The 144,179-nt window shown below is 34.3% G+C and overlaps 6 protein-coding genes across 6 annotated transcripts; 2 read left to right on the top strand and 4 right to left on the bottom strand.

The window, feature by feature from the left end:
- Positions 1-1,833: 1,833 nt before the first annotated feature.
- LOC132559620 (uncharacterized) lies at positions 1,834-9,184 on the bottom strand. The gene is made up of 11 exons (XM_060224252.1): positions 8,233-9,184; positions 7,440-7,792; positions 6,991-7,104; positions 6,311-6,466; positions 5,947-6,063; positions 5,578-5,745; positions 4,677-4,901; positions 3,741-3,896; positions 3,293-3,436; positions 2,794-2,882; positions 1,834-1,978 (listed from the first exon to the last, which is right to left on the bottom strand). Exons 1-11 carry the CDS (start codon positions 9,182-9,184, stop codon positions 1,834-1,836), a joined length of 2,619 nt encoding a protein of 872 aa, XP_060080235.1.
- Positions 9,185-13,783: 4,599 nt separating this feature from the next.
- On the bottom strand, positions 13,784-17,746 carry LOC132559619 (uncharacterized). The gene is made up of 8 exons (XM_060224251.1): positions 16,798-17,746; positions 16,268-16,464; positions 16,025-16,135; positions 15,562-15,630; positions 15,183-15,443; positions 14,830-15,069; positions 14,187-14,351; positions 13,784-13,960 (listed from the first exon to the last, which is right to left on the bottom strand). Exons 1-8 carry the CDS (start codon positions 17,744-17,746, stop codon positions 13,784-13,786), a joined length of 2,169 nt encoding a protein of 722 aa, XP_060080234.1.
- Positions 17,747-22,739: 4,993 nt separating this feature from the next.
- LOC132559605 (uncharacterized) lies at positions 22,740-30,485 on the bottom strand. Its single transcript, XM_060224239.1, has 14 exons — positions 30,363-30,485; positions 30,141-30,176; positions 29,617-29,661; positions 29,120-29,167; positions 27,143-27,199; positions 26,469-26,641; positions 26,022-26,118; positions 25,870-25,891; positions 25,461-25,549; positions 24,830-24,880; positions 24,007-24,313; positions 23,635-23,717; positions 23,411-23,497; positions 22,740-23,182 (listed from the first exon to the last, which is right to left on the bottom strand). Exons 1-14 carry the CDS (start codon positions 30,483-30,485, stop codon positions 22,748-22,750), a joined length of 1,653 nt encoding a protein of 550 aa, XP_060080222.1. The 3' UTR covers positions 22,740-22,747.
- A 37,302-nt stretch (positions 30,486-67,787) lies between these two features.
- On the top strand, positions 67,788-97,669 carry LOC132559617 (protocadherin Fat 3-like). Its single transcript, XM_060224250.1, is given in 29 exon segments — positions 67,788-68,130; positions 70,362-70,615; positions 71,376-71,592; positions 74,294-74,415; positions 75,500-75,698; positions 76,567-76,704; positions 77,169-77,440; positions 77,623-77,833; positions 78,997-79,085; positions 79,538-79,760; positions 80,846-80,986; positions 81,521-81,768; positions 82,376-82,583; positions 82,783-82,889; positions 83,773-83,989; positions 84,481-84,642; positions 85,429-85,679; positions 86,226-86,436; positions 87,783-87,898; positions 88,004-88,208; positions 90,656-90,802; positions 90,979-91,205; positions 91,746-91,947; positions 92,766-92,881; positions 93,392-93,620; positions 95,765-95,926; positions 96,588-96,788; positions 96,791-96,869; positions 97,597-97,669. Coding segments are annotated over 29 exon segments (5,370 nt in total).
- A 9,591-nt stretch (positions 97,670-107,260) lies between these two features.
- On the bottom strand, positions 107,261-109,381 carry LOC132559616 (uncharacterized). Its single transcript, XM_060224249.1, has one exon. It carries the CDS (start codon positions 109,379-109,381, stop codon positions 107,297-107,299), a length of 2,085 nt encoding a protein of 694 aa, XP_060080232.1. The 3' UTR covers positions 107,261-107,296.
- Positions 109,382-113,599: 4,218 nt separating this feature from the next.
- LOC132559615 (adhesion G-protein coupled receptor D1-like) lies at positions 113,600-118,980 on the top strand. Its single transcript, XM_060224248.1, has 9 exons — positions 113,600-113,605; positions 113,950-114,053; positions 114,661-114,763; positions 116,138-116,288; positions 116,689-116,758; positions 117,159-117,231; positions 117,560-117,645; positions 118,073-118,199; positions 118,828-118,980. Exons 1-9 carry the CDS (start codon positions 113,600-113,602, stop codon positions 118,978-118,980), a joined length of 873 nt encoding a protein of 290 aa, XP_060080231.1.
- The last annotated feature ends 25,199 nt before the right edge of the window (positions 118,981-144,179 follow it).

Here is a 144,179-nt window from a genome sequence, read left to right as displayed (position 1 = left end):
CAGCATATGAACATATAAGTATTACCCATTCCCGACTTGTTGTAGAGATGTTATGACTTACCTTATTACACCATTTACTGAAGTGTTGCAGAATGAGTATCAGGAATTGATAGTCAATTCTGTTTGTTATTATTCCTTATTTACACGAATCAAAAGTTTGTTAAAGTTAATTTTGGAGATCTGTCTATAGTCTCCGCCATTAACAATAAACACTCCCTGGACCGAGACTGCAAATAGGGGATTTCCAATCACGTGTCTCTAAAACCAGACATATCTATGTCTAAAAATATGCCATCGAACAAAACAAATGTATAGTATCCGTGAAGTCGTGATGTACTTAGAACATTCCTAAGCCCTATTCAATATATTCACTTCATGACGTAATGACCTATATACACCAGCTATGGTAAGGATGTTTGCGGGTAGTACATGATAGTGCATGATAATGTCGAGATATTGACATGCCCTCTTCATTCAAAATATTCATAAAACATATATATTACAAACAAATGATAAATATGTTACAGTTTACTTGACTTATTCAAATATTTCACTGTGCATTTTTTTAAAAAAAACTTTTCTTTAAGCTTTTGATGACAGTAGGAATTTGTGACCCAATGAAATCTATCTATAGTCCCCAGTCGTAACAAAAAAAAAAAAAAAGAAAGAAAAACGTGACTTGGAACAGGAATGCAAATAGTGATTTCCAACTACGTGTCTGTATATCCAGTCAGAATACATTATACGTTTAAACTTAAGACTTAAAAGCAAAACAAAACATATGATGTCACACTACTTTCTCCGGTACAAGCGTCAGAATATGTGTAGAATTGTCACATTCATTTTCCTAAATAGCAGACATTCTCCGTTATTTTCGAGACAACTCTTTCTCAAATAAGTTTTCTGATTTCATTACATGGAAAGAGTACGATAATCTGATATGAAGAAAAAATGCTAAGTTTTATTTGATTTAACGAGCTTTATTTGATCATATTGTAGCAGAAAACTTGTTTAAGACTTATGTTTGGATGGGAAAATTTTCGAGAATACCTTCATAATTTAAAAAGAGGTCGCCGTGTTTTATTTTGTTTACAATTTTCATCCAATGAGCTAGTTTTTTCAAAGATCTAGAAGATGAAATATTTCTTTTTGAGTCCAAAAATGCAGGAAATTGGTCCACCAAGTCTGAATTCACGAATTGGAAATCTGTGGTTTGTGGCGATAATTCATGCAAAATGTAGTTTAAATATACCCAGGATTTCCAAATGTTGTGTTGGAATTTATTTTATATTGAATTATATCTTGCATCCGATCAACCGTCAGAGAAGTACTTCCTTTACTTAGTTTAATTTATTCATTTTTTCAGTATTCGCATTTAAAAGATAACATTTTGCAATAGTAACAATCTATTTTTTACGCGATAGGAATTTAAGTAGGTTCGACGATCCATAGCATACATTGTGATTTCCTTTATTTTGTCTACTTTGGTATCATTTGAGAATGTGACTTTTACATGGGTTGACCTACGTTGAAAGGCTAAATTCCGCGATGAAGCAATAACCGGTTACATTTCTAGAAAACGTGGTCTTACGCTACCTTTGATTTTAATGTTTCGTTCGTTTCATCGTTTTTAAAATTTAAGTATGATTTAGTCTTTTAGATGTTGTTGTTGATTTTATCAAAATATTTACGCTGATTTAGCGTGAAAGAAGAAAAACAACCACATATCAATGATACATGGACAGACCATTTATTGTATCCAATAATAAATACTGCATACATTTAAAATTGCACTAGGATATCAGGGTTTCCTGAACCTTAGTATATCTATTGTCATACAAATATTTCCTCCAGTTCATCTTCTATAGAAGAATCACTTAGGTTGATTCTTAAACCTCTGTCCGAAATCTGCACTTCCGATAATTGAACCGAATTGATCCGTCTTGATGTCGCAGTAAAGTCGTTTGAATCACGGGAACTGACAAGAAAAAAATTGTAATCATACACGGTTGTTTTTAAAATAGTAATATAAGCACGAAGTCGTTACAATCAGTTGTTACTTTTTATTCTATATTATTTAATATATCCACTTCATGAAGTAATGACCTATTTATACCAGCTGTGATAAGCCGGTTTGGGTATACGTAGACAATGTGGAGATATTGATAATAGTTATCATAAGTGTTTCCCAAATTTTGGTCGAAGAGATAATTCACATTTGCAACTTCTTTCTTCCGTGACCAAGTGTCCTGTTTGTTCGTATACATGTATATAATAAACAAATAATATATGTATAAAGATTACCAATCATATTGAAGTTCTAATGAAAGTGTTTAAAAGGCATGAATATACAACCTAAACTGACTTACTTGTATGACTACAATCTTTTTAACCTACTTGTAGCCAGGAAAATCTTAAGGTGATAAGATAAAGTTTTTTAAAGATACTAAAATGTTGATTTTGTTTTGTTCCCGGTTTTTCATAATTATGTATTTCCTTTATCATTTAAGAATTGCAGTTTGAAGTTGCAGTTTCCAAATGTATAATTATGTGTAGAAATATGAAATATTTGCGTTTGACAGAAATGCATAACGTGCGATGAAATTTACCGAGAAATGTTTCACTATTATTATCAACATGTTCTAACAGCATTAACATAAGAGAAAGTAGCAGTAGAGATCCTCTGGTTCGCCTAGTACGTAGGAGAACGAAAACATTCACATCATATATGGTTTCTTCAAGATACCGCTGTCAATAGATAATTTTAATGATATTAGCACATTATTTCATTACCTCAAAAGACAACGTTCAGACTCTCTTCTCTTTCGGTAATGATCTTTCTTTACAACTTGACTTTCCTGGTCCCCTTCAGGTCCTTTGCCCTAGGATTTCATAGTAATTAAGAAACTTTTTAAGTATAAGCCGACCACAATTAACATTTAGGTAAAACTTGTGTGTATTATTTGATGAGGATTTATATCGATTTTCTCCCCTTTCTAATAAGTTACGCCATTATGACCAAAAGTGTTTAACTAAAGAATATCTGTTTAGATTTATGAAATGAAGTTACAAAATGGATATATTTTAAATTAATATCTTAATATTGAATTTCGTCATAAATATTGATTTCACGAAAACACTGTTCTTATGATAAAACATTATATGAAACAAAGTGGTTGATTAGATACATTTTTCCGGTTGGCATGGTTACGATGGTACAAAATTGTTATTTTCATTGATATAACAAAAGTCAAGTTAGCGTTATAAAACATTCCTCTGCAATCATACTCACCCCACATAATATACAACGCTTGAAGCAATTTCGGATAGAAAAACCTTTTCGTGTCTTTCTGCTTGGCAACTTCAGCAATGTTTCAGCTTCAGGGGCTTGTGAGCTCGTGACTGACCCCATGCCATGACTGTTTGTATCATCTTTCTGTTTCAGAAAGTGGTATGATTTTTTTTATATAACTCGTCATTCTTTAACAACTTTCGCATTATTTAGTTACATACTAGAAGCATTATAAATCACTATTTTATTAAGAACTGGATATGACAGTGTTGTTTAACGAATTAATTACATTCACAGAATAAATGTATTTTCGCGTATTTGAAATCCCGTTGCATTTCATTCCATAACAACTCGAATCGTTGTGATTCAACATCCTGTATTTATGTTCTTTCTACCAAAATTATCTTCCCTAGGTACATATATTTGATATTAGACTTAATCAACTTACCTCTCTTTCTTTGAAGGACATTTCTGCATTATCATTGACATTTTCCTGAAAACCAGTTCCGTATTGATCTTGCGTTGCCATTAAGTTCCTGTCCAAAGAACTTAAGTAACTATTGGAGGCGTATCCGTCGTCTGTGGTATTCGGAATGGATCGGGGCTTTAACAAATATAGAGACGAAAATAAACGACATTGTGTAACCTGATATTTATAAGAAAAATGAAAACGAATAACCCAGGATGTATTTCTATTGTGGTCTTAATCATTGCATGTATGCCCTTCTAAATGAACCAGTTATCTCGATCTTTTCCTTAAGCGCAACCATCAAGGACATCTTTCCGAGAAGCGGTATGATAAGCATGATGATTTCAGTTTCCCTGCTATGCCTGTTACCATATTCACGATTCAATGGTCCACTGACGGACAAACTCGTAATGCATTTTTTCAAAAGATGCAGATTGATGGACATGTTGGGGTAGTTACATGATCGCCATATTGATTTCATCGATAAATATGTTATTCCTTTGAGCGATATGTTTGGCGCTCCTTAATCTGTCTGATGGTTCCATTGTCATATAGCTTGTTCTCGCTTGAGAACTTGACATTATCTACCTGGATATATATTGGCAGGTGTCGTCGATGAACCAGAAGACCTGAACACCTTGTCTTATTATACATATATATTTTTTGCTCACGAGTCTTCGTGTAAACATTTTATTTGTTCTTATTTTACCCTAGTTTTCTTGAATTTGAGTTTGAATCATGATTATGTTGACGTGTTGATATTTTCTTATTTTATGTGTCCATGTCAAATAAGTTTGCAATATAACTTAAATGTTTTTAGATTAATTATATTATTAGAAAAACATAACGCAAAGGTGTCTTTTCGTTTGTTTGCCCATTCCTGATGAATTATCTGTCAAAGAGTGGTATACGTACTGTAACTGAGCTGCGATATATTTGCTCTCCATTTTCTGCCATCCATGGTGTCCATCCCTCGTTTAGACCAGGTGACCTGTGAGCTTTGGGTAGTCTAACCGGATGGAAGAGTAATGTGTCCGATGACGTATTACCGTCTACTGAGCTATTAAGTGTTAATAGGTCGGTGTTGTAACCAGTAGAATCCTCGCTATACATGCCACTTTTGATAGACGACAACCTTGACTATTAAATTAGAATCAGATCAATTGAAATCTTACAATAAAAGTATTAAAGAAAAGATATTTAGAAAACATACACTTAAAGGAATTAAGAGGTATCATCAACATATCCGAATCTATACTATATTATACTTGTAAATTGCCATATTATTTTGTTACTGTTAAGAAATATGGAAAGCTATTCCAAGTACATCCTTTCTTGTTTTAACATCTTTTACGTGTGAATTGTCAGTAGGAATGATAAGATTTAGTCAGCTACAGGACTTAAAATTTAAATTTTGAAAGATTGATTGTTTTCGTGAACTATATTCATATTGTTTAAGATATAGAAATAAGTATTATCAAAAAGATAACGATTGTAATGCCAAGGCAAACACAAACCGAAAAAGTTATTTACTGTAATAATTGTCTGACAATATATATAGAAATGTGTCCCGATATGACGGATGGTTTTATCAAGAACGCACAGAAAGGCTTAATCAATCATGCAAAAATCTATCTTAACGAATTAATATAACGGAGAATGTAATGGAAAATACTAAACAAGTCCATCAAAAACAAAACCTTTTACTTTATTGTCATTGTATAAATAACGATAACCTAGTGAAGACAAATTTATCGATTGTCTCCCTTGCATCATTCATGATTAAAAATAAAACATGAAATCGACATTCATAGACCTTATCTTTGGTCACTGAAACATGATTAGTCAGCTCCTCATTTTCTTCTCCCAAAACGTATTCCCCAGACGTCGCGCTGAGCGATGTGCTATCACCGTCATTCTCCAGATTTGACATAGATATGTTTGTTGGCGAGCATTTTGTACGTGTTTGAACAACATGGACCACCTGTTTAGAATCAGAATGTAGAAATAGTTTATTTGGTGTTCGAGATTATTCCAGATAATCACTGAAATATGTTACTGCAATAACACGTATGGTGCAGTTCGAACAAACCATTGCAAAAGTGTTAAAGAGCGAAACATATTAATTTACACTCGCAGGTAATTTTCTGTTAAAGATATGTGGACCAAAATAAAGATAACCTACGTTCCCCAGAACCTTTTGTGCTGGATTGTGTGTATCTGTGTTGGAGTGTATATACTCATCTCGTCTCTGTAGAGACAAGAAATATCCAGTAGGATCACCGATATCTTCAGCACCTTCCTATAAACGTAAAGTAAAACGAAGAAAGTAATAATGAATCATCAATATAACGTCGTGGTAGTAAACAATGCATTTGTAACAGGTCCATTATGATAAACAAACAAACGAAAACTAAGAGAAGTTCTGTAAAATATGCATGGAATTTCAATTACAATTTTTGGAATATGAATTGTGAAAATGTGTCAGACATATATTTATTCATACAAATGCTCAGATATGATATCGTAAACAAGGAGCAAACATTTACCCTGCATTGGTCAGATTGTCTTGGAATAAGTCCGTGCGCACCAGTGGTTGGATAGAGTCCTATAGCCGAATCTTCACCAGCACTGTCATGTTCAACATCTGCATCTTCTACACTAAATGTCGGATTACATACAGTCAACTTTCTCTCCTTGAAAGACTACAATCAAAAGCGGTTATCATACAATCACCCCTGTGGTAGATAGACATTGTTCCATTTAAAAGTATAGCTTGGATGATATGACTAGAATACATGTTGATAAGATTACAGTACAAACAATACAATGCAGCAATTTGCTCATTGAAATTTACCTTGTTTTAATGTTCGTTTCAGGTCAAGCAATTTGATCACATTTGATCAAAACAAACAACACAGATAAGACGACAATCTATGTTTTTTCTCAGAATAGAACTAACAAAACCATTGTTCGTGTCAGGTTATGCAATTTTATCACTTTTGATATTGCTAGCCAGAACAATTTAACAATTAAGTGACATCACTGATTATCAACACATACAACACAGAAAAGACAATAATTAATATTTTTCCCAGAATAGAACAAACAAAATCATTATGTATCTATGACGCATTCGTTTCTATGAAGGCATGGTGCATTTGAACAGTAAATTTAATTGGAAAATCGTCATTGTTATTATTATTATCTGTATTTAGATAATTATTACCCTCACACCCATGCGTATGGAGTTTCCTGGCCTGGGCGATCTGTTTTCCTGAGAACTCCTAGCATGCTCACTCGAACGTCGTTTACACTGCCTAGCTTGTCTGTTGCTTGATTCCTGGGTTACAAGACAATTAATAGATATGAAAATATACATCTGGAATGGAAAAATGTGTCTGACTATTCTTAAAATTTGTTTTACGATCTCGCCGAATACAAAACGTTAACACATGACGGTGTCACTCAATATGGTTTTATAGTATACTGTTCACAAACTTATTAAAGATTCACGATCTGCGATGCTCAATAGTATTTAGGATATCTTTCTAAATTTGGTGTTGGCCATTTGTTTGACAAAGATATCAAGTTATATAACATAGTATATACAGTATTCATATTCAAATAGCCACACAAAAACGAAATATGGAGTTATGGGTTGTTTTTGATATTTACCTTGTCGACATTTGTTACACTATCTAGAGAGCTATTTAGATTGTTGTGTGTTGTATCAGTGACTATCCAAACATTATCATTAGGCTTTTTCGGTCTATATCGCGGTAAACTCCTAGACCGACGAAAGTTATGAGAGAGGTTGTCAACGGCATCTTCACTGTCTACTTCGAACTGAAGAACTCCACGATCCTTGAGACTAGATGAGCTGTCACTGGTTAGTGCTGTGTCAGTACTGGAGGCCGTAGGAACAGTGTACTTTATACCAGCTTCTTGCATTATATGACACAACTGTTTGAATTTGTCATAACCATGAACCCGTAAGGGAAACGACTTCTTAAGGTCTTTGTTTTGAACTGCAAAATTGATAAGTAATAGCACTTTTCAAAAAAAAACATTAATTAAAAATGGACCATAATAAAGTTAGTATTGTCAACGATGGGGTGCCAATTCGGGCCATTTTACGACCATTTCATGAGAAATTGTATTTTACAGGATACACAATGTATCAGTTGTATTCTTTATAAATATACAAACAATTTAATCCGGCCAAACAGTCCTAACAAAGGGTAGGCAATAAAATTCTCACGTCGACCCCAAAATGTTCTATGAGCTCGTCCTTTTTATGTTAAAAATAATAACCTACATTTGTATATGCAGCTGACCTTCAAGTGTCTTCAGCATTACGTGGCAGAAGAGCATCCCAGATTGTCCTCGTTACATGTTTTTATCATGTCTGTTGTAGCTATAGAACATATGATATTAGATGCATACAACCATTAGGATTATTTCCTACCTTTGCGTCGTTTTGAACTGCTTTTCTTGAATAATTTCACCAATTCCTCGTGCTGTTTGATCTGATTGTCTACAATTTGCATTCCTGTGGCTTTGATGACACTGTTGGTATGTACACTTGTGCGTGTCATGATGTCTTTCATTAGTTCTAGATTTTCTTTCCTCTCGTCCTGTTCATCCCTTCGCCATTCTTCTATCATGGTTCTAAACTGTTCTATTTTTTCATCTGGAAGGCGCAACGACTTAAGTCTTTCGCTTTCTCGTCGAACGAACGTGTTATTAAGTAATCGCTCGAACGCGCCAGTTAAACATTCCCAATATTTATCAAAATCTTCATCATTCATTTCAGCATTTGCCTGATGAACAAGAACATTTCTGCATATTTTAATCCGTAACATGTCATCAGCTTCAGTTACGACAGTTAGGGATGGGAGCTTGTCAAAGTCTGATATGGGTCTAAACCCCATTCCCTCGAACAAAACGAAGCACAGCAGACTGATATCCAGCTCATGTATGTTTGATTCACCATTTGTTGGATATAGTTTAGCAAATTGTATTCTGCTTAGCAATTTCATTTTGTTATTCTTCCTACGAAATTGTTGTTCTCTAGATTGCAGATATTTGCGAAAGATTGAACCCTCCAATATCTCTTGAATTAGATTCCGTAATTTTGAAATATCCTGCTCGCTTTTAGGCAAAGAAAATGCTAACGAACTTATATCTGGAACTATGAGATCATCGAGTTCATCCAACGAAGGGACGGGTTTACTTTCCGGAAAGACCAGGAGAACCATTTCAGGATCCAAATTTTCACGTATGGTTTCCTCATTTTTCCACATTTGATATGTAAACAATTTATCTGTAATACATTTTCGTAGAGTCTTTGGACCCCGGGTTCCAACGTACATTCCAAGCAATGCATTGTTCATCTCCCCTTTCGAAAACGTATCCATATTTCTTGCTGTCTGTTAGGGTTCATGTAAATCTCGCTGATGGGTCCCGTTGTATCTGAAAGACATCAAATTTCTTTTGAAATACCATGATATTCAAAGCTTTGTTTGAATGTCGTCTTGTTACCTCCTGTTAACATGGTATATTTATTTTGCAACGAAATGTTGACGAAAGTTTTTGATTGCCTTTGATTTACAGGATAAACAGGACTCGTTGTTTACTTTAGATAATTTCTTTTAGAGGTGCGTTGTAAAAGTGTTGCTCTATTCAACTGCCTGTCGCGTCGTAAATAACTTTTTTTTCAAGTCCGTTTTTGCTTTTGATTTTTAAATTATGAACTTTAAATGCAATTGATATATATTATTTTTTTGATAGTTTTTGCGAACTTTTATAGCATCTCAATAATTCCGTTACTTGTTGATTTCACATAATTGGCAAGCTTACAATACTAGATAATTGGCTAAATTAGATACTAATCTATGTATAAGTAGGTGTTAATTTTGACAAAAGATCGATCGGGTGTCCTTCACTGCTGGCAGCGTACATAATATTTTTACTTACCGAAATACGAAATTAGAATTTATCTGAAAAAGTTATCAATACAGCGTGCAGAATTATTTCCCTTAAGCTTAGCGCCCACACACGGTTCAATAACATTTCGCCTCTAACATATCGCCCACACACGGTTCACTAACATTTCGCCTCTCACATATGGCCCACACGCGGTTCACTAACAAGTTACCTCTCACATATGGCCCACACGCGGTTAACTAACAATTCACTTCTCACATATGGCCCACACGCGGTTCACTAACAATTTACCTCTCACATATGGCCCACACGCGGTTCACTAACAATTAACCTCTCACATATGACCCACACGCGGTTCACTAACAATTCACCTCTCACATATAGCCAACACGCGGTTCACTAACAATTCAACTCTCACATATGGCCCACACGCGGTTCACTAACAATTCACCTCTCACATATAGCCCACATGCGGTTCACTAACAATTCACCTCTCACATATAGCCCACACGCGGTTCACTAACAATTCACCTCTCCTAAATGGTCCATACGCACTAACTAATAATTAGTTAGACAATTTCAACCTATTACCCTCTCACATATGGCCCACATACAGAGCACTAATTAATAACCAGTCAGATAAAACCAAACTATTTATCTCTCACATATCGCCCACACACCGTTTACTAATCAATAACTAATTATATGGTATCAAACCTGCTTACACACAGTTCATTTGTTAAAATCGAGTTAGATGATATAAAAATCATTTACCTTGTACATATTTCCTATCACACTAACTGATAACCGTTTAGACAGTATCCAACCGTTTCCCTCGCAAATCTACTTCTTTCAATGATGCTAAACGCTTTCATTATATATATATATATATGTATGTATGTATTTCAGTGCGCAATAGCAGCAACAATAAGATAATTTATGTGCACTTAATATTTGTCATTTTTACAGGTTGCATATTGCTTTGATCATCAGGTGAAATTGCAGGTGTGATAGAACAGCGTTTCATTCAATATATTTTAAGCCTTTGTGGTGTAAAATACACGGGAACATTTTAATAAATGTTAGTCTGTGACGCTTTTCTTTTTCTACAAAAACAGCATTATCAAATGTCTGCCAACTTTTGATTTCTAAATAATCACATATTAAATAGCTTTTCAGAGTAGCAGTTTCATTATGAATCGTAAACTCTGAAAACCAGTTCAAAGGTCTTTATTATTTACTTTGACTTATAGTGACCTCGTCATTTTACCTACTAGTCTGCATATATTTACAAAACTCTTGTCAAAGGTATTACTGAATGATGTCTAATCATAATCATACGAAAGGTAGAACGAAATCGGTTGTTGTCAAATAATTAATTTCGTATGGATTTAGGTTTGTTTAAATCACGGGTACTCTAAATCAATGAATTTATATGTCCATAAAATGATAAACGGAAAACAAATTAACATAGATTATGGATTTTGTGAGCAAAATTTATCCAGGAAATTTTTGAAAATCCATCCTATGTTATCCCCTGAAAGTATATTGTTTTACAGTGATTTTTGTTCGACCTTCAAACCTGACGTCTGTCTTTAGGTGTGAAGTCATTTACCGACTGATGGAGATATCAGAGCCCACTGTTATAGGTAACACAGGTATATTAAGCTACTTTGGGATGTACCCTATCTACGTTTAAGTATATGACTCTATTAGTTACAGTAGCAGGTGTGGTGGAGACACATACATCAATCACGTCCTGTTTACAGAAATGATCCAGTGTTCATCAGACCGCTTCTGATACTATATAAACGACACTTACGTAAAAAGTAAAATGTAAAACGAAATCCGAACTATTCTGACATTACAACCTGGCATAACACAATTTCTCAAAACAGTATTTCGCTTAAGATTTCCAGCACCTATACTATCACTGTATTACAGGTTATTCTATACTAAGTATAAAGTTTCATTCCGTTGATGTATTTTTTTTCGTAATTTTTTATTTTAGCGTCCTGTCTTACATCGAAATTAAAACATATCTGTGATGCCATCAATTGTTAGAGTTTCTACCTCAACATATCGGACGTGTATATATTTATATATATATATATAACCTACATGTACACAGAAACTGAGACTCGATCGTTATTTCTAATGTTGTTATATATCTAAGAAACGATTATTCAGAACTGTAAACTTACCTGTCCATGAGTTCCTCCTTACACCATGATGTACACTTTAATTCACATGGGACTTATTATGCCTATAACGCGTGCATTATGTAGCAGAGAAACGTCATCTCTTCTCTCACACAGTTGTCAGAATTTCATTAAATCCTGTCAGACGAGGTGTTCACCCTGTACTGTGTCGCTTCAGTGTAACTATGTTTATATTTTGTACCGATGGGAATATATGGTTAGGATACAGGTTTCAGTGTTTTGTTCGTCACGCTATATGTCCTATACCTGATAACAATAGTAAAACTTAGTGAGCCACCCAGTTTATCTCGTTCTGGCTGTTTTATCAAAGATAACCTCTGATAACCTGCAGGAGCAAACTAGTGAGGGGATTTCCTAAACCTGACTCCCGCTTGACGAATGTTATTCAGAACCGGTTTTATTGGGACCTTAAAAAGACAACAGATGCAATTTTATATTCATGTATTGGTATGCAATTTTGACACTGTTTTTGCTTATCATTAACCTCGTATGAACGAATTGTAAATATATACTTAAATGGGATGAACGAAAGTTTTTTTTTTAGATTTTCCCCTCAAAAAAAGCTTTTAATTTTTTAAAAAATCATAAGTTACAACAACAATATGCAAATTTATTTAAATATGAATCGTCGGACGAGACAAGGTCACCTTCATATCCATGATGGCGAATTTCTATTTTTGCATGTGACACCATCGTAAATATGACTCAGACTACATATTATATTAACGCGAATGACAAAACCTCATAGCAGTGTTAACGTAAACAAATGCCAATTAATTGGACTACAAATATCAAAATGTCCCTGAAAGATTTATTGTAATGATTTTTTTTTAAATAATGAAAGGGAACATGTATTTATATGTACATGTAAGTGCACGACAGGTCAAGACTCTTTAGTCTGTTTTCGGAAATATCTTATTTAGATCGAATACTTCAGGAATACATAAAATGTCTTTCAAATAATAATAATTATATCGTTATCTTATACCATTATAAATTAAATTTGAGTTAGTCTTCAAATACAGGTTTTAGATACGATAAACATCGCAGCAGAAAAACTAGGATATTTTCTATAGATATGATGCACACTACGATGCAAAGATTTCCATTCTTCATTGGTATGAACAATCATTTTGTGGAGAGAATGAGAGTGAAGGAAATTGAAATTCGCTAGTATAGGCCGATTACGGTTTTCCTGGACTTAAACAAATGTGTCCACTAGTTTCGAGGGGCTAAACAGCTGTACCATGAAGACAGCATTCATACACCATATAAAGCATTTCAGTCGTATTCAGGGGTGCTATTCAATTACCTGTCTTTTGTCAATTTGTCCAATCATCCGAAACCAATGTGTATCTAATTGACCTTTTCATATCTTCCGATGATATGTAAATGTTTGTAGACTTTCTGACATATGTACAATGTGACGTGTCGTTAAAAGCAACGATCAAGATTTCTGGGTGATGATGTTTTCAACTTTCTTCTGTGACAATAGTATCGACGCATGATACTATTTATAGATATTCAGTTAAAGAAAAAATATAGATAAATACGTTATAAATAACAACAACACGGTTTTGCATATTTAAAAGTTTTACAACTCACTTTAACAAGATATTACATAACATTGCATATTAATATAACAACTGATAGCTGCCGAACGAAAAATATCGGCGACTAGTACGAGTTAGTAATTATCTGACTTTTGTATCAGCTTTAAAATCTTTAAACAATAAGCTGTAATAACTTAGTCAACACTGGCAGTAATCATTTGAAATGCTGTTTGTACATTCTGAAAAATGCTGCTTTAATGATATGCTTATACGCATTGCTGAGTTTGTATGGCCACTAAGGTCTGGTGGTCGGCTTTGAAAAACAATCTTTCAAAACTGACATGACTCCTTTTGCAGTTGTCATATCTGGTTTTATGTCTTTTTGGCTTGTCTCGGTCATTGTGAGTGACTGCTGATTTTGAACTGTTGGCTCGTTGCTTGTTTCGTCTTCTTCATCAATATGACCAATTTTCTGAAAATGAATAAATTAAACATCAAGTTATAGTTATATTATATCGAATTTTATACATATGCAGTAGCAAAATGAAGATAAGAAAAGCTAGCGACATGCCTAATAGTGCTGATGTACCAAATAATGTGTTCCTTTGTTCGTCTGTAAATCCATATATTTCAAAAATATGTTAATTTGTTTGATACGGACGTCTATTCGAAGTTAATCATTAACAATTCATGCATACCAAATATATTGACGATTTCTCTGTAAACTCTGAGAAATCTAGACCCTCTCCTCCGTATCTATCTTGAATCTGTTTCTGAATGGAGATGAATGACTTCGGTGTGACGTCACTATCGCTCTTCCGCCTGTCTCTGCTGATGTTACCTGTTTTCACGTCATGGCGTACCTAAGTGATTCAGAATGATGCTGATTAATCATAAAGCTCCTAGATCGCCACATCTAGTATCGGATAATACGTTGTCACCCTGAACCTCCAAGGAAAACAATACTTTGCTTCAGTGTTTTGTTGTCTTCGGTCACTCATTTTAGAGGGACAAGTACTTCAACTGTTTACTAGAAAGTTTGGTTATATATTGTCAAAATTTGTACAGTCATAGTTGAGTATCCATTTTATATCTATTTATAAATATCATGATACCAAGGAAGATTTAACAAAATGCGTTTCACAAATCAATTAATTTTTAACTACATTTGGTGTTTGTCCAGATAAATCTTTTACACTTAGACAATGAGGGTACAAAGAACACCTAACAATTTCCCCAACGAACTGTTAGAAATGCAGTTGTGATGAGAACTTGGAACTATCAGGTTTAATTAACAGCTTACCATCCACATTTGTTAGATTTTCAATGAATATCTCTTACCGGGTAAGTGGTCCATCGCTTATTTTCTTGTCGCAAATGAAACTCTTCGGGTTCTTGTGATTCAATGAAGTCATGTGATGTTGTGGGAGGATGCACATATTTTTTGTTTGGTTTTGTGTCGGACGTTTTAAAACGGGTACAATTGAAAGGTACAGGGGTATCTGGCCGAGTAAAGCATTTCTTGTGATCTTTTCCTCCTTGTTGATATTCTGGCTTTTCCTTAAAATCAACATTTTCCATCTGAAGAAAATAATTAAATACTAGATATCAGGCAAAAACATTGATAAAAGGAACATAGAAATGAATCAGTTTCAAGATATGAATACAATTGATATTTCATCACGTGTATTTACCTGTCGAAGCTTCCTTCTCTCCAGTTTCTGTTCCCGTCTGTACTTGTCACTTTCTGTTATGGTTTGGTTTGTACTTTTGGCAGTGGCTGCGTAACCAATGATCTGACTGTTCATTCGCTGGCAGTGACGTCTAGATGACTGGCTACCATTGGTGGTAATATCATATCGCGGCATTGGTAAGTCTACCACACCCGAGACCACAGAGCATTTATCCAGTGCGTAAAGATCAACAGCATCTAAAGATGACGTTGGTGTGTGTTGCTGAAATTGGAGAGAGAAAGTTGCGACAGTCCTTGTATCATCACAACAAAAAGTTTCCTAACAAATCTGCATCAATAGTTCCTACGTAGAATTTGTTCGTGGTGAAGGACATACCTACCATTACTTTACATATAAAGTCAGCATCGGATGATGTGCCAGTTTTCTCTGATTGTTGAAGATCAGCACGCTATAAAGAAATTTAAAAGTCATTATCACATGTATGAAGTCAATCATTTATCAGAGTGGCAAAAAGAAACTATATCCACGCAAATTATTAACTACGATTCATATTAAAAACTGGCAACAAATTGTATAACATAGACGACAGAAATTACATTGTAAAATACATTTGTTAACGAACGAGGTATTGCACTTGATAAGAAATTGTAAAGAAAATCATTATAAGGTTTGTACATAATATTCATATCTTGACAGATATGATGACAAATTCCACTTTAAATTAACCAAAATGAACATAAATCAACTCTGCACATAGCGGATATTAACGGAATTCGTGGCTCTTGCAGTGTAAGAGTATTTATGTATTATTTCCTTAATAAATAAATAGATTACTAATTTACCCTTCCAGTGTAAAGAATTGGCCCTGTCCAGCGGCGTCTCCCTTTGTCAGTCCTAGAACACTGTGCTGTGGCACTTCTTTCACATTTAGAAACACATGATTCGCCGCCTGCCTGTAACACATCCAATTGTCTTAATGATTTTATTAAGAATATATCAATTCTGCTATTCACATTTATTATAAGATTATAGCCAATTAAACATCATTAATGCACATCAATATCCTGTTTACACATATTCTTTACCTTTCCATGTGTTTTGCTAGCCCATCTCTCTGGTTTCTGTCCAGGCTCTATAGAGCTTGCACTTCGTTTCAAGGATGAACCTGAACATGTTTTGAAGTCGAGGCCATCCCTTTCCAAGACTTGACAAGCTCGTAATAAGTCCGTTCGGTTCTTGAAAAGTAAGGCGTGTTGTGCTTGTTCCTCTGTGTGTTTTTGGTCTGTAATATGATAGTAATGGCTGAATTCAATTTAAATTTCTAGATATTTTATAGGCATTAAGACAAAAGGATTCAACACCAGTCTGTATCAGCCCTTTTTCTAAAACAGAAACATGCATACTGATACAAACTTGGACTTAATATAATACATAGCATATCATAACATTAAATACGGGACAAGGAGGCAACGCTGAAATATATTCATATTGAATTTTTTGTTTGTTTGACATGAAATGTATTTTAAATAGTTAAGCTGCCAGTGTCACCTAAATAGATTAAGTAGAAATTAGTTAAGCCCATTCAATAATTAATTATATATTATTCAATTTTTACCTGACCACAGTTTAATTTTTCGGAGCAAAGGTTCCAATCGTTTCTTCATTTCCTGTTCAAAAAGGGATTTCATCCAAATGCGTTGCTGGTATTCTCGGTGGCCAACACTTTTCCCCACATCAACAACTGCTCGCCTGATTTCGTCGAGATGTTTATTGGTTTCCAAATCGTCTTGGTACCATTGACTAATCAACTGGTGATATTCGGATAGCATACGACCGTCTATACTCTTATGTTTCACCTCATCTAGGCGGGACTTACATTCAACACCAAGTAGACGAATGAGGGCTCCAGAAATGTCTTTCCAGAAGGTATCGAACCTCTCTTGGTTCAAACCAGCAGTGCTTATGTGAGACACTTTGTTCCTATACAACCGAAGCCGTAAAATATCATCACCAATATGAGTATGGTGCTCAGGTGGTAATTGTTCAAAACATGAAGATGTTGGCTTTATATCAAATAGATTGAAGAGTAAAAAACTCAGAAGTGTTATGTCTAGTTTCTGAAATAGCAAAGTTGGAAACAGGTAACCTAGCTGCTTCTTACTTAGTACTTTCTTGGACTTAATTTGGTCTGAATGACCACTGAGAAACACGACGAGACCTTCACCCTCCAAATGGGACTTGAGAAGAGCAGCATTTCCATCTGATACACGCGGAAGATTAAATACAATGGTATTGATGAGCAAGAGTGTGTCTGGATCTAACTTATTGAAATGAGGACATGCTGGACAGGAGAATAGTTTATCAAATTGTGCTTGTGGCAGTTTGTTCTGAAGGTGAGCTTTTTTGTTCTGTATATAATTATTGAACACTTCATATATCAGACGCTCTTTCAAGGCCAATGATCCCAGCTCGTTAAGAAAAATGACCAATCTTAGAATATGTGTTTGTTCCCTGGGTATCGCTAATCCTGCTTCATCCTTCTTTTGTGCTTCCATTCCTGACATCCTGAGGGGAAAAACAAGATTAAACTACCCTCTTCAATGAAAAATTCCAGGAATTAACAATTCCTGTGTGAATTAATGTTGAATGTTGCAGGACATTTTAAACGAAACATTTTATCATGTATTTAAAGATGAGAAAATTGATATAATAATCCATTTATCTTTTCTTTCGAATCATATAAATATGAATTTTAGCAATCAAGGTGACATACATTATAAAGCAACGTTTAAATTATCAATGAAAAAACTTAATTAATTCTTCGAGACTTACGTTACCACACTCGTCTATCAGGTAGGTTTTTGTATATAATGACCAATATATCTGTCTTAACACTTTTTACATCATGTCCGTGAATAAAACATGTGGTAATTTTCAAGTCTTTGTGTGTCTGTTTATCTATCCATTATAAAGGTTATTAGCAAATATTAATATCTTTGATTGTTTGCCAAAACGTAATTGATATATGTATATCGAAAACATCCCAATCACTACGCAAATAAACACTAATACTTACAAAACACTGCCCCATTGGTGCGGTCGTTGCTATTGCAATGTTTAAGTAATGTTTAGCCTGCCGTTTCCCTAATAAGTTAACATAGAGATCACTGGAGCGTTATGACAATAAATAGATATTTGTATTGCGTTAGCGCTATATTTAGATTTCCCGTACCTGTATCGAATAACATTGTTCGGGCTATAATCGTGGTGTTTTAAATGCTTATGTATGAGTGCGAGACACCAGTGTAACAGTCATGTCTTATATTTTGTACACGTGTACATACACATGATTACATCATATACACCGACGTAACCAGCAGAAACATTAGCTTAATTATTATAATAATGTGTATTAATTATTTTCAGTGTTTTAAAATGTAATTAAAAAAACAAAGGAAAGTATAGAATATGACAATGAAAATTTATTACGAAACTGTTAACATGTCTTACAAATTTGCAGTTGAAGCTGATATTTCTAACAGCGCCTTTTTCAGTATATAACAATTATCAAATGCTCAAAGTTTATATGTTTTGAAGTCAGTTATGATAATCAGTTTTAGTGTCTGTAAGGATAACACAATACCAATCACACCAATACACTTTGAATCAGCCATATTAGTTAGATTTATGAACTATCATGATTGCAAGTTTACTCAATTTATTGACGACACATTAAGGGGCACGTGTGTAAAAGATTAAGATGGCCGTCTCAATTTACTCAGTCGTGTATATTTGTCAATCACCCTTATCTATGTATCGATCTTTCTTATTACATGTTTCAATATGACTTGATCAGAATATTTATCAAGGTAATGGACCACAAAAACACTTACATCAGCTGAAGAAGATTTCCCGATGACGAAATGCTTTGCCGCCATACACCATGCATAAAAATTAAAAATAGATTACTATGGTGGAGATTTTCAGTACTCCTTATTCAGGATGAATTCTTTAAATTCCTGTCTAAGTATATAGACGCTGAAATCAATGAGATAAGCGTTATTTTTAACACTGTGTGTGTTGTGGAACTGAGACTTTAATGACTTAGTTGTGCTCACCTGTATTTGTAGACCCAAAATAACACAAATAAAACTGCGTTGTTTGCATAGTGTATCTAAAAGCAGAAGGCCTTTAAATCGTCCCGAGCAGACAGTTATACATATTTACCTGTCGTAAACAAAATTCCTTCTGAGATCTCGATAATATGAAATTCATTTTAAGTTTGTTTACAAAACAATGATGATCTGATACCTATAACATTCCCTTTATGCTTTGCATATTATAAGTATCTCAAATTATTCTACACCGATAAAGTGATAATGAACTATCCCGAGAAAAAGTTAACCTGACCCGATACAGTGAATCTACCCGATATTATTAAGCTGACCCGATACAGTGAACCTATCCCTATATTGTTAAGCTGACCCGATATATTTAACTTATCCCTATATTGTTAAGCTGACACGATATATTGAACCTATCCCTATATTGTTAAGCTGACCCGATACAACGAACCTATCCAGATGTTGATACGCTCACCCGATACAGTGAACTTTTCCCGATATTGTAAAGCTGACCCGATACATTCAACATATTTTGATATCGTTAAGCTCACCCGATACAGTGAATCTATCCCGATATTGTTAAGCTGACCCGATACAGTGAATCTATCCCGATATTGTTAAGCTGACCCGATACAGTGAACCTATCCCGATATTGTTAAGCTGACCCGATACAGTGAACTTATCCCGATATTATTAAGCTGACCCAATACAGTGAAGCTTCCCCGATATTGTTAAGCTGACCCGATAAGTCAACCTATCCCGATATTGTTAAGATGACCCAATACAGTGAACCTATCCCGATGTTGATAAGCTGACCCGATATATTGAACCTATCCCGAAATTGTTAAGCTGACCCGATACAGTGAACTTATCCCGATATTGTTAAGCTGACCCGATACAGTGAACCTATCCCGAAATTGTTAAGCTGACCCGATACAGTCAACATATTTCGATATCGTTAAGTTGACCCAATACAGTGAATCTATCCCGATGTTACTAAGCTGACCCGATATATTGAACCTATCCCTATATTGTTAAGATGACCCGATACAGTGAATCTATCCCGATATCGTTAAGCTGACCCGATACAGTGAACCTATCCCGATATTGATAAGCTGACCCGATACAGTGAACCTATCCCGATATTGTTAAGCTGACCCGATACAGTGAACCTATCCGGAAACCGATGCAGACCGGATACGATAACATATTGCATTTCGTCACAGTACTCTTTCCAAAGTCAAGTGATACAATACAATTTTCGTATCGTTTTACTTCTGTTCGGGGCGTGTGCAATAGTCGACTTCTATAAATGTAAACATTTGCTTGTAAATAAGAATGCATTATACTAATTACGTATGTTGTTTTTATATTAAAACGAATGGTATTTACATGACCTACTGAACCTTTATCAATAAAAGAAGTAAGGATTTAAAACTATATGTTATATATATTAAATCCAAGATATTTCCATCAAAAATAAACAAAACAAAAAATTAATAAATCATTTCATCACATAAACGATCATGACAAATAAACACATATAAACAAAAGCGTTGAAAATGCATATAAAATCACCACTTCTATATTCACACGAACATTTGGAGAAGGTTTATATTTGTGGTATACTTGTAGTGTACCTGTCGTTTTTACCTCTCGCCTACATGAGGTGAACTTTGATATTAAAACATAGATAAGTTATGCAGTTTGATTTCTTATTCAGTACGATGTTTTACAACTGATTTCATATCTAAGTAGTAATTTGAATAACGTCTTCGTAGCTCCATATCCTTGAACAATCTTCTTCTCAAATATGTATTTGATACGAAGTAAAAACAAATGGATTTTGATACCCAAGTATTTAATTTTTTTTTTTTTTTTTTTTTATAGTCAGTTCTAATATTTGATCAGACTCAATGATAGATTCTCCTGTGAAATCTGATGTTATATGTCCTTAATGTACAAGTCCAGTATTTATTAACTTTATCTATTTCAAAACAGTTTTGAAACAAGTTAATTTTACTTAAACTAATCACTCTTGTTGGCAAGAGAGGCGCGAGAGGTCTTAACGTGGGTAGAAACCGGAGTTCCCGTGAAAACCCCATGTGATCGGGTAGGTGACCCTTTATGTTTCATGTCCATTCCGGGAATCGAACCCTGGACGACTAGGTGAAAGGCGAGTGCGTTACCACTGCGCCATCCGACCATCCTAATAGTAGATATTGCTATATATAGAAAGTATAATAAATACTTCGAATATATATATATATATATATTGTATACCTTGTACTTGGATCAAAATAGCCAACATTATAAATAATGGAGCACGTGTGTGTAAAGGTGTGTTAAAAACACATGTGTAGCTAGCGTATATCTACTACACGGAATGCATACGTGTATGCTGTATAAGCATATGTATAACGTTTGCCAAATACAGAGAACTTAGGAATATTTGTCTTTCGTATTCAAATTGGGCAATACATTATGTGTATATGAAAAAAATCACCCAGTCATTATTACTTTCTTTGCACAAGAAGGAAATACTGTACATTTGTTTTCAGATCATTGCAGCAAAAATGATTTTATTCAGATTGGTATAAAAATAGACATGATAAACTATTTTTTTTAGATGTTTGGTTATAATTAAATGTATGACTTGCAGATGACGTGTCATACAGATAATAGTGACTACTGAGATCAGAGAATATCAATATTTTTTTCTGATGCGAGTCCGTTCAGTTGTTCAATTGTTTAGTTTCTAAGTAACTTAGAAACATGTACGTCAGATGAAATAACAAGGTATATTTACAATCTGTCAACATCGATAAAAATCTTTACAAACCAACTCATTAAACAACATTAAACAACATTAAACTAAACAACTGGTACCAATGGATATGATTTCAGTGAGTCAGATGATAAGCATTTCAGTGAGTCAGATGATAAGCATTTCAGTGAGTCAGATGATAAGCGTTTTAATTCTATACCATATTCCTAACTAAAGGAACGCCTTTCTGATCTTTTAATCTCGCGAAGATAGAGTTAATTAAGTGGGAAAACTTTAATGCATTGTTTGGGAGGGATCTTGAAACAATGACATTTTCATCAGCTTTTGAGTGCATAATACATGTAACAAGAATATATCATATTACATTCTCAAGAGAGCATTGATCTCGGAGCTCTGCTATGTCCTCTTTACTAATATTTTAAGATCCCTCTGTAAACAGTGTAACTTCAAAGTAACATATTATGATCAATGATATTAATTTCACAAGCACTCCACAGAAGGATAATTATCGGTAAAAGATCTTTAAAATGAACAGTCTTATCTCCCTACCTTTATGCCAATATACCTTGATATCCATTTCACAGAGTTCTCATACTGATATGATCCAGGTCTATATGAGTCGTTTAAATACCTTTACAAGTACCTTAAATAACTCACATTCTTTCATACATTAAGATATAAGCATTTTTACTCTGCATCACAATGTCTTCTTCAACTTTCTCTACAGATGAGTCGTTGACACGGAACCATGTGTCCGAACCTTCCTTGGTATTCTGATAAGCAGACTGCTGCTGTCGATCTCCAACCAATAATTGCTGTTGCTCAAAATATTTTTCATTGGAGTCACCTTCGAATCTGTTGATCTCGCGCCAAATTTCTTCCAAGTGCTTACGAATGCTGTCGGCCATTCTTTCAGGATCCCGCCAGGTGTAGTTTTGAAGCTGGCTCTGTATGTTCGCTACATTTCGCTGGGTCGTTTTGATGTCGGCAAAGTAATGACCTCCTTGTATCGATCCGAGGTGATTCACCACACCAAACAAGGAGTATGTCTCCCCGGGTGTCAGTTTACCACTAGCACCAGAAACCTGCTAAGAGATAGATAAAAACAATTTTTTGATATAAAATGTCATTACCTTTTTCTTCATTTCAAAGACGGGCAAAGTAACATTCCAACTTTCGAAATGAAAATACCAGCCCAAGACTACACCGGAATTGATATTTCCATACATTGTAAATATATGTTAAATTGATAATACCACTTTACCAAGTATGAATAGATAAATAAATAAATAGATAAATAGATAAATAATGATTACCTCCATTGCGATAGAACAGAACCTGGCCATATCAAGGACCTTTGGGTAAGATACAGGCTCGGTCATTTTGTACACCTCGTGACCTCTCTGTTAAGATAAACACAAGGTCATCTATGAAATCGAAAAAAAATTTGATTAAATTTCACTTAAGAATATAAATTTCATTGGTTTAATGTTGTTAGCATTGGGAATACGTCTAATATCCATCATTATGTGCATTCTACCTGCTTAAATCTGTTGATTTGCAAAACCAGGACTGGAGGAAGAGATAGTATCTGTAGTGTTTTGTACAATGCACCCTCGGTTCCTGTGAAAAAACCCACATAATCAGGCAAGTTAGAGGATCATACAAATTTATTGGGATCAGACGCCAATTACTCAAAACTGAATAAAATGAGTTTTTCTGTAATTATATGTTTCGATAGAAATTCAATAAATCTTTTTTATACATATTTAATGTAACTTGTATTACTTTTCCGAAATAAATATTGCAAATAAAATCCCTGTTTCAACTCTTTATCTCTTAATATTCTAAAACACAATTTTGAAACCGAAATCATAATCGTACGACGAATAGTGTTCTGTTTATTGCATACCACTTCTCCCTTGTTTTCTACAGCTTCGACAATAAATTTCTGATGCCATCATCTTCTCTGTTCCTGTCAACGTTTCTAGACCCAGCTCAACACAGGTTTCTTCTAAACTCTTGTCCTCGTGTTTCATAGAAAGAGATAATCTCCTCTGAAGTTTGTCTTCGAGTTGTAGTGACGGTTTTACCAATATATCTATTGTTTTAGTATGTGTATGTTTCAGTATTCCAGCATCTGGACCTGGATATAGCGGCATCCTGTCCAATTGATCCTCATTAATTATCATCACAGAGCTTTCTCCAATATCTGGTTTCTGTTTCAGAAAGGAAAATGATTTAAGGATTAAAACTATATTTGTATTCATTACTACTGTAAATCACTTAATTTTCGCGAATAATTTATTTCGCGGACTTACCTCTTTAGACATCTTTGCGAATACATGGACATGAATACGCAAACGTTAATTTAGAAATGAGTTTAAATTCGCAAATGATGAGTTATCAGAGATATGAATGCTTTGAGACTCCTATATCGGTAACCAAAGTGGATACAATCCGGAGTTATTTTAGTACACAAAATGGCGTGGGATTTGAATTCGCGATCGACTCTCCTCGCGTATTAACGCGAAAATAAATCCAACGCAAAATTTAAGTGATTTGCAGTAAATATATGTACTAGCAATGGGTTTTTCCATAGCAACAAAACAAAGAGGGTTCTATTTTAGTCTGCAACTTTTCTATTTCAACCATTTGCATTCATATGGAAAAAAAAACATTATTTTTTTTTTAGTTTGTATGGAGATAAATAATGCAATCCAATGAAGACATACCGCAGTGACTGGAATAGACAAACTGGTAAATGCTTGATAAACAGGCTCTACCTGAAACCGTAGAGAGACATAAGGTGAATGAAATTCAGATTTATGACAAAAATATTATACATTCTATTTCTCATGGTTCCTCTGTCATCAGATACAGTATTGTATCAATAGAAAGCGATAAAACTAAAAGACGCGATAAAAGGAACAGGAAGAAACCATGTACCCATGCAGGTCTGTTAGGTTGCTGTCCACACAATCACAAATGAAACAAAACTTCACGTGTAAACATTACCTCAAGTAACAACTACTTCCAGTTACTTACCTACACATGTATATTAAAATCAAATTTTGCTTCCTATTAAAAATAATGCTTTAACTTGAAGAACGGTTTAGCAAGCATCTTCTAAAGTTGACACATTTTCTAAATTTTCTTACGAATAATAAGTATTACCGTTTTGGTTGGTTTTTGAAAAAAAAATAAATATATAATACATATATAGTTTTTCCTCTATTTTAATTTGAAACCTACACTTAAATTCGATACTGAATCATCAGGTTATTATCATTATTATCGTTTCAATTACATTTACACAATAAATACGGAGGTTATGTCTTCCTGGAGATCCGAAGCTTTACTCACATGTCCACAATCTTCGTAACAGTAGGTAGTTATGAATTTTCCTCCAAACAATCTATAAGTGCCGCAATATCTCATTACGTGCTCGTCATCTACAAAAGAGATCTTAAACATTAAATCACTTGACATTAAATTTTGATGATTATTTGTAGGTAAGCAACAAAAACTAAAAAGTATATGAGATGTAGTTGACACGTGGAGAACCGCTACAAACAGTTGAGATGCCGAATGACAATGTTAGGTTAGCATTCAGTTTCTCTTTGACATTTTTCTCAGTACAATATGTCAGTAAATCTATAATTAGATGATGTTAAATCTCTAAGAATGCAGTAATGATATTTCATTAATGCTAATATTCCATTTTTTGTGTTTTCGATTGGAAAATATTTGTCGTATAGGTTAGCATACTCACAAGTTTCATCGCCAACCGTACGCTGTAAAACATAAAAAAAGTCGATTCATGGCTTATTCAAACGTGAGCCTTTCATTCATTTTTTTCAAGAGATTTGCATATTTTGTCATTAAAATTATATAAAATATTCAGAAGAATAATTATGGCCTTACCGGAATGTGTTCCAAAGCCTCGTCTTGAATTGTGCTGATGAGGGTATTGAAGAACTCATAGGTGTCTTCTTGTTCTCCAGCACTGAATCGTCCATTGCTAATAAGAAACCATTGATTTACCAATATGAATGTAACTTTTAAATTAAACTTAATACAATATTTAAAATGACAAACTAGAATTGGTGTTGCTTGTTTGACATGTATGCGGTCGGCTTGCATTTACTTAACTCCAAATATATATATATCTATATAAAGAAACTCTTTGCGTGTCACACATAAATATAAAAACAAATTATTAAAAGAAATTATAACCCTGGCAACTAACACAATTAGTTGTTATGTTCATATTTTGTTTTTATGTTTATATATATATATTTTATATATAGAAAAGAAGAATATTTCCATATACTTATCCTGTGGCTGTCAATTATTTATACTAAAACTTACGCATGATAAATGGCGCTGAGGAATTTAGATAACTCGTCACAGAGTAAATTATTCCTCCTTCGGTAACAAAAATCAAAGCTCTTTCCAACGACATCACCTTCGTCTTCATCGTGGTAGGATTCAAGGACAGTGAGCAGAGATTTTGCAACTTTGTTTCCATGCTGCGAAAAATTCTTCAGAAACAAAAGAAAACAAATCAGCTATTAAATACACAGAGAGCAAATCCAACATCAAGATGGAATTTTAGAAATGTTTTAAAATAAGAAACTTTATTTATTTTACACCAACTGCGAAGCAAGTTTTTCCAACTTATATAAATCATTCTTGTTAGCTCGGATGGAAGCGCGCGAGGGGTCTTAATGTGGGAGGAAACTGTAGTACCCGTGGAAAACCCACGTGGTCGGGCAGGTGACCCCATACCTTTTCACATCCACTCCGGGAATCGATCCCCGGACGGCTAGGTGAAAGGCGAGTGCGTTACCACTTTGCCACCCGATCACCCCAAAGGGAAATTAAACATGTTTTCCTCCCTGTGCCCTCGTCTGACAAGTACGTCTTATATTTCGAAGTACCAACTTATGAACTGATGCACACCAATGTACTTGTTTTATTTCAAGAAATTATATTCTGTCATGAATTTATTTTTCAATAAAGTTACGTTTGGAGATATGTACCTGTTTCCTGATCTGATCTTCCAATTGTAACCTGAGACATGGACTCCATGCTAAACACTATAATGTAAAAATTAATTCAATCAGTTGTAAGAAAAGTGGTTATCATATTGACATCACTGTTTCACCAAGAAAACCGAAAATCATTCTTCACTGTTTACTCATTTTGAGAAGAACTGTGATGCTTCTCACGGCGACAACTGGTAGCAATAAGAAAATTAAATGATAGGAAAACATGTCTGTTTATCTTTAAAACGTGACAAGAAAAGTAAAAACGTGTATATATGTATGTATGTATGTGTGTGTGTGTAAAAGTAAAAACGTGTGTGTGTTGTGTGTGTGTGTGTGTGTGTGTGTGTGTAATTATGTGTTTCTGTGTTTGTGTGTGTGTAACTATGTGTGTGTGTTTGTGTGTGTGTGTGTGTGTGTGTGTGTGTGTGTGTGTGTGTGTGTGTGTGTGTGTGTGTGTGTGTGTGTGTGTGTGTGTGTATGTATGTATGTATGTATGTATGTATATGAATGTATGTGTATGTATGTAGGTATGTATGTAGGTAGGTATGTGTGTGTGTGTATGTATGTATGTATGTATGTATGTATGTATGTATGTATGTATGTATGTATGTATGTATGTATGTATGTATGTGTGTGTGTGTGTGTGTGTGTGTGTGTGTATTGTATGTATGTATGTATGTATGTATGTATGTATGTATGTATGTATGTATGTATGTATGTATGTATGTATGTATGTATGTATGTATGTGTGTATGTGCGTGCGTGCGTGCGTGCGTGCGTGCGTGCGTGCGTGCGTGCGTGCGTGCATGCATGCATGTATGTATGTATGAATTTACAACCAAGAATCATCGATAAAATAATTTTAACAAAAAATATAATGTCCATCGAAAATTTTTATTCGGATAGCTAGTTTCAAACAGCGAACTTGTATTATCATAACCATTCAATGTACATACTTATCTTAAAAATGGAAGTTATAACACTAGATCTTAACAATGGAAGTTATAACACTAGATCTTAACAACGGAAGTTATAACACTAGATCTTAACAACGGAAGTTATAACACTAGATCTTAACAATGGAAGTTATAACACTAGATCTTAACAATGGAAGTTAAAACACTAGATCTTAACAATGGAGTTATAACACTAGATCTTAACAATGGAAGTTATAACATATAACACTAGATCTTAACAATGGAAGTTATAACACTAGATCTTAACAATGGAAGTTATAACACTAGATCTTAACAATGGAAGTTATAACTTAACAATGGAAGTTATAACACTAGATCACTAAGATAACAACAATGGGAAGTTATAACACTAGATCTTAACAATGGAGGTTATAACACTAGATCTTAACAATGGAAGTTATAACACTAGATCTTAACAACGGAAGTTATAACACTAGATCTTAACAATGGAGTTATAACACTAGATCTTAACAATGGAAGTTATAACACTAGATCTTAACAATGGAAGTTATAACACTAGATCTTAACAATGGAGTTATAACACTAGATCTTAACAATGGAATTTATAACACTAGATCTTAACAATGGAAGCTATAACACTAGATCTTAACAATGAAAGTTATAACACTAGATCTTAACAACGGAAGTTATAACACTAGATCTTAACAACGGAAGTGATAACAATAGATCTTAACAATGGAGTTATAACACTAGATCTTAACAGTGGCAGTTATAACACTAGATCTTAACAATGGAAGTTATAACACTAGATCTTAACCATGGAAGTTATAACACTAGATATTAACCATGGAAGTTATAACACTAGATCTTAACAATGGAAGTTATAACACTAGATCTTAACAATGGAAGTTATAACACTAGATCTTAACAATGGAAGTTATAACACTAGATCTTAACAATGGAAGTTATAACACTAGATCTTAACAATGGAAGTTATAACACTAATTTAGATTTACATCACGTGACTTACCTGAACCATGGAATTTACGTAACAAGTTTCTCCGATATTTGGTAAACCCTATCAAATAGAGAAATTCGAGTACAGCTGTAGCTATAACCTTTAACATATACTCATCGATATTATACAGGTACCACTGGTATTTTATTGATAAAAATACACAAAAAATCACGTAAAATATCATTTTTGTTTAATGACAAAATCAGACAGCAATATTGGGTACAAAGCGCACCAAAGTTACTCGTATGTTTTAGGTTGATGGTCTGTTGGCAAAAAGAGATATTAGACATCATCAAAATGTCAATATCCCATCAAAATTACTTTTTAATGTTATATGTATATAAGTATATGTTGATTGTTGTTCTACTTTTCTCATATCGAGATAATATGTATTTTCAGTTGCAAATACTTTCACAGTACAGGCAGATGCACTATTACAGCACAGTAACGCCCTTACAGAGTATTTTGTGATTGACAGGTATTGTACTAGGAATTCCCGTTTTGATTACCTTTGGCTTATCAGTGAAGTCCAATATTGTATTCCTGATGCATATCTGTTGGAGAAATAAATGTGCACTTAACTATGTTTAGATTTATTGAAATTCAAAAAAATATCTAAAAGCTATACTATTATTCAAGAATGATTAAACTGATCACGTGTCCTATGATGTCCTGTTGATACTTTTAAAAAAGTTGTGTAGCACTAGCTCAATGTAGATATTGTCTAAGATAAAATACATTCTGAAAACGAAAGTAGAATATGACGTCAGTTTTTTTGGTATTTCTATTATAACACAGTTTTCTTAGAGAACAAAATGAAATTAAAAACGAAGAACTACAATGTTTGTAATATTTCCGGAATTTAAGAAAATAATTATGAGAAAAGCGTTAATTTTCTTATACCTGCTGTCTTCACTGATCTAAACTTACTTTGAGATATAAATGTAGTGTTTACGATGTCGAGATTCTAATATATAATTCTTATATATAATATGCACATTAGTTTCCAATTCGTATTTAAAAAATGGCATACCCGTTTTCCATTTCCATTTTCAATATCGTCTGAATTCTGAAATATAAAACAAAAGTAAAACATTCCAAGCTGATTGATTTCAACAGTGTTGATTTCATTCCAACTTTTGCTGTAACAGAACAATCGATAAAATGTTGAAATAAATGATTTTGATTGATTTTATAACATATTTTACATAATTTTACAAATGACACAAAAAGCGAACATCATAACAAATCTTACATGAATACTATGTTTTCTCTTTTCCCTTGGTTTGGAGCATGTCAACAAAACAATGGCGACGATGATGATGACGATGATGATGACCCCTCCTACACATCCTACAACAAGCCAAAACGTTAACATATGCTCTTTTGGGCTGTAACGTCTCAGTCAATCGGCGCCATTTGTATACTCCAAATTCCAAGGATAGTTGCGTTTCTGTCAACTTTCGTTTCTGCCCAGTCTCGTTTTGAAACGCCTTTATGGACTGTACGAGTTATCTCCCTTAGACAGTCTTGGAGTAGTCTATTTTCTATATATATGCATATTTATATGATGTTAACTAAATATTGGTTTCTTGAACAATTAACACGTGCTTGATATTGAATATATCGTGTTTATTCCATTTATAGTCTGAAAAAAACTAGTGAACTCCATTAGTACCAAAACAACAATAAATAAGGAGAATTTTGCTTATTCTTTGACTTCTGACTTACAAATTCACAGGAAGAAACGAAAACAAAAGAGTGATACAAGTCAACATAGACAATGTAACGACTGTCACTATAGAAAATTAATATTTTCAACATTATCAAAAATGTAAATCTATGATAGCTTTTCACGAACGGTCCTAAATATCGTGAAATCTTGGTCTATTAATCGGAATACAAATTTCAATATATTCCAGAGAATGAGTGAAACAAGAACGTTTCACGCTCTCTGAGTGAATTTAATCCATTCGGTACATCATTTGAACAAATAAGCAGGTTGAAATCTAAAAACAAGACACAGGTCAGCGTCCTCGATCTTGATGTTAAATTGATCCACACTTCAAGATTGACATAACAAGTTTGTTATGGTGCCTTAAGATAAGGCGTCCAACAGCTTTATCTTCGTCTGCAGAAAATATTATATTTACTGCATGTAAATGAATATGGCTTGCTAGATAACGAAGATAACCCCACCTATAAAATCATGCATTTTTTTCTGAAGAAGACATACTGTCTAATCATGTTTCAGTATTACAATAATTTAGATTATATGTTTATGATGAGGATACGGACCTTCCCCGTTTATATTGGATACCTAAACTTCATAAGAATCGATACAACGTCTTGTTTGCTCGTCAAGCTTTCTAATCAAACGTCTTACTACCATACTTAGAGTACTATCAAATCTTATCGGAGACTGTCTATTCAGGAATTTGAATTAATGGTAGGTGGGTTTTATAGAAATACAAAAAGCTTTTGGCTAATCTTCGACACCCCTTTCTTAAAATATTTCTTCAATAGGAACATTTTATTTTTTCACTCTGTACATCAGCATACCCCATTTTAAACTTAAAGAACGACTTCGTATTTTTGTTAGGAGAGGATTCTTCCCCCCCCCCCCCCCCCCCAAAAAAAAAAAAAAAAAAAAAAAAAGGTTAACGGCGGTACAAATAAATGGTTGTGAAATATATTGAAACGTATTTCGTGAAAATTACTACAAAATTAGAAAAGAAATATACAGAGCTTATTAAAACAAGTCACAGTAACGTCAATTTACTGTGAGGTAAACTGATGATGTCTTGTCTTTAAATAACAAGCTATTTATTGCCAACATATATTTGTATACCTTCCAGCATTGGGCATCAAGTACGCAAAAAATACGAAACAAGCATGGACAGTTTTTCCACAAGCATCTTTGGTAAGTGTGATGATTTCAAGTTCCCTATTGTGAATTTTCCATTTTTGAAATAGCAACATTCCTGCATCCCCAACCTATGGTCGAATGTGATTTGACATTCAAGGGCCTGTTCCCATTATTGTTTGTTTTAAGAATTGTATATTCTATCCTTTAAATATATAAATATATAACAGCATACAAAAAGTATATTGTAAATAAAGTCATCTTTATTTCTTTTACACAATTGAAACAATATTTACATGGTTATAAATTCCAGAGACAGCTTAACTACTCGGCATTAACTGTTCACAACCTCAGAAATAGCTGCTTAATGTTGACCAGGGCTAGTCTATTAGTGTGGACATCACCTGCTACGTATTCATATAGCATACAATTAATTGTAAAAAATATCACTCATTTTCATAAATTCTGATAATTTCTATAAAACACTTTTTCTCGTGGACAATCTTTACAAACCAATAGAATCATTTACTATTTTAAATGGATATCGCGATTTTATTTTTGGATTTGAAATAAAACTTTCACAAAATAACTTATTATTCACCACTTTCAAACAGCTTTCAAGAGCGGCAATACATTAGAAAAATACATAATATTCGTAGTCCAAAAAAGGCAGCGATGCTCAAAGCAAAGAGAGAAAACACTAAACATTAAATATGATAGTCATTCCGGATCTAGTAGAGACCTCAAGTTTACCTCTTTTTATCGATAAGTATATCAAGATATTTCTAAAAAAAAATGCAATGTGAATATAATTTCTAATATCGGATATCATTTATATACATAAATGTACAAATGAAATAGAAAGTGACTGATGTATGCTATCTTTCCTACAAGGGGAGAGTTTATTGTACAGAGGTTGCCCTCATTAAGAATTGACCCATCGCCGACTCCGCCCCTTTTGAAAATATTAACCAATGAAAAAAACAATTCCATTTAGCCCGAGACTGCGGCATCACAGTCCGCCATTACGTCCGACAAGCAACCGGTAGCGAAGGAAAACCCGCTTGCGTATTTTCAGTGATTTGAAGTTATCATGGTTAAGAGATGTGCATATGGTGTATGTAATTCCGATGATAGATACCCAGAGCGAGTGAAAGATGTCATTTTCGTGCCTTTTCATACAGTTATTCTTAATACCAATGGTGATTTTATGTCTACGCACTTTCATAAATGAGTGAATAAAATGCTAAAAACCACAACTGTAAATGCTGTAGGCTTACAAACATGAAAGTTTTTATTTTGATTCAGTTCATTTTTTTAAGAGTTCCATTTAAGGAAAAGTGTCATTGATCAATGTCTAGCAAATTATAAAAAAACTTTTTGAACATTGTGATGGGAACTTGGAAGAGAGAGAGAGAGGAGGGGGGTAATAAATCATTGTTTGTTGAAATATAAAGTCAAAATATGACGTGCGACTATACTTTTGGCCAGTGACTGTAAATAACAATCCTGTGTAGACCATTCACACCTGATCGACTTTAGTCTAGTATACACTGTTATATAACTTGACTCTGACAGAAGTACGCACTTCAAAAGAAACAAATGCGCGTACCCTCGCGACTAGCCTACAGGTGGTCGACGAGGATAATTTACCTGTGTTTTAGACGCTACGAAAAGGTGGCAAATTAATACGAATACTCAGTTGTAGGTAGATATGTGGAGATCACTTACAGTACATTAGACCTACAATATATTAATATAAATGTAATCACACATCGCTGATATCGGGCCTTGGTCAACACAAATAATTGTAAAATCAATCTATTATCGTGCATAAATATTTTGAAATAAATATTAATACAATACCCTGCAACACATGTACAATCCGACAATGTTATCCTCCCAGGTATAATATCCAAATGCAGTAGGTGCGGCTGGTCATTTTTCTTCTGACTCCTGAAGCATCTCGCGGAGACTTGAAGTTCGTCAAGATTTCTGTTTTTCGCGATGCTTACTCTCTCTAAATATCCCTCCGCGAAATATTTGTATCCCTGCTGTTTGGACTTTAAGCTTATCGTTACTTCCTTTAGGTAATTTAGCGAAAAATCATGCGGTAAATCCTGCAAGGTTGCTACGTGCGTCTTCTCAGCATCCGCCATCTTGTCTCCGTGACTAGATTGCTTGACGGACGTAGCAACAGTAGTCATGGCCATAGAAAGTGGGTGGAGCTACGGAGCGATTGGCGATGGGTCAATTAAGTATGTACATATACATGAGCAACTGAAAATATTTTTATCTTGAAAAAAAGAAAGAAATATTGAAGTTCACAGGTTGGAAATAATTATTGTTCACAGTTGTTTAATGACAATAGCAGTATCTGAATAAAATGCTGAAAAAAAAAGAAATGAAAAATTGTGTTTTGAGAAAGGGAAAATACTGATTAACTTCGTTCATACAGAAGAATGTAAGCTGCAGAGCTTGAAAGTACTGTGGTTTCATTTTTTATCTGTTGTACACGGAAATCACTGATGTCAAACCACATGTCTCGTGTATCCTCTGTAGGTCTAATAAAATCCCCTACTTCTTGTTCATTACCAGTTGTCTTTCCATTGTCTTCGAGGAGAAAGATGTCATCTTGTTGCTCAGCCGATGTGGTCTCTTTTTGTGACGTTCTGTCCTTTTGTTTCTTGCCTTTATGCTTCTTTTTTCTTTTCACATTCTTCCATTCTTCTTCGTTTACAACTTCCACCTTTGCTTCCAAGGCAATATCACCGGTATCTTGATTTATATCAACACTTCCCTCTTTTGTTTCATCCGTCTCTCCCGTCCCCCGCTCAACATCAGCTTCCCCTTCTTTTTTATGAATATCCATTCTTTCTCCCTCATTGGTCGAATCATCGCCCACCCCACCATCAGTTGAGAATGCATCGTGTTTCTTCGTATGATCTGCATCATGTCCCTTCTCGTAATGTTTAGAATCCTTGTTATTTCCCGACAAATCTGAGTTGTCCATATCTCCGTCAGGGACAATATCACTGGTGTTTTCCATTCGATCATGAGCATTCCTTTTCTCTTTTCTGTATTTACCTTGAACATTATCCGCGATCTCTTTGTTTCTATCTTTACTTTGCATGTCTTCCTTGCAGTTAGAATAGTTTCCTTCCGTCAGCAGATCGTTGCTTTTTTCTTCACTGCAACCAATTATGGTCCCATAATCATGCGTCATTTTGGTATTGTGGTCAAGGCAACTGCTTTCGTTTTTGTTAATGTTAATCTTCGAAGATCTTTGAGGAACGGAATCATTTGGTTTGTTCAGCTGAGCAGGAATGTTTCTCTGATGCTCGTCATGAAGTAGTTTTCCTCTATCGCCTTTACAAGGACGAGCCACCTTCTCATTTTCAGATCCATTCTGTTCACTACAATCCTGTTGGTCATTTGATCTTATCGAATCACCAGAATTCTTTTGGTCACGTGCTTTTTTCGGAACACAGCAGTCCTGCTTGTCATGTGATGGTTGCGGGCGGCTAGAATTCTGGGGACCTTGAAGACCTTCACAATTTTCTAACTTCATCTCATCCACACCATCAGATGTTTCCATATTCTGATATTGATTATGTTTTCTTTGCAAGTGGTTTGCTTTCGCTTCTGCCGCAGTACCATATCTTTTATTTGCTTGCCAAATAGCCTCTAGTTTTGTACGAATGACGGATGCCATCATTTCGGGGTCCTTCCACGTCTTTTGAAGAGCGTTCTGTATGAGTTGTACACTCCGATGGTTTGTTTTTACATATGCGAAATAATGGCCTCCCGTTATTGTTCCTTGATGGTTCACCACACCAAACAAGGAATACTTCATTTCCTCATTGTCCGAGTCTGGTTGCTGCAAAGGTAATAGTTATATTCAGTTGCGTATAATGATGCATATATTTTCAATGACGCTGAAATGTTAGCAAAACAAAAGTAGGGAAAAAAGGAAATGTTAAATATATCCAAGCCATATACCTTTCTATTACAGAATCTGCTGTCAATGCAATGAATAATATGAAACTTATTTTCGTTTTTCATTTTTCATTTTAGAATGAGTGTACATACTCCAAAATATTAACTAAATACATGATCTATGTTAGTGTTACCTCCGAGGTCTTGTAGCAGTAACTGGTCATATCCAGGTGTTTTGGGTATGATACAAAATCTTTCACTTTAAACAGCCGACTTCCTTTCTATGGAAACAACAATTAAGACGTTTTTACAAAATATAGGTTAATATATATTTCTATTCATTTATTTTTGTATGCTCCACTGATTTGAATTTTCAGTGTATTAAAAAACAATATTAATATCCCCTTCATTCATAAGGCATTTATCACACCGAAAAATGAGTTTCAGTATCAGGTATTTGTTAACCATTTGTAAATATCGAAAGGCTCAAAACCCCTGAGCTGAAAACACTATATTTCGCATTATTGGAAAGTTGATAACGTTTCCTCATTAGAAAAAACGGGCAAAACATTCCTTTCCAAATTCAATGACATGATTTGATTAATTGCTTTTGTTTTTCTTTCTCAATTCGAAATGTGTTACCTCGTTGATTTAGTTTTAAAGAAAAAAATATACAAAATTTGTTAACCACTCATGCATGCAGTTTTCCTTCATTATGCTTTATGATATTGAAGATATTGGATAAATGGCCGTAGTCAAGTACTTATCATATGAAGCCATGTTACTTTATCTTATCATGTAACTTTGTTTTTAAAAGAAACAGTAGAATGATATTGATCTCACACTTTTAACTCACATCATTACCTGTTCAAACCTATTGATATGAAGGACCAGAACGTGCGGGAGAGACACAACATGGGTTTGTTTGTACAGCACACCTCCGTAGTTTTCTATTATCAAAATATATATAATAAGTAAGTTGATAATTAAATGAAACATACAACAGTTTTATATCAAAGAATATCATTATTTGAGGCTACCACATTTCACTACATTCTGCGATTTACATTGTTCCGCTTACAGAGTAATAAATTAGAAACTTAATGGCTTAATCAAGGTATGGTATCTGCTAATAATCTGCCCATTATAAATATCATACCATTTTTGTCACTGCATGTTCTGCATGGAAGATCGTCAGCCATCATCATTTCATGATTTGTCCAGTTGTCGAGACTGAGTTCTAATCCTGTTCTTTTATTTGCTTTTTTCTTTCTCTTTCCAAGACGCACCAAGTGAAGTCTTCTCACGTCATCTGCGCTCTCTTTGTACTGAAATTCATGGCCGTGGTCCTGAGATCGCGAAGTACGGGGGTTGGCGTCATTAGACTGCGAGGTGCTTGGATCAGTTTCGTTACCGCCATGAATCTCAGATCTTTGAGTTTTTGGTTTAGTGCCGTTACCGTCATATTCATCAGCTTGTGTAGTCCTGGACTCAGTGTTGTTGCCATCACCCGCCTCAGCCCGTATAGTTTTAGGCTCAGAGTTGTTGTCATCACCCATCTCTGAGCGTGTGGTACTTAACACAGTGCCGTTGTCGTCACATACTTCCGTGCGTGCAGTACTAGTCTCAGTGTCGTTTTCGTCACACATCATAGCTTGTGTAGTGCAATGGTCGTTGAAAGTACTATCACTCTCAATCGTTCTAATTTGATTTTTGTTTTTCGCTGACCTTTTCGGAACCTCCTGTAAGAGGTTGTTTGAGGCATGCACGTCCGTATCATTTTCAAGTCTGGTATCTGTATTTCCCATTGAGTCGGGTTCAACTGATGGTTTTGTCTTCACGTCTGGTTGGCTGTCAGTTACATTGGGCTTTCTAGGATTGGATGATATTGATCCGTACTTTTTAGTTTTATTCCTTTGAGTTTGGCTGCTGACAAGCTGAGATTTTTCATCAACAACAGGGTTAGGATTTCTGGGAGAAGTTTCTGGGGTGGATGCAACATCCATCATAGGTATGGACTCATTCTTGTCTTCAACTCGAGATTTCTGTCAACAAAATTTTTAAAAAGCATCTAAAGAAAACTATGTCTGCGTAATAACATGCCATTTCATTCATGTTTGCATGCATAAACCTTCACCATTCCAATAGAACAGTACTTATTTTTTATTGAAGTTGTAATACATAAGAACTGAAAGAGATCAAAAAAAACTACCTTTGGTTTAACTGAAATGGGAGCCGATTCATTGGGACCGCGCCGCTGCAATACACAAAATAAGACTAGTACGTTTTTTAAAATTCAAAATAGTTGACGATTTTGTGATAAATCGCGTTTATAAATCGTTTTGGCAATCACTTAATTTTTTTTGTTTCTGTGGGTATCTGTAGACCTACCTTCTTAGCAAAATGTGATTCAGCATTCTCGCCCGTTATCTACAAATAAATCATCTAATTCATTTCACTTTGTTTGATAGTGGACCAAATGAAGTTTTAATTCTTTGTCCATACTTAGTTGAAAATATTGCAAACTTATAATATTTAATATCAGCACATATCATATTCATGCATTCTATTACTGATTGTGAGGTTTATGTGTAGTGCTTCCTCATATAAGTCATGCCATTTGTTCTCCGTCATTCTTATAAATGTATTAATTAAGCATAACGTAGACCTTTAGAAACAGTGTTCGATTTATGCAATCTGTCCAATTATGTTACACAAATTTTAGATGTAAAAATTACCCTTTTCTCCTTCTTTCTGACTGGTGGAAGACTCAGACTAGTAAATCGTTGAAACACTGGCTCCACCTAATAAAATAGCATTATATAAACTAATACAAAACATAACGTGCAATGACATTCATATCATTTTTCAATGAAAACCCAGCCAAACCTTTCCCCTGTTCAATGCGTGCTTAATTGGAAAGCTATATCTTAATATCATGATAGCAATTTTACATTTTCAGTGATAGAATAATATTGCCACTTGAGTAGTATACAATACTCTTCAGCAAATATCAGCACAAAAGAATAACAATTCATTAAATGTACAGAAGTAATATTGTAGAAAGTGCTGGCTATTTATTTCATACTTAAAGATAGCGTTGTCGTAGATAAAATGCAATAACCTGCATGGAACAAATATCAAACATATTTAATTCGAACCTTACAGGTTAGAATAAAAACGTGTCAGTAGAACCATTTTAAAAGGAAAAGAGGCCATCTAAGCAGAATGAATAAAACAAGATGACAGAAAAGGAAGGCTGTATAATAGCATTGATCTGCAAAACATATTTAAAAACATGACTGATATAACACTTACATGTCCACACTCCTTGTAGCAATAGCAAGTTATGAACGTACCGCCAAACAACCTCGTTACGTTACAGTGCTGCATGATGTGTTCCATCTCTTAAGAATGAAAAACATATAAACGTTTAAAACGACTCGATATGACTGATGTGAACCATTATTTCTTACAATTACAATGCATCGACAAAACTGTATTAGTTTCTGGTATGTGGCATTGATGGTATAAAGTCAATGCAAAACATTATCATAATTTCATATTCTTGAGTGGTTGTTTAATTGGTGATACCTATCAAATGTACTCTTTCATAGATCAGGTACTCACCACTCGTGTCTTTTTTGTCTGGTGGAAACTGAAAAGACGAATAGTTTCTACTGTAAATAACTGTTAGTAGCGTGTGTTTGGATATTTCCGATTGGACATTCATTAATCATCAATAAGATATCGATTATGTCGGATAATATCGATATTTTTTATCTTATTTTTTTAAATCTATTTTTTTTTTTTTTTTTTTTTCAATTTTAAAATTTTTTACCGGGATATTCTGTAGTGTTTCCTCTTCTAACCCACTTATTATGGCATTGTAAAGTTCAAAACTGTCTTCTTGAGTGCGACCGCTTAAACGATCATTTCTACAATAGATACATTAATACACATAACAATAAAAATATACAAACTTAGAAAATGTAAATGGGACAGATACGATGAAACATTTTCTGCAGGTTTGGAAACACAAAGAGGACAATTGATAGTGTTTTCAGTAATAACAAATATGTTTCTCAAGTGCGTGTAATATTTCAGAAAAAAAAACAATATTAGACACACAGGTGAAATGCATTGTTATTATTTAAGACTCTTTTCGATATTCTATTTATTACATTTTCACAAGCACAATTGCCAAATTACTGGCATGCTTAGAACAGACATAAAACGAGGAGTTTGACTGGGCTTTTCGCGGACACTAGCAAAAAAGGGCAAAGTGACAAGTGAAAAATAATTTTATAAATGTGATTTACTTTGTATTTCACTGGCAAAAATGTAATGAAAAGATGTTCATACATCTAATCCCGTTAGAAAAATTAATCACGATTTCTTCCTCTGTGTACCGAAGAACTGGAATATCTAGACAAATACATATCATACGTTCTCATTGCTGCAGGTTACAGTGTGGTCATTAAAAATTCTAACGAGCTATGACATATGAACATATAACCAATAAGAGAAATTATTTGATTATATCGAATCTTCTAAGCATTAATGATACATGTGTTTATTCAAAAAATAATATAGAAGATATACTGGTATATGTTTCTAGGAACTCTGAATGAGTAAAAACCATCGAAAGTGATAGTACATGTCACACTTGGAGTGTAGGTTACAAGATACTAAGTCCAATTGAGGGTAAGCTTATATTCTATAGCTAAGAATGAACAAAAATAATTTCGAGACAATTTCATACTAATGTCGATTGAAACAGAACTTTTCTGGCGACACAATATTCAGAGTAGTCATTTGCTTAGCTTTAGTAATATATATATTGTCATTTAATTACAATGCAATAAATACAGAATTATGTGTTCTGGGAAAAGCCTGCATTCCCTTAGCATGCCGACGGGACATAAACCTTCTGTTTACAAACTTACTGTTTTGCTAATTCCTTACAAAACTTTTTCACGTTTTTCGTTTGCGTCTTCTGGTAGACCTTGGCGTCACCTATGCGATATGCTTTTAGTAAGTTAAAAAATGTTTTGGCGAGGTTGCCTCGATCTCGTTTCGGTTCCTGTATAAAATAATTAAACAGACGGTGTACATGTACATTATATTTTATAAACGTAAACAAACCATCAATTTTATATTATGAAATAACTCTACAAAACCTCGAGATACTGGGGATATCTTCCGAAAGTCGGATATTAAACATTATTTGTTCTGAAAATTTACAGCTATACGAGATGTTAAACACTTATTCTAACATTTGCAGAGGTTCTTGTATCATATTTGGTTCAGAAATAAATAAAAGGACAATATCGTCTGCACGACTTTTGATGTTTCACTTACCATTTTCTCAATTTGCTTTTGTAGTTGGTTTTCAATACATGGACTCCAGAATAAGCACTACAAAGTTGATAAAACATTTGACAAAAAGTATGATGTATATGTCGGTCATAAATATCATAAGTCAATATCTATATTACCATAATAATATGATATTAATATCATGATGTGTATTACAGTAAATTGTGTATAAACAGGATTATCATATCGTGATAATACAATACATTGTATCATCAACACACCAAGAAAATTAGAATCAGTGACCCTTGACAAAATACCATGACAGATGTCTATGAAATATTTTAGCTTCATCAATGATATCCGCCATGTGTTTCTTGTTCAGTCCAAGAAAGAAATGCCCCGTAGCCAGTAGACACACTAATGTTGATAGACTACTTCTTAATCCGAACTTCATATTGAAATAAGATCCTGGTAACAACCACTTCACTTTCAAATCATAATTCTTATTGCTCTACATCTTTCTGAAACGAATGTTATACAATCTCTTAACAGCTTTAGAATACATATACCTCATATTTTAAGTGCGTACAAGCCCTTAACCATCTTCTCATCTATGGCATGTCAACACCATATGTTATGAAAGCACGGATGTTATTTTCTAGAATTTAAATTCAAAAGCAATCAACAGGTGGAATACTCTCCTTATTCGCTGTACTGTAAATTAAGCTCGAGGTAAAATACTCCTAAGAGGAGTCCTAGTTTTGAAAGATATACCTGATGGACAGAGTCGATACATTTACATCATTACAAGTTAATAGATATTAAAGCTAAAGTTAAAAATTTTGGAAAAGTTTTATTACTTATTTGATACGTCTGTAAGACATTCAACCTCATATAAAAATAAAAACGAATCAGCTTAGCCAAGATATTGGCTCAGTTGGTTCTAATGAATATGCCATGTTGTCAGAAGGTTTTGTTTCCAAAGTTATCATAAGATATATAAGTGATTTATTGACATATTTACATATGATATGCAACTATTGTTTTAAATCATTATATGTCTATGTCTGATCTGTACGAAGTTCACTCCTTACCTGTAGCATTGAATTCATAAAGCATGAGGCACCAATGTTTGGTATTCCCTGGAAGAATATATAAGGAAATCATTTACATTCATTTGTATGAAATGGTGTAGACATTCTTATGCCTCGTATGCCTGTTAATTATCTTGTTTTGCCGTTGTTTCTTTCAAAGAAGACGTTTAATGTAAATTTGGATGATGCATTTATTTGTTATATCACGCTGCATATCGATAAGAATTTAAATACACATACTAAACTGCAAAGGACTATAGATGAAAGGATTTTTAATTAGGTTTCTTACATTCTGAATTTCCTATTTGTGTATAGCTTTAACAGCTTACCTTTGGCTTAAACGAATAGCCTTGACCGACCTGTCCCTTTACCTACAACAAAACGTGTTTACCTGGAATGTATAGCTGACATGATATTGAACATGACGTAGGTCTAATATTATTTTCTATACTATCTAAACTTTACAATCTGGGGGGTTTTCCCATTTAATATCTTCAACGATTTATTCACTTCAAAGTTCATAATCTACTTTCGCTTTCAATTATTTTTCTACTTTCGTTTTCCGTTCATTTCACACTCTAGTCTTCACTTCTTCAAACTTTCATATTTTACGTATGTTTAATATAATATGTTTACATATAAAAAGAAAAACATACTATATGTAAACTATCACAAAAACGATATAAATCTGAAATGTTACTGGATACTGATAAATAAAACCTAACCGACAGGAAACCATTCATATTGAAACTTAAATCTTACTCTATGCTCATCGACAGTTGATCCCTCCTCCACGTCCACGTCCTTTTTCTACAAATAGATTAGTTTGTTAAATCGTGAGTCAATTTCGTATATGGATCACTTAACAAAAGAACATTAACCATATATCCATATCGACATCCGATTAATATGCATATCTATTACAATTAACATTTTACCTTTCTCTTTCTTCTGTCCATCTTACAACAAACTATCCTACTGACTAGAAAGTATATTACGCCGAGCTCCAAAATCAACAAAAAGACCAGAACTTCCATAAACCTTCACATGCAGGCGGATATTCCAGGTCTGTTCAAAATGAAAGTTGGTTGGTATATCCTACATGGAATTGTACTTTCACTTTCATTATATATTTCAAATGTCATACATGTTTGTTTTTTTTTATTTTATTTTCGATTGAAATAACAATATTTTGATAAAGCAATTGACGTATTTAAATGAAATATATCAAAATTCTTCTCAAATTTTCTATGAATTATTGTGTAAACATTGAATAAATTGATGTAGCATGTCAAATTGATTAGTAAGAGTTGTGTCCCTTAGTATTCACTTTTAATTCATTTTCCGCTATACTGTGAAATGTATAAAAGTTATTCTACATGACAATATGAAATAAATAAAGCAATCAAGTTGAAATAAACGCTTGTTATTCCTATTTTGCGGTACATAGGATGGAGGAGTTCACCTGCCGGACAAAATTTGATTAGCGAGTGCTCAGGTTTCCTTTCATAGTAAGACTCCTGTACGCTCCATACTTAGTTGTTTCATAATTGGTGTTAAATAAATAAAGTGGATCTCTTTCTAATTGTCTTAAGAAAACACATACATTTATATAATTGAATGTTTATAATTATGAACCACTATGAAACAACTACAGTGGAACCTCGATATCCTGAATTTATAAAACTCGAAGATCACCTTTAATTCGAAATATGTCTCGACCAAACTTCACACCAAACAATGAACCCTCTTAAACCGAGTAACCGGATAACCCTTAGTTCGAGTTAACGAGGTTCGACTGTATTAAATTTTTTCAATCAATCTATGTATTTGTAAAAAATCTTTTAAAAAATACAAATATCGTTATTGCCATCGGCCAGATATGTTAACTTAACGAAGCACTACCACAACAATGGAGATATGACATGGTGATATCAACAGCAACACCTCCAGCATTAAGATCATTCACCGAAGCTGTTAAATATGTTTAGTCACTATCCTCAATGAGAACGTGTATGTTATATGGTGTTTCCTAAGGTAAATCATTCTAATTTATTATTCATGAATATATTGGATAAAATCTGTTTTTGGCTATCTCTCTTCCTGCTTTTCCAAACAAGCCAACACCTGGATTGTATCACCTGTGTTTATTTTTTGATGTGATGCCAGAAGTATTTTGGCAATGACAAAACAAATTCTCGCCCTGCTATTTTATTAGTGAAACTGCGTTTCAGATAATCAAGAAATCATCTTATTATTAACGATTAGGTACTATCGCTTCTAGAATATTTTTTTTTATTACTGATGTACTTTGGGAACTCAACTTTATTTCCGAATATGTCTGAGTAGATTTAAGCGATGATCCTCATTTCATCCACAGGAGACTCATATTTTGTCTGGTTTCACTTACAAAGGTAAGTTTACACTTGAAAGGGCTAACTATAAAGTACATTATCAAAGCAAGAAGTCTTTTAAGTCGTAGATACTGTATTCATAATGAAAAAACTATAAGTAAAATGTAAATATTTTCTTCCAGAGTTCTACCATACAAATGCTACGTTTCATCGACTATTGCCCCCAGCTGTGACTAAATAAAAGATATCACTGGACCCACCCTGTGTCATCGAACTTTATAAAAGTCATTCCGAATCAGCAGAGAGAACACATAATAAAGTTTACCATAATTATAAATATACATATATGTATGTTTTATGTCACCAGTTATTTCATTTTTCTGATCTTCAATTCAATTAAAACGAGTACGTGGTATTTGGTTGGTAATAAAAACTGATGAAATGCTAGGCTGTACAATTGAAGTGGTTGATAAAGTTCAGTGACGGAGACGACGGGTTATTCAGACCGTTTTATCACAGGTACTTTACGTATTTGAATTGCAATATATATGTATCGTGTTGTTAACTCCGTTTTGACTTCTTTTTCTATTATCAATAGTAGCCACCTGTCATACAAGAAAACAATCATTGCATTCTGAATCAGATATCTCAGGAAGTATCAATAGTGAACTAAGGTGCATATAGCCATTTTTCTCAATAATATTGCAAGACATTTTATATGAAAAATATACAAATGTCGCTATGTTTTAAATCAGGTAATACTAAAATTATTTCATAGGTTGAAGGTGATTATTCTTCAAGATACTATGACGTCAATCTCGTTTAATTTCCGTTTATTTTAATTTATGAAGAGCTACAGTATAAATCTTTCTGATGATTGTTTTCCTTAGTCACAATGAATTCGAGTTTGAATTAAGATTCTGTTCAAATGTCGTTTGCTTTCTTTGTTTTATATCTATGACATACATAAAAATGCAATTGTTATAAGGATTTAATTTCTATGATAATGTCGTTATCGATGCAGTCATATGACTCCGTAGAGGAGGTTTTATTTATTTAACTAATATTCTTACGTCCTCGACTTAAAATTGTATACATCTAGCGATATTTTAGAATTTAAAAAACCATAGAGCATTACATTTCGGTAGATATATGACATATCACGCTCATATATTAGCTTAATAGCATCGGTGCATCAATGTTTCTGCTTCATTACTTCCACAATGTGATATATATATATTGATCTATTAACTTTGTATTCAACAACCATTTTCAAACATATCATTTTTAAAATGTTGTTAGGAATGTAATACTTAATGTGAAATGCTATGTCTGTGCTCATCTAATAGATACAGAACATTATGGTCTATAGATTACCATATTGGAGAGTAGATTTATAAGCACTAACACACGCAACAATAACGCACTAGAAATATAGCAGTATAGCCTATATATGTAGTATCTGATTGTTTCACGTTATAGTGGCACCATCACGTCTTACACTGAAAATGAGCTGACCTGATATCATCTAACATCTGTATAGTTGCGTGTTGTAATACGTATTTTCTTTTTATTCCATTAATATTAGTTCGATATGATTGTCTTTAAACTTAAAGCGTGATGATTCAGAATATAATTAAATGTATATAACATTTGTTTATTTTGTTTTCTGCGTTAATCACATAGATAAAGTATGTTGACAAATGTTAACTTTCTTTTAATTTCATTTTCTATCGATTTAACATTGCCTAAGTTTTCTTCGGAAAAATATTTCAATTCCTTTTCTCGTTATGCGTTTTACAAAAATATTAAATAGTGAAAGAAATATCAATTGATCCCTGGCAAATATACAAGTATCTGATAAAGTTATAAGACGATTACAGACATACAATTACATGTCACTAAACAGATATTCGGGAAATTTATTTACTCAATGTCAGAAAGGATTTTATACCTACTGGGCGCCAGTGAGAGAAAGTTATAGGAAGTGACATAAAGGACAAGATAGACATCGGCATTACAAAAATACGACACGAACCATAAATAGAAAGTCAGTTCGATTCATCACTCTAGCGATTTCCTGTTGCTTTGTATGGGCTTAGAGTCAATACTGATCAGTCATGACTGATAGCATGGCTCCTTCTGAGGTAGGATAATAAAAAAATACTTCTGCAACCGTTTTATCTCAGGTAAAACACTTACATACACTAAAAAAAAGCTCCTTTTGGCTGCCTTACCCAAACCATCTTTGCATGTCAATTCAAACTAAACGCTCAATCCAATCAGATCGTGAATCAATTGTTGTCCGACATACTTTCCGGAAAAAATAATCTAGATCAGTCTATTTACCTTTCTTTCTGGCATTCTTCGTGTTTGTGATCAACATTAATAGTCGTTCCTTTTTAATTATTCAAGTCCAATTGCTGTAAAATTTCATGGTCAGTCATGAAAATAAATTGATAATAGCAGCCCATGGTTACGTGTTGTGTGTCTAACAATACTGTTTCTGATGTGTTACATCGTGATAATATTGTGTTGATAGAAGAAAAATCCTCTATTCCATCTCTAAAATGAAATTCTCTATTTCACATCTAAAATGAAATTCTCTATTTCACATCTAAAATGAAATTCTCTATTTCACATCTAAAATGAAATTCTCTATTTCACATGTAAAATGAAATTCTCTATTTCACATCTAAAATGAAATTCTCTATTTCACATCTAAAATGAAATTCTCTATTTCACATCTAAAATCAGAATCTTCAGAAATATAAAATTCAACGACATAACGTTATAGAGTGACTTCAACATATATTTATAAAAAGAATATAGACCATACATGATGTATGTTTATATATAAAGTATACCAAATCAATAAAGACACATAAGCACAATTTAAAAAGTAAAATATATAAAATATGATTGAAATTGTGGCTATTGTAAGCCTTTTGCATCACTGACGAGTCCTAAAAGCCGAAACCACTGTCTGATGTTGTTAATTCGGTTTACCTTATCTAATTCTAAATTTGTATCGAAAATTGGTAAAGATCGATGTGTTTTTGCACAATCCTTATAAACACAATATCAAAATATATTTTTCTATAGAACTACTGGTAAGGTAGCAGAAGGGGCAAGTGTAATACTACATGTAAGAAAGAATGTAACTTCCCCTGACAATCCCTGTATGAATAATTAATACAGCATCTCTGTATCTCTGCCACGGGTACATTGTGGTGAGCAAACACCCCAGATGCTTCAATTGTTTAAATTATATCAGGTCATGATACAAGAAAATAGATCAGAATCTAATGAGAGACTACATGCTATATGGAGCCAACTACATCAGATCAAGTGAATTTGTATCTACCCTAGATACTTCATGCATTATTTCTTTGACGAGTCCACCGAATAACCTCTTACCTGGAATATCTTCAAAGGTCTGGATTTTCAACCTTAAACAACAAAACTCGGTCTGACAATCAACAAAACAGGTAATGTTTCTTTCATTACTAACACGAAATATAAAATAAAAAGTGTAACGATCATTGACGTATAATTAGTTGATATCCATATCAGGTATTCTAAACGCAAAGCATATTGATAACATGTTGAGTGTAGTTGCATATGGTTAATGTTTCGTATGTGACTTCTGTGATTGCTATTCACCAAATGTAACGACAGTCATCTTACTTTTTATTTATTATTTCTTTCAGATCATAGTTATATAGAAATGCATTGACTTCACTTATAGAATACGTGTTTATAAAATGAAAAAAAAAAACTTAAAATGAAACTCGTAAGCTAGATGAATTATTTTCATAGTTCAATCGCTTTGGACCGACGTTATTTGTCAGTTACCAGTCATTGTAAGTAACGCATCAATTACATCACATAATATTTTGATATTTAAATGTCAAAACGAAAGATGAAAAAAAGAGATTACTTGAAAAGGTCAGAGGCTGTTTTATCAAGTATGTTCTTATCCTACATCAATTGAGGAGGGTATATCGTCAACGGAAGGTAGATAAGTAAATACCTGATTTTTGATAGATATTACTTCCTAGAAGACAAGCGTTCGACACATGATGATGAGATATAAATGTTGTCCGAAAAAAATAATTACGGTCGTTACTTTAAATTCAATAATAGAAAAATCCTTTCTCTGTTTATTGAAGTATTAATCATTTCGGAGTCATGAGATATAAGTTTTTCGTGACATACAATTGAGTTTTTGTAGTTTGAAATATCAAATAACAGCGTTTGCATGTCACTGCATTATGCAAGTCACTATTCACATCAGAAACTGTTTTGTCATAGGGTAAGCCTTTCTCCGTGTTATATATGTTTTGGTTTATCATATATATCAACTAGGTAATAGTATTGCTAGGTGTTTTAGAGTGTACGGTTAAGGCATCTAATGCGATATGTATATGATATTTGATATTATAATTTTCTCATTTACCACATTTCCCATTAAAAAAACAGCAGTATTTCATAATCAATTGGTAATTGCAAACTTTATGAACGTTATTACACCATCAGAACATTTCATGGTCATCATAGTTACAAAAGTTTTGGTTATGAGATTTCAGTAGCTTTGTAGTGGCGTCCCTGACTAACACATTTTAAGGCAGACATCAAAGACAACATCCCTCACCCTTTGTATATATTAGCTCTGTCTTCTCTATCTAAGACCGTTAATGAATTTCCTTTTGTAATAATATTCTCCATTTTATTTTCTTGTCCTTTTGTATTAGCTAGAGCTGATACTTTATGAACGCTGTTGTATATATTGTTTATTCAATATGAACACCAATAAACTAATTATAATCTATAAATAGTCCACTGGAACAAAAAAAGCAGAAATTAACTTTTATGGAGACAAACTTCGCTCTTATTGACACGTTTTTTATTTTGAGAGCATTACATCACCTAGATTAAACTAGCTTTACACGAAGGATGTCGTAAATGAAACAACTTTCAGAAACGTGGTCTTACTGTCCTGAAGTTTCCGAATCAATTTCCCTTGTTGATAATGTGCCCTCGATCCACCAACTTTGCGTTTGAATTACAATTCTGTTGTATTAGTTTAGAGGATATTTGTTGATGTTTACTAAGAGAGGGGTCCTTGATCTTCAACTGCTGGTACATTTTTAAACTCCATTAGTGTCCCAATACCTTCGGTAGCAAATTGCAATTTTGAAATATATATCAGATTATTCTCGTATGCAGACGCCTTTATGGGCAGGAGGTGCAAGTTTATGGTACGGTGTAATAGTATTTAAAAACACAATATTAAGTTTGTGTACACTACACTTCGTTCATGACACCTGCGAATATGATAAACAATTGATGCAAGTATATGTTTTGAATCGTTTTTTGCTGTAGACGTCTCAGTCATTCAGGGTTTGTTATTTTTAGCAATGCAGTGTTATATAATCTCTTTTTACTTCTGAGCTCGCTCTGAATGCAGTCGTATTCGCGTTAGTGTTTTTTAAAACATTTGTAAAAAAAAAATCGTGTTTAAAATGACAGTAATATTTCAATACATGTCTCATAATGTGAAATTAGGTTTGCGTGTACCGACTTTAGTATCATGTTTTTCCATTTAACAATAAAATGGTTTAGCTACATTTTACTCTTAATATCGTAATGCCGAAACAAAATAAGTTTGACAATAAAAATAAATATACTATAGCACCAATACTATTTTAGTTAACAATAAGGATAAATAAATTTACAAGCTTCTTTAATCGTCCCTGATCCCTACCCATGAATGAATGCATAAACGAGAAAAGGCAATAATGTATCATGCAACAAAAAGAACATTGCCTTCGTTGTTTTATAAAACCCGTTCTTAATCGTTCAGAACTTAACAGTAACAAATAGTCATATATCGGATCACTTCTCAGGGACAAGGTGTTCTGCGCCACTTTGTCCTTTAATATTTAAAATGAACCTGGTCCTTAGTGCTATGTTAAGGATCAACGGAGAATGTGACGGGATAGGCGATACACTTTACACTACATATTTCTGGGTCTGTTTCACTCTGTTGTGTACATAACCAATACGCCGGTATACATGTGTATTGACAAAATGTTTAAACACCAGAGCTCCCGGTATGAGGCGGAGTCCACGCATATACAATACTGACCTTCTGTCAACTATCTCCTCGTGCTTTTTCGACGACAGTCTTCGCTAAATTTGTACAAAAATGACAGAAAGCCATTAATCTGTATGCCGGATTGTACACCAATCAACTCATCTATCACAGGAGAAAACGAGGATAAATCAACAAAAATACCTATTGAAATACACGTGATTTCATCTCAAAATTCTTAAGTGGATTTATTGTGTTTATTCTGCAGTTGGGTTATTGAAGAGTGTTTGAGTGTGCGTTACTACTTATACCTTTCTGGAGGTACTTCGTGTGTTCTTCCGGAACTAAAGGATAAATTTTTACGGGAGTTTTCACGCTCTAAAAGGTAGGTACTTTTTATGAGAGGCATATAAAAATGATATCAATTTCTATTTTCCTGATTTAAGATATTTATTCTCAGAACTGAAAGAAAATATAACACAGTTACATAAAACAGTTATTTAGGTCAATGTATTTAATGTGATCATACAAGTTTGAATTCGAATGCTGAATCAAGTCAGATAAAACATTGAAATTTGTGGTTTTCAACTGTAGTAGTCAGGTACCAGCCATATATACGTATGTTTTACTTTTCTAATGAGGTAAGTCATGATGGACGATGTTACAGGTACGTCAATTTCATACCTGTGATCAAAGCAAACTACCACCGCTTGCCTCTCAGTATGCGTGTAATTTGATACAAAAGATGACATTTTTCCTGTTAACGTAAATCTATATACAGTGTTTTCATATGGTAATTTTATATGTCACAATGCATTAAGATCAACAAATTTGAAGTTTACTGTTGACAAAACTTAAGCTATCCTTTTTCTGCGTCATTCAAAATTCATTTCAGTATCACAGCCGTGCATTAGGCAGTATCTGGATTACATTATGAAATTAAATATAATTTCAATATTGATTATAATTCAGTTTGTATTTTGTTACTAGATGAAATCAAGCGTGATTGTCTTGATATATCTCAAACACAGTATTGATTTAGGTAACCCCATCTCAAAAATGTTTGGCGTATTGGACAAAGCGTAATGGTGGAATTACACGTTCTATAACACTGAGAAATGTAAATTAGTCATATATTATCTAATGAAGCCTCAAATATACAGGTATTTAGCATAATAAAACAACATGACAGAAGAAATATAACCAGTCTCCAGTAAGTGAGATTTAAATGGTTTTACCTGTTATCATCTTTCAAAACCTTGTCCATTTACTGCCAATGCTAAACGTTTTTACCTTGTGTATGTACCATGATTGGTTGATCAGTAACAAAGTTGTTAATCCAAGTGATGACTGATCCCATATTTATTCCTTTACATACATTGAATTGTTTGGCATAATCTTTTATTCATATACATATATTCCATGAAGGTATACATTTCAATGTGCTCTAATTTCTCATGGTGGCATCGACATGGGTATACCTTTTTCAGACTAATAAGTGTATTTCCTTTGTGAACTTCATCGATGGGTTGTCCTTACGTGCCAACCTTATCTGAAGGTTTCGTTTAACGATACCACACTGACACAATGACATATAAGTTACTTCCGGTTTTTGAACACGTATTTTCAGGATTTTTCAGCTTGATTTTCAAACGGATTTTTTAGACTAGAACTAATGACTTTTTGACATGTATATAGGCGTTGTCTAATTGTATTTTACCTAAGGAACATTAAGGATAAATGTTCTGATTTTATACAATTAAATAGGTCTAGACAGAAGAAGGGAAACGGAACACCTCAATTAGCAAAAACCTGTTTTCTTTGTATCACAATTTCCTCCTGATCTTTAAAAATAGTTTCGTTGTTATAAAATAAGACACCCTTTTTGATAGGAAATTGAATGCAATGAGATCGACAGACCTATATAACATTTATTCTATATACATATTTACAATTTAATTACATTGCTCGTTTACCCACATACTCACACATCACTATATACAATTATGCAGAAAGAAAAAATAGTACTATATACTAATCAAGCTGCGAATGCAGATCACAACATTCACCTGTAATTGTGAACATACATGTACTAAACACTATCATGATCCTAACACTACAAAACAGGATGTTTTAAAATGTTAAACATCATGCTTCTGTCGTTTTTTATGGATGTCTTTAATGTGTTGTTTTTATGCCCTTCATCGTTACTTTTTACATTGACTTCCTGTGCGATTAAGCTGACTCCTGCGTTGTAATACTTGATATAACTATGACTTAGGGCAAGTAGTTTCTTTATATATATATATTATCTCACACTGATGCAGCTGATTATATGGATATGCTCAAAAGACATTCCATGTAACTAGATTTATTGTGTGTCGATTCGAAGGTTCTAAAAATGAAAAAAAAAAGAATAATGATTACAAAATTACCCTGGGAAATCAATCCACTGTCTGTACAAATTAGGAAATTGGCAAACTGAAATCCATTATTGTAACTATTGATGTGCGATGCCATGCCGATAAACATAAATTGAAAGATATGTTGAATAAACATATGCATTTATCAGATAAAGATATAGACTTGGTACCTTCACTGTTAGTGAGGACATCACCTTTATGAAACAGAATTACAAAAGGTAAATAACAACATAATGTGAAAAAAAGATGTTATAACTGACAACTTTGCCTAAATCAAAATGAATGTACTTCCATTGTTTTGGTATGAATGTGCGTTAAAATACACACTGGTGATCATTACCAGGAAGATGGGCCAGAAAATTGTGTTGTGATATCCTGAAATTGACCTGCTGTTTTTATTTTATTATTACTGACATTTAAACTGTCATCTTAACGTCTTTAACATAATTGAGTCATCTGAGGAGGCGCAAGTTGTCCCTATAACATGACTAAGCGTAAGAGGAGTAACGACTATCCAGTACAGAAAGATAAGATACTCCCAGGGGAAATTAACAATAACATAATAGATATGAAATGAGAGCTATTTTGCCCTATAAGGATAAGATTGCATGCTTACAACTCAAAGTAGCTATTGACCTCGAAAAGATTTTGCTCTGAAGTGTTGACGATAGTTATACATGAATTCGGTATGTTGAGGTAGATAAATTTATCATTTAATTTGATGGATATCCAGATTAGAGAAACGCGCCTAGATATAAGGCGTTTTTGTTCAGGGTCTTACGCCCCGCAACAGCTGAGATCTTAACAAGACTGTACACATGGAAGAGATATGTATTAATTTGATAACCGTGGTAAATGTTGGTATAAAGCTGAGAGAGTTACAGTATATTGTAATTGATACGATATCTATGTATATAACTCGAAAATGTCTTAAATCCAAGTTATGTCATTGTATGTACTAAGTCGGGTTTCTATAAACATTTCATTAGACACATTAGTGTTATCAAGTGAAAGATACCTGGGATTTAGGCCTATCCGGGTATATGATACTGCACCAGTCATAGACACTAAGACATTGAATATAATACTATCGTAATGGTTCTTTGATAGCATAAAAGATTGCTCATCAAATATTCTGATATTTTGTATTATTGATCAACACTTTGAAAAAAATAATAAGGTGTAATATTAAGATAAAAATAGCTGTTATTTATCACATATTATTTGATGAATTTCTTTTTGTCTTTTTTCTGTCTGAAAGACAAAGCAAAGAAACAGTAGAATGTCTAGAGCGCGAAAACCTCAGTTATACGAGACATGGAATGTGACAAAGGTAACAGGTCTTTTGTCCAGTTCCTGTGTGTTGGTATTATATGAGAAAAGTGTTTAACATCGGTTCATCCAACTTGAATGTGATCACACAGGAACTCGTTTGCTTTGTCCTTCCGTGAGACTGGACAATAGAACTAGACTAGATAGGTGAGGGTGTGGCCACATTTTTCTGTCTTATTGCGTTGTACTTGGCTCCTGTATACAAACTCATTCCGGGTGGATTGATGTGGCAGTCTAATGCTGTAGGGCAGTATTATCTCAACAGTGTGTATAGCAGTACACTCCCCACAGTACCTAGGTGATTGATCTTGGCATAGACTAGGCAATGAACGCCATCACACTTAATTAGCAATAATATCTCAGCATGAAATGACCTATATTCGACATTTTCCTCTACGTAACGTTGTGCTGTCTCCGGTTCAGTAAAATCCTAAGATCCTAGATTCAACAGGTAGATGGTACAATCAGATATCTCGTTAATATCTAAATACTCTTCCCTGTAATCTTTGAACCGTGCTGCGTAATGAATATATAACGTCCGATCTAGTAACTTCATAGCGTGTTCTCTTAGTGTTTGTACATTTTATTAGAGTTGACTAGAAAATGTTGATGATAGCCCCTGATAACCGAAGTATCCAATACATCATATAACAATAATATATTTTTCAAACCGGTCTGTCTCAGATTTTTGTCAAATCCTAGGAATGCCAATATCAATCCATACACACTTGTAACGCAGCAATCCTGTATTTTAGTTTCGTTTAGTAACTTTAGATATAATGTCTACCTTCTACTCCACTAATATTCAGCATTCTCATTTTCATTCTGCAGACTTAGGTAGGCACGTCTTTTGTAACAGAATTTTGACATTAATTCATTGAAAAACGGTTAGCTAGAAAACAATCCAAATTACATTGAGTTTTAAAAAACTGAGCATGCATGTTTTTACATGGAGAATATTTGACATTCGAAGTTCTTATTTAAAATTATTTTTTCCGCAATGAGATTGCATAATAAAGAGTTAAATATTTTACAAAACCATGTATATTCTTTCATGTTTGTATCTTAGAAGTTTGAACTTAATATTCATAAATGTTCAAATTCTTCTAATAATATTTGCTTCTAAAACAAAGGGGAAGTAATTGTTACTTTGGCGTAATAGATATAACTCAACTTTGTTGATACTGTCTATACGACTGCCTACAACTTATACGCATAATAGCAAGCTTGTTGTAGCTGATATTAGTGTTTTATATATCGTGTTGAATAAATCACGACTTGAAAGGTATATCTTTATTTTTATTATTTATAATTAGGTTTTCATTTTAAAACAGGTTTAAGACATTACGATAAATCTTGCCAGTCTGGTTATGGAATGTGATTGCATCTTTGTATATCCTTGTTATGGTCTGTTTTTACACATGTAATTTTGGCTGACATCCGTTTCTTGAAAGTCATACAATATGTAAAGAGATATCCAAACGAGTTTTTTTTTCAAATCACATATTTCATGGCATCAGGTACAAAATGATTCAAGATTATAACTTCTTTCTTGAAAATTCTCCTATAGTTACTTATAATGATATACACAGATGGTAGATATTTACGAAACCTCATTTGTATATATGACTTCCACTTTCCTTCACCTGAATCTAAATTGAACCCGATAACATACCATAAACGTTCTAGCGCATTATTAAACATTGTTAAGATCGTTTACTAACCTCGACGGGATGGTGTGATTTAAACACGAGATGTTGATAAGAATGAAACTTGTCCGCAGCATGAGTGATTTTATTTAAAAAGTAATAAAAGAAAGGTAAATTCATTTTCAGTTGATCAATGGCAGTAGACCTGGATGTGAACAGGTTCTATGTCACAGTGTGATGGGCATGAAGGTCACATTTCTTCTCATACCCATTTTGACCTCTGGATGATATCCAGTGCAGTCCTATGATATATTCATGTTTCGCACATCCCGATGTCTACACTAAAGAAATGTTTATTGTTAAATCTGTTTAAACTTGTGTGGTTTCTAGCTGTCATAATCCAAAAGGATATCACAAATACTTTCATTAAAATGTATTACAAATCATTGTCAGTTTGTATGCTTACACTTACATTAATTGTACACTATACTCCCGCAATTGTGTTCCAGATAATCCTTATAAACGTACTAAAAACTTTAAAATGAGTTAAAAATTCAAATCATTTGAAGTAGTATAGCTGCTTATAAATGTTTTAACCAGTGATTCCATTGTAATTATCCTCGTCATTTCTTTCACAGTTTTGAGGTTCAGATCCCCGTAGAGGTTGAGAATAAGAAATATATCAATACTTCATCCAGGTAAAAATTCTTCTCTCTCGACGATTTAACAAAAGACTTTTGTGAGCTGTGTACTTTTTCAGATTATCAGAAGCCGGATTTAGTATGGGGCTTTGTGTAATATGCCCTAAGCAGGCAACAAGAACACTGACAAGTTGAATTCATTCAATAAATATATATCTATTAACCGCATAAGAAATGTTTACTTCCTGGTATAACCTTTTATGCTATTAAAGAACATTGTCAGCATGTCCCTTTATTTTTACTACTTATACACAGGGTCTAATTCATTTTATCCTGGGTTTATAAGAGAAGGTCATGTCGACCGTGTCCCTAGATCAACATTGTGTACCCAGTATAATTCATTTTCTTAAGCTATTTTTCTAAATTTATATACCCTGTTCTCATTTGAGAAGGTGACATTATTTTTACTTTGGTGTGACAAAGGTTTACATGTCGGGTGTCGTCGATGAAGCAGAAGATGTTTACCCTTCGGCGAAGGTACATTGATCCCCAAATTAACCCCCGTGTTTACAATTAACTTTTTTTTTAAATCCCAAGATACCCCGACACCCCCAACCCGCGAAAATTATCACTTTTATATGCGAATCGATTTTTGTTCTTTTTGAAATATATACGTTATATATTATTGTTAAGCCTATACGGAATGCCCGAATTGTATCCGTGCACTGCTTCTGTGAAAAAGCACAATAGCACATCATGTCAAAGACCGTTTCCTCAAAGAAAGGCAATTGCGATGAATTATGCATTTGACTCCGTGACTGATATTTGAAACAAGCTAGAGATCAACTCATGGAAGACATTGTAAGGGTCTATAGAATCTTTTATACCCATGTTTGTGAGCGTTTTATAGAAATGCGGATGTGGAGTAAGCGTATCCTGATCCATGGGTGGATAAAAGGCCGAAATCTGATACGTGAAATGATTTCTTTACAAGGGGTCCACTGGGTACTTTGTCATTGGGGTCAGAAGGGGTTACCCATGAAAACTGCGTTATCCTCGTGTTCATATGTTGCATAGCTTATCAAATTTCCAGAAACTTTACTTCTTTGCAAGACTGATGGGAGAAGTTAATATGTACTGAGTAACCATTAATTAGCAAGTGCAAACACATGTTACAAGATTATATATGCTGAGTTCTATTCGTGAGATGATTATATTGATAAGGTTAATTAAGTAAATAATATCTTATCAACTGTCGAAACAGAGTCTGCTTTGCCTTTGAAAATGCGTCAAATTTGAGTTGTAATTATATATACAGAGTAACTTGACCTTGTATAGGAGGTGTAGCAATCTTGCCTTGGCACTGCCATGGTAATGTATATTTTTATTCGTGATGTCATTTTATTCTGTAGATGAAGATTTGTATAACACACAACCAACTACACGTTCAGGTGTGGCCTCCCGGTAACTATCACGAATGTTCACTTTTCAAATTGTTTACTCGTGCAAATGATTATTTGATCTGAATTCGCTAAAATATATTTATATATACAAAAAGGAATGTCAGTAAAGACATCTGTCAGGGTGATTGACAGTCTGCTTTTAGACAACATCAAATTGGAAAAATGGGTAAAATATCAAATGAAATATCGATGTGTTTTATATAACATCAGATATCATCACAAGTGCACTTTATTATTCATCTAAAAAAGTGTTGCCTTTAAAATGACTTGGTACATATTTCATAAATTGGCAACTGACACTAAGGATTCGTTATAGTTTCTTTTCCTCTATCTGAATGCTGAAATGTAGGCGTAAAAATTATTATTGAATGCCATGGGTTATTACGTAGAAAATATTGTGCGGATATTTTGGCATTTTATCATCATGTCAGCTTTTGTTATTAAATAATATCTAAAATATCTGTTTTGTTATGTAAGGTGATAAATAAACAATGATATATATAACGAATAAGTAATAAATAAATAATGATGTATAACTTTTTTCCTTCTATCGTTAACATTTAAACGTGTTGGCATTTGGTATAACTACTTTACTGCACTGTAAGTAAATTTAATCGATGAAAACAAACTTAAGTATGACAGAATAAATAAATAGTATCTAACGAGCTTATGACGTGACCAGATTCGTTATGGATCAAGTGTCTGTGGGTCTCCGTTGAAGTCTATATGATATATACATTTACTTACGTTTTTTGTTAAACCACCCTTGTTTCCGTGAAATCATTACAAGCTGTCACTACTCATTGTTGTATGGTCGTAACGTTGTTATTGTGTTGTTGTTTGTTTGTTTTTGTTTGTTTGTTTTTTTTGTTTTTTTTTTACACATATTGAGCTAAAACGTTTTCAAAAGGTCTGCAAACAAATTCTACACTCGTTTTCTTCAAAATGAAAAAAAAATCAATATACCATCTTACCAACCATGGTACAGAGTTTCTTATAAACAGTATATTTAACATATGGTTTCATTCAGGTGGTGATGATAATCCAAGTCTATGTTTATTGTTTTAGATATCAGCATAGTGCGACAAATCCTCGGATTATATCCTTTGTCCCATGTCAATCGAATACTTTAAGGCGGTAGTTAATGACTCTATGACACGTCAGGTGTTTATAATTAGATGTTAATGTCACCAATAACAGTATATTTTTTAAACATCTCCTTTGATACCTCAACACCGTTCAATTTGCATACAAATTATTATATCCGAAATAATAAAATCACGCGAATTAGATATTTTCTGTATATTTCCAAAAAGCTAGAACAGTGTACTTTAACATATCACTCTGTAACTAGCAACTGATTGCCTGACATGGTGACACCTATATCTGTTGATATTTATCGCGGATATGTAGCTCATTGACTGGCGACCTAACCACAAAGCGAAGGGGAGGACAATGAAGGGAACACACTGGCTATTTTATAGACGGGAGTTAATTACATCAGTTGCATTTAATTCTCTTTTACGCTCATTGTTTTATTTGTAGTATTCATGTCGTTTTAAAGATTAGCAGTATATTTACAACTGGAATAACATTACCTTTTATCTGTCGGTATCATCCATTTTAATGATCAGGTGTTAATGAAACGTCAAATGCTTCTTTAACTTGGCGAGTCAAGTCTACATTAATTACACTGTCATAAGCTGTTACCTTGTCGAATAAATGTTTTCTATTGTCCTATATTTTACGCATGATATAAGGTTACGGTCACAAAGTAGAAATTGTTACGTATGAAAAACAACAAGAAAAATCCAACATGTCAACATAATCATAATCTAAGTAAAAATTCAATAAAACTAGGCCAAACTAAGAATACAAGAATTATTTAAAAGGAGACTCTTAAATAGGTACAAGGAGAATAACACCAGATGTTTCGAAAGAGTAAGCGTCTCCTGCTTCATCCGTCATGTAAACCTTGGTCGAATCAAGTAAATAATGACACATTCTTTAATTAGAACGAACTTTACAACAGCGTCACCAATTGGCAATTTAAAAAAACATAAAACACTTCAAGAATCATTGCGGGAAGAGTAAATTCAATGCTTCTCAATGAAATCACTATGGCGACAGGAAAACTTCCTCATAAGTTCCATCAACCAATCCGTATAGTCTTATGAGAAGAATTTCTTAAATTGAATCCTCATAACAGTGACAAGATTTTTTGTTTCCGGAAGGCAGAAATCTAACAAAAAAATAGGTTGTCAAATAGTTTGTCAACCATTAGTGGGTAATTTCGATTTCGTTTGAAATACAAAATATGGTGCTGGGGCTACAAACATTTAAGATAAAATTGATAGATTACAAAATCTCGGCTGGAAAGATGACGTAATGACAAAAAGAGCATTCATTGCCATAATTCGACAGCCCATTGAAAAGTCACTCTTTTATCATTTATTATCTGTGTTATGTAATTTCAATATCAAGGAATTCCACAACAGTTGCAAGGGCCATATAAAAAGATGATGTTACAACACAAAGGCAAAATGATATGTTTAGAATACATGCATATCCTTAACAATGAACAAAGTTGGATGATATATTGTCAACACAATCTGGTACAATAAGAATCAATACAGCTTTTGATATAGATTTCAACTGTATGTTTGTTTTTTCTTAGTTTGTTTTTAGGTCGGTAGAGTTACAAATTATAATACTTATGAATTACCCAGAACAAAATATATTTTATTTAATTATGTTTTGTTCCAGAAACAGTCAGAGAAATTACCTCGTGTTGCATTTGAAATGATATGTTCTGTTTATATACTTACATGTGTAACGGTTTATTTTGTGTGTAACTGACAAGTATAAAAGGGGCAACACTGTATATTGAACCGTTGTCCATTCGTGACATGGAGGGACAAGCCTTAATTACTTACGTGCCACTGCCTTTAAGTAATGTAATACCACGGAAGTATCTTCCTCCTCTGTATAAAGACCGTCATATAATCAATGTGTTTGACAGACTGTGTAGGGCATTGACTTCCTATATAACTTAACCACTGGCCTGTATTACAAAATTTCTTGTAAAGTCGACAAATAACAAAAAATACCAACATGTCAAGAGAATCTTATTTTACGTCAAATTCAATAAAATTATAGCATATGAATAAAAGAAAGATTCACACGGAGACTCCTGCCAAGAATAAGTATTATAAGATCAAGTGTTCCGGAACGGTTAGCGTTTCAGTAATCATAAAACGATCATGAAAAGATTGTTCTCCTTTTGAACTAATTTTGAATTTTCCTTACCATCTCGTATGCGTCAGTGCTAATACACTCCACGCTGGTCATTGGTCTGATGAAGGTGACCGTGTAGTCATCAAAATATCATACTCCAATCGTCTACTAGTTGTATTACAAGAACTTCTCTTCTATTGACATTTCCAACCAGTAGAAAATGTTCCAAAATATAGGATTTACCTTATCAAAAATAAAAATTATCAACACAATTTCATAAACGATGAGTTTAAAATCGGGCAGTAGTAACCTGAGACAGATATGATAACATCACCACAATGTGTTATTCGAGATTTAGGCGTCAGCTGGTTTAATGTAAATAACAGGCCACTCATACTGTCGATATATTCTGAACAGGGCTCTGTTATGTGTAAAACCCTTAAATCAGATAGTGTTGATGTCTCGAGGGATCTTCAATATCAACCTTAACGTTTTTCTAATGATATTGAAATTTATGTATATTAAGAAAGCATACATACAAATAGCTGCCGAATGCATTTTAGAAGGCATGTTCATTAACCAAGGATATCTATATAGCGCTTACGTTTATCAAGTGTATTGAAACTCCATCAACTTATATATCGTGTGCCTATTTGACCGTATGTAAGTTGATAATGTGCGTTCGTTGGTAAGAAAACTTCCTGATATAACGAAATATTAGTACATTCATTAACTTGATTTTACAAGAAGTGAATTATTTTTAGTGTCACTAACTACTCCCATGATTCTTTTACCTAATTCACTAAGTAATATACTAATATAGGTCATGTCAATATTAGTCAACACTGTATATTTCAGACCTCGTAATGTAATTTGAAATTGTTGATGCACGTTTTAACAATATTTACTGATATACCGAGAGATCAAATAAAAATAAAGATTACATATTCATTTTGTTTTAAAATATTAAGTTGATTATGCTCAACAAATTTACATATGGTTGTTTTATGAAGTTAATCCACTTAATATTGAAATGAATCATTATTAAGTCGCATCGATGTTAGTCAGAAGATCCTTGCTGTCGTCGAGAAGGGATTATCGACCTTTCGCTCCTAATCAGCAAATAATCTGATTATCGTTGGGTCACTGAACAATGTTACGCCCTCTAGCACTAGGTCATGTGACACAGGATTAGCGTGTCTGATATAAGAAGGTTAATTCCGTATATTGGAATGTGTAAAATGGAATTTGTTTTGGTATTACAATATATGAAATCGTTATATTGAATTCTTCATTAACTTTAAAATTATACATGATTCTACGTGTAATTGATTATGATTGTTTCTAATCTGATGACAGGAAACTAAAGTAGTGAAATTATCAAACATGCTAATGTCTCTGTTTCATTTAGAATTACTGGAATGGAATACTTGACCGGTTTCTGAATATGTACTGAATACATATACTGAATACTTATAATACACGTGTGTCATACTGTGTGAACCTTCTATAAATGTAGCCATTTCACAAATACAATGAAGACATTGACACATAATAGAATTTGAACTAAATATTTCCGCAATGGTGAACTAGAGAAAAGTCAATTTGTGTAGGTATTGCGATGACTTTGAAACCGGTTTGTCACCAGGTTGGGTGTTTAGGCCTCACATCGAGGGCATTCAAGCCTTACTGGATGAATTGACATTATTTACACGAAAATTGAGACAAATATTGACATGAGGATACCATAGGGCTGCACCTACATCTTGACAGCTTCTTTATGGGTCTATAACTACCTTGTCTACGTGCTCTGTAAAACCCAGGTAAACAGTATATGTCGCCATTGTAATTGGTGTAATGCACGGTATCTCTATACATTGGCGTCAGGGAAGGTATCAACAATATAAAAGGCGATTTCTCCATATCACCATGTATGAAAACGTGATACAGCTTTTATAAAGTCTATATGGAGGTATCTGAATGCAGTTGCATTAATTCGAAATCTAGGTCAGATCCATTAATGGTATATGCGTTCAAAACCCGATATTCTGGTTCAATTTGAAACAAATGTATAATCTATGCAGAGTCACTGCAAAATAAGAGATCCGTTTAACTTCCTAAAATCTTGCTCATTAGGCCAAACGTTTGAGGTGTATTAGTTTCAATGAACAATTTCGTTCGATTCTTTGTTATGATGTAAGTAATGGAAATTTGAATAGTTGTTTTTTAAACAAATTAATGCATTTTAAGCCCTTCTGAATTTCTTCACGAGGTTTCCAATAACCTGCATGTCACTTGTTCATTCAAATAGTATTACGGCTCAAAATATACACATGTACTTGACGTTCCCTGATATTATCAAATATAGTACGATTATAAGATATATTAGATTATGGGTAAGTGTGACTCTCGATACGGATTTTAACATTTCTTTCGATCACCTTAGAATTTACCCCGTCGCCTTGGAGGTTTCAAAATTTAAACCCAATGCATCTGTGTCGAGTCCTAGAAGGACGAAACAGCTGTATGATTACATCAAGTTTATTATTAGATTCTACTGTATCTTATGCTAATATTTCTATCGAAATGTGTTATTTACTTGCATTTGTATACAGTCTTTGAGATTGCAGGTGGTATACACTGTGGAGTTTAGTCCCCGGTGTTTCCCATAACCTACACGCCACATCTTAATGCGGTTCATGACTTAGTCCCGAGAGGTTGCCGTAACCCTAAATTCTTATGTGTTGTAAATTGTTTTCCTTGCCGTGTCTTTTGTGCTACACACTGACACGAGGGTGCAATTGTTTTAAGATAATACTCAAGACTGAGGTGCAAAAACACTAAAATGACTAGCACCTTTCAAAACAAAGTTGAAATTAGATAACTTACATACATAAGAGCCAAATCATAAAATCTGTGCTATACTACTACCTCGTCGTTCTAGGGCTAGTCAGTGATGTTAAGGCCCTTATCTTTTTAAACCTGGGAGACGACCATATCCAAATGTGGTGTTACACTAGCACAGAAATGCATTAAATTTGCATTCCTATGATCAGAATATAAGGTAGGAATGTGGAATAATTACAGGTTTCAGTACTTTGAGACAAAACCTTATTTCATGATTTATGACATCCTATACAGTATTATGACATATATTGACATATTGATAATGTAGTGTTGTATGGCAGAAATGATACTTTCTGCTCTACACTTATAACATAGTAAATATAAATATTAAAAAAATTCCAAACTTTGATGTATTTCCGGTTTTAGTTACACGTACAATTACATAATTTGGTTGACTTTTGATTTCAAAATGTTTTTAACATTACAAGTTACTAAGAAATGGTACATAGCCATGCACAAAGACTTAAAAAAATACAATGTTATCCAATTGTAAATGCTTTAATTTCTAGCAGACATATCATTATTGAGCAGAGGATCTATGTAATAATATCAAATCAGCCATGCAGGCAATGGTTAACGTTTAAATTCTAATGTAAACTGATCTACTTTCTGGTTTTGGATATCATGTTGTGTTTGTCGACATTTTATCTCAGCTCAACCAACAAGTATACAATATTTCGAACGTTTGTAGCTATTGTTTTTATGGGTGGGATAAGAAAATATTTTTTCTTGATCACTGAAGAATGGAAAGAACTTATTCATGATATGTACAAAGGATATTCATCCTACAGGTATGCCAGTTAAGGCGCTTACTACGATCAGCTGTAGATCCTATCTGATTTCTGTATACATGCTAGACAATACATGTGGCAGAGGTCTGTTTCAGTTGACAGTCTGCCAAATACCACACCATTGTTGTTTTGTCCACGGAAACAAACTTTTTATTTATATTTTCACCCAGATCAGAATACGTCTTTTTGTTCACTTTCCATTGACAAAAACAAAACTGTCATAATATACTTATGTGAAAGCAAATTATTCATACAAAAATGAATGTCAATTTTGTCTTCTGGGAGGACAATACCATGTCTCTCTATTGTTGTTACTCTATTTTAACAACAAAAAAAAACTTCGAAAGGAAATTTCTGATTTTGTAATGATGTTTAAATCCTTATTTTGGAGGAGTCCCTTGCTGCCCTTAAAAGGGTTTATAGTATATATACAAAAACTCTTATTTTGTCAGTTCATGTCCATGAGTGTGAAAATATAACTCATTTTTTCACGTCATCAGTAGCACCATCAACAAAAAATACTGATATGTTAAGAAAATGAAAATGAATATGAGCAAGGAACAGATTTAAAGAGAAAACACTGAAACAAATTCTTCTATTTCGCCCCTCATGTAAATCCAGGTCAATTCAAGTAGTAATGTCGTGTTCCCAAATGAAGACAAGGTATACAATTAAAACTCTAAGGTAGAATAAGGTTATTTTAAATCAATAAGAAGAATAGAAGGAGTGTTTATCTTTCATCTGTAGAAGCTGATCATTTATGGAAGCAGTGGGCTGGTATCTAATATACACTTAATCAGTTGTTATACGCATAAGTTCTTTTGAAAATGATTTTATTTTCTTTACGCTTTTCTGGTCATTACCTGGGAGACTTTTTTCAAAGCCATTTATGTGAATATCTGTACAACTGCATCATGGAATAAGGTGTCTACACTTTCTCTTTAACAAAGTTACACACGATAAGTGTTTTCATTATCAACCAAATAAGGAACAAAGAAATAATACATAGCCATACCGTGATTTTTTTAAGCAACACTGACAAGTACGAAAAACTGGAAATAGTTGTGTCATTCCAATTATCTCATAACAAATGGTGATTTTTGCTTTAAATTTTGTAGAATTCTCAATTTTTGTTATGATGTTTGAGTGATGCCGTTGTACTATGACGTTAAAATGCATAAGTCTTTGCAATAAAAGCGAGTTTGGCATTAATAACAATGTACAAAATATATATTAGACACAATATGTAACCAATGAATAAATGAATAGTGTGAAGGAAAGGTCAAAGAGGAATACATATTCCGAACAAACACCACTATTCTGAAAATGTAAAACGTATAGGGTAACATAGACCGTATGGGCTAAAATACACTGATAAATCGAAAATATTTATTTTCTTTGATAGAAAGCAAATGTTGGTTTGTGTATGAAACAACAGGACTATTTTCAGGATAGGCTTATTTTCGAGGTCTGTATTTTTTCGAGATTTTAGATTAAATCAATTAAGATATCATTAAGATAGTCTATTTATATGTTATTTGTACAATATATGATTAACTTCTGCGAATTCGTAAATTCTACTTTTACAGATAAGCTATATTATCAATTCAACATGAAACAACAACTGTACCTACATGTCAACAAATAGTAATTCAAACACAAAAGCAAAGGAAATATTTACATGTAAACCTTTAAAAAGCTACAATAACATGAAAACAGAATAAGACCATGTGTTCCGAGATGATAAGCTCTCCCCTGCTTGATCAAAATAAATGATAATGATAATAGGCTATTTTGTAGCAATAAAAAGTGAATTCCCTAGACTCCCTAAGGAATTCATAGAAAAATTACTATTACTGAAGTCGTATCGATGGCCGGTAGTGGAATATCTCCGTTTTAAATCGATGCTTATTTTAGTCAACATTTTGGTAACAAGACATTGTCTGAATATTCTTTTCTTTTCGATTTCCTGTCTTCTTGGTTTGACTTCTGGTACAAATTGTTACAATTTTTTTTTATTATTTCGGTTATGGCTGTGGGTTCCTGACTTCTAAGTCCTTTGCCAAATGATCTAAAATACTAGAAAATTGAACCAGTTACAAAGAATATACAACCAATACTTATACTTCGTTTAGATTTCGTTAGTACATCTATGCAATATTAGAATGTTTAATATAATGACATCCTTATTACTGTGTATGAGGAAATCGCATAATCTGTAGTTATTAGATAATACCACATAGACAAATTGTGTGCTGCTAATTTGCTAATGTAGTGCAACACATGATTTATGGTGATAGGGATAATTTAATCTGAATTCCATAATAACATTCATAAACATGTGTAACTTTTCTTCTCCTGGGCTATCATTATAGTGTATCATTACTGGTATATAGTTTCTTGTTTTACAGATGTGACACGAATTTGAAGTAGAACGAACATTTGTTTAGCAGACATGAGACACGAGACGACCAGGTCCTGATGAAGCCCCCTTGTAAAATTGCCTTACTCCTGATCGTCTTCATTCACCTTCTTTGTGGCCCAAAATATGTTGGCGCCAATATGAATACGGAGGACAGTGAGGATTCGGACGAGGAGGATTATGATGATGTCAAGGTACCAGCATTCATACAATTACAGGAGGCAGCTCAGCCTTCACTTGCAACACAGGCGGATGGTGAATTGGAAACACCAATAAGTGCTCCTACTGGATGGTCTTCGTCATTGTCCACAGCAATGGCGGACAGTACATCCAGAAGTACAACGCTAACACGTGGTTCCACAACGTCGCCATGGACGTCGCCCACTGTACCGACCACGTGCACTGCGTTTTCCTGTCTCAACGGCGGCAGTTGTGCTGAAGGGAATGGAGGGATTCAGTGCTTTTGCCCGGATCTGTACACAGGTAAAGCTTTACTTGTTGCCTACCCAATAGTGTTTTTAGGAGTATCAAATTTGGAAACCATCACCCCATCCACTTTATTGTGTTTCACTATATTAACAGTTACGGTTCGAAATATTTTCAAAACACTATCTTCAGATCAGGTTTGAGTCTAAATACATTTTGAAGTACGTTTGCAATATTCGTTATGAATTAAACATTTACATCTTTTGTATTACTTATATCAATTTTCTGACCTTTCACCTTTTGCATAACTCTATACACAGCTCATAAATTCACAATGAAATGTTGTAAAACTCCACAGATATATGTCGACAACCACCAATTTGTGATCATTAACTTGTTTGATTCTTGTTACAATGCCTAACAGTCGTTTTTACGTCGATGTACCCATTTTGTTGAAGGAGTGTACTGTGAGAGTCCGGCCGCCTGCCAGCCCGTTACTTGTGGTACTAGTGTTGGGTGTGTTGACACTCCCCAAGGACCATACTGTGTGTGTCCGGGGGACTCCAGAGGCGTCCTGTGTCAGCAGAGTGAGTACAAAAATAACATATTTTACACAAGGACATCTTGTATCAATGTACGTGAAAAGAAAGTGCTTTCTTTATCCAGAATTATCCTAGTCAAATTAAAAGAGATTTTTTTTTTTTTTTTTTTTGGGGGGGGGGGGGGGGAGTGGGGGGGGTTTCCACGTGGTGTTCACAAACGATGCGCTTATGAAAATGTTCATAGGTTACACATTTGGTGCCGTATAATACGATGATATACATTTCAATGAACAGAAAAGAATGTATAATAAGAAATCAGTCCAATAACTTGTTTAGTATACGAGTACCAAAATAGGAAATAAATTAAGTTAAAATTGCTCTCGTTCTCAGCAGAACGACAGTCCTAAAACTTTCCACACAAACGTGAGCGAAGTGAAGGAGAGTTGACAAGAACTCGTCACATGCTTTTCTTTTAAGCTTCCGTCGCTTTTTCCTTTTTGTTTTTTTATTTGACAACATATTTCCAATAGGTTTTTCGTCCTATCAATGAAACTGTTCATTTAAGCCATGTGTTAAACTTGTTATATCAAAATACATATTTTGGCTTTCAAATTTAACTTTAGCCATTTTTTTTTAAATTTTCTACTTAATTGAAAAAGCGACAAATAGATAAACTAATGCGTTGTTGTCGATATCCTACAAATGTCATCCTATCGGCTGTCAAGATAGCGTGAAACGAAGGACAGAATGACAAATGTCTACACAACTATGGCATTTTTGCAAGAACTTGTCAACGATTGTACAAAAGTCACACGGGTGAATAACACGTTTCAATGTAAAATTGGAATTTGATACACCATAACAAGGTAATTAACTAATCTTAAAATGCATCTCACATTTGTTGAGAACCAGCTGAGTTTAATAGCCATACAAGATGAGTTTATGAAACACTACGCCCTCGGTTGCAACAAAATTTTGAAGTATGATATTTAAACTGTATTATGTAAGGTGTGTAATGATTGAAAGTGTAATATCTTATGATGCAATGGTTAGGGCCAATCTTACAAAATTTCAAAATGTAGGTCAAAGGTCATGGTCAAGTTAAAACATTTTGATACCACCGGAACACTTGTTCCAAATGTGGAATACATACCTCTTACGGTGCAATAATTATGGATTGACAACAGAAAAACAGACAGCACAAAAATATGCCCCAATCTTTTGATCCGGGGACATGAAAATAACAAAACAAAACATATCGGAAAATTATGAATGTTTCTTCTTTCTACAAGGAGATCGTTAATAATTAATTAGACAGTATCCCACACTCACCAAAGAAAAAAAATCAATGCCAACAAATAGAATCAGCATATTTATGGATCCGTGGAGATAAAGTTGTTTGACTATATTAAATAAAATTTTATTATTACTATGAGTACCTGATGAAATGTACTAATAACGAAAACCGGATCAGATCGAAAATCTGTGTAGATAATTGATGTATAACCATATAACTTCAAATAATCCTATGCGACTAAGAAACGCTTTTCTTCTACTACTTCTCAGAAATCTCTTCAAATTTATCAAAAGACCTGAAGTCCATTGTAAAGTGATTCTGGAGAAAAGCCGGCTAGTGGTAATTCTGTCACCAATAAAAATCACCAGAAGAAAGTTTGTAGCCATTTCGTCAATCTGTTCCTCCTAGAGGATATCGTGTTTTATATTATTGTTGTTTTTTTTATTCAGGCGACTCTCATGTCCAATGTTCTGCCTCTACCACACAAACATTTCACGACCTTTCAACACAGGGGGCGGGACCCATCACATGTTTCCCCGCCAATACTACCAGCCAATCAGATGTTTGTTTCGATGCGGACGACCCGCTAGTGTATTCCATTGAGGACTCCAACCCTGGACCCTTCAACATCACCTACCACGCCATCGGGGACACTTTCTGTCTGTATGCTGACCCGTCTATGGTACAGGGAAGAACTCAATGTGTAAGTGCTGGAACATATTATTTGAGCTGATGACCTTACGAGTGATTCTCAAACTTAGCACCACATACCTTTCCACGCCATAGAAAAAAAAGTTATTTCTAAACTCCGAGTTACTATAGATAGTTGGCTTTGAAAAAAGACATCAATGTTCGGCCCCGGAAATATTGTTTCATCTATTAAACTTTTCATGGCATTTAAGGCATCAAATTTCAATATTCTGCTCCTAGAACACAACAAAAGCTACATGTATATCATATGTGTTGATAATTAAGTATTACTACAGTGTGTCTTTACTTTGAATGTCTATCACTACTACACTACTTATAAAAATGGTTACCCGACAACATGTGTCGTATGGTTTATGAAGTGTTGATATGGTATCTTTTTCAGTAATTGCCATTAATATTAAAATTTCAATTCATACGAGTGAAGTGACTCTTAGGAAAGAGCATGTTCAATTTAGCTGCATGTGGACATCAGTGTGTCAATTATATAGGCTATGAATGTACCTTAGTTCTCACAAACAGTTTTTACATGCGGTAGTTTTGGCACGAAATGGGCTTAACACTGTTCAAACATTTCAGTAAACTGCATTTGATTTTATCTTTTACGTTGTAACCAAATTTATAATTCATTCAGAATTTTAAGTGTTTTTTTTTTTTTTTTTTTTTTTCAATGTTGTTTAACTTTATTTCGTTCTTTTCTTGATGTAAAAAAGTAAATTCAGTCTTAATGCCTTCTGTACTCGTTTGTCTTTTAGTTTCGTCTTTGGGCAACAGAGGCAGACGACCTGTTGTATCGACCCTGGCGAAATGCTAGTCACGACCACTGCGTGGTGTTCAACTCGCCCCCAGTATTATCTGGAAAACCGTACTCTGTCACAGTTGATGTCTCTGACCTCAGACAAGGCTTGACTTTACTAGACCTCAACTACACTGACAACTTTGTCTACCCGAACATTGAGTTTTCCATCAAAAGTAAGTCATCGCAAAGATTTGTTTCCTCGTGAAAACGACAAGAAACTATCAAAACGAAAACATTATCAAAATTAAAATTAAGCCTTTAAAATTGATAAAAATACTGAAAAATACAAATAAGAATGATTTCTAGGGAAAATCTTGTAGAAAATGATCATGGTGGATATATGATCATTTGTTCCGCAACGATAAGAGTCTTTTGCATCGACCAATAAACGTAAACTATGCAGTTAATGTCATGTTCTCAAAATGACAAACGTACAATTTCGTCAGGCACCTAATCCATCTCTGTTCCCTTCTTTTCCCTCTCCTTGTTAGAGATCAGATATCACACGAGGATTTATTCAATAAAGCATGTGTTACAATTTGCACTATAATCATATTCGGAGAGCCCATTTTGAGGGCATGAATATTTAGGAATATAAGAACAAATTTCACAATATCATTTTTCACGTTGTACAAATTTCTGTCTTTGGAATTCTAGGCGTCCCGCAGTCTTGAAACATATTTCATGGCAAAACCAAAAGTACATGAATAGTCATGCAAATTAAATTATGAGGTCGGCATATTTCCTTCGTTTGTTACAAAGATAGCACACCAACGATAGAGCCTGTCATGTATTCCGTAATGTTTACACAGTCCTGACAAATGGCGTGCCAAAGTGTAAAAAAATCTATTCGTGGATATCCGTGACTCATTTCCATATATATAAGTGAGTCAATCATTTAACTATGTTAAACAGTTTCAAAATACAATTAAGTTCTCAAGATACTGTACAAGTAATGTGAATGTTTGATCTGTTCTGGAGACAGATCCTGTCGATATCTCATGTAGTGCAGAATTTCTGAAGATGTTCTGTTGTGTACAAATCGAAGGCAAGTTAACCTTTGACATCTGACAGTTCTCAAATTTCAAACTTTACCCTTTATTATAAAACATCTAGGGATATCCAATTATCAGCACCCATAATAAGCCGAATCTTCACAAAATGAAAGATTTTAACGCATGTTGACCCTGTGACTTTGAAAAATGTTCAGGTGATTTTCACAAGAAATTTTTTTAGCACTTTGTCTAAGGTAGCTATAGCGAAATTTAAGAACCAACTTATTTTTTTTACCGATTACAGTCCAAATTAATATTTACATTGTAATTTATGCGACCATTAAAAATCTTTGATATAGACACAAGAAGTTCGACAAGCTTAGCACTGATTGTTTGCGTTATATATATACTTATGTGTTATCGACCTTAATCTTATCAATCTTCCGACATATAAAGTTGTTGGAAGTTTTTATTATGAGGTTTCAAATGGTCACTAACATCACGGAACTATAACACACAATCACGTACAAGTATCTATTGGTCAAATACCAGAACCCGTGTGCTAACAGCTTTCTTTAAGAAGTTGTTCAAATAAAATATATCAAACAAACCATAAGCAATATTTTGACGGGCTACAAGGTATATGCTTATTCCAAGTTGTCTTGCGGAACTTCAAGTGTTCACTTTGATTCAATGGACGTTTTCATCGGCGATCAGCTTCATACAAAAAGGTTAATGTCTTAAGGAAATACCAATAATGATAAGCCAGAAAAGATATCCGTAAGACATATAGATTTAAATCATCAGTTGAAAAGCACGCATTGGACTTTCCGTCATCTCAACGGAAAGGCCAAAGCAGTTTTCCGATTAGAGTCCTAGCAATCGGCAATTTTCGGTCAATCCCGTATCTGCAGCGATGAAGGAAGGGAATCCGCCGAGATGTGCCGAGTGGAGCTTCCGGAAGTACATGTAGAATTACAAGCGAGATTTGTTTTTAAGCGGGAAGCCACAACTCAAAAAATGCCATGGTACGCTCGTGTTACATATGTTAACATGTTATATTGATTAATGGTTAACTGCAAAATAACCATCTACATGTGGAAAGTCGTTTCATCTGTTTGTTTGTTTGTTCACTAAAATCCAAAATTGAGCACTTGTCTCTCTCATATTTCTCACGATTTTCGGATTGAATTTTGAGCAGGTTGACCTGACAGTAAAAAAAGTACTGGTCTTTTAAGTTAAATACATGTAATTATATCGACAAGGCTGTATAAAATACATGAAAATCAACACACATACATACCGACACACCAGACCTTTACATATGTAAATCTGTCTGCATGTGAAATTACAATGCAAATTCTTCTCACAATACATGAATGCAGGCACAGATGGCGTATATCTTTCATATCTTATAGATCTGAAGTGGTTATATCGATTGACTCCAGACCGTTATATAGATTAATAGATTGTCAAATGAACTATCTAGCTAGGACACAGATATTTTTTCAGTACTCGTGCTTTTTCTTTGGAACTTGATTCAATCATACTTTGACAATTCTCTCGCGATTCAACCATATTTTGAAAACAATATCTCCCTCACTATATAGAAACAGAAACAAAATCTACCTGCATTTAGATTTACTGATCAATACATGCTTAGTGTATAACAAATAACTGCATTTTGTACGTAATTTATTGGACAACAGATCAAGATGCAATAAGAGTCATGTTTAATATTTTCTCTATTTTTTTCCTTTGTTTATTTTTTCTTTAATTGAGGGTTTCTGAATTTTCAGTTAAGATAACATCAAATATATGTACATACTGTTATGCATATTATGTATGTAGTTCAACTCAAATCATTCTTCTTCCATAGGCATTACACCTGCTCCTTGGGGAAATTTCATTGGTGTTGAAACAGCAACAGGAATCCTCAGTCTGGTTGCAGATGTACTCGTGCCAGTTAACAGATATCAGATGGTGGAAATCAACATAACGGTATAGGTTCTTCTATTCATTTTGTTAAAATGAAATTTAAATCATATTTAGAGACATACACAATGAGATATTTTCAATTCCATAAAAGTGATCATGTTCACTAGACGAACTGTTTTCTGAAAAAAAGATAATATTGATTACTATTTATCAGTATGCATAGAGACTTTGACAGTAGGGAGTTCCAGGTATGTTGTTCATACAGTGCTCTAGATAGGTTTTCAAAAAATTAGTAAAGTACCCTAACTTTTCCAACCTTTGGGATTAAATATGATTTCCTTCATGCTATTTGAGTATACGTGATTTCAGCATGAAATGGGACTACGTTTTGTTGACTTGTGGAAGGTCAAGATCGCCTACACATGTTATTTAAATTGATGGCTAAATGAAAACATGCCTGCATAATTGGTATGCATTGATTCGACTATCAATGCATGTCCCGTCAATTTTGGCGGATAAATTACATTATCTGGAACACTGATGCTATTTTCTTCACGTTCCATGACATTATGTATAGGTACATTTAAACGATATTACAACCATTGTCAACCTTTCCTGTTTAAGAGGAAATGTTTTAATATTCTAACCTAATATTGCAGGGTTTTCCGTAAGAACCGGTCGCCGGCCAATTTGACCGGCTACTTTGATCATTTGGCCGCCTACCAATCCAGTTCCGTAATAATGCTCCGTACACGACTACACGTACATGGCAGGCCAGCCTCCTACTTTCACTACACAGCCTACTACTAACAAAATTATGGAAAACCCTGAATATTAGAAACTCCTTAATGTCAAAAATTTGTTTTTTTTTTAAAACTTTAATCTTTTCATCTCTCTGAGGTATATAAATAGGTGTAGATCTAGATCTATATAACTGATCTTTAGAGGCTTGAAAATTCTGTGGTGACATGATGTTTTCCATTGTCAAATTGACATTGACAAAATATGAAATGAGACAGAGAACAATGATATTAAGAATTAATACAACTGACAGCGGTGTAGTGTAAGTGATAGCTTAAATTAAGGATTCTTTGTCTTTTGGTTTTTTCTAAGTTTTGAAGTTTATCAGTCTGTAAATATGTTACAGGTAACAGATGGAGGAATCCCTCCTTTGTCTGATGAAGGTGTAGTACATCTTATTGTCCTCAACGGTTCTTTGGTATGTACAGCCCCACCTCTGTACCTCAGTTTAGGGGCCTTACCAAATGGACAGACCATTCTTGGGACCATCCAATGTTCAGGTGTATCCGACGGTACCCTCACATTTACTGTTGATTCATCACAAGGTAAAAAAAAAACAACAAAATATACAAACATGTCTACAATAACCCAAACTTATTTTAATTAAAACTAGGGGAAATATAAACAAAAGGTAGATTTTCACATAGACTCCAGAAAACAGGATAGGAGAATAAGACCAGTTGTTCAAAGAATTTATGTACAATAATTGTGAAGTTGTTACTTTGTGGAATTCTGTGGAGCTTGCGTAACTGATTAAGACGTTGTGGTGTACGAAATAAATCCACTTTCTGAAAATTTTCAATATCTGAATTACGTTCAAGTAAAATATCCTTTTAATTGAATTTTATTGTTATTCAGGAAATCTATGTAGTTTCATTAATATTTTGCCCAAATCTAGACATTTGGATACTATTCCAATAAAAGATCTTTGAGAAAAGTTTATTCTTTTATTCTTTCTGTTATGACAATTATCTTCTATAACATATTTTCTTTGTTATTTATAGAATGATTTCTCTCTATTACACCACTTAATTCAGCTGAAAGTTTTACCTGGGTTATCAGAATTCTCTTTCATGAGAAATATGTGAAGATATTGACCATGTTAAGTAAACGGAAAAAGATTTCTAGACTGGAACTTTTTAAAAAAAAATTGATTGATTCTACTTGTACACTGTACATAAAAAAAAAGAATTTTTGCTAAAATTGATTGATTTCACTTACACAGTGATTAAAATGAAAAAGGAACTTTTGCTAAAATGGATCATTTTCACTTTTACACTGTATTTGTATATGAAGATACTAGTAAGACAGAACCCTAGTGCTCTGGTGATTCATTTTGTCTTTCTGTAAATTAAATATAAAAATATAGCATCAGTTCCCAGTTATTGTGGATATTAATGATTTACTTTACAGGTTTGCTGGCTGTGAACTCCCAAGGAGACTTGTTTTTAGTTAACCAAGGAATATCCTCATCTGGTACCTTCATTGTACAAGTGATGGTCCAACAGTCTCCGTTCCCTAGTGTTATCGTGGATGTTAGTGTCAGCATTGGTAAGATGACTTGCTTTCTAGTTAGGAACTAAAAACCTAATTGATTTTGATTTTTTTTCACATGATATGGATCCTTATCTTTCTTACTGTGGCTCCATCATAGGAAGATATCATTCAATGTTCATATGTACATATCATTAAAATCTAACTGGAGCATATCACATTATATTTCACTTCTTTAACACTTCTTTTTTTCCTTAAAAACATTTATTACATACAATTGAACCCAGTTATCTCGAAGTTGGTGGGACCCAAGGGAAAAGATTGCTTGTTTAGTGTAAAGTTTGGACAGAACCAACAAAATGCCTTGAATTACACAGGATCTTCAAGTCAAAAAAGTTTGAGATAACAATGTGTGACTTAAGCTCTCTTAAAAGTGATAAATGAACTAGCTTCCCACAAAATGGGAGAATCCATATAAATCTTTATATATATTTTTTTTCCCATTTCGAATATTTTTTCAGGTGATTTTGAGCCAGAGTGTATCCCTTCTCCAAATCTAGTCCTGATGATTTCGGAAGAAATTCCAGTAAACAGTTGTTTTGACCTCTACCAGTGTAGGTCGCCATTGTTTGCGAACCCTGTGAATTGTGCAATATCATCAAATGATACCTTAGTGAACTACTTAGAACTAGACTGCCTGACTGTGAGTCAGACCGACAGTTATTATCTGGTCAATGTCTCCATATGTGTTCATACAAGTTTGGCCCTGCAAAATCAGCTTGGCATGCACCAGGTAAGAAATTTTATAGAATTGACAAACTAATCAAAGCTAACGAGTTTTAGATTTTGTTCTTAAATTTTTTTCGTTTCCTCTTTTTTTAATTTGACAGAAAATACTTTCTTTGCGACTAAGTCTCTTTAACTGGTATTGTACAATATGTTTGATATTCATTTTGGTTTCTCTTTTTTTAACAGGTGCATGGAGAAGTCTCGAATAGTTTTGGAACTACAACATCCAGTTTTGAAATAGAAATTCAGGCAGGAAATTTCAATTCTCCAGTTTTTATAACAATCTATTATGTGGTGCAGATTTCAGAGATGACGGCTAACGGTACAGACTTGTTCCAATTAAGAGCTGCCGATGCTGATATCAATGATATCCTGACTTACAGTATTCTTAATGAGAGTAAGTTTGCATTGTCTTATATACAGACATTAGTTATGACTTCCCTTTCATACCATCACAAGGCATCTTAGCTGTGATGTATTTATTTTCTATAATTCATCTGCTTTTTCCATTAAAAAAGTTCTTCCTTAGAACTGTAATATATTTTAGCAAGAGGTAGGTCATTGTGGCCTCTGGCTGCAGTCTACAACACTGACTTTTAACTGTTTTAGTACTTTACGATACCTATAACAAACTTGTGATATTGTTCTGGAATGTGAAAAGTAAGCATATGAGTCAAGACAAGCACTATTTCAAATTATTGGGTATTGTTGTTAATACATGATTTTTACTCCATAAATTCTTACCAAAACAATACAAAAAATGGTCCAGATTAATTTTAAAAAAGAAATCATAATAAATTTTGTGACTTGTGTATACATTCTCCTGAAGACGAGAAACATTTCTTTTTATATTGCCCTTTATATAACGGATCACGTATTAAGATGTTGCGTCTGGTATGTAATGAAATTGCTCCAAATGTCAATCCGATTCTTGTTGTTGAGCTAATACCTGATGTTCTAGTAAATATATTACTACATGGATGTGAAACTTTAGACTGTCAATCAAACAAAGTTATATTTGATCGAGTTTTCGATTTCATAATCAATTCAAACCGATTCTAATCATCTCTCTCTCTCTCTCTCTCTCTCTCTCTCTCTCTCTCTCTCTCTCTCTCTCTCTCTCTCTCTCTCTCTCTCTCTCTCTCTCTCCCTCTCTCTGTCTGTCTGGTGTGCGAGCAGGTGTGTGCTGTGTGCGTGGATGAGTGTGCGAGTATCAATTTAATGAATGAAAGGAGTGAGTAAATGTAAGTAAGTTTTGTCAGTTTCGAATATGTTTTCTTGTATTGTACTATGTAATGTGTTTCATGTCGAGGAGAACAACTAGTAGCCCCAGGGCTGTTTGCAATCCTCTTTAAACAAATAAAGAATTAAAATAAAAAAAAATAATAATAACATAAGAATGATGTATAAATATATACATGACTTTTGTGCAAGTAATACTTTCAGGAAACTGAACCCAAGAAAAAAAGTTCTCTTGACACGAAAAGTGACAGTTAAGACAGTTAAGTAGAATGTTTTATAAACTTAATGTCATGCCATTGGTGTTTTCTGTCATTTTAGGTTTACCATTTATTGTACTTGGTGACAAGCTGCTACTGAATGGGAAACTAAACGCTACTGCTCGGAATTCCTATGCTTTCCAGGTCAAGGTAATCACATACTGACAGTCATTTCTATTCCACTGTTCCTATTGATCATTTGTCTGTTTGTGTGAATTTCCTTCATTAAGAAAAGGCACATGTACAGTAGATAATGAAAATGTCACCTGATTCTGTGTTTAGTTTTCAGATTTCACATCAGAAAATATTGTAGGATATATATCATTTACATATTTTTTATGATTTTTATAAGAAACAAGTCATTTTGGCACATCATAAAGTTGATTTCCGGGCTTAGACATCAGAAAAAAAAAGTGTCAATTGTTAATGTCCCATTCTGCTTATTATCACATTTTCTGCTGACAAATGGAACATGATATTAAGCAGTATTATGAAATGTACTGTATATCCACTAGGTAAGGTTTACAGATACTCAGTGTTTATATTAGGTAGGGTGCTCTGTAGTACAAGAACTTGTCACAATATGTTTTTTTTTCTCTTAGGTGACAGACCTTGTCGGACACGAGTCCACAGCTTCGGTATCTATCTCCATCACCGATGTCAATGAACCACCAATATGTGTTACTCCATTCTCCTTTGTTGTGGATGCCACAGCTACCAGTAATCAGGTTGTGACCCAGCTGAGTTGTTACGACACAGACATGCAGACTAACTACAGCACTTTTATTTATCTTTTGGACCCATTTGAATCAAGTTCAATATCCAGTAAGAACTCATATACTTTATGTCAGTAGTTGTATTTTTGCCTCTATACTGTAATATCATTAATTTTTGTGAGTGATTTATTCTCATTTATTTTGATGGATAAACTGAAATCTACCTATAAAGTGTCGAAATAAGTAAATATATATTTATTAAGCGATATGTATCACCAAAATCAGGTGTCCAAAAAAGATTTTCGTTTTTGAAATTTCAGGAAAATTAAAAAGCCCTACAAACGATGATTTTACAGTATATGTTTATGCTCCATCCTTGAAACGGCCAAAACATATAGTGTTGCCCTTACATGTAATTCTGCTTGATTTGGTTTCTGCTCATTTACTCTTTGATAGATGAAGATTTTTTTCATTTAGAGTTATGACACTTGAACATAGAAAGTTTTAAGAAATAATCTATATCCCCACATTCTTATTGAGATAGATGGGAGAGTTAAACTAAAATTTGACCTTAAGTTGTATTATGAGAAAATACAGTCAAGTTCATATTAGATTTCAGTTATTATAACTTTTTTGTCCTTTGGTCCGTTTGTCCATTCATCATAATTTTGTCTGGCACATAACACAAAGTGTACAAGAACCATAACTTTCTGTTGCATAATATAGGAGTTATTGCCCTTTTTTGTTGTTTAAACTTTGTCCCAATCAGGGAGCATAACATGTCTCTGACAGCCCTTGTTTCCGCTATAAAAAGTTAAGGAACTATTAGTTTCAATGGTTGCTGAAAGGACATTCTTGTCACAGGAACTCAACGAAATGAGTGTCCTTTGGCCTATTTTATTAAGTTCGTTGAGGACAAGTGTGATTGTTAATTATCAGACATTGTGCTTAAAGAAATAAATGTAGGAGTAATTTGTGAGGGGAAATTTTTTTAGTTCTTTAAAGTTAAAACAATTAATACAGTGTTATTTTATTGACTGGGAATTTTTCATGTTTTGTAATTTCAGATATTTGAATTTCTTACAAAAAAATGTATAGACACAACACACTCAAAAGAAATCTTAGAAGTGATATCATTGTTAAACAGTGAAGATGATAAAGATTTCTTAAAGCCATGTATGTTTGTTTCTGCAGCTCTACTGAATGTGAACTCTGACGGACAGATAGTCCTGTTACAAGACATGAGAGGAGATGTGGAGTCCTACACCTTCACTGCCCTGGCTAGAGATCAAGGGGGGCTTAACACATCCATACAAGTCAACATGACAGTCAATAGTATGTACCTATATATTTACTGGTACAAGTCTCTTAAGTTGGAATATCATCTCCGATTTAGCATACATGCAAGCGAAAACCTAAATTATGATTCATCAAAATATTTCACACTGACGTTTCATGAATCTAGACTAGAATATTGATATTTTTAAATCCCTAAAGACTATCGTTAATATATAGTTTTACTGAAGTCATGTAACAAATTATTTTTTGGCAGTATTTGTTTACCTTATTTAATCAGTGTGTTTAATGGCACATAGCATGCTAATTTTAATGTGATACGGGTGGCAGCTGCTACTCGTAATTGTAGAACTACCCTTTATGTATTTGCTTTGTAATACTTTTATCTCATGTTCATATGTGTATGACTTGAAAATTGTTACAAAGAGGAGGTAATTATGATCTGTAGGTCAGCTTTTGATAAGAAGTTAAGTTATTAAAGAGTTAACAACAGAAATGCATGATAGATTCTACTGTGTAATTAAAGGATTTTTTTTTTCTTAATTTTGATTCACAATATGATTACCTTTTCAGGAAATTTTGCCCCCATTTGCCCCATGGGTTTCATCGAAACAGCAATATTGGACAATATTGGCCCATCACAGTGTTTCAGTATAGATACTGGTTGTACAGATCCACTGGCTGGAAATCTCTACTACACCCTCAGCGGTGGAAATGGCACTCAGTGGTTCATTGTCCAGCCAGACCTGCCTGAGGTGTCAGTGTCCACACTGACCCTTTGTCCACGTGTCATGCTGACCAGCAGGCTTGGTTCCTGGCATGTATGTGTCACAAATGACTAATGACTACTATCTTTGTCATTTTATTTTCAGTAGAAGTCCTGACACAGAATTTTTTTCTCGATTCAATTGATTAATTTATCTGTGGTTTTTTTTGGTTTTTTTCATGTTTTGGTTTTTTCGGGGTTTTTTTTTTTTCAAAATTGTCATAAGCAAATACATTTTTTAAAAAAATGAAAGACAAATTTTAATTTTGGGTTACGGTTACCAGGATAAACAGAGAGTGGAACAAATGCAGTTTTCATACATAGTGTTTAATGCTAAGATCATTGTTAAGTTTAACAATAAAGTGCCGTCAGATTTATTTGCATGTTAATATATTTCAATCTTGGACAGATTTATATATTTCTAGATTTTTAGGCTTAACGTAATACAGTTACAGTATCAGCCTATTGTCACAGACTTTGGAACTAGCTGTTACTACAAATCCTAGCTTTCTAACTGGTGGAAATATTCCAACAATTTATCAGTGACATCTATTGGCAGGCATGTGCATAAAAAAGTGCGGTGATCTTTCAAAACTGACATGCATGCTTACTCTCATTTTTTTCATGCAAAGCAAAACAATTTTATTTTTTTACTTTCTTAGGTCAACGTTGAGGTCAGAAATCAGTTTAACCTGACATCACTGCTGGTAAATGTGATTGTGGAAGAGAAAAATGATCGTCCTGTCTTTGTTGGTCCAGTGTATGTTGCCAGTATCTCCGAGAAAGTTCCTATTGGTTACATCTTCTTACAGACTACGGCACAAGACGCCGACATCTTGCCTATCAACAATCAGCTCACCTTCTCACTAGGTCAGTCTTGTAGTCAACTGGCTACTAATATATCTTCCATGATCCTCAAATAAAATGCAAAAGGCAAACCGAAGCTTTCAAAATATAAACAGTGAAATTCTAATATTTTAAATTTCTGGTTTTCAGTTTAGGGTTATTCCAGTATCTTTGGTCTTTCGCTATTAAAAATGTTTTGACCTTATTTTATATATTTAAACAGATCTGGGCGACATTATTGGATTTGATATCTCAAGTGATACAGGAATGATCAGTACCTCTAGAGTGTTCAATGCCTCCATAAGGACGACATACCAATTCAAAGTAAAGGTAGATAACTCTTGATTATTAAAAAAACATGCGTTATTAAATTTGCCTTTGTGCAGTTGGCATTTATACTGCTCATAATTGCCAATTGACTGTAGTTCAACACTTAAAAAGCACATATCTTATATTTCTTACATACAGTGAGAATCCCAATTGGATTTAAAAATATGTATACTTATATGAAATATACACCCTTTGATTAGGAGTCTAAATCAATAGGTGATCGTGAGAGAAGTGTTACATTTACATGTAGTTCATAATTTTGTACAAGTTGACAAACTTGATATAACTTTATAAGTTTATGTTTTTTACCCCTTCACACAGAAATATTCACACTTCTGGTGAGGGTGAGATATTTCTATCTTGCCTGGATAAGACAACCTGCATGCACAGAACACAAACATGTACTAAACAAGAAATTGTTAATTGTAGATGTAAGAGATGTGACTGATTGATATCAACAGTTTAATGTAAATTAGATATGGTAGTAAGACAGTATCTTATCATCATTGTTTATACAAATCATTTTTAAATGCATTATGACAATACATTATCTCTACGGTTGTCTTTGTACCATGTTTAATGTAGATTATGTGTGATTTTTTCCATATTTGTCAGCATATATTTGTCTCATTAATCTATTTCTAACATGTTGGAGGTAAGAATTAGAAAAAGGGATAATGCCCTAATTTGAGGGTAGGACAGAGCAATATTTACCTTCCTTCGAGATTTCTGACAGTCTAATCCACGGGAAAGCCTCGGGATAAAAAGTAATGAATCTCCTCCTCAGGTAGAGATAGCTCTGTTTTACACTCAAGCTAGGGAAAGATCCTGTTAGTATCCTTGATATCAAATACATTAACAAAATATCCTTCTTTTTGTGTAGGTAGAGGATCCCCAAGGTCTTAGTGATGAGAGGGATGTGGTGGTGGATATCCTGGACGAGAATGACCCACCACAGTGTGACTCTCTTGTCCTCAATATCCCTGTCAGTCTTATAACATCTCCTGGAACCTTGATTGGAGCAGTCAACTGCTGGGATGGAGATATCCTGGCTGATAATAAAAAGCTGGTTTATGTACTAAGTGGACCCCTTGAGAATTGTAAGCTGTGCATTATTTCTCTATAGGAGTTTGTAATAACTCTAGGTGTCTATTTGTCTCATATTAATAATACCCTGCATTCATCTCTGCAGAATTATGCAATTCTGTACTTGTTGGAAAAATCTTTTTATGATAAATGTGTTAAATACCGTAAAAATTCCAATAATATTTATTAATCAACAGCTGTTTTTTTTCATATTTTCAAGAATAAGATTAAAACGCAAAAATTTTCATTATGAAAAAAGAAGTGATTAAGAATACCATGGTCATGACTATTTGGTGGAATTGACATCCATTTTAATTCAATTTTTGACAAAACTGCAAAAATTTAACCCTAGAAAATGATCATCTTTACTGCACATTTAACAGCTGACCAACAGATATTTTGCACAAATAGTTTGTACCCTACTTGTCTCATCAACCAGAGTGAGATCCAACGATTTTGCACAAAATCAATTTTCTATAAGGAAAATGTTCTTGATATCCTGCAGATTTGGTTGTCCGTGACAATGGCTCGATTGAACTGACCCAAAGTTTGCCACGAACTTCTACCACGACCTACTCAATGACCCTTAAAGTGTATGACCAGTTCATGATCAACAACAATACCCAGGTTGGACATCTGACCATCGCCATTGCGATTTTGGTTGACAGTAAGTATGTGACCACTGTTGATATCATCAACTCTGATAGCCTCCATTGTTATGATCATCTTTCCCAGAATATGTCCTTGTGGTTGGGTGGCGCATTGGTAACACACTCACCTTTTCCTAGTCGTCAGGTGTTCGTTCCCGGAATGGATGTGAAAAGGTATGGGGTCACCTGCCCGTCCACATGGGTTTTCCCTGAGTACTCTGGTTGCCTCCCACACTAAAACCCCTTGCTTTCATCTGAGCCAACGAGAGTGATTAATATAAGTTGGAAAAACTTGCTTTGCAATTGTTGTAAAATAAATAAAGTTTATTATTATTGTTATGTCCTCCCTTTCCCAGTTAAAAGATTTAACAACTTTCTCAGTAATTCATGGATATTTTTAGGCATTTGTATATATTACGACAACCACTGCTGTTCATTACCAGCTTAATATCAGAAATGGCTGTTATTTGTAAAATGTTTCTAACCCTTCCATTCCCAAAATGATTTATCCAAATTTGAAATTTATGTAAGTTAAATGAATGTTGTTTGGTGTTTCTAAAGACTAACTGGTCATCTTCAGATTGGCTTTTTTCCCTGTAAAGTTATTAAAATGACAACAGAAACAAGTTTTATTCTAATATTCAAGCAATTTTAGTTGGATATCAGCAAATTGTGATTTTAATTTTAAATTTGAAAAATTCTGAAGGATTACTGATAAAAAATTCAAAATTTTGTTGTATAGATCTAGAACACTACTGATAAACAGAGCTGTATGTATATACTTTCTTACTTCTTGCCTACAGCCAGCATCCCTCCGGTGTGTGACCGTATCATCACCACAGCAATCCTACAGGAGAAAGACCCTCAGGGCACCTGTGTGGGCCAGGAAGTGATCTGTGAAGACCCTACTGGGGGCAGTGTCACCATTATCGCCTCACAGGGGACAGGACTTGATGTGGCCGAGATCAAGAGCCGAGCCAGCGGCAGTACCAGTATACTTCCTCTAAATGTCTGTACTGCATCTAGCATCAAAAACCGTATCCAGGATTTCTCAGTAAGCACATTTGCTTAATTACGCTAACACAAAATTAAGAACTTTATGGTTTTAATAATTTGGAGATAGTTACAATCTTGAACAGAATTCAAGATTCATGTTGTTTCCACTTGTTCTTGCATCTAATGCCATGTTCCTTTGTTGATGCGTCATGGAAATGATAGTGCCTCATTAGCTTGATCTGATTTGCATATCCTTAACTGTTTTATCCCACCTGGCCTGAAGGGCTATGTGAGATTATGATCTGGTGTTGCGTCAGTCAGCTGTCCGTCTGTCTATTCGTCTAGAGCCAAATTTTCCATTTAAACGATATCTCTTCAATAAGAAAAAGTCCCAAAGTAATGATGTTTGGCTGACAGGTTCCATGTTTATATAAAAAAATTGATTAAGTGATTATAATAAAAAATAAAAAGGTTTTGACTATAAATTCTCTGCAGACTATAGGCTTAGATATAATTACAAATTAAAGCATGAAAGGAAATGTTTTGACTGAATATACATTGTATTAACAACATTAACCTGAGGATATGTGTATTTATTCTTCAGGTGTCTGTTATAGTCAGCAATGGTTTCGGTACTCAGACGGTTACCTGGACATTCAGTGTTGAGGATGAGAATGAACCGCCTTATTTTCTAAACTCCTTATTCAACATGACAGTATCAGAAAGCTCCCTTGTCGGTACAACGGTATTGATTCTGGAGACTGGAGACCCTGATTATGATGCAGTGTTTAAAGATGTCACAGTTTCCTATGATGGTATGTACAGTATCAACTCATCCTGGAGACTGACTGTCACATTACTCACTCTGGAGACTGACTGTCACTCTACTCACCCTGGAGACGGACTCTCACTCTACTCACTCTGGAGACTGACTCTCACTCTACTCACCCTGGAGACTGACTCTCACTCTACTCACCCTGGAGACTGACTCTCACTCTACTCACCCTGGAGACTGACTCTCACTCTACTCACTCTGGAGACTGACTCTCACTCTACTCACTCTGGAGACTGACTCTCACTCTACTCACTCTGGAGACTGACTCTCACTCTACTCACTCTGGAGACTGACTCTCACTCTACTCACTCTGGAGACTGACTCTCACTCTACTCACCCTGGAGACTGACTCTCACTCTACTCACACTGGAGACTGACTCTCACTCTACTCACCCTGAAGACTGACTCTCACTCTACTCACCCTGGAGACTGACTCTCACTCTACTCACCCTGGAGACCAACTCACATTACTCACCCTGGAGACAGACTCTCACTCTACTCACCCTGGAGACTGACTCTCACATTTCTCACCCTGAAGACTGACTTTCTACTCATGGTGAAGACTGGATCTCATATACCTCACATTGCAGATTGACTCTTACATTACTCATCCTGGAGACCAACTCTCATACTACCCACCCTGGTGACTGACCTTCCCATTACACACCCTGGTGATTGACTCTCACATTACACACCCTGGTGATTGACTCTCACATTACACACCCTGGTGATTGACTCTCACATTACACACCCTGAAGACTGACTCACTCTCACAGTGAAGATTGACTCTCAGATTCCTCATCCCGGAGACAGACTATCATATACCTCACCCTGGAGACAGACTATCATATACCTCACCCTGGAGACAGACTATCATATACCTCACCTTGGAGACAGAGTCTCACTTTACTTATCGTGGACAAACTGTTTGTGATATCATATTTGCCATGCAGAATCACATTTATAACATACACTATTACAATTATGATATACAATATCAAATATAATTAGGAAACCCGCTCATCTCTAACCAAGTGTGAACAAGAATACTTCACCCTGGGGAAAGAAAATCACAATCATGTATGTTTGTGATTCTATTGGATACGACAGACATCTGGAGATAGAATGCTGATATTTTAATCATAGATATTGACTGGTCATGATAATTGAATTAAAAATTCAAAAAGTCTGCTAATTAATGTTAACTTTTGAGACTTTCAGTTTGTTTAACTGTCCATATATTTTGTTTGTGTAACTTATTTCTAGCTTCCTTCCTTACTTAGGACCCAATGGTCACTGTCAGTTTTACATGTCCTACTGTTTCAGTGATCAATGTCCCAGACGATGTTGCAGTGCCTATAAGCTTCCTGCTTGATTGTTGTTTCCTTGTTACGGGTAAACTAAATGCTACGGAACAAGATGTCTATTTCTTCAACGTCACAGTAAGTACATTGCAAATATCTAAAAGCTGTGAGTTTTATTTCCTTTCTTTATTTATTTCTTGAAAATAACAAAAAAAAATAATTAAATTTAAATTTTGTGTTTAGCTCACAGATGGAGGAGGACTTTCAATAGCCCGAGTTGTGTCTATTTGGATTTCTGATCAGAATGAGGCTCCAGTATGCTCCCCAGCAACCTTGACAGAGTCAATTTCACTTTTGGTCCAGGAGAATGATGTTATAGGCCAACTCAATTGTTACGATTACGACAAAGATCCAAACAACAAGGAATTATTTTACCAGTCTAATGTTGGTATGTATACCTGTCTAATGTTGGTATGTATACCAGTCTAATGTTGGTATGTATACCTGTCTAATGTGGCTATGTATACCTGTCTAATGTGGCTATGTATACCTGTCTAATGTTGGTATGTATACCTGTCTAATGTTGGTATGTATACCAGTCTAATGTGGCTATGTATACCTGTCTAATGTGGCTATGTATACCAGTCTAATGTTGGTATGTATACCTGTCTAATGTGGCTATGTATACCTGTCTAATGTGGCTATGTATACCTGTCTAATGTTGGTATGTATACCTGTCTAATGTTGGTATGTATACCAGTCTAATGTTGGTATGTATACCTGTCTAATGTGGCTATGTATACCTGTCTAATGTGGCTATGTATACCTGTCTAATGTTGGTATGTATACCTGTCTAATGTTGGTATGTATACCAGTCTAATGTTGGTATGTATACCTGTCTAATGTGGCTATGTATACCTGTCTAATGTGGCTATGTATACCTGTCTAATGTTGGTATGTATACCTGTCTAATGTGGCTATGTATACCTGTCTAATGTGGCTATGTATACCTGTCTAATGTTGGTATGTATACCAGTCTAATGTTGGTATGTATACCTGTCTAATGTGGCTATGTATACCTGTCTAATGTGGCTATGTATACCTGTCTAATGTTGGTATGTATACCTGTCTAATGTTGGTATGTATACCAGTCTAATGTTGGTATGTATACCAGTCTAATGTTGGTATGTATACCAGTCTAATGTGGCTATGTATACCTGTCTATTGTTGGTATGTATACCAGTCTAATGTTGGTATGTATACCAGTCTAATGTTGGTATGTATACCAGTCTAATGTGGCTATGTATACCAGTCTAATGTTGGTATGTATACCAGTCTAATGTTGGTATGTATACCAGTCTAATGTTGGTATGTATACCAGCCTAATGTTGGTATGTATACCAGCCTAATGTGGCTATGTATACCAGCCTAATGTGGCTATGTATACCAGTCTAATGTTGGTATGTATACCAGTCTAATGTTGGTATGTATACCAGTCTAATGTTGGTATGTATACCAGCCTAATGTTGGTATGTATACCAGCCTAATGTGGCTATGTATACCAGCCTAATGTGGCTATGTATACCAGTCTAATGTTGGTATGTATACCAGTCTAATGTTGGTATGTATACCAGTCTAATGTTGGTATGTATACCAGCCTAATGTGGCTATGTATACCAGTCTAATGTTGGTATGTATACCAGCCTAATGTGGCTATGTATACCAGTCTATTGTGGCTATGTATACCAGTCTAATGTTGGTATGTATACCAGTCTAATGTTGGTATGTATACCAGTCTAATGTTGGTATGTATACCAGTCTAATGTTGGTATTTATACCAGTCTAATGTGGCTATGTATACCAGTCTAATGTGGCTATGTATACCAGTCTAATGTGGCTATGTATACCAGTCTAATGTGACTATGTATACCAGTCTAATGAGGCTAAGTATACCAGTCAAATGTGGCTATGTATACCAGTCTAATGTTGGTACGTATACCAGTCTAATGTTAGTATGTATACCAGTCTAATGTGACTATGTATACCAGCCTAATGTGGCTATGTATACCAGTCTAATGTTGGTATGTATACCAGCCTAATGTGGCTACGATACCAGCCTAATGTGGCTATGTATACCAGTCTAATGTTGGTACGTATACCAGTCTAATGTTAGTATGTATACCAGTCTAATGTGGCTATGTATACCAGTCTTATGTGGCTATGTATACCAGCCTAATGTGGCTATGTATACCAGTCTTATGTGGCTATGTATACCAGTCTAATGTTGGTATGTATACCAGTCTAATGTTGGTATGTATACCAGTCTATTGTTGGTATGTATACCTGTCTAATGTGGCTATGTATACCTGTCTAATGTGGCTATGTATACCTGTCTAATGTGGCTATGTATACCTGTCTAATGTGGCTATGTATACCAGTCTATTGTTGGTATGTATACCAGTCTAATGTTGGTATGTATACCAGTCTATTGTTGGTATGTATACCTGTCTAATGTGGCTATGTATACCTGTCTAATGTGGCTATGTATACCAGTCTTATGTGGCTATGTATACCAGCCTAATGTGGCTATGTATACCAGTCTAATGTGGCTATGTATACCAGTCTATTGTTGGTATGTATACCAGTCTAATGTTTGTAAGTTTGATTAAGGTCTTCTGTTATGAGATATATGTTTAGTGTTTTTCATTTAAACTATCACATAATGTATTCATCTGTCTGTTAAAGTATCTTGAGTCATTCTTCACCAATTTGGACGAGAGGAGAGAAATGTTTGGATGTAAACCTTTACTGACATACCTTCTTTGTTTTCCTGCCAGAGGTTGAATACTGACATTCATGTTTTACTCTGTTTCTGTATTTGTGGTTTTCTTACAGATTACTTCCACGTTTCTAACCAGGGCGAGCTGGTGATTAGTAGATCTCTTGACAGATTCATTCCACGTTACACAGTACTGGTTAATGTCCGAGATGGTGGTACACCTCCACTGTCCACCTCAGTGACCATCATAGTCAATGTCGACAGTAAGTATACTGATAATGTGCATGAGTTATCTCCCTTTGTGAGACAATTTTACTCCAAATAAGTTTTGTATTCTATAATATAACCAAATTCTTCCACATTCTGTTGAGTTTCATGATTGACAAATCCAAGAAAAAACAGTAAGTATTTTCATACATTTCTCTGATTTAATTTTCAGCTGCTATTAAGGCTGTCTGCCAGCCAGAAGTGCAGTACCCAAATGTCTGGGTCAAAGATCAGTGTGTTTCCTTGACGATGAACTGTGTTGACCCGACCTTACCTGGGCAGACGACACACCTAACTTACGCAGAAAGCGGGAATTATACCGCAGGCTTTAGACAGATCACATCACCAAAGGGACAATACCAGCTTTGTTATAACCTTGTTCAGAGTGGAAGTTTCGGGGTAAGGAAAATTTAAGTTAAGATTATGGCCCCAGAAGGCTCATAAAATTGATGAAGTATAATTATGTTCACTGTACCCTTTCCTCATCATTAAAAAATAGTTCTTAGGGGTTTTTTTTATTAAATGTTTGGAGAGCAATTAATTACAGGCAAATTGTCAAACTTATATAGTTACCTAAAATGAAAAAAAAATAAGAGAAAATTCAAATATGTTAGGATAAAGATAATGAAGGATGAAATACCATTTAAGGATATTTCCCAAATTTAATTACAATTTGATTGAAAGTGAACATTTAGAATAAGTACTTTGTTACACTACATGATCACCTGAGAAAAAAGAGAAACAGTTTTACCTGTCAATTTATCATTATCTCTGATCCATATTGATTATTGATTATTGTACCTGTTCATAATAAGATTATCCATTGTTAGAACTTTGTAGTATCAGTTTTTGGCCAGTTAATTTATCTAAGTCTTTATTTCCTTCTGTAGATGACAACAGTTGTTGTCTGGCTTTATCGTCGTATTTCAATGTTTACAGATGACAGTATCGGTGTTTAATGGTTTGGCGTACTACATGTACCACCAACCATTAGATGTGAAATATGACCAGTCCAATCCAGTATTCAGCAAAACGACGTACTATGTTGGTGTACAAGAAACCCATATAATAGGACAGCCTATTACGACAGTGAATGCCACTACAGCCTCGTCCAGCGGCTCGATAGTGTATTCCATAACAGGTATGTATTGTCCAATCACAAGCTGTAGGGTCCTGTTTTAATGTGATACAGAACTTTTTATATGTTATTAACTTAACTTACAACATCAGCTGATATAAATGATTCTTATTGGCCTGGATGTAATTGGCAAAGAACCTAAATAATGTGTTAGAGACATGGAGTTCCCACATGTTTGGATAGGTGACCCTATACCTTTCAAGTCCAGTTAGGGAACCAAACCTTGGTCATGTAGATGAAAGACGAGTGCATCACCACTCATCACCAAACTTGTATCTTATGTTGATTACATATTGATGAGTAGGCTGAGATAAGTCCCTGTTGAATAAAGGATTTGAGGTCAGGTGATAGTTAAATCTGACCTAAGTCTATAAAAGTCAAACTACATAAAATGGTGAAATCATGAACTTACTGTTTCAAACAAATTCTTCTAGCCAGGTCGTATTTAGATTTGATTGACAAGTTGTTGTGTATATCACACATTTTTTATACTGCCGATCTTCTTTTCATTCGGTTTCCTAATATATTGTTGTACAAATTTTTCAGTCTCATTCAACTCACTTCTTTAAAGGCATAGAGATAAATAAGACTATACCATTAACAAAAGTTGATGAAAGTTTCTATTTTGACACATATAGAAAAGTTTCTTGTACCCTACAATGTGCTATGTTCTACCCTGGAGTATTTTTATTCCATAGGACGGACTTTGTCAAAAGTGAATTGTACTTTTATACACAAGGATGGACCTAGTCCAATATGAATCGTATTTATATTCCTCAAGTAGGGACTGGTCCAATATGAATAATCTATTTGTTCCACAGGAGGGACCTGGTCCAATGTTACCAATATTTTCCTTCTTGATTCATCAACTGGGGCCATTACTACACTGGTAGGACTGAGGAGTTATGCAGCACAGACCATTGTTTTGGAGATACAGGTCAGGTGCCCTACTTTAAGACAAGTAATGGACACTATTGTCCTAGTTAATGTACCTTTAGGACATTGATAAGTGAAGATCAATATTAATGTTTGTCAACATTTTTGTATAAACGTTTGTACTTTATATGTGAACTTTTAGGAAGATGTCTTTGTCTCAGATAGTTTTAGATGAAAAGTGATTGGTTTTTTTCCTGCCCCACCCCCCACCCCCCAGCATTTTATGGGGGAGATCATTTTCTTTCTTTTTCCATTTTTTCATACCAACATGAAATTTGTGTCACCTGACTACTGGTAAAAAAAAATTATGAAATATATATCTTGGAAAAACAGTTTTCAATATTGATTATCTTGACAGCTGTCAGATAGTTGATGATATGCATTCGGGATACACATACTGCCTGTAGGTGTCCAAAATCCTGTCAAATCTACAAGGAAAATATGTATATGTGAAACAAAAAATATGTTTAAACATGTTTCTGAATTCATCAGGAAAACTTTTCTTCTGTAGGCATTGAATGACTTCTCCTTGTTGCGGTCCACTGCTAGGGTGGAGATTTCTGTTACTGACATCAACGAAGTACCCAGCTGTATATATCGAGATGGAATAGTTGGTAACAGTGTTTCAGTGGGTGTGGATGATGTTGTTGGGACATCAATGTTACACATACAGTGTACGGACTATGACATCATAGCAGAAAACAAACAGCTCTCAGCTGTCCTCACCTATACTCCTTCAGGTAAGTTCTCAGCTATCCTCACCTATACTCCTTCAGGTAAGCTCTCGCCTATCCTCACCTATGCTCCTTCAGGTAAGCTCTCAGCTGTCCTCACCTATGCTCCTTCAGGTAAGCTCTCAGCTGTCCTCACCTATGCTCCTTCAGGTAAGCTATCAGCTGTCCTCACCTATACTCCTTCAGGTAAGCTATCAGCTGTCCTCACCTATACTCCTTCAGGTAAGCTCTCAGCTGTCCTCACTTATACTCCTTCAGGTAAGCTCTCAGCTGTCCTCACCTATGCTCCTTCAGGTAAGCTCTCAGCTGTCCTCACTTATACTCCTTCAGGTAAGCTCTCAGCTGTCCTCACCTATACTCCTTCAGGTAAGCTCTCAGCTGTCCTCACTTATACTCCTTCAGGTAAGCTCTCAGCTGTCCTCACCTATGCTCCTTCAGGTAAGCTCTCAGCTGTCCTCACCTATATTCCTTCAGGTAAGCTCTCAGCTGTCCTCACCTATGCTCCTTCAGGTAAGCTCACAGCTGTCCTCGCCTATACTTCCTCAGGTAAGCTGTCAGCTGTCCTCACCTATACTCCTTCAGGTAAGCTCTCAGCTGTCCTCACCTATACTCCCTCAAGTAAGCTCTCAGCTGTCCTTGCCTAAACTCCATCATGTAAGCTTTTTGCCATCATCACTTATAAGATAAGTGCTCTTTCATCCATACCTGTACATCTGCAGATAAGCTCTTGGCCCTCCCTACCAATAACCTTCCCTCAAGTTAGCATCCTGCCATCCTCATAGGTCAGTTATTAGTTGTTTTGACCTATGATACTCTCTGGTAAGCTTCCTGCCATTCTCAGCTATATTCCTGCAGTAACTACTTGGTCATCCCCACCTGTAATACTGCTGCCTGCGAGCTTCCTAACTTCTCAACTATACTCCTGCAGGTAAGCTCTTGGCTTTACACACTTATAATATGCACAGGGGAAACTTCCAGCCATCCTCAGCTTTACTTCCTGAGGTAAGCTCTCAGCCATCTCCACCTATAATCTCCAACAGGTAAACTTACCGACATCCTCAGCTATACTTTGGTAGGTAAGCTCTCGGCTGTCCTCACCTCTAATTCATCCTCAGGTAAGCTTCCATCCATCCTCATCTATACTTTAGCAGGTAAGCTCTCGGCTGTCCTCACCTCTAATTCATCCTCAGGTAAGCTTCCATCCATCCTCATCTATACTTTTACAGGTAAGGTTTCAGCCATCCCCACCTATATTCACCAGCAGGTAAGCTTTCCACCATCCTCAACTATACTTCCTGAGGTAAGCTCTCGGCTGTCCTCACCTCTAATTCATCCTCAGGTAAGCTTCCATCCATCCTCATCTATACTTTAGCAGGTAAGGTTTCAGCTATCCCCCAGATATAATCACCAGCAGGTAAGCTTTCCACCAGCCTCAACTATACTTCCTGAGGTAAGCTCTTGGCCATCCCCACCTATAATCACCAACAGGTATACTTACCGACATCCTCAGCTATAATTTGGTAGTTAAGCTCTCGGCTGTCCTCACCTCTAATTCATCCTCAAGTAAGCTTCCATCCATCCTCATCTATACTTTAGCAGGTAAGGTTTCAGCTATCCCCACCTATAATCACCAACAGGTAAGCTTTCCACCAGCCTCAGCTTTACTTTGGTAGGTAAGCTCTCGGCTGTCCTCACCTCTAATTCATCCTCAGGTAAGCTTCCATCCATCCTCATCTATACTTTAGCAGGTAAGGTTTCAGCTATCCCCCACCTATAATCACCAACAGGTAAGCTTTCCACCAGCCTCAGCTTTACTTTGGTAGGTAAGCTCTCGGCTGTCCTCACGTCTAATTCATCCTCAGGTAAGCTTCCATCCATCCTCATCTGTACTTTTGCAGGTAAGGTTTCAGCCATCCCCACCTATAGTCACCAACAGGTAAGCTTTCCACCAGCCTCAGCTATACTCAGGCAGGTAAGCTCTCAGTTGTTCTCACCTATACTTCCCAGGTAAGCTTCCCTCCATCCTCAACTATACTCTGTCAGCTGTCTCAAATTAGTTCTGGGCTCAGAACAGATTATACTGATTTTGAGATAAAAGTAAAACAAGACTGAGTAGAGTGAAAGTTATGATTTACCTTTGTACATTCCAGATACTGATGTGTTCATACTTGAGGAGCAAAATGGAGAATACATCGTCAAAACAAAGACATTGCTACCTGTTCGGACAGGGACCTATGACCTTACACTGGTCATCTCTGATGCAGCCACACCACCCCTAAGTGTACAGATTCTTAGACGGGTTGTAGTTGACTGTAAGTTATAAACCCACAGCTATAATAAATATAGTGATAATATGATTGGGATGTTCAAATTGACAGGCTTATTTTCATCAGTTGAAAGTCTCCAGTACTGCCTTTTAAAATTCTGCTTCTAAGTCACATGTATTACTACCACAAATTGTTGGCCTAATTCAACTCCCAAAGCATCAATTATTCATTCCAACTGTTCCACACTTGGTATAACACTTTAGAATGTTTTGATTGGCTGACAGGGTGAACTTTGACAACAGTAGCACTTCATGCACTCATAGAAATTAGTACATAAAATTGTTTTGTAATAATTTAGTTTTTTATTTTGATTTTTATCTTTTTTATCCATTGTGTACGTGAAACTTGTCAAATCTGTATCTCACCCTGGTTTTATTTTGGATTTGGTGATATGGAAATGTTTGAAATCATATTGTTAAACCAGTTCCCACCCCTTTCTAATTCACTCAATATTTCTTTATGAATGTGATACACATGACAAGTACTGAAAGTACTGGTACATATTTTCCAAATGTGTTTTCTTTGATTCAGTACTGCCCTCATCTCTGTGTTTCATGTTTTTTTTTATCCCAATGTGTTTTCTGTGTTCCAGTACTGCTCCTGTAGTTTATGTGCTATCTCCCACATGTGTTTTTTTATGTTTCAGTACTGCCACCAGCCCCTTTGTTCAGTGCCTTTCCGATCAACAGTACAGTGATCCAAGTAGAGTGGCAATATGAAAGAGCTGATTACTACGGGGTGACCACTAGTTTTGTTCTGGTGGCTGTGTCCAGTTCTGACCGACACACATTTGTGACCCAACCTGACCAAGAAGTGACCCAGAGTCTCATCACCAGACTTATCCCTGAGATGGAGTACAGTGTGGAACTGACAAGCGTCACAAATTATGGCAATGTTACTGCTTCATCAGTCACTGTAATAATGCCAGGTATTTTATATCTAAAACTACAATATCTTACTGATTTTTGTTATTTGCTACATCTAACAATTTGAATACCCCTCTGACTATGTGTCTTAAGCCATCATTCTTTGATATTTATAAAAAAAAAAGGTTATGCTTTATTCTGTCAAAGTACAACCCATTTGCAAGGTTTCAAGCCTTGATTGTGTTTAGGCAAGTTATAGATCTTTGCAGACAAATTTTCTATTAAATATTATTGCAGGTGTGCTCTTGTGATTTTAAAATGGGTGACAGGTGGCCATATTGGATTTTGGCTATGAAAGTTTTTATCGTTATTTCTTTCAAAGGACTGGATGGATCTTTTTCAAATTTCATGAGCAGGTTTCCCTTAAATCAAAGTTGTGCCCTTTTGATTTTGTGACAGAAGAGAAAAACAAAATTGTGGATAGGCAACCATCTTGAATTTGACAGTAAATAAAATACTTACTGTCTTTTTTAAGAGAAATTTTAAAAAATTTTGTATAATAAATAGAAAAGAGAGAGAATAACATCGTTGGAAACGCATGAGACACTGTTCTGATGATAAGAGAATAAGGAAAAAGATCCCAATTGTAAAGAGCAATTATAGATGAAGCAGTGGTGGATGTAAAGATCTATAGATAAAAATTTCAATGGTACAAGTTTTACATTTATGATTTAGAGTTATTTGCTGTCCCTTGATAATTGTGATTGTATTAATGTTGTTCCTTCACAGCTGTACCAATCCTGTCCAGTTTAATGATGTCCCTGCGGTTACCAGGACAACAGTTCCTCCAGACTCTGCTTGACGAAAATTCCTATGACTTCGTTACATTCAAGAGATTGGTAGAAGAAAATGTGAGTTGGTCACACAAATCTTATCAAAATCATGGAGACCTTACAAAGATCCATTAGAATCACCAAATGCCAACTAACTTCTCCGATATACATGTGAAGTTGAGAGTACAGGTCACTTTACTACTCTTGGCTAGTGGGAATTTTCCATTAGTCGAGCAGTAGAGTGTCCCGCTAGTTCGAACCCCAGCGACGGCAGGGTATTTTTCATTACTCCTTCCTGTTACATACAGATGTCTTTTTCTATCATCCAATCAGAAATCTCTCTGAGGTTTCGATTCTTGGCATGCTGTTTTCGATCATTTTTAAACTATTTTACAGCTGAATTATTTAATGAAATAAGAAATAAAAGAATAAAAAAGATGAAATATATTTTAGAGAAATATAAATTTCCTTTACTCAGGAATATTAATGGGGGCCTGACACATGTACTGATATTTAAATTAAATCTTGTCCAAAAATGATTTCTCCTTGATACTATTATTGCTGTTGTTGTTTGCTTCCAGTTTGATAGTGTAATGAAGAGGATTGCTGGTTACCTGTCTGTGGGTGTGGTCTCCTTCAGGTAAACATACATTACAGTTCTATCTTCATTACATCTCGTGATAGTTACTTACTGAAGTACATGTACAATGTATTTACTTTCTGATAATATTCTCACAATCTATTATTTACATTTTGTAAGCATAATGGGTCTAAGTTATAAATTTACTTTCTTCAGGGAAGGAAGTGTGATTGTGGATGCTGTAGTGACTATGAATCAGTCTGGCACCATCGACAGTTTCTCCAACACTTTCCAGTCACAGATGCAGACAGGCTGGGTCGGCAACATGTCTGTTGATCCACAGTATTTTGTTGTAAACTCTGGAGGTAATGTACAGTATCTTAGCTGAATGCAAATCCTTCAAGGAATGATTTTTGAAAAAAAAATTGTGACGTTTTCATTTTAATTAAGGCCTATAAAGATTTTTGTAGTTACAATTGAACTTAACAGAGCTTTTGAATTTTTTGTTTTTAAATTTAGATGTTGTTCTTGAAATGATATGGTAACTGAAAGAAATTGAAGCCTTTTCTTCATAATTGCTTTGTTGACATCTTGATCTGTGAATAACTACCTAGATAATTAAGGTACAATATTGCAATTGTCATTTGCGATTTACTTCATTATTTATATTGAAGTATTTCAGTCATGACAATCAAAACTTAAAATGTTGAGTACTGTGACAAGAACTACACAAAAATAAGAGAGTGTGTAATCACTACATATAGATCATTTGAATTTATCAATTTACTTTTAACAACAGTTCTCACCAAGCACCTTGTTGCACCATTACTGACCTGGCTTTAGGTCTGAAACTTTAGGGCTGGAATTTTGCTAACAGTAATGTTAGACATCAAATTTTAATTGGAAGACAATTTCTTCAAAGTGATAGGTTTGTTGATTTTTTCACCTCTTGACCTTTCTCTTGTGTACCAATCTGTAGATGGCTACATCAGGATCACTGACATGTCCCTGAACACAACAAATATACACAACAACATGGATGTGGCTTTTGTCTGCTCCGTTGACATCATAGGAGCTGTAGGCACTGTCCAAAGTCGGTGGACATTCAACGGATCTGTCATCCGGCCTAACACATCACCTAGGTGGCACATTTCAGAAGAACCAATTGATCCAAACAAACCGTCTCAGAAGACATATAAAATGGTTGTCAGTCCTATAGTTACTCATGATACAGGTATGTTCTGTTCAATTTATGGGTGAAATGTTTTATTTTCTTTGAAGAATAGATTATTTTTCATTTTGTTGTTTCACTTATAAAATATATCTGCTTCTCAGTGACTGCCAGGATAGAGAAAATTGCTCTTCACCACATTCGGTAGATTGCCAAATCAAATATTTCATATCCATAATCCTACATTGGTAGGTATTTTGTCATGCTGGTTCAAAGTCCAAGATGGGTACTCTGAAATTTCAGCTTCAATTGCGAGTGCTAGGACACTGCTCAGCTTATCAAGCAGACAAATGATTTTTGGGGAACAATTCTTCTATGATTCTGATCAGGGTCTCGGTTATATATGTGTACAATGTTTCTGTGATTGCATTGATCAGAAAATTTTAATTATGGAGGACAATATGGAATCTGAAACTGCATCTGTGATCTGTTGCTCACTGGGTAGTTAGAGTTAACCAGTGCTTAGTGAAAAATTTATATGTTGCCTTTTTGAAAGAACAAGAAAGTTGAAGGCAAAATTAAAACTCAAACTTTATCGATCTGTCCTGTTTCAACAAATATACAGCATTTAAATGATAATATATGTTCCAAATTGGCTGGATTCGTGTTTGAAACTTGTCACTAACCATTGTTTATCCTTTATCAGCCTTTGAACAACCAAAGTCTAGTGATTTACAACTCCTTTGGTCCTCATTTTATACTATCTGCAGTCTACTGTGGATTCATTTTATTTCGTGGGGGTCCAATTTTCGTTGTTTTCGTGGATGAGCAAATCCACGAATTTAAAAACACAACGAAATATGAACTACTTACTAACGTAATTTTGAAATTGAAATCTTTGCCGACACCGGAAACGTCCACCGGTAATGACAGAAGCCCCGTAATTAGTCGGGAGTCGGGTAGTCTGAGGCTCGACATGGATACGCTAAATTGGTGTCAACGATATATAATTATATATTATTAAACATAACAAAGGGTAAGTATGATGGGATCGCAGTCGTTAGCGACACTGTGGACACTAGGCTTGATCGGACCATCCTGTCGATTGAAGATTATGTTCACAATAATTATTAATAATGCAGATCTTGTTTACACACCTGTTTACACACATAGTCCAATCGATACGCGTGGTGTTTTCATATGACTGCGGTACACCGACTGATCAGCACACAATGTTTATCCACTGAAAACAATTGTTTCTGATAATTACCGATTGATTACACGCCAGGTTATATACTGATTTGTTGTTTGATATTTTAATGCGAGACTGTTGTAAACAGCGTTATAAAAACACAGGACGCCATCTTGAAAAAAAAAACGTTCTTTTATTCTTGTCATTAGTGTTAATTCCCGTGAACATAGCCTTAATACAAACAGAAAAAAATTCGACTGGAAGCAAAAGAGAAAATTCTAACGTTTTTATTTTTTTCCCACAAAATCAAAAATCCACGAATTTATGAGTCCACGAAACTGTCTAATTTGTAGAAACAACGAAAATTGAACCCAACGAAAATAAATGAATCCACAGTAATAAGAATCAGGTTGACAAGAGGTGATGACCTTTTACAGATGTGTATGTCTGATCTGCTACCATACCTCAATAAAACTATGTTCCTTTTTAGGCAAGTATGAGTGTCAAGTCTATGATGACACGGGACTGTCCAGTCAGCAGTCACTGATGGTGGAAGTCATAGCCCAGCCACAGCTGACCATTTACCCCAGGACTCTGACAGTGGTCAGCGATCAGAGTATGAATGTCACTTGTGAGATACTCCAGCCTCTTAATTATCATGCCTTCTTCACCTGGTACAAGGACGGTTCCCGTTTTACTGGTTCTTCAGGTATAACTCTACATCTAAATCTGAAACAAGTTTTAAGTACTATTAATACAAGAGTTTCACCTGTGTTTAATATATTCAGATATATATGTTTTTATGTGTATTTACAATAAACAATTCCATAGACAAATTCCAAAGGCTGAAGAGACTCATTTTTTAGTTAACTGATTCCAAAGTCTGGAAGAAATTTTCCGGGAATGATGTAATTTCAGAATAATTGTGCCAAAATTTTTTTTGAACAGTGAACACAAAAAATTTGATTTTGTTATTATATCATGAATTACTTTCCCTTAAAAATTGTTGGTTTTCACTCCCCCATCCCTGACTGGAATTGTCTTATTTCAGGTGTCCAGTTTCTTCTCCTATCATCTCACACTGAAATGTTAGTGATCAGAAAGGTCACTGATGATGCTGAGTATTCATGTGAGGCTACCAATGTGGCCGGAACTGGACCTAGACTGACCATGAAACTGACCGTCAGACCACCAAATGGTATGCTCATGACCAATAACTTTTGATTTCAGCTATTTAACTCTATAAGAAGAGATCTTGTGTTTATAAGGGTTGGTATAATAGAGCTGTGGCAAACCTAGTATTGTATTTGTTATATAACAGAAATCATATACAATGAAATATGAATATTGTATTATCTTATAAAACGATGATGTGTTGTTGTTTGATAGCGATTGTGTGCTCTCGGGAGACAGATGCCCAGGGAACTGAATGGACAGAGACAATCGCTGGAGGGAAGGAAATACGAAATTGCCCCACAGAACTGGATGGTAAATATCATTTTTATGTCCTCACAAAGGGAGAGCACATAGTTGCTGCTTTGTCTGTCTGTCTGTCCACATTCTTCATTGCCCTTTTTTATTTTCTATACTTAAATTTTGTCTGGAACATTACACTAAAACTGTAAGAGGTATAAACAGGAAACTTTATAGGTAGATAGATCTCAACAAGGAGAGGTGCAATGCACCAGAACCATCACTCTTTTTTGCGATATGTTGGAGTTATTGCCCTTTATTTTTCATACTTACCCAGTAAATATTGACTGGAGCATTACACTTAAAGCATTAGAGGTATTTACATGAAACTTGATGGGTAGATAGATCTCAACAAGAAGGAGGACAGTTCACTAGAATCATAACTCTCTTATTGCCCTTTGTTACTTTTCATACTTAAATTTTGTCCCAATCAGGGAGCATAACCTGTCTGTGATGGCTCTTGTATCTATCTAAAAACAGATTGTTAAACTTCCTCATTGTTTTCCCCTAAAATGGCTTTGGATATTTTCTTTCCTTCCTTGTGACAATCACTTTTTATCCAGTCAGCTGAGATATGGAGAGATATCGTAAGATATTGAAAGATTTCATATGCCTATTTGAAAATATATGTGTATATTAGGGTATGATTTATATAATGATAAAGATGTAAAATTTCAGGATATCACAAGTTTTTAGTTCTTGCTGACCTATTTACTTTAGTTTCTAATCAAGACCTAAACTTTCATGCAAGATAAATATGTTAATGAATGGTTCATAAGCTAGATGATGTCATTTCCCTGTAGAGAGAGTTATCATGTAGATGTTAATACTGATTCTTCCTGGTGACAAGGGCTGAGTCTATGTATAAATCTGATAAAATTGAACTGTATATATTAAGATTAGATATAAGAAAAAAGTCTTTATGTGGATGAATTAATGGTCACTTATCCTTTCCTCTCACAGGTACAGTGGAACGTGTCTGTTCCTCTACAGGTGTGTGGGGGTCACCTGACTACAGTGGGTGTGTCAGAGTAGATCTGTCAGAACTTGAGGTTCAGGTAAACATGCAAGGCTGTGAATCGATGACGTTGTTATGGAAACAAAAAACTTTAAGACTGTATATCTGACTGAAAAGTCATGCAATTTTTGTCTAGATCTCAGATACATTAATAAGTAACGTCACTTTCACTTTCATTTTAATTTTTATGCAATGTTTTTGAGTCCGATGAAGAAGATCTTGTAAGATCCTGTATTGGTTAATAAAATTTACTTAAATAATTAACTTAACTTGTAACCATATCCTGTGTTGATCTTTGCACCTCATTTATGAATTACATCTTGCCACACTCAATGAAACAAGAGAGCATGTGGTAGAAATTTCACCTGGTATACACATCTATTGAGGAGTCACATAAAAACGTTTTCATTTTTAATATTGAATTTAAATCCTAATTTTTGAAATTTATGTGATAAACAATTATTCTAATGAAAACATTTTTTTGACCACAAGTCTTCAGTATGATGCAATTTATTGAACATAGTATTAATGTAACTTTTAATGCATTTTCTGTTGTAGACTGGCAAGATGAAGGAAGGAGTCGAGATTACCTCCCCTGAGACCTCTCTAGTGTCACTGTCTGATATCACAGGTCAGGGTCATTCACTAAACAGTGGGGACATGGATGCTTGTGTGAATATACTGAGCAATGTCCTACATGTTAGTGAACGTGACAACAATTTAGTCACTGCCAATGCAATAGAGGTAAATATCTGATCATATCACACTGTAAAGTTTGTTTGTCTCGGGTTAAAATTATTGAAGGAGTAAACAAACAATGAAAAGCAATGTTGTAAAACAGGAATATAAAATTCAATTCCAAATCCAGGTCACAAAAATTGTTTGATTTTTTGGTCTTTTCTCAAAACACCAAAATTAATTTAACTTTACTAAACATTGATTTCTTAACTTTAAATGCTGTAATTCAGACATACCTTTTCAGCTAATTGCAAATCAAATGGTATTCAAAAGGAACAAGATGCTTAAATACCAAAATGAGTTATAAAGTGAATAGCCAATTTTAAAAACAAAAGTCTTGTCCGTAAGCAATTTCCAATTAAAAATTTAAAATCGAAAGATTCAATCTATGAATCTGAAGTACTATAAATTGAAGGGATTTTCAAGTTTTATTGGAACTCAAGAATTAAGGTTCTAGTGTTTTGTGTAGATTATAGGGTCATGATGAAAATTTTACCATAATTGAGACATGAATTTTATTTATGTTATCAGGCCTTTGCTAACTCGGCAAACAATATGCTGGATGATAACAACAAGCCAGCCTGGCAGTTACAGAAGCAACGGGTAAGGAGAGCCTGCTTAGAATTACTGAGAAATAATTCTGGATTTTCATAAAATGTGAAAAAAAGTTATTAAGTTCAATGATGTTATATTTTCGGCAATGAAATATGTTTTTTGTTAAAAATTCAGTATTGAATTAAAATTTCATTTGTTTACTTAATGTTTATTTTTCCTGTTGTTTATCTGTTTTGTAGAATGGGAAAGGTGTATCTGGGCTGATGCAGGTTGCCACAGAGTTTGGCAAAGTTGGCACCAAGATGGGGGACACAACACAGAATTTCAACCAACAGGTAGCCAGACCTAACCTTGGTAAGTATATCCAGACCATTCATTGTTAATACCTGACCATCTACAAAGCTTTAGTGTTGGGTTTCTAGTTTCTTGCCAAACACAGACTGTTTGAACATTTATATATTTGATAACATCCAATAAAATCCACTTTGAATTGGGATTTAGAAATTTAAACGTGTATTTTGTGCTGAGATGATGCAATATTGAATATACTGATACCTGGAAATGATATTCAAGATCTTATTTAAGTCAGTAATGTATAAGAATTATTTGTGAACGTGCAGTGATCTCTAGTGAGCCAGTACTTAGAGATATTATGTACTTTTGTGTGTCTTTGTGTGTCTTCAGTGATAACTGTGGGTAGAACAGATCCTCAGGACTTTGTGTTCCCTGATCGTTCCCTCACTCTACCTGACTGGGCCAGTACCTCCACTACCAGTGGGGTCATTAAGCAGGATAAGATCACCAGTAGCCTAGGGACTGGTATGGCTTTCGTATTATACAGATTCTATTTTCTATAATGTATTACAGAGTTTAATTAAAATCTTAATTCGTTTATTTCTGATTACTAGAAACACATTCCCTAGAAAAAAATATGTTGTACAAACCTATGATACTTCTTTGAATTGCCTTCATATGTCACTTCCTAACCAAGGGAAGACACATTTTATATTTTCAAATAGCTTTCATCGTTATACATACTTACATATTTTCTTGATTTCTGCACAATTTGTAGTTTCACATTGGTAGGTTTGAAGTAAAAATGTTGAGATATAGTTGAACAAGAGAACAGTGGTCTGTAAATTTGAAGTTAAGATTTTTAATCAAGTCCAGTTCCATAATACTATCAAACTTATACACAGAGTTCTTACTTGTAAGACAGGTATACAAGCTGTGGAATTTTACATGATTCATTTTTAATTGCAGCCCAGAAGATTGGATTTAGTGGAATCTTGTACAGAAACATTTCCAATCTAATGCATACCTACCTCCTCAGTAACAAGTAAGTCACATACCTACCTCCTCAGTAACAAGTAAGTCATATACCTACTTTCAGTAACAAGTAGGTCACATACCTATCTCCTCAGTAACAAGTAAGTCACATACCTACCTCCTCAGTAACAAGTAAGTTACATACTTACTTCCTCAGTAACAGGTAAGTCACTTACCTACCTCCTCAGTCATAAGTCACATACCTACCTCCTCAGTAACAAGTAAGTCATATACCTACTTTCAGTAACAAGTAAGTCACATACCTACCTCCTCAGTAACAAGTAAGTCACATACCTACCTCCTCATTGACAAGTAAGTCACATACTTACCTCCTCCGTAACAAGTATGTCACATACTTACCTCCTCAGTAACAAGTTAGTCACGTACCTACCTCCTCATTGACAAGTAAGTCAAATGCCTACTTCCTTAATTCAAAGTTATTGAAATAAATTTATACATATGACCTCATTGACATATGAGACTCATTCATCCCTCATTGACAAGTAAATAGATCATATATATATAGATAAATCAATGACAGGGGGGGTTATTCCCCTTTCTAACATCTCCACTATTGTATGGATACCTGTATTATTTTAGTTCATTTCCTTGTTGTTATGTCTAGATTCCATTAATCAGATCCCTTGATGTTCTCCCTGTCTCCCTTTCCCTCCACTAGATAAAAACTTCTGTTTTGAAAATAAATACTTCAAAAGAATCATATTTGTATAATGTCAATGTTTACAGTGACGTGGAGGATGCAGATGATAAATTTGATGTGAATTCAGATATCCTAGATATTGCCATAGTACCTGCCTTGTCGGGAATCGACAACCTGGTGGAAATTACTTTCCCTCACACTTTGGTGAGTCTTTGTTTGGTCTTCTTTCATGGATATATTATTAAACTTTGAAAATGATGAATCAGTGCATGAAAATGATGATAATTTTATGTTTTGGCTATTTGTTGTGGCCCTTACTGTGGAAATAAAACACTTTTGGAAACATCTTTGTTGAAAAGATTATTTTTGAAGATTGAACATAAAAATAGGAAAAAAAACATTAGAATTTTATTATACTTCAGTTTTTTATTAAAAGCTTAATTCACAAATTTTAGAAGCATTTTTGAAAATGAAAATTAATGTAAGTGTTTTTCTATGTTTTCAGACAAACTATTCCTCACCATCTTGTGTGTTCTGGGATTTCACTGTACCGTAAGTATCATATTTACTTACTGTTAAGAATACTGTACCCAGAACATTGATATCCATTTCCTAACACTCGGTCATCCTGGCCGTCAGAAAGTGTTAAAACATTCCTTCAGGATATTTTGCAGCTTTGGAATACCATATTTTCAGCATTATAAGCATTCATAAGCTTATATACCGGTGTGGTTTATACGTAGAGGAAAAAAATGTTTGTTTACATAAAACAAAAACATCAGAATGAGAAAAAAACCAATTCTTAGATTTCGACGTTGATAGCAATACTATCGTATGGATGAGACGATGCTCTGGTCTGATTTATAGATAAATTTATTAAGCCTTTCAATTGGCCTGGCCTTGTGCAATGGTGACTTTTAGTGCAACGGTATTGTTGTTCTATACTGTTCTCTGTAGGGCTTTAATCCTCTCTAGGGCGGGGTTGTATTCATGAAACTCTGTCTTGGACTGATCGGAGTCCATGTAGCACCTGATAGCCCTGCGATGATCCCCTAAAGTTTCATAACAGATCCCCAGTAGTGTGTGAATGGTCCAGTTGGTGTGTCCTCCCTCTAGGTAATCATACTTTGCAACTATCAGACTACGTATCGCTGCATCACAACATGCAGTGTCCCCAAGCTCATGGCAACACAGGAAGGACAGAAAGAAAGCATAGGGTAGTGCTGGAATGTAGATACCAACCGGGCTCTTTGATACCTCAGGCTGTAGCTGAGGAAGGTAAAAGGTTTCCTTCGCGAAGAAAAGTGATTTCGTGAATGTTTTCTTAAGCTTGTGAATTAGAGTATAACCTTTCCCACAGTAGCTCTGTATGTATCTTGCTTTTTGTTCCGACGGCAGCAGCAGTTGACTTTTCATGTGATATTGAGGCTGTGATGTTACATAGCTGCACAATCTCAAAGATTTATTGTAGTTTCCAGACATAAAGTAAAAATTTGCCAAGTAGCAAAGTTCTGTTCCTACTGAAGAACAAAGTATCAAATGGTGTTCACATTTACCCAGAGTCTGGTACCGAGTCTTGTTGCTTGTTGTTCTAGCAATATGGTCTGGATTTGCCTTCCTCTGAGTCAGCTGCAAGAGTAGACTATTCATAAAACTAAAAGCTGTTACTTCCTCCACCTCCGTTTCTGACTTCCTCAATAAGTTCAATGCTTTAGTCAGACACCGAGTAAGATCAGACCCACTAGGCTGGCTAATGGTTGCTAGTTTTACTATGAGCCCCATGTCCCTGTGATATTCTATTTCCTTTTCAGTGTGTGGATGCACAAGTTCAGTTATTGTGTTTGCATCGCTAATACTTTCCAGTATATTTGGTCGGAAGAATTTCTCATGCGAAAGACACAGTAACTTCATTCCGTGGAAAATTGTGAGGACATCAAAAAGTTTCTGTTGATTTCGTCCACGGAGTTTCTCCTGGAACATATCGTCGGATGGGATGAAGTAGTTCGGACAACATTCCTTCTGAGCCCATGACATCAGAATATTAAAGCAAAACCAGAAACAGTAAAACAAATTTTGTTCTTTCCAGAGCATTGGATGAGAGTTTTCCACAGAGAAAAACATGAGCGTTTTCAATAAAGCAGAACTAACAACACCAGGGAATTCCCGCAAAAGATTTGTATTCTTCAACTGAATAAAGAAATATTTCAGTAAACAGTAAACCTTGAGTTGAACGTGACTGAATGCATGAACTAAAGATCTCTCAGCTGATGCTAGGGATATCCTCCACTTGAGAACCATTGTTTTATCCTCCAAACTTTTTTCTTCTAACGGAACAAGATGACAACCTTGGCACACAATTTGATCAACCAGTTTTTGTGGTGGCCACCCACACAGCCGTGTGCGAGTCACCCACTCTTCAGCATCTCTTGGCCAGCTTTTACAGGCAAAGCCTACAACTGTATTTAAAGAAGTAGCCTGTGGGCTGCTCTGTCCATGAGGGACGATTGACTTGGGTATAGATCTGCTTTGTTCTCTGATTGTTTGTTTTCTGTAGATGTTACTAGCGACAAACCTACGTCCGCCAAAAGTTACCAGTGAATTAACAATGGTAGTGTTACGCTTTTGTCCTAGTTCCCCTAATTGTAAGCTCACATAACCTGGTGTACATTGGGCTTCCAAAGCCTTGGTCATATACAACACAGTCTTGTGTGAGCTGTCTGGAGGAACCGACTGTCCAGGGGAGATAACTAGCACATCATTTTCAATATACACGGTGTCTGTATCGGACCCAGACATGTAGATTCCGTCAGACTGACTTCCACCAAGAAATACATTCCTAGTATTTTCCCTACAGTTATAAATTGATTCCAGATTCAATGTTACTCCTCTCCTTATATCTGTCACTTCCTTTGTTCCTGTGTAATTTTCATCGATGAATTTCGACAAGAGCACAGAGATGACCTCAATGTCGCCAGGGTCCCTGATAGCTCGATCCTGGTGTCCTCTACAATAAATTGAATTCATGTATTTACAAAGCGATAAAAATCAGGAAATATACATATACTGTAGTAAACCATGGTTTCAAAATATTCTTAAATCTCTGCCTGTCAGTGAGGGCATTTTTGTCATTTCTCAGTGCCTTCAGCTGTTGAGGTGTTTGATTGAATCTGTTATGTCTGTCATATCCATACCTAATCATTATATTCAAGATTGAATTTGATTTTAGGTCAACAGTGAATTAAAAAGGGCTGTATAATGTAATTAAATATAAAGAAAAAATGTAAATATGTAAATATGATTCTCATATTTAATGAAGTTGATTATCAAACAAAAGCATATTGCGTTCTTCATATGATGTAATTTAAAGATCATATGCCCTTTTGAAATTTCTTTCAAATGAAATAAAGAACATTTGAAATTTGGAGTTGCTGGACTTATTACCCGGTTAACAGCTAGGGTTATGTTGAAGTGAGGGGTCTCCTTGTAGAAACCGGTGGCTACCTCAATGAACAACAGACGGAAGGACTTTCCCGTGCCATTCAGAGCAATTAAGGCAAAGTGTCTCACTCAAGGACACTAATATGTCTGCACAGACCATTTTGTTTCTCAGCTTTATGAGAAATACAAACCACCGTATATAGAAGTCATTGAACCGCAGACCTCAGATCTTTACCTGACGTTAGGTAAGCTTATGCTATAACCAAATGAGCTATTTGTAGATGTATAAAAGGATTGCTGAAAGGAAATAAAACTTCATAGAAAAAGAATTTTGTAATGTTAATGAAATCACACACGAAAGCTTATGGAGGAAGTATGTTAATGATGAAATTTGTTACTCAAGGGAAGAACATAATTTGTGATAAATCTTAAAGTGACTGGCTAGCTTATCAGACAGATAGTTTAATTGCGGTCACCTTGGTGTTAGAATCATGCCGTGAAACATTGGCTGGACATGCTCTCCACCAGTGAAACATTAATTAACTGTTCACGGTTTAATTGTAGATCAGTAGAAGACACTTTTCCTATCAGAATTAGATAATTAACTTTAGGACAAACTGTAAGATCACAGCAAATAAAGTCAGTCCTGGTGTGGAAGGAGTAACTTGTTAAGCTCGATACTCAGGCCATACATGTTATCATTGTTGTAACTTGTGTTAATACTCAACATTTGTACTTGAGAACGGTTGTTGCTGGTCTTTTGTATAACATCAGTATAGTACAACATAGAGGGGTAACAAAGTTTAGTCTCTGTCTGATCAATATCAAATTATTTAGTTTAACAGATATAGATAACACCTTAGCAGTTTCCTTATACAAAAGGATTTCAGTGAAGTGGGATTTACCTTTCAAAGATCAGTTAAAATTTCAAATAACTGGACGGTTGCCAACTGAATCTTTTTAAGGCTCAGACAAATTATTTCCTTTCAGGCCGTTATTATCATCCAAGTTTCTTTGGGTGATATCCAACAGATAAGCATGTTCTACATACATAAATACATGCCTTACTTAGTAACATCAAGCAAGAGTTTATCCTTTAATTTATATTCACGTAACACCATTGTTAAAAAAAGGGTACTCTGTTGTAGGATTTTAGAATAATGAGACTGTGTACATGTACACATTGTTTTGTTAACGGAATCTAATTTTCGTCTGAAAAATTCTAAAATCTCAACATTCAAATCTCCAATTGTTTATGAAATCTCATTATTCCACTCTCCTGTTGTGTGTTAAATCACATTATTTCACTCTCCAATTGTTTATAAAATTGGTTTGGAAAACAAATGGAAAAAAAACTATAATATTAGCTCTTATGTATAACAACATTATTAACAGGATAAGAGAGATATGTTTCTTGTAGAAAACATTCGAAGAGGAGACAATAGAGAATATTACTAAGTAAAAAAAAACGAACATTAAGCAGTATAACAGAATATATAGATAGAAGACTTTATTTTCAGACCAATAATTCCATATTTTATTTTCAATATTAGAAAGCCATACTCTGCTTTATGGAGTTATTCATGCTGAAAGTTTTTAAATGGAAATAAATTATACATATTTAGTCAAACCTTTCAAATAAAAAATTATGTTTCCAAATTTCAGAAATGAAAAAATATTCTTTGACTGGACCTTTTTGACATTCTGACAAAATTTCAAGACACCTTTTAGAAATCAGAAATGAAATTGGATGTTTCCATATGCATTTATAGAAAAACTTTTTGTGGAACAAAAACAAAAGATCGCATGAGGAAAATTTTGTAAATTTCAATAGTTAATTAATAGAAGTCAGTTAAAACAATTGTCAGTAGTGATATTTGTCAACTAAAAACTTTCAACAGCAAATAGTCAATGACAACATCAACAACTATCAATAGTGACAACTGTCCATGACAACAGCATCAACAATATGTAAGAAACTAATCAATTACCTGCTCATATTGAATAGTGTTTATGGTCAAGTCCCTGTAGTCAGGCCATATTTATGTCACCAAGCTCACAGCGTAGTGTTATTTAAAGAATGCACGTACTGTGTGTACTGGAAATTTTCAGGTTGTGATATTTTTGTAATAAAGGGGAAACCCCTTGCTGGGAAACCACAACAGCAAGTCAATTTATATCTTTCTGTTATAGCAAGGAATGACTGACATGTTCAACAGGAAATAAGGAATTAATTTAGTGCCTCAAACAGAGGGATAATTATATCAGAATTTACATAAGGGTGAATAACTATATTATATCTAGTGATTGATATATTCACAAACTTGTTGCTTTCAGGACTAATTAAGACATATATACAGTCACTAAGATGAAATAAACATATTCTGAAATCTTGGTTAAGGTTAAGAGATCGTCCGTGAAGTGATTTTTTTGCCCAGTTTTACAGCCAAAAACAGGCTGTTTCCCCTAGCTACAGACTGCTGTAAAATACTGTAATATGTAAATGATGCATGTAAGTGGGGCTAAAATAGATATCATTTAAGTACAAAACGTTCTAACAGGATGTGCAGTATTTTTACAAGCTTGTGTTTCCCTTGTATAGTTAATTTGTTCAAATGAATGACCTTGCACATCACTAAATGTCATAATAATCAAACAATGGAGTCAAAATGTTTACTTGCCATTGTGATTTGCTGTTAGGTTTCCAATCAAAAGTAACAGTTTTGAAATCTTCAGTACAAAATTGATAACAATTTTACCTATAAGGATGCTGATGCTTGGTTTGTATTGCTTGTTGTGGGAACCTCTATTTGTGTAGTAAATAACTTGAGTAGAATCAGTCGCTTAATTAGGAGACTGTTTATATGAGATGGCATGAGAATCATCATGTTCAGTTATACATAATTACCAGTTTCAATATGATTAAGTTTTTTCTATATTTGTGTAACATATGAGGCTCTCAAAAAACCTCTTTTTTTTTATTTAGGTCATCTGACCTTCTTCTTTAATATTTTTAATTCAGAAACTTAATTTGATCTGTAGGGGCCCAAAATGGGGAAGTTAGAAAATATTTTGCTGCAGAACAATACTCTTCCTTAATGTGTGAATAGATTCCAACCAAAAGTGGTCTGAAACATCATTGAGGGTAAAGAACCATTTTTTACATTCAGAAAGTTTATTTGGCCCCTAGAGACTTACGTACAGGGCTCCAAAAGGAGAAATTAGTTAATATTTTGCTTCAAAACGCAACTCCTCCTTAATGCCTGGGCAGATGGTCTGAAATGTAGTTGCAGGTGGTTTCTCATTTCTGAAGTTCAGAAAGTTCGACCCCTTGAGTCTTTGGGGCTGGCCCCATATGGGAAAGTCAGTCAAAAATTTTGCTTCAAAATGCTACTATTTCTGATTGATTAAATAGATTTAATTCAAATTTTGATTGAAACTTGTGAAAGTTGCTGTGACCCCTAGGGACTTGGGAGTCAGGCCCAAAATGGGGAAGTTACTAAATATTTTGCTTCAAAATGCAATTTCTTCTTAATACCTGGGTAAATTTCAACCAAATTTTATCTGAAACATTATCTAAAACAAGTGCATCGTTCCTCTTAAGCTCTGGTTGCTTTGAAAATTGAGATCTTTAAAAAGATCTGTACTAATATCCCTATTTATATGAAGTTAACCTATAGAATATCCCATTATTTCATTTACCATTCATCATCTTTGATTACCGGTCAATTTGATTTATCTTTTTCTTGACCTTTATACACAGGAATACCCCCAACGGGGCATGGTCAACCAGTGGTTGCAGATATGTCAGTACGTCAGACACAAGCACCACTTGTACCTGTGATCACACTACCAACTTTGCTCTACTAATGAGTCCAGGCAAAACGGTAACGCTACTCTGAATAAAAATATCTTCTCTTTCTTTTTTTTAAGATAAAATTATATCAACTTTTCTATGTAAATGAAATAAGTTCAGATTTATGGAGACATTTTGTTTTGTATAATTTGTCTTTTTGAATTTTTATATGTTTAAAATTACCAACTAAAGAAATTAAAGTAGGATTAGGACTTAATGTCCTGTACCGTCAAAAATTATCTGCTTAATTAATTACTTTCACTCATATTGTTTAATTAATATTTAATTTATGTTACAGCCCGTTCAGCACATGTTGGCCCTCAGTGTTATATCCGCCATTGGTTGTGGAATCTCTATGCTGTTCTTGCTCACCACTATAGTGGTGTACCTGTCCTACTGGAGGTTAGTTATCAGACAGTTATTAAGCACTTTTATAGAGATTTACATACAGTGTCTCCGATCATCTCATCAGTACTGATTACTTTCAGAAAAACATACGGTTATTCAATGTACATGTATATATAAATATGTAATTTGATGTGATTAAGCAATACTGTTAAAAAGTGTTGCGGATATTGAAGAAATAAGATGTGAACAGTTTCAAAGAGTATATTCTGACCTGCTTAACATTTCGGTGTAAAATTTTCTTACGGTTTGTCATTCAAGCATTATTGGAAGTTTTTTTTATTTTCAACTTTTATGTTGTTATATTTTTAAAAAAACTAACAAATCAACAAAAACAAAACAAAAAGAAATTTTTATACGAAGAAGCTATTAATCACAACATACTCGTTACCAATTAAGAGGGTGTTGACTTTATAGTCAGCTACTTTCACCTCTGTCGCAGAGGCTTATTCAGGACACAGCGACATTTCCAAAGCTTCTAAAAAAAGAAATTTTGTTTCATTTTAAATCTTTAAGGACAAATATCCTAACAGATGTTTAAAAAAAATTACACATAGCAGAATTTGCTATTAGAAAGAAAGTTTTAAACTGTGTTGGTTTACAGGTATGTAAGGAGTGACCGGGCCACCATACTGATGCACCTGTGTGTAGCACTGTTGGCTGCCTACCTTTTATTCTTGGTTGGAATCAATAGGACAGAAAATAAGGTACACATGTTTCATATTTCTATTAAATGGAGCTCTGTAATAAAGATCATACATGTATTTGTTGATTTCACTTTTACTGTATAGAGCTTAAGTTGGATACGTCTTCAGAGTTTTTATAAAATATAATGTATTAATGAAGGATAAAATATGAAGGATAACTTTTTAGTGCCATGGTCACATAGAAATATCAGTGTATGTACAATTTTAAGGGAGATAATCCAGTATCATTATCTTGTAAGTGTCAAGAAGCTGTTATGTAAATATAAAAAATATAAGTGTATGTAGAATTAAGGGGAGATAATACAGTGACATTATCTTGTAAGGGTCAAGATGCAATTATATGAATATCAAAAATATAAGTGTATGTAGAATTAAGGGGAGATAATACAGTAACATTATCTTGTAAGTGCCAAGATGCTATTATATAGCATATATGTATATGTACAGTCGAACTTCGTTAACTCGAACTCGGAAAACTCGAAGACCCCGTTTAACTCGAAGCACTTTGTCGGTCCCGGCAAATATTCTAGTAATCAAAACTCGTGAAAAACTCTGTTAATTCGAAGTAAAAATTTGGTCCCAACAACAAAACATATACTGAATATGATCGGAAAACTCGAAGTATAAATTTTGTGCCGGTCAATTACATTGCTGATGCGCTACGTCGTTTTGCAATTTTACCGACAATAGGCTTTACAAGTGAATATTAATGAACAATACTGTAATTAACAATATTCATGTTTTAGAAAAGTGTTTATTGTTATTTAATTGAATGATAAAAGGTAACCGTTAGATCTTATAATTGATAGATATCGGCGATAAAAAGTATAGTTCTACTCACATTGCGTAATTTCCGTGTCTGTCAGCCATAACAAACACCGACCTGTGTATACACTCAGTGAAGCGGAACTAAGCTATAGAAAACAATCACAACACTGGCCCGAAATTGATGGTTTCTAAATAATAAGCAAACTGCACCTAATTTAATTATCAATTCTGGTTTTTCAACGATCAAGAACAAAATATGTTTGCTTATTACCGGAATCTACATCAAGCTCGTATATAGCCAAAAAGTGACAAAAAGTACAAGGAACGTCAGTTAAAAATCTTTGCACCAAAACTCATGAACTCGGCTATCTATATATTTTCGTGGTCCCATCGACTTCGAGTTAACGAGGTTTGACTGTATATAGAGTTTGAACAGAGACAATCCAATAACATAATCAAGTGTCAAGATATTGTTATGTTGATATACCCTAGCTACAAAAATACTTTTTTGTTCGTTCAGTTTTATTTATGTATTCATTTATTAGGGAGAAAATATTGATATGTATGTTTTGCATTAAAGACCTTTCATGTGACACTTTTCCACAGGATGTGTGTACTGGTTTCACAGCTGTACTTCACTACATTTTCCTTGTGGTGTTTTTCCTGATGTTGGCAGAGGGAATAGAAGTGGCCTTCACAGTGTTGTATGTGTTCTCTACACGGTCTCGTATCCGCTGGCTCCTACCTCTGTCCTGGTGTAAGTACTGTGTTGTATGTGTTCTCTACACGGCCTCGTATCCGCTGGCTCCTACCTCTGTCCTGGTGTAAGTACTGGATCTGACGTTACTAAGGAGCTTCGTTGATAAATGAAACAAAAAAAACAATAGATTCATAAATCAAAAATTAATTAAGATTTCTTTTAATTATACAAACTTTAATTTAATGACAAGTCCTGAATGTAATAAAATCAATGAATTCTAAACCATTTTGTTGCTCATTTTTGAACTGTATTTGATTAATACTTTTTAAAAAATTTTATGGATTGACTGTTAAATCTGTAGTTTTTTTGAAGGTTTTTGGTGATTTTGTCCCGATTGTATTTGATTAATGTGATAATTGTGATATTGAGGTTTGTGATTTTAATTTGATATCTGCAGTGGTTCCTGTTGTCATTGTTGCTATATCTATGGGAGCTACCAAGCTGGAGGGATATGGAAACTCACAATTGTAAGTTCATAATATATAACAGGAAATTTTATCACAGATCGACCTTGTCAATTATCAATAGTGTTTCTTTCCTTAAGAAGGGTGAAATACAAGCACTGTTAACCATGAAGTATTTATAGGTAAATGTCAAATTAAAATCAACTCAAACAATGTTTCCTGTTAACGGTATAAATAACTTTAAACCTGGCAATCAGTTATCATGTTATTACAACACCTACAGATATCACTTATGAATAAAGAATTAATTTTCTTTTAAATGTTCTGTTCAGAACAAGACCACGTACCCATTTTCTCCACAAGATCTTTTGTACACTAATTTCCATGTAGATTTATTCTCAAATTGTCTTGTTTTGAAAATAAATATTTTGAAAAATTGTTTGGTTTTATTTGCTTGTTACAGTTGTTGGTTGTCTGTATACAGTATAACTGGTGTGTTATGGGCGTTTGTTGCACCTGTTATATTGATTATTATTGTAAGTATCTGAACCATGAGTCAATTTATGTACTGCATCAGGCCAAATATTGGTCACTACGCATTTATAATGAAAATACCCCATGTATATTTCAATAATGCTTCATTTATGTCCAAATATTTATATGTAGTTTAAATCTTATCAATTTAGGGTTAAAATTTTGGGGGGAAAATGTGTTCCAAGTAACTGTTCCAATTTTTTTTTTTTCCAGATAAATACTGTGATGTTAATTTTTGGTGAATACTTTCCAGATAATTACTGTGATGTTTATTTTGGTGAATATTTTCAGATAAATGCTGTGATATTTATTTTGATGAACATTTTCCAGATAAATGCTGTGATATTATTCCTGGTGATACGAGCTCTATTTAATACCCATACGATGATGACAAAGGCCGCCCGTGATCAGGCAAAGTAAGCAAAACTCTCATATTCAAACACAAACTAAAATAATTCACAACTTAGCTTAAGCGGTGACAACTGAAAATTTCTTTTTATCCAATCTATCATGGTTTTCGCAACAACAAAAGAAACCAATAGAGCAATAGGGATTACAGTTATTGATGACCAGAAATTAAGCAGAATTAGTTTATCAGAGTTGTCTCCCCTTTTACATTTTCTTAACTTTTAAAACTATAACAATAAACTTATCACCTAGTTGTGATGTTTTATGCATTTTATGAATTTCCTTGTGTCTCATTTTTTGGGGATAGTTATCTCCCTTAGACCATAAACTCATCTTAAGTTAACTTGTGTGACACTCATCAATTATTAATATACTGATGTATCAGATGTCAGTTAACTTTATAATAATTTCTTGTATAATTTTACCATTTGACAGGACAGCCATGCGTAGCCTGTGTGTCCTTTTACCAGTGATGGGAGTGGCCTGGATATTCGGTGTTTTTTCTGTTAATGAAGAAATGGTTATATTTCAATACTTATTTGCAATATTTAATTCTCTGCAGGTGAGTTTGATGATATTCATAATTTTTTATTAGAATTTTACATTTCTGATTTCATGATGGTTGAATGGGATATATCCTATGCAGAAAAGGAAAATAAGAATTTAGAAATCCAACCTGTATTGTAAATGAAGAATGGATTATTTCAGCGAAGTTGTTGATTTTCCAATTGTCTTTTTCAGGGATTTTTGATTTTCCTGTTCCACTGCCTCTTAAATCGACAGGTATGATATAAAAAAGTTGAAACTTTTGTCAGGTAAAAAATTTATATTGGTACCACAAGTAGATGATCTTACAAGGAACTCCCACTCTGCATAAAGGGCGTAGTACAGAACTCATCAAGATTGTAGTTCACTGAGTGACTTAATAAAAGTACAGAAAAAGAAAACAGAAATAATTTGTATGTTGATTCTTAAAAAGAAATTGTGATTAAAAAAAGATTTAATTAATATTCCTGTTATGATTAAGATAACTCTTTTTATGATCTTTCTAGGAAAAATTGGTGGTCTCTACGCTGATGTTCTATAAAAAGAATTTGGAGGGATTTTTGTTAACTGTGAAGTTTTTGTTGGTTGTATATTATTAAGCTGCCTAGATTTGGAGTAATGTAGTATGATGTTGTTATTTACAGATAAAAGATGCCATTAATCAAACTAGGCGACGCAAGAGAAGCATGGCTGACCTCGGCACGAAAAGTACCTCACAGAGCGGTAATACTAACCCTGTAAGTATGGCCGACCTCATCACAAAAGTACCTCACAGAGACGTAATACTAATCCTGTAAGTATGGCCGACCTCATCACAAAAGTACCTCGCAGAGACGTAATACTAACCCTGTAAGTATGGCCGACCTCATCACAAAAACTACCTCACAGAGACATAATACTAATCCTGTAAGTATGGCCGACCTCATCACAAAAGTACCTCGCAGAGACGTAATACTAACCCTGTAAGTATGGCTGACCTCATCACAAAACTACCTTACAGAGACGTAATACTAATCCTGTAAGTATGGCCGACCTCATCACAAAAGTACCTCGCGGAGACGTAATACTAACCCTGTAAGTATGGCCGACTTCATCACAAAAACTACCTCACAGAGACGTAATACTAATCCTGTAAGTATGGCCGACCTCATCACAAAAGTACCTCACAGAGACGTAATACTTACCCTGTAAGTATGGCCGACCTCATCACAAAAGTACCTCACAGAGACGTAATACTAACCCTGTAAGTATGCCGACCTCATCACAAAAACTACCTCACAGAGACGTAATACTAATCCTGTAAGTATGGCCGACCTCATCACAAAAGTACCTCGCAGAGACGTAATACTAACCCTGTAAGTATGGCCGACCTCATCACAAAAGTACCTCACAGAGACGTAATACTAACCCTGTAAGTATGGCCGACCTCATCACAAAAGTACCTCACAGAGACGTAATACTAACCCTGTAAGTATGGCCGACCTCATCACAAAAGTACCTCGCAGAGACGTAATACTAACCCTGTAAGTATGGCCGACCTCATCACAAAAACTACCTCACAGAGACATAATACTAATCCTGTAAGTATGGCCGACCTCATCACAAAAGTACCTCGCAGAGACGTAATACTAACCCTGTAAGTATGGCCGACCTCATCACAAAACTACCTTACAGAGACGTAATACTAATCCTGTAAGTATGGCCGACCTCATCACAAAAGTACCTCGCAGAGACGTAATACTAACCCTGTAAGTATGGCCGACCTCATCACAAAAACTACCTCACAGAGACGTAATACTAATCCTGTAAGTATGGCCGACCTCATCACAAAAGTACCTCGCAGAGACGTAATACTAACCCTGTAAGTATGGCCGACCTCATCACAAAAACTACCTCACAGAGACGTAATACTAATCCTGTAAGTATGGCCGACCTCATCACAAAAGTACCTCACAGAGACGTAATACTAACCCTGTAAGTATGGCCGACCTCATCACAAAAGTACCTTACAGAGACGTAATACTAACCCTGTAAGTACGGCCGACCTCATCACAAAAGTACCTCACAGAGACGTAATACTAACCCTGTAAGTATGGCTGACCTGGGCACGAAAAGTACCTCACAGAGACATAATACTAATCCTGTAAGTATGGCCGACCTCATCACAAAAGTACCTCACAGAGACGTAATACTAACCCTGTAAGTATGGCCGACCTTATCACAAAAGTACCTCACAGACGTAATACTAACCCTGTAAGTATGGCTGACCTGGGCACGAAAAGTACCTCACAGAGACGTAATACTAACCCTGTAAGTATGGCTGACCTGGGCACGAAAAGTACCTCACAGAGACGTAATACTAACCCTGTAAGTATGGCCGACCTCATCACAAAACTACCTCACAGAGACGTAATACTAACCCTGTAAGTATGGCTGACCTGGGCACGAAAAGTACCTCACAGAGACGTAATACTAACCCTGTAAGTATGGCCGACCTCATCACAAAAGTACCTCACAGAGACGTAATACTAACCCTGTAAGTATGGCCGACCTCATCACAAAAGTACCTCACAGAGACGTAATACTAACCCTGTAAGTATGGCCGACCTCATCACAAAAGTACCTCACAGAGACTTAATACTAACCCTGTAAGTATGGCCGACCTCATCACAAAAGTACCTCACAGAGACTTAATACTAACCCTGTAAGTATGGCTGACCTGGGCACGAAAGTATCTTATAGAGCGATAAAATTAATTGGGTAAATATTGCTAACCTTGGCATCAAGAGTACCAGACAGAGCTATGTTTCAAACTTTTGCACTGTACAATTAGTCCTTTGCATATCTATTCAGATGTGACTGCAGTACCCTTAATTATGGAGATTTTAAATGTCTTTTGAATATCACAATTATTAATCCTTAAATACATGCATATAGGAGTAAATGCCATATAAATATCCCCTTGATCATTTTCTGACACGTTCTTGGATAAAATTAAAAAGATATAAAATAGAATTTTATTTTTAGTAAAATATTCATGTTTGATTGTTTCTACTGCTTATTTTTACTTACAGAAAATGTCACAGAAGGATTACTATGAGCAAAAGCAAAATAACGTCGACGTTGATAAAAAAGGTAATTATAGATTTGTGTTGTATCATCCTTGTTGTATTTTGTTGTTTATTTAATGAAAGAGCCTCCATATGTACGAAAAATAATGCTTCTAAGACAAATTTTGTTGTGAAACAAATGTGTTTTCATTACATTTGCCAGAAAATCCGTTCCTTGAAGCTGATCGTCAAGTACAACAGATTGTGGACAAACTTCTGTCTGTGGACAACTTGAATGCTTACGACGGCGAGACTAAAGAAAAGAACACAGAAAAAGACATCATCGTAAGCTTAGAGGATGTTAAAATTACAAATGTATTTAAGGACTCAGACGTGACATCTGGGGAACAATCGGCAGCACTATCATCGAGTGAACAGTCAGGAATGGCGTCATCATCTTCTACATCCCAACGTCACATGTCTGCCAGTAAAACTCGCAGTGATCCGATGGGAGGAAGCAGACCTGTGCCAGCAACATATGAACAATTGGGTCCAAAACGAACTGATTCTGTAAGCTGTGATATTGAAAGATTCACATTGAAAATCTTCCTTTTTGATTGTGTGATAAAATATTGTGCATTGTCCTTATCAATAAATGTGATGATACTCCTTCAGAAATCTATTACCTGTTATTTGACAAGAAGAATATATTTCCTTTTGAAATAGAAAGCAACAATTAAATCTTCATTATGCTGTAAAGAATAACTTAGTTACACATTTATGTTGATATGTAATATGCAGTGGGTTTTTTTGACTGTTACTGTCTTCATTTGGAATACAAGACCTTGTTTCCACAGTTGTCATTCTCTTTCAGAAATATCATAAGTACGAAAGTTTGGAGCAGAACCGTTCTGATCACGGGTCCGACCGTGGATCTGATCGGGAGCGACACCGCCCAGTTACTGGTCAGATGTCACAACCTACCCAGTCGAGCCACCGTCCAGTTACTAATCAGACGTCACAACCTACCCAGTCGAGCCACCGCCCAGTTACTGGTCAGATGTCACAACCTACTCAGTATAGCCAGTATAGTAAACCAACTGCTAGTACATATTACAACCCACAGATATCTCCAGCTTCTTCCTCAGCAAGGTTCTCCTCCGCGCAGACACGCTCAACAATAGTTGATCCCTATAGCTCTTCTGACATGGAGGTAAGAAGCCACTTGAACAATAGAAAATCTGGGTTTTACTTTTCCGTAATTTTCTTGGTGCCACATTTACAGGTGCCCAATTGTAATCTGTCCTGTCCATCAGCCAATATCTGTCCTTCCAAAGTTTTGGTTCAGAACCAAAGCGTCCAAAATTCTTGGTATACATGGACATATTGTACTTACTTGAAGTTTTAGGGAAGAGATTTATCAAGCACCCAAATTCAACATAGCAGCTTTTAATTAGACACCAGTTTTACCATATTGACCCGACAGTTCTGGCAGTTCCTTTATCATAGCCCAATTGTATGTAATTACCAAATGGTTATTATCACTTTATGATATTATGTCATGATCCCCATCGAAAACATAAGCTGAGACAAAAAGAGTAAATAGTTTTATCTACAATCCATTTTTTCATTTCAAATGCCGTGCCTTTCAAGAATCATTTCTATAGTATGAAATGTTTTGTTCGTTAGTCAATCTCTTTGTGATGTTGAAACATTGAAAGAAATGGAAGGCTTTTCCTTAAGCAATTTTTGTAATATACAAAGTAAAACATTTTAGAAAAAAATGGAGTTATTTCCCTTGCACCAGTGACCATACCTGTGTCATACTCAAGCCTGTGTTTTGTTGGTATATGTAGTTTCAGGAGAGCCAGTACGTCACAAGAATAGACAGCATTTACCAAAAGGAATCTCGTGCAGACTCCAAGAAAAAGGTCCAGAAAAAGAAGGTACAGTATTCCTGCACTCGGAAGGTACAGGTAGAAAAGACATCAATTTTGTTGAAATGTCTCATATATTAAATCATCTTGGTTTGAATTGGTGGTGACCACAATCAAGGTATCTTGATCACATTTCCAAAGTTGGTGTTTTATGACACAAGAATGGCTAAATAAAATTATCAGAATCTTGCCCAGCAAGTTACTTTTGGAATGCATATTATTTATTTCTAATTTTCATTTCATTTTTCTATTCTGTTTATTTATTTTTATGTTGTGATTTTTTGGCAATTATTTGTTCACACCTTAATGCACATAAGAAATGACTTGCCTTCCAGAGTAAAGAGGTCCAAGAAGCACATAGAATTACACAGGACCTGTATGGTCTTCCACAACCTACACACGAGGTCAGTAAACCCAGACCCCATGATATAGAGTTTAACTTAAGCTGTAGTAAATAACTATCTAACATAAGCTTTAAATGTAGCTACTTAAGATATATCTTAATTGTGTAATTTGTTGTATTACAAACTTTACCACTAACAGAATACTTTATTATTTTTCAGTGGTACTATACCATTTAAAAATTAAAAAGAAATTTAAGAAATTTAAAGATGATATAGTAAATCAGTCTGGATTTTTTTTCTCAAAATTATTGTGTCTGAAAAATAAAGAAGCTCTATGATAAATAGAAAATAGTGCAAACTTTAGCCTTTGAATAGGCAAGTAATATTATAGAGAACACTTGTAAGCTAGAATTTTCAACCCAAACTTGAATTTTTACGAAAAACTTTTCCATCTTTTTTTTTACATTCGATTTACCATCATAAGTAAAATTTAGAATATTCAAATTTGTAAAATGGTGTATTACTCTGATCATTAATTTGACAAACAACATATCCTGTAGCTATGCTTTCCAAAATTACACAAAATCTCTTCTGTATATACCTGTAAATAACTTAGCACTAATTTGTTAATTGGCTAATTCTTAATTTCTGACTTAATCATAAGATTACTCTGACAAGTTTTACTAATGCCTACCAGTTTAATTTATGATCTAATCATCTAGTGCTTCTAATGACAGAAGATATGATGTTGATATTTTTTTGCTATTGCTAACTAACTGCTGTTGATTTCAGTTTTCAAGTTACATTTGTAAGTTTGGGTAGTAGATGCTGAGAAACTGTATATACATCTGTTATATTTGTATATATTTTCTGTATAATGGTATCTTCTGACCATTGAATAGTTTTGCTTTTATTTATGAAATAGTTAGTTGTATCAAATACAGCTTTTAGGTGCCTACTATCTCCCTTTTTTTATTTTTATGGGAGGGGCTTACAGTGTCACCCATTTCCTTCCCTGTCGCATCCAATCCTATCCTGTCCTGACCTATCCCATCAATGTTATCACTGCAGTAGTAAATTCATTCTAAAAAGATGTTCTAGGTCAAACTTTCAAGGTCACTCATTATTTTTAGAAAATCATCAACATAAGAAGTGATCTTGCTTTAATCCCGTCATCTCTTGAAACCAATTTTTTAATGAAACTTTATATTCAAGATCAACAATGACAATACTTCAAATAAGTTCACGTTTCAAGGTTTGAAACTCAAAGTAAAAGCCTCGACAAATTCTCCAACATGACCCAAAGCTTGCTGTTTCATGTCTTCAGAAATTTTGATGAGAATGAGGTTGAGCTTCAAGGTTACTGATATTGCCTGTATTTCTAAAAAGAATCATAAGTGGTAATTTAATGCTTGGGAGAAAGAGTTTTTAAAAAATCTAATTTACATAAATGTTCTCTGAATAAGTCTGTAAAATATTACCTTTTGTTGAAGTGGTCTGATAATATTGCCTTTTCACACAAAAAATTTCAACATTTTGAAAAACATATTACACCATTATATAAAAAGGAATTACTTTGATCCCTTATCTTATGAGTCTTTCATCTTTAAAATAATGAACAAATACCATCATCATCGGAATGCACTCGCCTTTCACCTAGTTGTCCGGGGTTCAATTCCTGGAAAGGACATGAAGAGGTAGGGGGTCACCTGCCGGACTACAGGGTTTTTCCCAGTACTCTGTTTTTCTCCCACAATAAGACCCCTTGTGCTTACATCCAGGCCAACAATAGTGATTAGTATAAGTTGAAATAACTTGTTTTGCAAATTGTGTAAAATAAATAAAGTTTATATTTATATCTATAATCATTATACAGTATATGTCTAGTTACATTTTTACTGTGTACGTTCCAGTGTTTATGTATTTCACCTATAATAATGTTTTATCATAGATGTGGAGTAAATTCCAATAGAAATGACACAAAGGTCTGTTGTTAATATATTGGGTATTATGGAGATAGATCACCAGCTTTATATGAGCATGATAATCAGATGTTGGGTGAATTTGTTGTAGAAGTTGGTGAATGGAAATTTCAGTGTTTGGTGTTTTAGTTATATCAAGTGGATGGTGATTGTGATGTAAACCACTTATTTTATGTCGTTGTCCCTTCAGATATTTTAGAGAGGGTAAATGAATTTTAAATTGTTTTAAGTTTTATCTTTTTGGGAAAAATGTAAAGTGTTAATGCCTGAAAATTCAAAATTACAAAACTGCCAATCCAGAACACTTTCACTACATCAATAATATTATTTATACCAAGAAAAAATCCCAAATGAATTTCCCTAATGCTACTTAACTTTTTAAAAAATTTAAAATAAATTCAGCAACATCTTTAGTTAAGAGATATGTTTTGGAATGGAGACCCCTTTTTAAAGGTTCTATGTATCTAAATCATTATTGTTTTAAGCTGTAATGGTTTGTTATGTACAAATATATACATGTATAAGAAAAAATACGAATTTGGCAAAATATAAGTGGTTTACATAGCCTGTTGACGCTAGTAGCTGCATGCGGATACAGGGTGATTGATGACGGAAGCTGCTTTGGGACAAAATTTGATGGAATTCTGTGTAAGCTAGTGCATACAACATTATATATATAGGAACCTTCAATTATCCAGACATGTCTAAATGTTAAAACTGTTCCTAGTTACTCACAGGTTGCATCTCGGTCTACGAAAAAAGATTAAAGAAAGTTCCATGTTTTATAACCATTGTTCACCAGTGTAGATTTCTTGGTCTATTTTATGTCTGTCGCATGAACAGGAACTTGTATTGTTAAATCTGTAAATAAAAAAACATGCTTCTATACATGTCGTAACTTCACTAATACTGTAATGAAATTTGGCTGCATAGCAACTCCTGATACAATATGCACTGTGATATATGTTCTGTGTTGATACTTCACGTTACCACGCTGAAGAAATATATATATAGCTATATTACACAAGTAACTTGGTGTCAAGCTTAACATTTTTCTTTCAAAAAATATCCATATATCTTTGTCTTATGTTATGTTTCCTTTTTTAACTTAATATTTCAATACATGCAGTAATTACAATATTACGTAAACAATGCTATATATATAATGTATACTAGTATCTTCTAATCATACTGATACGTTACTGAGGATTTCCATTATTTTTTTCAGTGATGAAATATACTATAAGATAACAGGATTGTTTGTCTGTGTTGTAGCTCTTCCGTTACTGTTGTAATTATTAACATACATACATTTAAACTCAATTGAAAGCCGTAATATTTAATACATATAAGATTTAACCCTTTTTCTGATTAATTTAAACATTATTTTTTATAAGGTATTTAATTATTTTCTTTAAACAGTAGAAATAACGTCATGCATTCTGCTTGTGCTTTCTTATAAATTTTGATTTAATTTTGTTGCACATTAAGTAAGTTGGGGGCGATATCACAAACACTTATAGAGAAACAAATGTGAGGTTGAATTTCTCGGGAAATATTAGATCTGATCTTAATGGTATGCATACTTAAGTAGAATACTAAACTGACAGTTCAAGAGTCTGTTGATGATAAAGCGAGTCATTTTGTAAGATATGAACTATATGAAGATATAAATTATCCGCAGATGCACATAATCTGAAGATGTGCTGTTTAAGAAATTACTAGTGTAAGTCGACTTTTTGCCATAAATAAGCGTTATGTGTTGGTGATGTCACATGCCAAATTCAAAAAGAAAAATGAAATCAGATATGAAATGTATATTTAAAAGGAAAGGATAAATCGGAAATTGTGCTGTATTATATTATATGAAATGAATTAAACTGACATATTGTCAACGTATAAAATTTCTTTAATTTATGAAGATAAAATGTTCATATTTATTGTAGAAACGTTTTATGAATTATTATTGAAATGAAATAACGTCTTCCACCTGTTTTATATTTAAATGTGTGTAGGTTGATACCTATCACACAACAGATAGACATAAGTAAATAAGTGAAAACTATATATGCAGTGTTAAGATATGTTATTCAAAATTATATCGCTTGTTTTCATAAGTAAGATAAAAAAAAAACCTACTACAATACATACATGTACACGTAGGACTTTGATTATATTGATTTAAAACTGACAAAACCAGTCTTTCTGGAAGTCAGAGTAATAACTGGTTTGATAATAAAAAACGTTATTAAATCTAAAAAATCATGTTTATCAAAATCATAATTCATTTTACTTATTTTTCCCCATAAAGTTGGAATATTTTAATGAATATATATACTCAGTTTTGTAGATATCGGAAGATAAAACAGAATATATTTGTTTACATTACTTTTTCATCTGTTTATTTATTAAGAATGTTATGCTTTAGTTTTGTATGTTTGTATTTAATATGCTACTGTTTTATATAATCAGATATATATTTATCTAAATATCACCAAGTGCTTTATACGTATTTTTGATGTCTTTGTTGTTGTTTTTTTAATTTGCTAGAAATGCCATTACGGACTAGTTTAATATTTTCATTATTACTGTAGGTTATTACGTTTTATTCTGTTAGCGACAGTTAACCTGTAATTTGTATATGTGCAGTGTGATATTGCCTAGATTTACGTAATGAGTGACCAGTTAGTAATACTTTACTTTGATATATATGTTAAAACGTTTTAACTAAAGATACATTGCTTGCATAAATGGAAACTGTAACTCTTTACTACTTCACATTATCTGTGATTTTCATTTAAGCCTGACTGAAGTTTTAAGTTATATTAATCATACTTAATGGACGCTTGTTTGCAATAATCTACAAAAGATTGTAGAGCTCAGCAACAGTTCCGTAGATTATCCTAAATACTCGCTTAAAAGTCATGTGACCTTTTTTTAGCTGTTATGGGTAAGTAGAGAGTGGTTTTACTTTCAAGTGTTTGCACTACATTATCCATTGTCTAATTGAGTGTGGATGAAGTGGACTCGTGTCAATCCGTTAGCACGTTTGTTTGTGCCATGTTAGAAGCCGGAATTTACTGTGTTGGTCTATAGACCAAACAGGAAATGTACACGAGCTATTGTCAAGTTTGCATTTGACCCAAGCTTTGATTTAGTGAAAACAACTCGAAGTTGGTATCAGCTATTGGAGGGGATAAGCCAGAGTCATGATAGATACGCGAAAACGTCAAGTATTTACGGATTCCGGTGATTTTTTTGTTTTGTTTTATGGGACTTTTCAAAATGTTATCGTTCTTCAGATATAAAATAGACCCCCTTATCTCGATCAATGATTGTCTAAGTAGGGTTTATCGATAAGAGGCCCTCTGTTTTACAAGTTATATCAACGTTATCTGAGTATGCATTCGATCGAGGTAAAATTATCAATGAACGACATATTCTTTTTCTTATTTTAATATGGACCAGTTCAGTTTCCTTTACAGGCCGACCTGTGTAATCCCCACCCTATACAGGCCGACCTGTGTAATCCCCTATACAGGCCGACCCTTTTAGTCCCCCGTTCAGGCCGACCCGTTTAATCCCCTATACAGGTCGACCCGTGTAATCCCCTATACAGGCCGACCCTTATAGTCCCCCATACTGGCCGACCCTTGTAATCCCCTATACAGGCCGACCCGTTTAATCCCCTATACAGGCCGACCCATTTAATCTCCTATACAGGCCGACCTGTGTAATCCCCTATACAGGCTGACCCGTTTAATACCCTATACAGGCCGACCCGTGTAATCCCCTATACAGACCGACCCGTTTTATCCCCTATACAGACCGACCTGTGTAATCCCCTATACATGCTCACTTGTGTAATCCCCTCACTTGTGTAATTTTATGATATATTTCCACTTATGATTTGTAATACTGTTTCATTATTCATATTCATTTTGATATACTGCTGAACACGCACATTGTATCATCGTTTCTACATTTTGTGTAATGTAAGCATAAACAATGTAGTATTTTCAATAATAAATTAATCAATCAATTGGTTACGTTGTTACATCACAATATAGGATTGATAACAAACATTTTGAAACAAAAAGAAACAATTATATGGTATATACAGTCAAAACAACCACATGCAGATTTACGGCGTTCTAATGTTATCGAGTTGTCTTTAAAAAGATATTTTTAACAAAGGTTGTATAAATCACATCTTTCTCCACTGTTATAAAACTGAAATTCTTAAAGATTATCTCATATGCCTTGTCATTATGTTAAATATAGAATTTGATTTTCACATTTGCGTTTTGATTCATTTACTGCTAGGGGATATTCACCATTACAGATTTATTCCGTCTTGTGTCGAAAATTCTGCACTACATTGATTATTTTTTGTTCACAAAATTAAAATCGTAAAATCTATTGTCCCACCGATTATTTAACCACATGTTACTTGTAATTTGCTGGCATCGGTGGACTGAGACTCTGTCTAACAAAACTACATATTGTTGGTTATGATTCTTTGTAATTCTTCAATTCTGACGGAAATAAAGAAATACTTTTACCATCTACCGTACAAATACCCGAATGTCATTCCTACATTAGTTAATTTCATATTCCTGTTTAAAAAAACAATAGTTTCAGGCCGTCGAATTCCTTAAAAGTATTTGATAACTAAAGTCATTTCGTTTTAAATCAATCCATGAAATTAAGTGTCATTTTCCATCCAAATTTCACATTTTTATTTTCACCAGCAAAACATATAGGAAACCATACATTATCATTGTTTGCATGTTACCAACAAAAAGAAATCGGCTCAGGTAGTCACTACACCAGTCAGCGTAGGTGTCATTTGATATTTATGCACGGTGATGCATCGATTGGGGCCAGATTAGGGGTGCACAACGGTGATACATCGACTGGGGCCAGATAAGGGTACTATTAATATGACTTAACATGTTGAAGCTGAATAAGCGCGGATTGTTTGAAGATGTACCAAGATGGTGTGCTTGTTAACACTTGTTCATATATATTGATATATACATTGCAGCAAGTATTTAAAAATAGTGTTGAAAACGGTTGAATAGAGTTTAAGTAATCGTGTTGCACCTTGATGCACCTCCATATTTTTTTTCTATTTTTTTCTGTTTTTTAATTGAATGTGACGTGTGTATGTGATTATATCACTAACAAGAGGCCAGTGTTGTTGCCGTGTTCCCGGAGAAGCCGATATTGTTAACGTGTGTAGGATCATATGGGATACCAAGTGATATAGATCATTACAAACCCCAACACTTGACATCTTCAGTAGCACGGCTTTGTTAGGTTTCATTATGCTAGAGAGAAAAAAGACATGCAAATAAATCGTCGGTGCTAAGAACACGAACAATCCTGTACCTTGTGTAACCACTTCACTTAGGTTTTTGATTTTAGATTAAAACAGTTTTTATACAAACATTTGTAGGGTTTATTGATTAAATTTTCAGGTGAAAAGGAAAAAATTGATAATCGAGATGCACTGCCTGAGACTTCGTTTTAAAAATTCGTTTCATATCATTTGTGTTTTCGTTTTCGTTTTAGTCTTGGTTTTTTTTTTTTTTTTTTTTGCTTTACATAATTCTTCGCCTCCTGAAGCAAAATTTCAAAATAACGAAGCAAAATCGAAAAGAGTTGAGTTATACATGTGAATTATTTGGTATCGTCGGATGTTTTGTTTGACACAATATTTCTAAATTACTGATCATTTCACGCCCTTCTGATATAATATTTAGCATTTTTGAAATGAAAAAAATATCAGTATATATTTTACTGTGTAGACACTTGATAACACTCATTGTATTTTTGGTTTATTTTTGATGTTTTTCTTTAAATCTTTTCCAGAAACACAAGAGAGCATTCCCTGTTCCACTCTGGGGCAAATCCAAAGCGTCCACAGACGACTTGTATTCGCGTCAAAGTCAACCACAAGCATCGCGCCCCAAACAGAGCAAACGACAACGAGATCGCGCCCAGGCCTACGCCGTCGATTCCTCCTACCCATCCACTCCTACACACCAAGCCTACTACACCTCTCAAGCCCAGTACCAACCCCAGCCACAGCCTGGGGCCTCGCGTCACCAGAGTCTAGAGAACATCAACATGCAGTATATGGGTATTCAGCCATTCGGGGGTATACGTTCATATGACAACATTCGACCTTCCGAAAGACGTGATTATCCTTCCCCATGGCATGAACCATATGCTGACTACTGGTGAATTGTTTGCCCTATTCTGTGTTCAATATCATATAGGACATCATATGTACATGGTATGTTTGTGTGGATAACTGTACTGTATTACAGGGAATGTATAACAATACTATGCCATCAATCAAAATCAATAATAAAGTTATTTAATGGCATAAATTAATACTAAATGCAACTCTCACCCTATGCATTTTATGTTGAAGTGATATTATATAAAATTGATATGTCTCTTTCTTTTAAATACGCTGATAGGACAATAGTTTCGAGGGAAATATTTTCAGTTTTTGATACATTTATTTACTTATCAAATGCAAGGTGAAAAGAAAAAATCGATAAGCGAACACATGTCTCTTATTACTTACCTTGTTTTTTGACAAGATTATGCAAAATCAGCTAAAAAAGGTAAATTATTTTGATGAATTTATCTTTATTTTTTTTTATTTGACGTAAATATTTCCTGTCTGTCTCGGAGAAATCACTAAAGTGCTATGTATGTAGGTTTATAAAAACCTATCTGGAAGAAAGTTTATTGGCTAGATTGTATATCAATAAAATTTAATATGTCTCGCTGTTAAGCATTAATTTTGTCATTTTATCATTACCTGCTATATTATTCTGTCATTTATACTATATCTTTTATGTGAATATGTGTTTATGAATATACACCAATATACCATATACGTATCTCTAATCATATCTTATGCTACAACATTATATTTCCTGGTCATGCGGGAAGTAACTTAAACTTTCCTAGCGCAGACATGTACATGGTTGAATAAATAAACAACACTATATTCCTGCTTTATGGCGTGTCTTCCGGGCGAGGAAAACAATATTGATATTGCATTTTAACATCTTGTTTTAACAATGGAAAATTCCTAGATATGTATCGGCCTTTTGACTCGTTTCTTCCGTTATTTTCTGATATTATCTCTGCTGACCTTTTACACAACTACTCCTAGCATTGAATGCCTTGATTTTAAAATGTCTTTCTGTGTGTATGTGAAAACGAATTTTATAGCCGTTTCGGCAATAATATTTGTACACTAACCGCTTGGAATTCCTGTTAGCTTCGTCGAGTAGATAAAGGTATTTTCACATCGAGGTGTTAATTGATGTTAGCTTGAGGAAGTGTCGTTCTATTGTGTTAAGAGGAAGTTTATAACATATTTACTCGCCAATAACGCAAATGTTAGGGCGATAAACCGTGTAGGATATACAGATTGTCTTTTCGCTAGGAATGTGTTTTGATAAAGATCTCCTTTATAGGATGTAAAACCTGACATTTTAACTGCCATTACGATGTTAAAACATGTTGAAAATGGTTTGCTTTTTGCTCTGTATCTTTTTCTTGGTATTCTGACCCCGTACAAAGGTGATGACCTTGCACAAGAAAGGTTTGTTAAACAAGCAAGGAAATCATTCTTTGCTATCTTTTTATAAACTGTTCTCGTTATTTAAATTTTAGCAGGTATCTGTACAGGAAATACGTTATTGTCACTTAACATTTCCCGAGCATGATAATAATTGTTTTAGCGTGAATACAAATATTTTGTAGCGTACGCATTCAAATAGATTATGTAATAGGGAAGGTATTCCGGAATTATTTCGATTCACTGAATGAATCTACGTTAATAATGTTTAATTGAGATATTTCACCAAATAACGTTATTAAACTATAAAAAAGTTTCGAAGAAGTTTACAACAATCTATATAAAATCTAATGTTTTTGTCTACCCGAACTATATATTAAGACATATTTGTAACGAAATATGTTAGACTGAATATGCCAAATGTGTTTCCATGCATGATAACAATTCTTTAGAAGAAAGTGCCAAGCTTTGTTATAAAGGTAAACGACATTTTTACTTAAAAGTAAGATAAATGCATTAAGTGATTATTGTTTCAATTTCCGGTAGGTCCATAATCATAAAAATACTGCTTCTATGCGAACCTATACTTTACAGCCCCAAGTAATGTAAAATGGCATTTAATTTGATAGATACAGGTCAAAGAAAAGTGCATTTATGATATTGAAAAGAAACTCTTCGTATAAGTCATCTTTACACACATCTTCTACATATTTTTTTTTATTTAAATGGTCATTGACAAATATAGGTGTATAAGAATTACTTTGTAGGCCATCTACTTATAAAAATGTTCGAAGCCTTTCATCATGTAATTTTTTATATAAGTAAATACAATGTACAATATATTAAACAGTTTGAAAGTATTATTTCCTGGATTGTGTTTATGGTACGCTTATGATTATTTTAAAGGGGCGTTTAATGTATAATGTTCCGTTTCCGGATGTATATTGCATTATATATTGACCACTGCTCGCTAAAAGTCCACAATTTCCTTGGCAATCGAATATGGTTTGATTATGCACACTGTTATCATAAAGCGTGCATGTAGTTGGTCTGAGAAAATCAAATTGATTAAATGTCTCCATAAATTTGTTAAATTTCAAATATCGTCTTGGCAAAATAAATATTTTTTCACAAAATAAATGTGTTTTTTTATCAATATTGCTTGTCAATGAAATTACACAGATACGTTTTTCAGAAATGCCTGCTTCAAGTAGTCGCAAATCTGTCATTGTACTTGTGATGCATACAAACGAATAGCATTGTAAAAAGAAGAATTCTGAATTACATCAAGGGGTAAAAAGAATCATTCGTAGTCACAGAGAAAGTTCTCTACAGTTCTATGTATCCAGATTAATAGCAGTAAACAGAATGGCTGATGGGACGAGTCAGGAAAAATGATTCTATCATCGTATGTGTTGTAGCTTTAAACGTTCAATTCACATCCAAATAACACCGCAAATCAAGTCTCGTCCATAATAATCATTGTCATTATGAAAACAAGAACAACAGGAAAATATTTTTCGGAATATTGTACGAAAGAATGAAACGTAAAGGGTAAAGCCAAATAAAATATTTAAGCTGCATCCTAAAGCTGCTTCGTCCGTCAATGACCTGTCATGAACGATTAAGGGCTAAACCATGAATACTAGAAGACGACGGAGGAGAATAAAAAGTGATCGAAAGAAATGTCAAAATCTGGAGGGGAAGTGCACTATCCATATAATGTAATAAACATCGTAATTATCATATATCTGTTGTTTTCATAACGTTAAGTCCATGTTTATGACTTAAAGTGCGGCATGCAGGTTACGGCAAAGCTCGAGGACTAAAAAATTCACTAACTGTGTCTACCACTTACTATTCCGAAAATTGTGCAAAACCAACAAGAGAATAGCGATTATCTTGATTTTTGTGAAAGAAGTCGTTTTTACAGTCGTCATAGTGATCTCATTGAGAAATATTCTATTTCTTTGTGCGATATGAAGTTGGACGTGTTTGATGCTCGTTAGTTTGTCTGTTGGTTCCTTCGTTATATATTATTTGAGAACGTGACATTACTTATTTGGAGGGACTAAGATTTACATGGCGACCGTCGTCGACGAATCAGAAAACATTACTGGAACTTCCGGAACACCTGGTCTTATTCTCCTTGTGCTTCTTTAGGATTCTTCGTGTAGATCGATTTTTTCTCTTTCGTATTTTGCCCCAGGTATGTTGAACTCGGGTGTGGATTATAATTATGTTGATATTTTGGTATTTTCTTGTTTTATAAACAAGCGTTCTTGTCTTAATTGACGACACCCACTATGCCAGTCCTTGTCTAGAATATCCGCTCTCAACGAGGTAAGCAAACATACTAACGAGTATTAAAGAAACAATATCCCCCTATGAGATCATGATGTGAATATTTATTTATATTATGTAAAATGATCCGTTAACGAACGTTGTTGCAAGGGAGAAAAGTTAATAAAACATGCAATCGACAATCATTCTCTTACTTTTTTGTGTCCCGAGATTGAAATGAATTGACACCTACCAATTTCACAGGTGTAGTTATAATAAAGGTGTTGATAGGAAATGCCATTCCTGGGTACTGTTATGATACTATGATACTTGAAACATTGACTATTTACTCACTTTCTAATGTATGACAATATGTTCGGGAAAAATCATGTTTGAATTGTTAGAACAAGAATTAAAGCTACACAAAGACTTTTAACAGGAAAATATTTTGACCGATCAGTAGACGATGCTTTCATAATTAGATAATCTTATTCTGTTTACACCAATACGTCAAAAATATACTGTTATTTCTATTCCTTATACAACTGGGAACGTCACACTTGTATGTATAAATTGAATAATTGAATTACAAGCAATGGACCGATACCCAATCATTCACCTTTCTAAATGCCATTCCTAAGACGACTCCATACCCTATTCTAAATAAATAATTTCGTTAAGTGAGTGTTTTGTAAAAGTCATCTTAATAAACCATTAAATAAATATGAAGTCACCAATTATAAGCTTTTAGTTCTAAAGAAGATGTTTTCTTCAATTTAATCGCCATGTAATGCCTTATTGTCAGCAATAAAACATGTATCTGTCATGTTCGATCGGTGCGCTCCTGTTCTTTGTGTGTTTACATGAGGCCAATGTCAGCTATCCAGACAGTACTGTGAGCAGGTACACAGAACTTAACAAAGGGAAGTCAAAAATATGCCTGTCAATTTGACTGGTTCAACTAACAAAGACATCAAACAAGCACTCAAGTACATACACATTGATTTTATGATCGTTTGTAGATGACGACCATAAAATTGATTTTGAATTAAAGATGAGCGTTCGTTCACTTCACTACCGTTATTTCTTGTCGCTATGGTTGGTGATCAGGTATACAAAGACGTGATTGACACAACTACTGATGTTATTAATTCTAAATTAATGATGAGCGTCACTGTTATCCATCTTAAAATGTCTTTTGCTTTTGCTAACAATACAATGAACTTACATGGTTACGAAGCGTTACTTTTCTTCATGCTTAAATGATTTACGTCATACAAATTGAATTAGGCTTTAAGATCAACCGCACACTATATCCCAGAAATGTTTAGAAATTGATATGCAACGTGGCGAATTGTCAGTCACCATATCTGAAATATGTTAATGGAACATGCGAGATCAATACCAAAGTATGACTACATAAATTAGAAGATTCAATCAAATATGGGATGACAGCGCCTTTAGACATGTTTTATTGATTTCTTAATGTCCAAAATTGAAAAAAAAAAAACTTCACAGCCATTTCGTCTTTGTTTTAATGCGTGTATCCAGTAACGGTTGATACACGAGCACTCAGTTGCGACAAAGTTATGCCAAACAGTTAAAAGTGTGTATAATTTCATATTGTCTTTCATCTATAGTGATGTGTATGTCTTTCTATCTATGGTAATAAAGATAATTTATTTCTATTTACCGACACAGTAATTGCGAAGGCATCTGCAGAAATGCCCTGGTTTCCCTTTACCTCGTTAGATATTTAAACAGACATGCGATTTCCGATTTTGTTTTTGCCGGTACCTACCAATACATACAGTCAGTCGTAATTCGCTGTTACCGTTCTGTTTTATGATTTACTCTGAATTCAACATATGTAGCAAACGTTGTAATAAAATCTCAGCTATCGGAAAAGAAATAAAATTTGAGGTTTCATTACTGATTGACGCACAGTGTCCATACACAGCATTTTACCATAGACATCTTAAACATTTCCATTAATTTTTGGTAATGGATCACAACATTAATATAACAGTTTTTTATTAATTGTTTATCAAAAAGGAAACAAAAAGAATAAAATGATATTTCGTACTCATATGAAAACAATGTACTTATAGATGATACGAAAACAGAAATCAAAACAAATTTAATAATCTCAGGCACAAGTCAGCTTGTGTTCTTGTGTCGTTATAATGTCACCTCTCAATAAGAAAAAAATGTTAAGTCTCCAAACCACACCATTGTTTAAATATGGGATGGTTAGGAGCATGAGGAAAAGAATGACAAACTATTGTATTGTTAGCAATGTTAAAGTGGGAGAGACATTGATAACAATTCATACGGGATGTAACCTATATCTGAATTAAGTATAGGTTGTTAAAAAGCGCCAACATTGTTGAAAGAACAATTGCAGATGACACAACATGTCACACTGAAAAGCAACACCACTTATGTGTGTTGATCTGAGGGATGGAATATCCCGAGTTTCTTGTGTGAAGAAAAAATATGAAAGAAATATCGGGTTATCAAAATCCTTTACTTTTTAATCATTCGAGATAGACGCAAAGGGTTTTAAATAGCCTCTAGGGTTTTGATGAGAAAACTTTTGAAATGCATATACGGTATGTTTATACTTCTCGGATATGTATTTCATGGTCTAGTGGGTTTAGTACATCTTTTAACTTAGTTATTTCGCTATAATTGAATATACATGCAAAGCCACATGAAAATTGCATATTCTTTTTTTCACAAATGTATTGATAGTTACTAGACATTTTTATTAATCTAACCTGACATCGAAGTTATGATTTTGATACAATAAACTGCGAAAGACATTTTCAGACATGTATGAAGAGGTAATATGATAGCCACAGTAATAGTTTTAATGCAGGTTAATGTCAGAACTTTGGCCTTTCAAAAAGATAATGAAACTTGATCAAGGACTAGCCTGGAATATCATATATTCCCAACATATGGTTAGGAAGTACTTGATGAAATCCCTCTAGTGGGTATAATGTTAAAGAGAAACACAACACTACATCCTCGTTAATAAATAATTTATCAACAGTTTCATCAAGCATCTAATCCGTTTTCTCTATCTTATGTCTGGCAAAACACATTATAAAAATATTTTTAATCCCTGGAAGTTAAGGATAAATCGCGAGGGCAGACTTGTTATAATTACATTAATTTTGGCGAGTAAACATTGTTCAACTTCGACTCATTTTACAAAAAGGAAGATGATTAATGAAATACGATGTTTGATGTATGGATGTATTATTTTGTGCTGTGATTGAAAATCTGTCAATAATTAATTTATGTAACAGTACATCTGTACCTAATGAGACTGTTTCTTTTCCATGCCCGATGTGTGCAAATATATCAAATTAATTTTTCTCACATACGAACGACGGGCACCTGTTGATGTCAAAACACGACCATCTGTAGCAGAGGGGCATCTATCACAGCCTGGCATGGCTCGGCTTCACCACTGTAGAACGGACTGACAAGCGGTACATAACATTAATTGGCAGGTGTTCGACTTATGTTTATGTTCAGTGTGATTAATGAAGCATACCAATTAACCTCGTGCAAAAACTAATTGATATTAATGTCGATACGATATGGAATAGAAATCATGTATAGTTTTTTCTTTTGCTGTTGAAGCATGCTATCATTTCCAGATTTTATCTTGTTGCATTTTATTCACATGTTTCGTTCAATACATTAGACATCAAACGATAACAATAAACAAAGTGACATAGGATAATAAGATTTACTACTTAATTGCATTGTTGATTCATGTAACAGTATAGTAGCAAATCCATAATCGTCGTAACTCTTTATCTACAATCATCCTCGTTATTTCGAAGTCGGCTGGGTCATCGGGAAAACTTCGATTTTTCCGAGTATTCGATTTAAGTAAGAGCGAATTTTTAATGATTTGTTTGGCCAGGACCGACGAAATACTGTGAAATATACAAGGTCATCGAATTATAAGAGTTCGAGATAACGAAGATGGGCTATCATAAAGAAAAACTGGTTCAATCTTATGTATTTGTAATGAGGTTATGACGCTTTAATTTTTTTAGAATTTTTTATAAGACGTGTTTCACAAAAAAAAATTGAAGGAAATATGAGATAAATATAATTGTCCTTGTATGATATTTAAATCAAAGTTATTACTGTAGTTCTACAATTGAAATTTACTAGAGACGTATATTCAACGTTTTATTGTCATAAGTATTGTTACATGAAAACAATTGATGTGTTCATATTATTGTCCTGTGTTTGGAAATACATTTTGCATTTCAAAATTTAATCATTCGGCAAACATGTAAACATATGGCTAAATGCATGTTTCGTAGATATAGGATATAGCAATCAGGTCTCGACAATCTTCTATTTTCTCTTAAATCTACAGCAAGTCATATATTATATAAGGAGCAAAGGCCCAATAAAAACTACAGAACGTATTTATAGTGTTTATAGATACCGTATATTTTATTTACTTTTAAACGCATCATATCAAATTTCAGTATCAGCCACCAGTCTTTTAATTGGCAATCATTATTAATATGAAATTAACATTGTTTAAAATTCTTTCATTCTATAGGGGGAAATTAAGTATTTATTCTATTAAATGAAATTAATGGTTAATAAATCAAACATGACAGAGAGTGAGGAATCAATTATACACCACAAATCTAAATAAGTTAAGGTGACCGACTGATGTAAACCTTAATTTATAAAGAAGTTATTTAACTATAAAGTGTATATAATTCACTTTGTTCCACTCTCCTGCCACTGTTTCAGAGGAGGACGAGTATTTTAGACTTTCCGCCAGATGTTTCACCATTGATTCACATCTACGATGTTCGGCTAAATATATAACGGTCGGAAAATTATGCACGGCTCCTATTTTTTATTTAGTGTATGTCTTCTAAGTTAAAGTGTGGACGTGATATTGCCCCGACTTCTGTCTTGGCGGCAGAGAGCCAAGGTCCGGACCGTCTTTGGACCATTAATTACTTTTTCCCTGACATTTATATCACCGTTGCTCGTTTAATGTATTTAAAATACGGCCTATTAAAATGTTAGTAGTTCTTTTACGACCGGACTTAAGTTTGATTATTAATGATATGAACAAGATAAAATCAAATTTTGATGTAGATTATAAAATAAGAGACGTTAGTGTTGTCTGAAAGCTAACATTTAATGGCTTGTAATATTTTTTTAATACGATAGGTTCTTCTCCCCTTACTAGGTAAGCTTTGAAATGATGACTAGTACGGCTGAAGTTTTATTTGACGTTTGTATCAGGGATACTGGGGAGACGGTAACATTGTAGACGAGTACTTCACAAGTACAACAACTTTTTACATCTTATTGATAACAAAATTACTCCGATGAATCTGTGGCCACACAAATGGCATCTTGCGAATTGTCATCTTAGCATTGGTTCGGTTATTGCAGTTAAATGTTGTGAAATAAGTTTTTCCACTCGTTTTCCCAACAATTGCCTTTACAGCTATTGACAATGCCTGCCACTATGCAGAATCTTTCTAGAGTTGTCATTGTAAATCTACCAAAAAGTAAACTCTCTTGAGATCGGCAGTAATGGTAAATAACAAGCACAAGTCTAGAGAAATTTCGCGCACTATCGGTCATTGTAAAAGTACTGGAAAAGTAACATTGTAGAGAGAAATGACTGGAAATACTTAGTTTTCAAACCATAATGTCTTTGACGCACATTTGAGTTAGAAGGAAAATAAGATTGTTTATCTTATATATAATTTAAAACTATCGCGTTGTCGAAACTTTATAAAACATTGCCTGAATACCGACCCTTATGGGGGTTGATAAAATTTCGACTTTTTTGAGGGGGTGGGGGAGGAATTCTAACTATCGACCGCGAACAGACATAATTGAAAAGATGGAGAGTTTAGGGCGTTCTTTTGTATGTTTTGCCTCTCCGCGCGTCATTACGTCTGATTCTTACTGTTGAATAAAAAGTGTCATTGACTTACTTGCCCTGGTAGACATTTTGACGTTAACCATAAACACTGAAATAGACATACACAAGTATTTTTTTTATTTGTACGAGTAGGTCCTGTTACTTTTTATTTCATTTTGTATATTTTACACTAGAATCTTGATTCTGCTTCCCTTTCAAGCAGTGCGTGTTAAAATTACTGCATGTTATGTAAGATAATACTACAACCCCTCATTTCTGCTATAATGAATTGTACCGATGTTGAGTTACATATCTTTAGGTTAAGGACATTTTACGTAATATCAATGACCTTGATCATTGAAGTATGCGTTATCACATAAGCGTAAATTGAGAACCTCATTGGTTTATCTACAGAGAATGTCGAGTACACCATCAAATGGTAGAAGTTTGCATCTCCAAAACAAGAATTCTCAATTGTTATAAGTAGACAGGATTTACTGAAGTCTGTCCTAGATAAAGTAAGACTACAATAGGATATGCCGAATAAGATTTGATAAATAGAATTTCCAAGAATTATAAAAGTGGGATAAACAAACGGAAGAATAAGTTGTATGACAATGCATACACTTATTAACATCAGGACATCAGGTCAAAACAAAAAGGAAGCCAACATGTAAGTAAATCGGAATCCGATCTCAGAGTCGCTGCAGCAAAGAATTTATATAACGAAAAACATATTATACAGAAACACCGAAAATACATACGCAGAAGTAACGAAGACCATTTACAATATCGATGAAATGTATTAAGTAACAAAAGCGATTGCACCATAAATATTGTTAATTAAAGCATGCCGATCAGACATCATGGTTCTAACTCTACCGGTCTTGTCTTTATAAGTCCATTTCAATGGTTGATATTAGTGTTCTGGATGTGTGAAGATAGACATAGTTTTTTTGTTTACATGAAATAGCATACATTTCATTGTCAACGACTTTACAATCGGGATTTACGCAAACAATTGTGGTTTTTTATTATTATTATTATTATTAGTATTATTTTATTTTGTTGATTATATTTCTTAAAAGTGCATATAAAATTCTTTCAGAATAAAAAAAGTATAAGAATGAATACGTGTTTGTTTATAATTTATTTACAGCCAGTTGTGATATTTACCCAGGTCAAATATATACCAATCAGTTTTATCGATTGATTGAAGAGATACACGAGTGAATTATAGCAATACATTATATTATGAATAACAAATGACAAATACATGCTATCAACTGTTTCATCCTTCTGTGAATCTTCAGTATTAATAGTAGAATATTCGTTCTTTTCAGAAATTACAGAAGGGAAAGTTGGGAAAAAATTATATCATAATCTGATTTATAGATAGTTCTAATTTGTAATATTTCGTTAAAATATAATTTCAAATTTTCATATGCTGAATAGGTGCCATAACTTATCGATATTTAAATTTGGTATACAGGTAAAATAATTTCGCACATCGACTCTACATAGCAATTCTGTAGACACAACCTTTTTATATTGTTCTGGAGATAAATAACACTTGTACTGCAGCCAGTGTAACTTGAAACTTCTATTTTTGGGGGGTTGGTATTCCTTTGTCTTTGTTTTGGATTTTCCTTAATACGCTTTGAATGCCTAATGCAACAAATTTCTATAACTTGCTTAATTTGGTAGTATTGCGATGTTGTAAGCCACAAATGATGAACGCAATATATATAACTATACCACGACCATAGCTCACTGTGAATGGCCCCGCAGCCCTCTTTATAAACCTTACAAGGATGATTGCTTGTGCTAGTTCCTCAGATGTTCCGGAATATAAGATCTCATATCCGGACCGAATATTATATCCCTTCTGTCACCATGCAACTACAAATTCAGTCTGTTGATAGTTTGAATATGATGTATGGGATCACCCACGGTCGACCCTCCTTGACGGAACAAGCGCCATGATTGGATTTTCTTCTCCGTTTTATGGCAATAATGAACAATGATTTACTCGGAAAGTATAAGAGTTCACGACCCTGTGTAACATGATGGGTACCAAATGAGGCTTAAAAGGCTACAATCAAAACGGAACCACGTGTTCAGGGACGCTTACTTACATTTTTATGGATGTATGTCATGCGAGGTGATATCTGTATCCCCAACATACAACATGCGTCAGAAGAAAAAACCTTGAGGTAAATGGCAAGCTACAGTAATGATCAAATGGACTGTATTGGAGTACTCACTGAGAGTGGGAGGCGATTTTAAAGGGCAGTCGCTTTTGTTTATAAGATCAGTTTTCATTATTAAATTACTGTGGTAACAGAGAAAAACAAGACTTTCTTATATTTCGCCAAATCAGTGAAATTGAGGAACTCACTGGATTAGATTTACATAGTTTTAATTGGTGCATGTCACTAATTTTGAAAGGGTCACTAATCGTTTGGATAATTCTGGAACAGATTTTACAAATGATAAAGAACGAACCAGGCGATAGTATCTTATTGTCATTGACACAATAAACAAAAGGTTACATACCTTGTAAACGTTCAGTTTGGGAGGAAATTAATACAATTCTGTCACCTGCTACCCTTAAATGATATACACGTGTTTAGCTACAACTGTAGCTTAATGACTTTGCGATGCATTAGATATATATATATATATATATAACTTTATGTATATTCTACATACAGAAATGAATTGAAAATGGCCACCATAAGGTGACAAGTTTATTAGAAATTGTAGGAAACATATGTAACTATTAACAAGATACATACAAGTATTATAAAAAATACAGTATTTATATAA

This window comes from Ylistrum balloti, unplaced genomic scaffold (genome assembly GCF_031769215.1).
Source record: "Ylistrum balloti isolate Yb309-2 unplaced genomic scaffold, AGI_CSIRO_Ybal_v1 Utg370946, whole genome shotgun sequence".
Lineage (NCBI taxonomy): Eukaryota > Metazoa > Mollusca > Bivalvia > Pectinida > Pectinidae > Ylistrum > Ylistrum balloti.
Note: the sequence above shows the minus strand (reverse complement) of the source record. Positions and strands in the feature narration are given on the sequence as shown.

What these genes read in the sequence shown, in the direction of transcription:
- LOC132559620 (XM_060224252.1), bottom strand. Translation starts at nt 9,184, where the DNA reads ATGGATACGTTTTCGAAAGGGGAGATGAACAATGCATTGCTTGGAATG. An exon ending in GTGTAACAAATGTCGACAAG is followed by an intron (nt 7,105 to 7,439) that starts GTAAATATCAAA and finishes CTTGTAACCCAG; the next exon opens with GAATCAAGCAACAGACAAGC. An exon ending in TATATCGCAGCTCAGTTACA is followed by an intron (nt 3,897 to 4,676) that starts GTACGTATACCA and finishes TATTTGTTAAAG; the next exon opens with CCCCGATCCATTCCGAATAC.
- LOC132559619 (XM_060224251.1), bottom strand. Translation starts at nt 17,746, where the DNA reads ATGTCAGGAATGGAAGCACAAAAGAAGGATGAAGCAGGATTAGCGATA. An exon ending in AAAAATTAAACTGTGGTCAG is followed by an intron (nt 16,465 to 16,797) that starts GTAAAAATTGAA and finishes ATCATATTACAG; the next exon opens with ACCAAAAACACACAGAGGAA. An exon ending in CAATTCTTTACACTGGAAGG is followed by an intron (nt 15,631 to 16,024) that starts GTAAATTAGTAA and finishes ATTTCTTTATAG; the next exon opens with CGTGCTGATCTTCAACAATC.
- LOC132559605 (XM_060224239.1), bottom strand. Translation starts at nt 30,485, where the DNA reads ATGTTAACGTTTTGGCTTGTTGTAGGATGTGTAGGAGGGGTCATCATC. An exon ending in ACGTAAATTCCATGGTTCAG is followed by an intron (nt 27,200 to 29,119) that starts GTAAGTCACGTG and finishes TTTACATTATAG; the next exon opens with TGTTTAGCATGGAGTCCATG. An exon ending in AGGCTTTGGAACACATTCCG is followed by an intron (nt 25,892 to 26,021) that starts GTAAGGCCATAA and finishes TATGTTTTACAG; the next exon opens with CGTACGGTTGGCGATGAAAC.
- LOC132559616 (XM_060224249.1), bottom strand. Translation starts at nt 109,381, where the DNA reads ATGAATTCAATTTATTGTAGAGGACACCAGGATCGAGCTATCAGGGAC.
- LOC132559615 (XM_060224248.1), top strand. An exon ending in TCAATAGGACAGAAAATAAG is followed by an intron (nt 114,764 to 116,137) that starts GTACACATGTTT and finishes ACTTTTCCACAG; the next exon opens with GATGTGTGTACTGGTTTCAC. An exon ending in CTGTTATATTGATTATTATT is followed by an intron (nt 117,232 to 117,559) that starts GTAAGTATCTGA and finishes AACATTTTCCAG; the next exon opens with ATAAATGCTGTGATATTATT.